The sequence below is a fragment of the Phragmites australis genome, chromosome 23, assembly GCF_958298935.1.
Source record: "Phragmites australis chromosome 23, lpPhrAust1.1, whole genome shotgun sequence".
Taxonomy (NCBI): Eukaryota; Viridiplantae; Streptophyta; class Magnoliopsida; order Poales; family Poaceae; genus Phragmites; species Phragmites australis.
Genome location: NC_084943.1, coordinates 19,769,232 through 19,911,569, shown reverse-complemented (window position 1 = coordinate 19,911,569; position 142,338 = coordinate 19,769,232). Strand labels below are relative to the sequence as shown.

The 142,338-nt window shown below is 43.1% G+C and overlaps 9 protein-coding genes, 1 long non-coding RNA gene and 2 pseudogenes across 12 annotated transcripts; 6 read left to right on the top strand and 6 right to left on the bottom strand.

Annotated features, from left to right (window-relative positions):
- Positions 1-7,063: 7,063 nt before the first annotated feature.
- On the bottom strand, positions 7,064-12,354 carry LOC133906491 (diaminopimelate epimerase, chloroplastic-like). 2 transcript variants are annotated; one of them, XM_062348414.1, is made up of 10 exons: positions 12,017-12,354; positions 11,690-11,857; positions 10,949-11,019; positions 10,669-10,726; positions 9,733-9,912; positions 8,987-9,074; positions 8,836-8,895; positions 8,508-8,581; positions 8,308-8,424; positions 7,064-7,437 (listed from the first exon to the last, which is right to left on the bottom strand). In XM_062348414.1, the coding sequence occupies exons 1-9, from the start codon at positions 12,278-12,280 to the stop codon at positions 8,308-8,310; spliced, it is 1,080 nt and encodes a 359-aa protein (XP_062204398.1). In that variant the 5' UTR covers positions 12,281-12,354; the 3' UTR covers positions 7,064-7,437. The 2 variants fall into 2 exon arrangements, with proteins under 2 accessions (XP_062204398.1, XP_062204399.1); XM_062348415.1 differs by having other exon boundaries at positions 8,987-9,071.
- A 1,128-nt stretch (positions 12,355-13,482) lies between these two features.
- On the top strand, positions 13,483-18,527 carry LOC133906052 (UNC93-like protein 3; annotated as a pseudogene).
- A 4,096-nt stretch (positions 18,528-22,623) lies between these two features.
- LOC133906720 (UNC93-like protein 3) lies at positions 22,624-27,283 on the top strand (annotated as a pseudogene).
- Positions 27,284-28,995: 1,712 nt separating this feature from the next.
- On the top strand, positions 28,996-34,648 carry LOC133906806 (GDSL esterase/lipase At4g16230-like). Its single transcript, XM_062348822.1, has 6 exons — positions 28,996-29,303; positions 30,438-30,568; positions 31,081-31,317; positions 31,401-31,653; positions 32,129-32,385; positions 34,461-34,648. Exons 1-5 carry the CDS (start codon positions 29,042-29,044, stop codon positions 32,383-32,385), a joined length of 1,140 nt encoding a protein of 379 aa, XP_062204806.1. The 5' UTR covers positions 28,996-29,041; the 3' UTR covers positions 34,461-34,648.
- Positions 34,649-42,905: 8,257 nt separating this feature from the next.
- On the top strand, positions 42,906-44,723 carry LOC133906350 (uncharacterized). The gene is made up of 3 exons (XR_009907760.1): positions 42,906-43,204; positions 43,553-44,107; positions 44,428-44,723. It is a non-coding gene; the product is annotated as an uncharacterized LOC133906350 (long non-coding RNA).
- Positions 44,724-66,162: 21,439 nt separating this feature from the next.
- Positions 66,163-75,889, bottom strand: LOC133905819 (uncharacterized). Its single transcript, XM_062347587.1, has 9 exons — positions 75,629-75,889; positions 74,842-74,917; positions 73,574-74,712; positions 70,896-71,751; positions 69,895-70,395; positions 69,486-69,766; positions 69,002-69,097; positions 68,748-68,873; positions 66,163-68,285 (listed from the first exon to the last, which is right to left on the bottom strand). Exons 1-9 carry the CDS (start codon positions 75,776-75,778, stop codon positions 66,495-66,497), a joined length of 5,016 nt encoding a protein of 1,671 aa, XP_062203571.1. The 5' UTR covers positions 75,779-75,889; the 3' UTR covers positions 66,163-66,494.
- A 525-nt stretch (positions 75,890-76,414) lies between these two features.
- On the bottom strand, positions 76,415-79,346 carry LOC133905818 (membrane magnesium transporter-like). The gene is made up of 4 exons (XM_062347586.1): positions 79,142-79,346; positions 78,631-78,683; positions 78,255-78,355; positions 76,415-76,715 (listed from the first exon to the last, which is right to left on the bottom strand). The coding sequence occupies exons 1-4, from the start codon at positions 79,212-79,214 to the stop codon at positions 76,622-76,624; spliced, it is 321 nt and encodes a 106-aa protein (XP_062203570.1). The 5' UTR covers positions 79,215-79,346; the 3' UTR covers positions 76,415-76,621.
- Positions 79,347-92,242: 12,896 nt separating this feature from the next.
- On the bottom strand, positions 92,243-101,505 carry LOC133905840 (ATP-citrate synthase alpha chain protein 3). The gene is made up of 11 exons (XM_062347614.1): positions 101,293-101,505; positions 94,652-94,828; positions 94,308-94,550; positions 94,135-94,186; positions 93,933-94,047; positions 93,711-93,792; positions 93,486-93,581; positions 93,197-93,298; positions 92,989-93,105; positions 92,745-92,861; positions 92,243-92,618 (listed from the first exon to the last, which is right to left on the bottom strand). The coding sequence occupies exons 1-11, from the start codon at positions 101,389-101,391 to the stop codon at positions 92,547-92,549; spliced, it is 1,272 nt and encodes a 423-aa protein (XP_062203598.1). The 5' UTR covers positions 101,392-101,505; the 3' UTR covers positions 92,243-92,546.
- Positions 101,506-103,731: 2,226 nt separating this feature from the next.
- LOC133906237 (protein MODIFIER OF SNC1 1-like) lies at positions 103,732-111,546 on the bottom strand. 2 transcript variants are annotated; one of them, XR_009907749.1, is made up of 9 exons: positions 111,107-111,546; positions 109,902-109,982; positions 109,768-109,812; positions 109,274-109,637; positions 109,099-109,192; positions 108,767-108,847; positions 107,104-108,665; positions 104,062-106,492; positions 103,732-103,977 (listed from the first exon to the last, which is right to left on the bottom strand). XR_009907749.1 is itself a non-coding variant. In XM_062348073.1 (8 exons), the coding sequence occupies exons 1-8, from the start codon at positions 111,136-111,138 to the stop codon at positions 104,126-104,128; spliced, it is 4,626 nt and encodes a 1,541-aa protein (XP_062204057.1). In that variant the 5' UTR covers positions 111,139-111,546; the 3' UTR covers positions 103,732-104,125. The 2 variants fall into 2 exon arrangements, 1 of the variants encoding a protein (XP_062204057.1); XM_062348073.1 differs by having other exon boundaries at positions 103,732-106,492.
- Positions 111,547-119,893: 8,347 nt separating this feature from the next.
- Positions 119,894-125,223, top strand: LOC133906051 (uncharacterized). The gene is made up of 2 exons (XM_062347843.1): positions 119,894-123,987; positions 124,801-125,223. The coding sequence occupies exons 1-2, from the start codon at positions 120,310-120,312 to the stop codon at positions 125,221-125,223; spliced, it is 4,101 nt and encodes a 1,366-aa protein (XP_062203827.1). The 5' UTR covers positions 119,894-120,309.
- Positions 125,224-128,267: 3,044 nt separating this feature from the next.
- On the top strand, positions 128,268-130,640 carry LOC133906467 (uncharacterized). Its single transcript, XM_062348383.1, has 5 exons — positions 128,268-128,440; positions 129,663-129,739; positions 130,056-130,100; positions 130,197-130,294; positions 130,404-130,640. The coding sequence occupies exons 2-5, from the start codon at positions 129,686-129,688 to the stop codon at positions 130,474-130,476; spliced, it is 270 nt and encodes an 89-aa protein (XP_062204367.1). The 5' UTR covers positions 128,268-128,440; positions 129,663-129,685; the 3' UTR covers positions 130,477-130,640.
- Positions 130,641-132,883: 2,243 nt separating this feature from the next.
- LOC133906466 (probable boron transporter 2) lies at positions 132,884-137,238 on the bottom strand. The gene is made up of 12 exons (XM_062348382.1): positions 136,837-137,238; positions 136,589-136,671; positions 136,293-136,485; positions 136,062-136,200; positions 135,417-135,582; positions 135,118-135,284; positions 134,845-135,018; positions 134,660-134,755; positions 134,436-134,573; positions 134,014-134,333; positions 133,596-133,863; positions 132,884-133,469 (listed from the first exon to the last, which is right to left on the bottom strand). The coding sequence occupies exons 1-12, from the start codon at positions 136,938-136,940 to the stop codon at positions 133,179-133,181; spliced, it is 2,139 nt and encodes a 712-aa protein (XP_062204366.1). The 5' UTR covers positions 136,941-137,238; the 3' UTR covers positions 132,884-133,178.
- Between the last annotated feature and the right edge of the window lie 5,100 nt (positions 137,239-142,338).

Below are 142,338 nucleotides of genomic sequence, written 5' to 3'. Positions count from 1 at the left end.
GCATATCGATATTTCAAAGTGGAGGGAGAAAAGATTTTTATCTAAGCATGACAAATCTAGTCCACAGGAAAGTTCTGAAACACACCAAAAACAGCAGCAGCAAGCAAAGGCCGTATGTTTCTTTCGTGGAAAGCAATATCATTTGCACATCGGATCCCTGGCTTATACACCCTTTCATACTACGAAAGAATTATGAGGATCTATGATTTGCAAGGAGATGACAAAATAAGATAAGAGTGAGTGGGCTGCTTTTTATTCTTTTTGTTCCTTTCGAAAAAGAATCACCACTAGAATTCAATAAGAAAGCTAATTTTGCACGTTAGTAATTAGCCTTGAATGTCAAGCACACAAGGAAAAAGGAACTTCACTGCGATACGGGAATTAAAGGTGCTGATAAGTGGCATGCATCGAGAATTTTGTAGCCATCTACTTTGGTGAAACTGATGTCCAACAAATTAACCACAAGTCATCTTTTAATTGAAAAAAAAGGCTAGTGCTTAACCACCTGGACACGAGCATTGCTGTCATATGGTGCCTTCGGGAAAATGAATAACTGAGGGATATGAAGAGTTGTGTTTTCCCCACTTTCTGTATTGCTTTCTATTCCCCACTTATAACATGCTTCATTTATAGACTCTAGTAATGTCCATAGAGAGGTTACTGGCAAAATCTAGAAGGGCCCACGACCATTAAAAAATAAACACAAGTATAATGATATGATGCATTACCGATGTTATGCAAGGTAGTAAAGAAGATACACAAAACACATGGCATCCATTTCTGGCAGATCCACTTATCACATGGAAAGGAGTTCACAGCAGCAAGGAGCAAACAGACACCGATTCCCTCCTTGTCTTTAATTGAAAGGTACATGCAAGGTCAGAAGCGACAACATTTTTTTCTCTTTTTAGGGGGAAGGATGACTAGATTATCAAGTTTGTATGGTGCCATCTGTTAGTCGCTGAATTCTTACTCTTGGTAGTAGCTGAATTCTTACTCTCATCGAGAGAGGATGACACTAGGAGTTAGGGCAATTTTTTCTTTATTTCTCACACAAATGCCATGCCAACCTGAGGGGTTGGAGATACATATTTATAGGCTGCTAGCCAGCCAAGCATATGCTAAGATGCTGTCCTAGATGCTGTCCTAGCTGTCCTAGATGCTAAGATGCTGTCCTAGATGCTGTCCTAGCTGTCCTAGATGCTAAGATGCTGTCCTAGATGCTGTCCTAGCTATCCTAAATGCTAAGATGCTGTCCTAGATGCTGTAGCCCTAGAAAGGACCACAAAGACCAGCCAAGGACCACAAAGACTTATCCCATCATTCTCCCCCTAAGTCTTGTGCGTCGTCTTGTGGGAAAGTTGAACCATCCCGGTCCTGGAGCAGAGCTCAAGGAACTTGATCCTCCCAAGAGGCTTGGTAAGCAGGTCCGCGAGCTGGTCCTTGGTGTTGATGTAGCTCGCCTTGATGCTCCCTTCCTCCAAACAGCCTCGGATGAAGTGGTACCTCACCCGGATGTGCTTACTCCGTTCATGGAAAACGGGGTTCTTTGCCAGGGCCAGAGCGGACTTGCTGTCCATCCTGAGCTCCACCGCTCTAGTGTCTCTGCCGAGGAGATCACCAAGCAGTCGAGCGAGCCAGAGCGCCTGAGTTGAAGCGGTGGAGGCCGCTATGTACTCGGCCTCGCAGCTGGACAGGGCCACCACCTGCTGCTTGACCGACTGCCAGCTAACGAGGCACTTGCCGAGGAGGAAGAGGATCCCGCTCGTGCTCTTGCTGGTGTCGATGTCGCCGGCGTGGTCACTGTCGCTGTACCCGACGAAGTGTGCCGCCCCAGGGCACCTAGGGTAGTAGAGGCCGTGGTCGAGAGTCCCCGCAACGTAGCGGATGATTCTCTTCACAGCCTGCTGGTGCTCCGTCGTCGGTCGCTGCATGAACCGACTGACGTAGCCGACGGAGAATGCCAAGTCCGGCCGTGTGTGGGCGAGGTAGCGAAGGCTCCCCACAAGACGCCGGTACTGCGTAGCGTCCACCTCCTCCGTCGTGCTGTCGCGGCTCAGCTTCAGCCTCTCCTCCATCGGAGTGAGAGCTGGGTTGCAGTCGGTGAGCCCAGCTAGCTCAACGACGCGCTTGGCGTAGGCGGTTTGTCGAAGCGTGATCCCGGAGTTATCCTGGTGCACCTCGATTCCCAGGTAGAAGGAGAGAGGCCCCAGGTCACTCATCTGGAAAGTGGCCTTCATCTCTTCCTTGAATGCCGCCACCTCCGCATCCTTGGTGCCGGTGATCACCAAGTCGTCGACGTAGACACCCACCAGCAGAGCATTTCCTCCACTGCCCCGTCGGTAGATGGCCGCCTCGTGCGGGCTTTGCTCGAAGCCCATCCCCTTTAGCGTGGAATCCAACTTGGCATTCCACGCCCTCGGCGCCTGCCGCAAGCCGTAGAGGGTCTTGCGCAGGCGGAGCACCTTGCCCTCCTTGCCGGGGATCGCCAATCCCGGCGGCTGGTGCACGTAGACCTCCTCCTTCAAGTCGCCGTTAAGGAACGCCGACTTGACGTCCATGTGATGAACACGCCAGCCCTCCTGGGCAGCTAGCGCAAGGAGGAGTCGCACGGACTCCATCCGTGCCACGGGAGCGAAGGCGTCGTCGAAGTCGACCCCCTCCTGTTGCACGAAGCCTTGTGCCACCAAGCGAGCCTTGTGCTTGACGATGGGGCCGGCTTCATCCCTCTTCAGCTTGTACACCCACTTAAGGGTGATCGCGCGGTGACCACAAGGAAGGTCAGCAAGCTCCCAGGTGCGGTTCTTCTCAACCGCATCCATCTCCAACTGCATCGCGGCGCGCCATGCCGCGTGTCTCTCGGCCTCTGCAAACGACCGAGGCTCGCCGTTGTCACACGCAAGGTGCAACTGCGCCTCCAGGTCGTGAGGCACCAGTCCCGGCACCGGCTGGTCGCCGAGAAGGTTCTCTATCGTACGGTACCGCAACGGCTCGCCGTCGTGGTACGCGTCGATGCGCTCCTCGTCGTGAGAGAGCGGAGTAGCGAGCTCAACCGGGCTGTGCTTGACACGAGCTGATGTTGGAGTAGACGTGCCCGGAGAGGTGCCTGTCGGTGCTGGTGCCAGCTGTGGTGGAGCCAGCGAAGAACTCATCGCAGCCGAGGTCCTGGCTGGAGAGTGTGGTGCTGTCGGGGTAGCAGGCGCCGGGGTCGGTGAAGGCTTGGGGACTGGGGTAGACGTGCTCGTCGAAGAAGAGCTGCCTACTCCCCCAGCTTCCTCGAAGTGGACGTACTCGACAGTGAAGTCGTCGTACGTTGGAGCCGAGCCGTCGTCCACCGCCTTGTCCCACGCCCATCCTCGCCCTTCGTTGAACACAACGTCGCGCGCCGTGCGCACACGCTGTGTCTTCGGGTCGAGGATGCGGTAGGCCTTCGAGCCCTCCGCGTAGCCGATGAACACTCCCGGAGTGCTCCTGTCGTCGAGCTTGCTGATGTGGCCAAGCTCCTTGGCGAACGCGAGGCAGCCGAAGACTCGAAAGTGGGAGACCGCCGGCTTGCGCCCATGCCAAGCCTCGTACGGCGTCCTGCCGTCGAGCGCCTTGGTAGGCGAGCGGTTGAGGATGTAGACGGCCGACACCACCGCCTCTCCCCAGAAGACAGCCGGCATCCCCCTCTGTTTGAGAAGGGCCCGAGCCATCCCCACAACCGTCTGGTTGCGTCGCTCGACGACGCCGTTCTGCTGCGGGCTGTACGGCGTGGAGTAGTGGCGCTGAATGCCCTTATCAGCGCAGTGCGACGCGAATTCAGCCGCCGTGAATTCGCCGCCGTTGTCGGTGCGCAGCATGCGCAGCTTGCGGCCGCACTCCGCCTCCGCAGCAGCCTGCGCACGCCTGATGGCGTCCGCAGCCTCTCCCTTGCTGCCGAGGACCATCACCCACATGTAGCGGGAGAGGTCGTCGACGAGTAGCAGGAAGTAGCGTCGTCCTCCCGGTGTGGCCGGTGTCACCGGACCACACAAGTCCCCGTGCACAAGCTCGAGCCTCTCCTTGGCTCGAAAGCTCGCCCGCTGGGGAAAGGGGAGTCGCCTCTGCTTCGTCAATACGCAGACGTCGCAGAGCTGCTCCACATGGTCGAGGCACGGTAGGCCTCGCACCATCTCCGTGGCACTGAGCCGCTTCAGGGCCTCGAAGTGAAGGTGCCCGAAGCGCTCGTGCCACTGCCACGCCTCGTCATCCCGACGAGTAGCGAGACAGAGGGGTTGTGCCACCTGCACGTTAAGGACGTAGAGTCGATTTGCGCTTCTGGTTACCTTGGCAAGAAGGCAACGACGGCGATCCCAAATCCACATGACTCCATCCTTAACCACCACGCGCGAACCGTTCTCATCCAGCTGTCCCAAGCTAATGATAGAGTTCCTCAACGCAGGGATGTAGTAGACTCCGGTGAGCAGCCTGTGCTCACCAGACGCGGCGGTGAAGATGACGGAGCCGACGCCCTTGATCTCCACGCCGGAGGCATCCCCAAACTTGACGGACCCTCGGACGCTAGAGTCAAGCTCGGTGAAGAACTCCCGTCGACCGGTCATGTGATGGGTGGCGCCGGTGTCGAGGCACCACCCGTCAGTCTTGTCGTTGCCGGAGCCGTCGCCGAGGAGGGCGTGTGCTTTTGGCTCGTCAAGGTGGAGAGCCGCTGCGGCCGGTGCCGCTGGAGGTAGCTCGATGCTTGCATGTGCCATGAACAGAGCCGGCTCCTCCTCCTCCGCCTGTGCGACATGGGCCTGGCCGCGTCGTGGCTGTCGACAGTCCTTGGCCCAATGGCCAAGCTGGCCGCAGTTGCGGCAGGTGTCGTCTCGTGCTGGCTTGTACTTGCCAGCGGCGCCGCCCTGGGCGCCTCCGCGGGCATCACCCTCGGCACGTCCTCGCGCCCCGGCCTGGGCGTCTCTGCGCGCCTTGCGCGGCTCCCCCTTCTTCCGGTCACCTTGGCAGGCAGCCCACTGCTCCCGAGTGAGAAGGAGCTTCCCGCCAGTGGTGATGGGCCCCGAGAGAGACTGTGGCTCATCGCTGTCGACGACCTTGAGTCGACATATCGCCTCCTCGATCGACATCGTGGAGAGATCCAGCAGGGACTCGATCGAGCGAGCCGTCTGCTTGTACTTCTCGGGGACGCAACGGAAGAGCTTTTCGACAGCTCTCTCCTTGCCGTAGGTGTCATCGCCGAACTGCACCATCTTCTGCAACAGAGTGTTGAGACGGAGAGCAAAGTCATCAACGTCCTCACCTGGCTTGAAGGCCAGGTTCTCCCACTCCTTGCGAAGTGCCTGCAGTGTGGACTTGCGGGCGCGGTCGCTGCCGATGCGTGCCGCAGCGATGGCGTCCCAAACCTCCTTGGCAGTCCGCTTATTGGTAAGCGAGAACTGCATCTCGAACGGGACTGCAGCGATGAGGGCATCCAGCGCCCGTCGATCCTGGTCGTAGTCGACGTCGCCGTACCGGACTGCCTCCCACATGTGCCGCACCTGGAGCTTTACCCTCATCACCGCAGCCCACTCGACATAGTTGGTCTTAGTGAGGGTAGGCCACCCACCGCCGGGGCCGACGTCCCTGACAACAGCCTGGAGCCCGTGGTAACCACGGTACCGATCCGGGGAGAGAGAGCCACGCTGCCTGTGAAGGCCGCGCTCTCCATTGACCCGTCCGCCACCGTTGCCGTGCTCACCCCCTCCAAGAGCGCCACCGCCGAGCTCGCCTCCTCCAAGAGCGCCACCGCCGTGCGCGCCTCCTCCAGGAGCGCCACCGCCGTGCGCGCCTCCTCCAGGAGCGCCGCCGGCGCGTCCGCGTCTGTCTGGGCTGCCGCCGCGCTCGTGGGCGTGCGCGGCTGCCCACTGCGCCGCCCGCGCTCGCGCTGCCTCCCTCCCCAGCAACTCGAGGTCCGCGTTGGCGCTGTCGTCAGCAGAAACGGAGCTGCTGATGCTGCCGCGCAGAGCCTCGACCTCTGCTGCCGCCGCACGCACTGCATCCGCCGCAGCCGCTGCTTCCGCCTCCGCTCTGGCTGCTGCCAGCTCCGCCGCTGCCAGCCTCGACGCCCTTGCCGCCGCCGCAGCGGTCTCTGCCGCCGCTCGCTCGCGTTCCTCTGCCGCGGCAAGTTCGGCCTCCTGCCGACGCCGCGTGCTCGAGGCGACCGAGCGCTGAGACTGCCCTGCGGACATGACGCGCTACCCGGGGGCTGCTGCGTGGGGAGAGGGCTGTGCTCGTCTGCGCAGAGGGAGAGAAGTGAGCAGGAGCGGCCGGAGCTGCTGCTGCTCCCAGCTGGGGCTGTTGCGCGGCTGGGAAAGGAGGTGAGCAGGAGATGCTCAGGCTACAGGATACTACGGCTCTGATACCACTTGTTAGTCGCTGAATTCTTACTCTTGGTAGTAGCTGAATTCTTACTCTCATCGAGAGAGGATGACACTAGGAGTTGGGGCAATTTTTTCTTTATTTCTCACACAAATGCCATGCCAACCTGAGGGGTTGGGGATACATATTTATAGGCTGCTAGCCAGCCAAGCATATGCTAAGATACTGTCCTAGATGCCAAGCATATGCTAAGATATTGTCCTAGGTGCTGTCCTAGCTGTCCTAGATGCTAAGATGCTGTCCTAGATGCTAAGATGCTGTTCTAGATGCTGTCCTAGCTGTCCTAGATGCTGTAGCCCTAAAAAGGACCACAAAGAACAGCCAAGGACCACAAAGACTTATCCCATCACCATCTCCCTTTTTTTATTAAAAAAAATCATACTACATGATTCATATTAAATATTTCTTTAGCATTTTGCATATGCAGGGGTACAGGTTGCTTGCTCTTTGCCGCTCAAGTTGAACATTATCAAATCAGATTATATCTCCTAATATACTCGAGGGTTAACTAGCAAACATGAATTAATTTCCAACATATAATGAGGATAAACCCTTAGGTCAAAACCCACGAGTATACAGACTTCAAGTTGGAAACAAAGAAGCTTCCTAAGTCAGTAAGTGCAAATCCCAACAATTATTTACGCACTCAATGGCAGTTGCCATTGGCCAATTAACCGTAAGTCATGACCAACAATTCATTCTGTCAGAAGTGCATTAGTATTCTGCACCACATCAAGATACACATGTAGACAACAATACTGGAATTACGCATTGACATCCGCTTATTGCCAAAGAAAAGAAACAACAAAAAGTCAAAGAGGTCTACTACCAATGTAGAGTTCAACCTGACAGAGAAAGGAGTACAAAGAATTCTTAACACTGGAATTCTTCAAAAGGAAGCCTCTAATGCTGCCCGAGTTAAGCTATCACAATTACGAATATCAAACAAGCGTACTGGTACCAGAACATTCGATTTCATGGATTTTGTAGCCGATCTCTTGAGCTCCCAGTAGTAGCCAACGCTTCTATCTTGGGCCCCAGTACCTAATTATGTTCGGTAAGCATTTGCATACAAAAATAAGTCGAAGACAAAATAGTACAATGGTATCATGATTTAACAAAGGATTGGTAGAGTGAAATATTAATATTAATAAAATTTTAGGTCATAAAAATAGTCATTTCACTTATAATAAGCAATATCTTTCAGATGTCATTACAACAATTTTTTTTCCAATTAACTAATATACAGAGGATTTGCAATATAAGCTTACCACTTCCATTACAAGAAAACTAGTTGACAAAAAATACATGCATATAATATAGTAAGAGATCATTACACTAACCATATCGTTAACCGTAGAAAATAAGCTTAAGTTAACAAACATAAACAGGTAGGCAGAAAAAACATCCTTGATGACAGAACACTAGTTCTTTGCACAATATATATATTTTTATGCAACCCCCATCCATAGCCTCAATCGGTCTTATCACCTGTTAATTCAAATTAGTGGCTTAAATTAATGTCAGCAGAAGCATCTGCCAACGCACAGCGCTCATCTCCAAAGCCCTAAATGTCAAGACTTAGAAGTTGGCTATCAACAATCACAATTGTTAAATTCCTAATTCTGTGTTTTTACCCTTTCATGTTCCATCCCCTACAGAACGCAATTAGAAAAGAGTACAGATGACATGTCTTGCATTACTATGAGTTGGTATATTGCCAACGCATACTTCGATAGCGCTACAACATGCTCCCATGCATTTGCTTTTGCTATCATACCTACTTCGGCTCTGAATGGTATAATATTGGAGTATAAGTTTCAATGTTTCTTTTCAGATAGAAGTATATCTGTTAATAATAGATTTGGTCAGGCACTATCTGTTTATATCAATGCTTAACCTCATAGAACTGACCTAGTGAACAACAGATCCATAAAAGACGGCCTCTGCAGGACCAGTCATGTAAACATGATTGTCATCCTCCCTCCACTCAATTTCCAAAGGTCCGCCAGGCAAATCAACTACACATTTCTGTATAAAAAAAAGATAGCATACATATAACACAAAATTTAGTGAATATGAAAATGAAATTGCAAAATAAAAAATATACAGACCCGCTCAGCTCGGCCCTCAAGAACAGCTGCAACAACAACTGCACAAGCACCAGTACCACAGGCAAGAGTTGCTCCTGCAATCAAAGTCATAAAAGTTCATTTTGCATATCCACTCCAAGTGAAACTCGAACACATTAAAGTCATTTGCGATATGAATTTACAATGTGGTGTGGTTCGAGAGAAAAAAAAATTACAATGTGGTACTGATGCAATATTAACACCTAGAACTAAAATATGTGTAAAATTCGAACACACATATATATACAGGAAAAAGACATTCTGACATTCAAGCAAACAGCATATGCTACAGTTCAAGGAGGTTAAGTACCAGCACCGCGCTCCCAAACTCGCATTTTGAGTTGTGTGCGAGACAAAACCTGAACGAATTCTGCAAAAAGAAAGTTACTTAAACAAAATTCAAATGCAAGGATGTATGAATAGAAGCACATAGTAACTGACACAAGAAATTTAAGATATACCTGTGTTGGTGCGAGCAGGAAACATTTCATGATGCTCAAATTTAGGCCCAATTTCGCTAAGTTTTAAATCATCAACCTGCAAGGCCTGCTGGACTCCAGCCAAGAAAAGAATCTATAGTTATGTGGCAGCTAGGTTAGACTAATGCAAATATGATTCTTAATGCAGAGTTCAGCCAGCATAGAACTCTCTTTACTTGTGGCCAGTGCCCTAATTCACAACAGTCAGGGACTTAGGGTTGCTACTTGCTAGGGGTAGTCAACAATTATCCGCACATATGGACCTCAACAATAGACAATATCAGAACCATATTGAAGCATCTTAACAAAACCTCACTTTCTCTCTGGATGTAAGCAATGTATAAACTGCCCCCAAAAAATTGCAAGTAAAAACAACAGATCTTGGTGATCAAGGCAATGAACAAAAGGGAGCAGAAAGGCCACTGCTTTAAATAATTAGCAAGTTCCAATTACAAAAGTTTGATGTAAAAAATATAACAACGAAATATGTTAAACCAACAACTCAAGAAAAATGAAATTTATCTTGGGAGCTAAGAAAGCACAGTTGGTACGGAGATGTGAAAAAGATTCAAATTGTTTCGATAGGGAAAGCGTTGATATGATTTGATACAATGCGTTGATGGATTCAATAAAATGTGTTGATGTGATTTGCTAATCAATAATAAAATTCTGTATTTTGACAAAAAGCAATTTGACATGGATGGAATATGAATTTGCAAGTTGATTACCTTTAACTCCTTTGAACCAAATGTGACGCAGTGGGGATTGCCCATGCTAACACATGTCACATGCCACGTTAAGCCCTCAACTGCCAATTCAGTTTGGACAACAGCTTTGTTCTTGGTAGCTAGCAGTTTTGTGGGGATGTCTGGTCCAGAAAGGATGGGCTCGCCCATATCAACCTTTACCTGAAAACAAGATAAGTGTATAAAATTCTATCTGCAGTACAAATTCAGACTTGGAGAAAACCATGTTCAACAAAAACGGGTGAATTAATGGTTTGAACTTAAAGAGAAGTAAAATAGGAAGCGCATACACTGGAGGCTACTAAAGCCAAGGAAGCTCAAGACAATGGATTTCAGTACCTTAAATGTGTCCAAGAAAATAGCAAAATCCAGATAATGTAAAAGGTTTTAACCGGCAGTAGGGAATTCTCACTCAATGACTTAACTAGGACCTTGTGGCTTACTGAACCGAGTTTAGTTTATTCCTGCTATGCTCATGTGACCTTTTTTGGCTATCGATTGATTCACAACACCTTTTTGGCTTATAACATTTCCTTAGCATACTGTCCCTCCTGTCACACACACATATTCTTCCAATGGATTGCCTGAGTTTTGGTGGCCAAATTGACAGCAACAAAAAGTTAAGCTTTCAACACTGGTAAGATAAGTGTCCTTTGATCCAAACAGCCCATTTATCTGCTATAAATTTCATGTTGATAACACTGCAGAAGAGTATGCAAGAATCAAGATACAATAGGCTTCAAATACTCACCAAAGCAGTTGCAAACCAGGGAACAAACCTTAGCACACGGCTAGAGGTCAAAGAAAGATATTACCTTTGCACATGCCCAAACAAGATAAATAGCAAAGTACAGTTATATTTAAAAGGACTAACATACTTATATTTAAAAATAGCTAAAACATCGAGAAGACATTTACCTGCCCATCACTTTGTATTTCAGGAATGATCAGTCCAGCACCAGTATGAATCTTGAAGCTGAAGCATTAAAAAACTATAATTTCAGGAGCCATAACAAAGAATGACACATGCACATCGTCATATCGTGATTCATTTATCAACTGTATTAACATTAGACTCAGACTCACCTAAAAGAATGAGACTCATATTAGCATAAGACCTCCTGTAAGCTACAGGTAGAACTTTGCTTTTACTTGTTTAATAAGGATGCTACAATCTCCATGCATGAATGGTTTTTACCTATTTGTTCCCTGCAGATTTTCAAGCTCAGCTATAAATCGAGCAAAGCAACGGACCCCATTACCACACATCTGAAACAAAAAAGAACTAAGGGATCAACCGATAATGTATGAGAACAATTCAGCACTGAAAAGCTCCATTAAACATTTTCTGATTGTTCCCAACATTGAGATTTTTTTTTTTAAAAAAGGATTCTTCAGTTTACTTGATAGTTAGTTGAGCGAAAAAAAGGAACAAGCATATCAGATCATACACTAAATATCTGTTTAGGATTGGAAACATGATGGCACTTCAGGTTTTTCACAGCCGGTCAAGACACAAAAGTCACAAGTCAGAATTTGTTAAAAACATAGCATAGTCCATGTTATGAAATGAGACATGTAATGTATAAGGACCATAATTCTGGCAGGTCTGCAAAATAGTAGATAGATTATAGATGCACTCGGCGACCATTTCTGCAAGTATATTTTAATCATTGATTAGATTAGTAAAGACCTGAAGAACTACACAACTACATTTTTCCTTCTGCGGCAAATGCTCACAATAACAATATTGAAAAATATAGGCACCAACTTCACAGTAGAAACTGGACAACTGGTAATACTCAACTAGCATTGTACTAAACTTAGCTTTGCTCAACGCATCTGCATGGAAGAATCACTACGAACAACACAGTGACCACAACACCAAAAAAAAAAAAACATTTGCTACTGCGCTATGAAATGGGACACACACACACACCTCTGGCTCGCTGCCGTCAGAGTTGAAGATCCTCATGGTGTAGTCAGCGCCATTGACTCCCGGCATGACGAAGATGACGCCATCGGCACCAATGCCGAAGTTCCGGTCACACAACTTCGCCGCCTCCTCCGGCGTCACCTTTGGCACGGCCGAATCCCTGTTGTCCACCTACAAATCCACGGCAATCAGCACGCAAAACAGCAAACATAGCGATGCCACACCATCCAAAGCAGCAGGGACCGCACGAATTCGTAACAGCAGGCCACCCCCAAATGAGCACCTCAGGGTGTCATAGCTGAAGAGAGTTCAGAGAACAGAAAAACGCACCATGATGAAGTCGTTGCCGAGGCCGTGGTACTTGACGAAATGGAGCGCGCGCTCGGACTCGCGGCGCTCGAGGAACGAAGCGGCGGCGGTGGCGGCGGCGGCGGCGGACCTGGGGGCGGAGACGGCCATCGAGGCGACGGCGCGGCGAGGGACGGGGGCCCCGCGGAGCAGAAGGCGGAGGCGGCAGTGGGAGGGACCGGTACCGGTGCGGGCGGCTAAGGTCGCGGAGGCGAAGGCGGCGGCGGTGGCGGCGGCGGGCGACATGGCCGCGAGAGCGGGTGCGGAGCGGGAGGGGTACGGGACTCACGGGGGAAGGAGGTCCCCGTCGCGGTCGCTGTCCGGGTAATGACGGGGAGCTTTTGGGTCTATGCCGGTGGGGTCCATCTAGCGAGTCGGGCCCACTGTCATTGAGGTCGGGCCTGATCCACGTTGGCGGGCCCACTGTCATAGAAGTCATGCGAAGGGTTTGGTTAAGCCACATTGCATGCTAGGTGTTCTTTCAATTTTTTGTAAGCCAAATTATTGCGGAGAAATCAAATTATTGTCCACCAAGAAAACGCACTGCCCGCTTATCTTATTAACATATCATTTTTTTGTCGCGAAGTAGTTTTTTCCCCGAAGATATCTCGTTCTTAACCTATAATAATAAAGCTAAGTCTCAAAGAAAACGCACAACAGCACCATAACATTTCAAACACTTGTTGTCGTGTGATACTGAACATAATGGTATAAATTATTTTTTAAAACAGATTAGTTGAGAGAATGGACATAAGATAGTTCGCATGATGGCAGATAGTATGAACATCAGCATGGAAGAAAAAATCAGTCTAAAAAATACGATAATCCCAATTTTTTAATTTTACCAATGGACCGGTAAAAAACTAAACCTATCAAAGATTTTTAGTGGAATTTAAAAACTCTATAAAAAAATCCATCCACTGATTTCTGTCGAAACTATCCTCAATTCCACATCCACTGTCCCTCCCCACATCCAATTTTTCTAATTCTTTGGCAGCGGCGCACGGGCTCAGCTGTTCCCGTGGTCGTGTGATAGTGCTCGGGCTTGGCTGATATATTGTTTTATTTCTTTGTTGTTATATACAATTTGTGATAGTTAATTTATTAGACATAATTTCTAGGAAATTTATGCCATTTTTTAATTTATTTGGATAAATTCGATATATTATATTTATCAGTAACCCTTGTAAATTTTATTTATAGATAAATAAAATCTTTAACATTAGAACATTCAATAGAGAATCTCGGCTCCTAGAGGGCTCATGTTATGGATGTGTTTGTTTGTCCGTATCAGAGGCATCTTGATTCTGCACATATGTATATTTTCGAAAAGGTCGTTTATTTGTCTGCATATAATATTTCTCTCTATATCTATAGATGTAATTTTATGGTTAAAATCTAGTTCAATGAATATAACCGAATTGAACTTCTCTATAAAACCTAACATAATGGATACATTGCATCTTCTCTATGAGCCTGCGCGGCTGTCCCCCAAGCGCTCGCTCGCCATCGGCACCAGTGGCTACGTGTTCTTCATCCTTGCTAACCTCGTCCCGACATGGTGCGAGCGAGTTGGTTTGGAGCCTGGTGCCCGTTTGATAAAATTCCTAGCTTGGCAGTGTTCGTGTGAGAGTTAGGAACGAGTGTTGATTCAACGATTATACTCGATGTACATTTGTTTGGTCGTCAATCATAATTCACGTCCTACGAGATCTCTATTTGTATTATATACTTTAAATTCAACGTGCGTATAGACGTAATGAAAGACATGTGTCAAATAATTTGCTTCCAGGCCCAATGATTACGATATACAGGTAGTATTTGTCTTAGATTCCCATCAGTTTTCTTGCCCTGCAGCCTCCCTTCAGCCAATGATTGCCTCGTGAGCATCTCAGAAAGACAGGGTCTTTGGATGTTACGCATGTGTATTCAAATTTACATTCATCGCATTTTGTTTATTGATTACCAGTGAAACAATTCCAGTTTTTTTTATACACATAAATCCTATATGGATGTGGACATGTACTTCTATTCTAGTAGGTGTTTCAGTTGATCAAAATACTATGGAAAAAGGTTTTAATACATGCAACAAGTTGCTTTTCCTCTAATGTTAACTTGAATAACAAATTGTCAGGTATACTATGGTGCCTGGTTCATTGTACCTTGGTTTCTGTGCATCGATCATTTGGGTTGCGCAGGCAACTGCATGCAAGGTTCCATTTACCGACCGGAGCTCGGTTACCGAGCTCCGACGGTAACCGAAAATGCGCGATAACCGCGGTTACCGGTTAAAAATTCAAAAAAAAAATCGGAGAAAATTCATTCGGCAAATTTTAAATTTTTGCGAAAAAAATCATGTTTTTGCCCTCTCGGTAATCGAGCAGTTTGGGTCGGTTACCGAGCGATTTTCTCGTATTTTTGATTCGGTCGGTTACCGAGCGGTTTGGGTCGGTAACCACTCGATTTATCGAGCGGTTTTATCGAATTTCAGCGCAGTTCAACAAAAAACCTAAAAAAGGGTTCAATCTTGTAAAATCAATAACTAATTCATCCGAGCTTCAAATCAAGTGAAACAAATTTTGTTGGCTTCCTTGTAACATTATCTACATGATAAAAGTATTTATACTCATAAAAAAGTTCAAAATTTTCTGTGAGAAATTTTATTTGTTAAACCAAGGTAAATGCATAGTTTACTCTTTGCTAATCCAAAAATCATGAAACTAATTTTGTTAGTCTTCTTACATGATCCTATATCTTTTAAAAATATATGAACTCATGAATTAGTTATTGTAACATGCATGATTGTGTAAATGTGTTGCGACTAGATTAATTCATAACTGACCCATCACACCTTAAAAATTAGTGAAACCACTTTCATTAGCTTATTTATATTATGATTTACGTAGAAAAAATAATAGTAGACATGAAAAAATTAATTACAGTGATGTTTCTTAACATATTCACTTTATGCTTGTGAACTTTGTAAAAATCATAGAGAATTTAATAAAACTCTAAATAAAGTGAAATCAATTTTAAAGATTCTCTTAAAATACGTTTTATACAAGAAAAATATGTGTTTGCATGTTACACTTTTCCTTAACGTGAGTTAATAATTGAGCCGCGCGCTTCAATTTTTTTCATTTTTTTCAAACTTTCTCCCTATAGAATATGATGCAAACGACATTATTTTTTGAAACATTTTTTCACAGAAGTTCTTATAATTATGTCTAGTTTTTTTAAAGATTTTTTTTTTTGATTTTTTTTAATTTGTTTATTTTTTCGAATTTTTTGAATTCAAATTTCGGTTACCGAGCGGTTTTTGAAACCGGACCGGACCGGGAAGGTCGGTAACCGCGATTTTTGAGCGGTTACCGACGGTTTTTTGAACCCTGACTGCATGAACTATTTAGGTCCCGTTTGGAGCTGATTCCGCTCCGGAATCACTCCCAGCGCTGCCAAACGAGTTGGTCGGGGAGTGATTCCGCTCGGGAATCACTTCCCGTTTTGTATAGGGAGGTGGAAGCTGAAAAAACTAGCTTACATCTGATTCCCGACTGATTCTCCTCGATTTCAACACAATATCCTCTCAGGAATCACTTCCACCACTAGCATACCAAACGATTTTACAAACAGAATCACTCCCACCATACTTCCACTGCAGAATCACTCTCACTGCAGAATCAGAGCTCTACCAAATAGCCCCAGTCTCCATACGAGTCCTTCCTGCTCACATACTTATATATGGCTCCGCAAGGTAAGTATCGTTTAGACTATGTTCGAGGGATTTCTTTTTGTGACCTAGAATTTCTTAGCAAAGGAATTTTTTTTATTTCAGTATTTCAACAGTTTTTCTTCAATGTTTCCTTCACGAATGGATTTCTAAGGCCATTCCCTCCAGAACAGGATTCTCTCATTTTTCTGTACGAATTCGTTCGAATGGAAGCCGTTAGAGATGAGAGAAAATAAAAGGAATGAGAACGAAGAAGTAATCAGAAATAGAATAAAATAAAGGAAAATTAGTTAAGAATAGTCTTACCTCGGCTGCCCTCAGTCATGCAAAATACAATAATTTACCTGAGAATCCAACTTTAGGGATATTTAATGGAGAGTTTTGGGCAACTATTGCTAGCACGTAGGTACATTTGTACAAGAGACCGGGAGAGATCCAAGTATTTTTTTTCACACTTATCTATTTTTTTTAATACAAATTGTGTGTCTATTTTCTTCCTGGACACATGTATCATATAGTACAGCGGTTTTTGACTTGCAGTACATTTGGATTATGATTTATGTAGGTCATTGGAAATTTGCTTTCGCTTGCTCTGTTGAGAAATGGAAAGGTTAGTATCCTATTAGAATTTTCCAAAGTGCCAATTTCTTTACGTTTGGTATTATGTTCTTGACACAGCTAATTAGTAACTTAAACTAGAATTGATGTTCACGAGTGTTATGGCCTAGGGTTTGAGATATTTTAACTGAAAATGAATCGATCTAACATTTTCTCCTTTAATTTTCCCAACATTTAACTATGCAAGGTACTCCTGTGGTCAGCAATGATCAGAACCCCTAAAGCAATAGTACGAGGTGCTAAATACAGCTTCGGTCGCAAAATACTTATCATGTGTGCGCATACCAAGATAGTGCAGAATTAAGTAAAATTTAATGGAATTAGATCATGCTTATTCTTGTTCGATGGACATTCTACTGCTCCATCTAATATGGACAAGCATGATCCAAATGTCTTATATAACCTAAATATTGTGCTTTCTTGCTTGACAAATACTGTGAAACAGAGGGAGTGCCAATCACGCAAATGCATCAGTGCTTACTGTTAGTTTTTCTTTTCTTTTTTGAATTTTCTTTTTGTCACTTTGACTGCTTTGTAGAATATACATTTACATGTTTTTTTTTCAGGAGAAATCTCTGCTTCTATTGAAAGCAAATTACCAGTTATATACACCAGGGTACCAAGAGTCTCACAAACGAAAGGAAACAAGTTAGGATATAAATACAAATGACACGGTAGCTAAGACAACACGTCAAGAAAGACTACAGCTTCAAGATATCAGATATGGAGGTCAAGCTTGGCTGGAAGTTGTAGCACCACCCCTCCAGCTGTTGTAGAGCTGGATTAATTTTCTCCATGCTATTCTCATTGAGCAAGATTTTCTAAGTCTGCAAATAAGAGACCTTTGACAAGAGAAACAATTAGCTTGCTGAGGTAAGTCTTGTTGCGGACACACCAAGTAGCCCAATTAAATCCTAAAAAAAGAAGACACAGTTTTGCGAGAAGATTTAGAATTGAGGCAACCGACCAGAATCAAAGTCATAAATACATTTACATGTCAACTGTAATTTTTCTTAATCCTTTGATTATCATATCACTTCAGGATGGAGGAATTGTCACGAAAAAAAAATCTGTTGTTTGTTGTGTTTCTTGGCTGCATGACTGTGGGCATTGTATTGATGTGTTTACTGTTCAAAAGGGACGAGAAAGGAGATAATGCTCCGGTTCATTCCTCAGTTGGAGCTACGTTGAAGTATATTGTTGCCCCTCTCAAGGACCGAAGAATGCTTCTTACTGTCCCACTTATGACATATTCAGGTCTACAGCATGCATTTGTCTAGTAAGTAGCCCACATAATTCTCAACATCCATGGCTGTTCACTATCTTACTATACAGCTTTTTAAAAGAAAATACTGCGGATTCTTCTGAAGGACTGTATTCACAAAGAGTATTGTAACACCTGTGCTTGGCGATTCTGGAGTTGGTGGAGCCATGGCAATCTATGGTGCAGCTGATGCAGTTGTACGTGAAAGCACAATGACCTGATTGTCGAATTAGTTCTTTTAAAAAAGCAAAATTAAAAGAACAGATTTTCTTTTAGCTGACCTTTGGAACATGCCTGACATTTCAGTGTTCATTGGTTCCTGGATGTCTGATCTCCGGACTTTATTCAGCTACATTTGTAGTGTCGGCCGGAGCTATTGTCCAGGCTGTAGTCCTATTCTGATTGCTTCTTTTTTACAGGTTTGATTTCTTTAAATGTCATTGTGTAGTTGTGCTTTTCACTGCTATTGTAATTTACTCATATTTATCTTGCAATTGGCGCCTTATGGGCTGTTGGTGACGGGATGTTGAATCCGCAGTTAGATGCAGTACTCGGGCTGCTGTTCGAAGATTCCAAGGTAATATCATTACATTTTACTTTCTTTACACATATGGCGTGAATATGATGCTTTGATCTCATTTGCTGGCTTATGATTTCCTTTCTGTTATCTCATTCTCTGGCATAACTACTTCAATGAATACTTGAGTTTGGCAATATGGAAAACGCAGGATTCTGCCTTTGCACAGTTCAAGGTCTGGCAATCAGGTGCCGATGCTGTCATCTTCTTCCTTAGACCACACATCACCCTACAAGCCATGCTTATCGTGATGACCACAGCCCTCTTCGTCTCTTTTAGCGCATTCCTGTTCCTTAGATCATGACCGGGGGTTTCTCTTCGGGGACGAAAATCCCATCGTAAAGATATTTTCGTTTTATTTAGCATTTTAACGGTTTTTCTTCACGGTTATCGTCACAAAAGGGATTCTCAAGTTCATTCCCTTCAGGACGAGATTCTCTTTCCTTTTGTTTCACGATTCCTTTCGAAAGGAAGTTGTTGGAGATAGGAAAAAATAAAAAAATAGAAATAAGAAAGAGAATCAGAAAGAAAACGAAATTAAGGTAATATAGTTGGAGATGATCTTACCATTGCTGTCAGGAAGCCATGGACCGTCGATCATTAGATCCTGAGGCAAATCTGTCATCCGTTGTCCAAAGCGGCGCACGACCACGCGTCTTCGTCAATGTTACCAGCAGCGTGTACTGCCCCGTATTGTGTTCAGCGGTGATATGAAAGGGATATGCCCTATTTGAGTTGTGACACCATGTTTCGCCATGCTATTCGTTTCAGCCATTGCTGAAATAAAATCGTTGCAGGCCACAAAATGGGGAAACCGACAGTCGGGCTTGCATATAGTTCACAAAGATGTGCTACTTTGAGTTGGGTTAATCTTTGTAGATATTGTGTTGTACAAATATAGGGATTTATTTGCAGACTTAGAAACTATTACTTTACATGATTGTATATATATGGCCATGAGAATCACATATTATACGGGACGTGAAGCTACAGTATCGTAGCCGAGTGCAATGACATAAAGGGAAAAAAATAAAATCTTAGTTATTAGCAATTCAATTTCAGCTCATGTGTACCATGTAATTCTAAATGTTTATAATATCTAGGCCTGTATATGTTGAATTGTACCTCCAACCTTTAGAGCTCTAACTTCGCCCTTAATATTATATGATTCTGTGATCACCTGCAGCTCAGCCTTCATCGATGTCATGAACATTCTGAGGAGACTTGGAGAAACATGAATGCTAAGACTTAATGCATAGGTTATGTTAGAAACTTTCCATTATGTAGTCTTGAATTTAGTGGATTGAATAACGTCTACATATCCACAGCTTCCAAATTGTAGCTTGTGTGCATTTTTATGTTTTGCATCTTCGGTTTAACTCATGCAAAGTTTACACAACCTGCAAAGCGTACTGTAGTAGTATGCAGGAAAAAAAAAGTAATATTGCCAGATAGATCCCTCGGTTATCTAGTAATTACTTGCTAGACTGAGCTGGAACCACGGGTCCACGACAGCTTTCCAATTTTTTTTATAGTTCGGCGTATCTATAACATATATTAACGGGCTAATAATCAACATGCTTAAGGCATCAGGGTACCGTAGCTACTGTAGTGATATAGCCTCGCCGTCCAATGCTCATCCTACGTTTCCGAGTCGTCCTCCTAAATCCTCCAACGCTGCTTGCACATGTACGCTCGTGAAGGCTCCAGAAGCCGCTGATTCTATGGTCCTCCTCACTGACCTCCACGTTTGCTCTGCACCCCCTCCCTCTCAACCAGATCAAGTCGCCTCCCGACGGGTGAGGTCACATGAAGCAGGAAGGTGAGCGGACGAGAGCTTGTGGGCGGGTGAGAGAGAGACACACACAAATTGGCAGGGAAGATAGCAGCTTCGGGCGTCGGGGCAGCAGATCTTGACTCCGATGTGGACGGGCAATCCATTTTCACATTCAATTTAGATGGTAGAGTCTTGGGGCGGGCGAGATTTGGGGGCACAAACACACTGACAAAGGAGATCCAAAAAGAGGAGCTCAAGAGTCGTTCGGTTCGAGGAAAGAGAGGGAAAGAGAGCAACAACTCAAGGTCTCAAGCCGCGTGGGTTGGGAGCGTGGCTCAAGCAATGAAGATGGGGACAAGCTCAGTCATTCTAGCATTGACTCCAGGTGAGCTCCAATCTGTACCAGGGCTGGAGATATTGATTGGTCCGCAGCCACGTACCCAGGAGACTCTGCACCGATGAGGACGACCAATAGCTTGAGTCTGAGTCCAATACTGCCAAGAAATGGACGGAAATTGCCTCTGGATGTGTGTCCAGTGCGATTGGAGTGGAGTAATCGCGTCGGCAGCTGGTGGTTGGTGCTCGTAGGATCCGTTCAGATGCGTCACCTGACAAATGGAGTCCATCAGAGTATGATATTATCCACATCACAGTTTGGTACGGTGTGTAAGTACATGGACACGATCACCTATAAGTGTGATTGATTATTCGTATCGATAGGTGCTGGTTTGACGGATATCTATAATTTTAAAAAGATATGTGTTTAATTGCTTACACGTAATATTTTAGTTTGATTTGATGGATGTAAATACATGTTTGTAAATTGACTCGGGAGGGAAGCTCGACCCGACAAATGTAGGTTTTGCATCCATTCATGCAAGCGGATTTACTTATCAGTATCACAAAATTATTTCTATACGAGCAACCAATTATAGTCTTAACTTTTATATCCACTTATACGACTTTATATTTGGCTAATTAAATAGAAACTCGGCTCAGTCTATCTAAACAGTACTTAATCAAATACTCTTTTTTCAATAAATATGACTCTACTCAACCTGTTTTTTCTCAGACTATATATGTGGTCCATACAAGTAAAACTATATGAACAACCAATCACACCCTACGACTCCAACAACGGCCTCTAAATTTTGCAAAGCGGAAGGGATTTCATTCATATAGCAAGAAAATAACATCCCCCAATTACAAACACAACCAGGCAACATCTCGAAAAAAAAACTAACAAGGACTCCAAAGACCTTTCTCCACCTTCTTCCTCTGCCTCTCCTTGCGCCGCTACCAACATTGACAAGCCAAACTCAGCAACGTAGATCGACGATGAACCTTCCATTCCCCTGATGGAGCCAACGCTAAGGCCCACACCTTGTTAAGCCGCAAGAACCAACGACCAGGAACCTCAATCTGATCGCATGTGGACCATTGAATGAACATCGGCAACCATGATGCAGAGCTATGTCAGGAAAACTTTAAATTGATGCCACCAACACAAGCTCACCGGAGTTAGAGGCACAACAGGGCTGTCCGGTGTCATCAGACTAAGAACCAATGACCTGGAACCACACACAAAACATGAGGAACAGAAATCTACCCCAAACACATCTTCACCAAATCAACTGCCATCACAAACCTCCCAGACCGCCGTCGAAGGGGTTGACGAAGCTATGAACACTATTAAATGAATCCTATTAAATGAACCCTACACAAAAAATATGTATTTATATGTTAATATTTTTCTTAACATGAGCTCTATTAAATAAGCTGCACATTTTTTTTTTCAAACTTTCTCTCTATAAAATATGATACAAATATTATTATTTTTTTTTCATAGGAGGTCTTTAAACTGTCACTAGTATATCTAGATTTTTTATTTTTATTTGTTTGAATTCAAATTCAATAACCAGTCGAATTTAGAATTCGATACGAACTAAATTGATCAATTTTCATGAATATCAATCGGTTTTCAATAAATTTTCAAACCCCCTAGATTTCGAATGTGCGTACGATAACCGTCTAAGGGCGTCTCCAGCAGAGGCAGCAAAGCCAGCCGCATCACTGCAACAGCACGGGATGCTGCCTCGGTGCGGACCAAATTGATCAATTTTCATGAATATCAACCGGTTTCTAATAAATTTTCAAACCCCCTAGATTTAGAATGTTTTGTGGCGTACGATAACCGTCTAAAGGTGTCTCCAGCAGAGGCAGCAAAGCCAGCCGTATCACTGTAACAGCACGAGATGCCGCCTTTGCTCGCCGGCATCGCACTTAGTAAAAGCTACATCCACTGCTACAGTGAGCTACGTTGATGCGGTTGCCCCCTCTCCCCTCCGCATATTTGAGGACCTCTCTATTTCATACAACACTATTCACAGTTGATGACTATAGATTAAAAGAAATAGAAGAGTAATGAAAGATAAAAAATAGGTACTGGTCGAAGATAAAAAAATTAAAAATACTATAATAATATTATAAAAAATAAATTTTTAAAATATTCGTCGAACATAGACTAACGATGCAAGATATTTCGCAGCTATCCTAACCACTTGGAAAGTTTTGGGAGGCAGCGTGGAGAGCCCTTGTTTGTTTATCACAACACACGGACAAGAATTGCACAAAGACCCGTTGCAGGTACAGACAATCAGCAACGGGTCACTGACCTGCGGGCCCGCCTGCCTCGTCCCCTCCGCTCTCTCGCCTCGCCGGCCAGTGGCCACCTGACATGGATGGCATCCTCCTCAAGAATCCTTCTCGATACCAGCGCCCCCTGCTAGTCTACCACTGTACGGTCTAGCCCCCTGCTATAGAAGTTTCTAGAACGTTCTCCCCGCACCTCACTCCACTCCCGAGCCGCCGAATCCCTCACGATCCCGCAGGTATGGACACCCACCGCGACGAGGAGGCCGCGGCCAGCTCCCCGCTCCTCGCCGAGGTCCCGGCGGCGGCGGAGGGCGGGCGGAAGGCGGAGCCATGCCGCGGACGCGCACGTCCTCTCCGCGGCCTTCCTCTTCGTCTTCTCCGCCCACAGCGCCGCCCAGAACCTCGAGAGCACCGTCAACACCGTACGCCGTTTGCCCCTCCCCTCTCCCTTCCCCGTTCTATTCGATTCTCCGATTCGTCGTGCTCGTGCTCAGTTTCTACACGGGAATCGTGCTGCAGGAGGGCGACCTGGGGACCGTCTCGATGGGGATCTACACCTCCTTCACGCTCTTCGCCATGGCCGCGTCGCTCATGGTCACGCGGATGGGCCCCAAGCGCGCGCTCGTCGTCGGCACCAGCGGATACCCGCTCTTCATCCTCGCCAACCTCGTCGCGACATGGTGCGTGCGTGTTGGTTGCGGATAGCGATCTGCCTGACAGACACGGGCGGCGTGTTGGTTTGGAATTGGATGCGTGGTACCTGTTTGATAAAATTCGTAGCTAGGAGCAGCTCGTTTGAGTTAGCGATCAGTGATGATTCTACTCTCGATGAACTCCTATTTGGGCAGAGGATGCACAAAATTCAGACCATTAGGGGGGGGGGGGGGGGGGGGTCTGGCCCTGATGATTGGGATAGAGGTCGGACTATTTGTTTTGCATTCATCAGTTTACATCCCCTCTTTACCATGACATAACAATTGTCCAGGTCGAAAATGGTCAACTGGCCTCCCTCTGGTTCGACAACTGGACCGCGCCATGGGGCATATGGCTGACGCGCTACTGGCTGATTCCTCAGTTTGACACAGATGGCGGTGTGCTTGTGCCAAGATGGCTTGTTGGTGTGGGATTTTGATGTGTGGTGCCTCTCTGATCCAATGGCTAGTTAGGCAGTGCTCGTACTGAGTTAGAGATGGGTGTTGATTCTACTCGATCAACTCTTGTTTGGTCGTGTGTTGATAGTTCGTGTTTCTTGGAGGATGAAAAAAAAATCAGACCATTGGAAGGTCTGGGCCCAATCATTGGGACATGGAGGTAGTATATGTGCTATGTTTCCACCAGTTTACATGTTCTGCAACCACCCTCTGGTCAACAAGTGTGTTGGAAGGGAATAAGGATTTCTGTTTCTCTTGGTTGTCAAGGACATAGGGTCGTACATTTTCAGTGTACATTTTTGGAGCTCTCAGTGTTGGACTCTTAGTAGGGGCTGTCTCCTGGTTATGTCGTCTGTTCCAAATAAACCAAATAATCTACTAGGGAGACACTTTTCAGTTTCTTTGATACGCGTACTTTTGAGTTTCTTTGATACGCATAACTCATATGGATATGGATAGCTTTTGACCCTAGCTGACGTTTCCTAATCTAGTGGGTGTTTCAGTTGTGTAAAATACTACAGAAAGATTTTAGTACATTCAACATGCCGCCTTTTGTGTAATGTTAACTTGAATGACAAATCTTCAAGTACACAATGGTGCCAACTTCACTCTACCTCGGTTTTACTGCATCGATCATTTGGGTTGGGCAGGTAGCAGGTCTGATTTTCAATGAAATATTTGGTCCCCATTTTTTTTCCAGCTCACATACCTATACTTTGCACTGCAGGGTACATACATCACATCAGCTGCCCTCAGTCATGCAAGAGAAAATAATTTGCCTGAGGGTCCAACTTTAGGGAGCTTTAACGGGGAGTTTTGGGGAATGTTTGCTAGCACACAGGCACAGTTGTACAAGAGCTGATCTTAATCAAAACATTCCAGGATATATTCCAGTGTTTGTTCTTCATACCTCAACTGTAGCGTCTATTTCTCTCTGGATATATCATATATGTCCTCTACAATACAATGGTTTCTGACTTATATTCCATTTGAATTATGTAGGTCGTTGGAAATTTGATCTTGCTTGCGCTACTGAGAAATGGAAAGGTTAGCAACGTATTATAATATTCCAAAATACATATTTTCTTTACATTTGGCATTATGTTCTGGATACTGATAATTAGACATTAGTAGCTAAACTAAATTGAGGTTATTGACTTGCACTATAGTACCATGACTTACTCTTTTCTTTGATATTTTCTTAGTGTCATTTTGTCTGCTTTGTAGAGTGTTGAATACACATTTGCATGTGAGTGCCTTCTTATTGATCATCTGGTTCTCATACCACTTCAGGATGGTGGAAGTGCCACAGGAAAAATCTGCTGTTTGTTGTGTTTCTTGGCTGCATGATTGTGGGCATTGTGTTAACGTGTTTACTGTCCAAAAGAGATGAGAAAGGAGATAATGCTCCAACACATTCCTCGTTTGGAGCAATGTTGAAATACATTGTTGCTCCTCTTAAGGACCGAAGAATGCTTCTTATTATCACTCTTGTAGCATATTCTGGTTTACAACAGGCATTTATATGGTAAGTACCCCTTGCTTCTTTCAACATCCATGGTTGCATGCTCACTTATTAGTGTGCATTTTCTAAGACAATTCTGTGGATTCTTCTGAAGGGCGGTGTTCACAAAGAGTATTGTAACACCTGTTCTTGGCATCTCTGGAGTTGGTGGAGCCATGGCAATTTATGGTGCAGCTGATGTAGTTGTAAGTGAAATAACAGTTACCTGATTGTTGAATTACTAATATTATCCTTCTTTTCCTCTGAAATTGTTGACAAATGTCCTCAATTCCTTCTACCATTTCATGCTGAATCCTGTTTTCATTTTGCCAAGGCATCTGTTGTTGCCATTACTTTACGGCAAGAATCACCGAAGTGCTCTAGTAACACTAGCAACCGCATTTTATCTTGTTTTCCAGTTATCTTCAATCTATAACTGTATCTTTCTAAACTACTACAAAAATGTACTGCATGATGTACCTGACTTTTGGAATATGCTTGGCATTGCAGTGTTCATTGGTTCTGGACGTTTGACCTCCGGACTTCATTCAGTTACATTTATAGTGTCGGTCGGAGCTATTGTGCAGGCCGTAGTCCTATTCTGGTTGCTTCGTTTTTACAGGTTGGATTTCTGTATATGCCATTCTGCAGTTGTGCCTGTGACCGTTACTGTAATTTACTCATCTTTATCTTGCCCACAGTCCAATGGCTGGACTGCTTGGTGCTGCGGTACCACTACTCATAGGCGCCTTATGGGGTGTTGGTGATGGTGTCTTGAATACACAGTTAAGTGCACTCCTTGGGCTACCGTTCGAAGATGTCAAGGTAACCTCATTTTAGTTTACTTTCTTAAGAGTTTCATCTATGCATATGGCATGAATACTATGCTTTGATCTCATTTGCTGGCTTATGAATTTCATTCTTTAAATACTTCTAGGGTATAATTTGACACATTTCCTTTGCTGACATAACAACTTTTCTTTAATGAATACTCAAGTTTGACAAAATGGAAAATGCAGGAGGCTGCCTTTGCACAGCTGAAGGTCTGGCAATCAGGCGCCATCGCAGTCATCTTCTTTCTGAGCCCAACCATCACGCTGCAAGCCATGCTTATTTTGATGATCATATCCCTATTCGTCTCCTTTGGCTCATTCCTGCTCCTTACCCTTGTTGTCGACAAGTCATCGATCGTCAGACCCTGAGGCAAATCCATTTTCTGATGTCCAAACCGGTGCTGTCGTGACTTCCCCACATTGTATTCACCAGTGATATGAAAGGGAAGTGCACAGTCCATCAGATGTGAGTTGTCACACCATGTTGCGCCATTGGTTTCAGCCATTGCTGAAGAGAAGTTGTAGCAGGCAAAATGGGGAAAGCGACAATCAGGCTTGCATCTGGTTTGCTGCTACTGTTCCTGTCCTTTGGTTGTTTACACCAATGTTGTAGTGATGTAGTCAAAAAATGAATTGCAAGATCTGTTCTTTCATTCTGAGATTGTGTTTGGAACACATGATTAGTGAGAGTGGATGTTTCTATATTATAGAATTCATACGAAATCCCTGTGTTCCAAACAAGGCCTGAAGATGTGCTACATTGAATTGGATATTCTGGAAGATATGGTATTATGCAAATCTACTTGGATCCACTGCACAGAGAACCTAGACTTTGGTTAACACTTGTATTTGACTTTGCACATACTACTTACCTGATTGTTTAATCGGTTATTTGTGCTTGTTCTTTTACTTTTTTGGCCAACATGTGACAAAATTTGTCATGGTGTGTACAGCTCTGCGTTTATATCAACTGCCCTTACAAAGGTACAATACGGCATGCTATTGATCATCATGATGTCCAAGTGGATTGCAAAGGAATCATCTTGACTTTTGGCTAGAAAACGCACGGTACCAAAATGAATCATCCATTGAAATATGAAAGGGGTTTCATGGAAAGATGTGGATCACAGGTGTTGGTACGTATACCTGGTACGTGAAGTGAGAATTGCGTTCACCGGAAGGCCAGAGGTTTCTAGATTTCAAGAAGTTGTTTCGACTTCAGAATAGGGTTGCTTTGAGTTAACTTCTTTTAAATGAACCGGCAGGAGAGCTGTCAGTTATATAGCGCATCATGCGAGGCAGACCATTCCGCGTTGATGATCGTCAGTGCTCTAATTTTGTACCACAGTTAATCTGTGACGATTATACGCACTCCATATTTGCGTAATATATTTCCCGTTTCCTAAAACACGAAGATGAAAGGAGCGTACCACACTGTTGTGCCATCGCTGGTGCAGCTCTTCAGGCTGCAACTCTGTTTCGGCTGCTCCCTTTTTACAGGTTTGGTTTGATCCGTTGTCCATCTGTCATTGCTTTTCTCTATCTTCATGCCATTTTCATATCTCTCAAATAAAATCGAATTCGCATTTGAAATTTTGTGGAATTGTTCAGAAGTTTTGAGAACTTTTAGGTGTGTTTTCTAGCAAATTTGCATAATTTTCAGTTTTTTGCCCATTTCCAGCTGATGTGCACCCGTGTGTACACTACCTTCGTCTCTTTCTGACGTTGTTGTCATGTCTTTATCTTCATTCATAGTTGGCGCCTTATGGGTTACCGGCGACGGGACCTTGAATATACAGTTGAGCGCATTACTTGTGCAGGTGCGGTGGGCTATCGTCTACTTAAAAACATCGAGATTTTAATCTTCAGACAATTTCGTATAGATTTTGTTGAGCTGCATACCCCATTTAATTCATCGAAAAACTTAAGTCCTCTTGCCTAATGCTTATGATACCACGTTGACCTTGCACTGAAAGTTCACCCAAAATCTTAAATAAACAAGTAAATGTGTAAAATTCACTTATTATACTTCAGTAGTTTCCTTAAAATGGCATTCGCATTTCAAATTGTTCATCAGTAACATGCATAAACCGTTAACTAGCTCTTGAATAGGTTTCGATAAATTGCTCATACGTTGAAGATTTTGCCAAACCTAATAGGTAACTTGTGAGTTCCAACTACCCTCTATGTCCAAAAGTAGAAAAAGAAACTCTACAAAATCAACCCTGAATCTACATGGGGTAATATAAGTAGGCTGATAATAGGACGGATCGAGACTGAGTGTAGTAAAAATTTATCTGATCCAAAACCTAAATAAAAAACTCGACCCGTCCCGAAACATCTAATATGTGAAAAATCATCTAAACCCCAGACCCAGCGGGACCCATGGGTGTGAGCTAGGAGTTGCGAGCGATGGCCTCGGGTGTAAGCGGCGGCGTGCATAGGAGGAAGCAGCCACGCGGCGCCAACCGTCGAGGCGGGCGGGGCAAACGGTAGCGCGACAGGTGGCGCCTAGCGTGGGAGCAGAGGAGGGCGGGCTAGCGGCTATTGCGAAGGGCTAGTTGGTGGGCTGGGTTGGGCTTTTATGTGCCCCTACCCGTGACAAACACAAATCAGGATCCAACCAACAACTATTGCAAGGTAAAATTTGTCCCTAATCCTGTCCCCACCGAGTGTAAAACATAGGAATCTGACCCAATCCGCTTCATTGCCAGCCCTACATACAAGCAGGTCAATGCGTACGTGAGTAGGTCCCGTTCACGCATGTGTCACATTGGAAATTAACAATTGTGGCCCACCGCGACGCACAACACACACTGACGGCTACTGCACACCTGCAACTCTCAGCTGAATAAATTAAGTCCACTATTCTTGATCACCCCAGCTACCGTCTCGGCCATGGCCGTCGCCGGTGCTGTGCTAGTGATAGCAGCCGCCGTGCTCTGCTCATCGGCGGCCGGTGAGGCCGAGCTCAGCACCCGGCGCCAGCTGGTCCCGGCGGTCTACGTGTTCGGGGACTCGCTCGTGGACGCCGGCAACAACGACTTCCTGCCGGCGCCGGCGCCCAAGGCGGTGCCCCCGAACGGCGTCGACCTCCCACGCGAGGTGCTCCGGCGGACCGGGCGCTTCACCAACGCCTACAACCTCGCCGACATCATCGGTAAAGTACTCTTCGAGCTACGATTTTAAGCGTCTCCTCTCCCTCCCTCTTGATCGTCAAAATGCGCCCGTCAAATCGGGCACGCCGGGCTCGCACGCGGCCTGTCCGGCCACCGGGCGGCGACCCTGCCGGCACCGACGCCTCCCTCTCCTCTGCATCGGAATGCAGTGCCTGTTGCTTGCTCTGCTCGGGTAGTCAGATGCCTTTTGCAAGGTCTTGTCTCTTGGCTCTGTTTCCCCCCACAGAAACTTGCTTGAAAATGCTTGGAATGGTTCGAGCAAAACCTGCCGTTGACGTATTGAATTTCAGACAAATGTTTCCAAAACAATACCGTTGCCTAATTGTTTCCCTTACGTGGAACTAGTCAACGAGAAGCGAATCTACGCAGTAAAATATGAAAATAGAATTGAATGTTAGTTCAATTTTTTTCGATTACGAGGACAAACACGTTTATATATATGTATGTATGTATGTATGTATGTATATGTATTGCACCGAAAGTCGTGTGCGTGTACAATGCGATGCACTAGAGTTGAATCCTAGCGGATGACGTCGGCTCTATCCGTGCACTAAACGTTGCACCCCAGCATTACAGTTGGTTATCCAAAGAACAACATATTGTGTGGCCGACGGGTTTAATTAGACACAATAATTATCAGCTTGTGTGTCGTTATCTTGAGGTATCATTAATGTAATATTACTACTAACACATTAAATGAATTTGGGCCATTGGATTACAACAATTGTTAGATAGTTATCTACGCCTATCGGAAAGATCGGAACTACTTACATCTCCGTTCAAGAATTTAAAACGTATTTTATTTAAAAAATTAAATTTTATAATTTTTGATAGACAATTAATTAAATTATATATATATTTAGCATACTAAATTTGTTTCAATAAATTTTGGTTTTAAAGTATTTTAATATAATATTGATTTATAGTAATTAATAACATATTAGAAAAAAATAACAATCTAAGTTTATTTTTGATAATTTTTAAAATAAAATATGACTTATATTCTTGAACGGAAAAAGTAACACTCAGATCAGACCTAGTGAAGAGTACGATTAGCCTTTTTATATTAATGTTTATACAAACATGTATTAATACGTTTGTACATGTACGTGCAGCCCAATTTGTGGGATTCAAGATGAGCCCACCCGCTTACCTCTCGCTAACGCCATTATCAAGCCTCTATCTCTTCCGAGGTCAAGGCGGCGCCAACTACGCTTCCGGCGGATCTGGCATCCTAGACATAACTGTAAGTAAATCAAACAAGTAGTAGGTCACTCCATCGGTACAGTTCATAAATATCATACTTTTTTTTTTAAATGCAAGTCAGTATATACGTACACACCATACTCACATCCCCACACATCTAAATAAAATTAGAGGTTAAACTCACGTAGCGTGGCCACAGATTCCAACCACCGAATACACCCATAAATGTATATACTATTTATCTCAGAAATTAATCTTAAAAAAATATGAGCACAGGAGCCTGATTCTAAAACTCCAACCCAGTGGACAGGTTCCATACCCACCCATACCCACCAACCAAGCTTTGCTAAGAATTATTCAGACATTCTTAACTGTACAGTACTTGAATTTTATACTACCAATTTACCGGTGTTCGGAAATAGTACATAAAGAATAATAGATGAGGTATTCCTTTTTTTAAAAAAAATAGATGAAGTATTTTCGTTTCAAGTAAAATATACATGTACGTACATGCGTACAGGGGTATGTACTGTTCCATTATCATGCATGCAGGGGAACGGGACGATCACCCTGCGTGAACAAGTCCAGCTGTTCGCAAAGACCAAGGCCAGAATCATCCGGGCCGCCCTGGTGGGCCGCGAGAGGTTGGATGACCTGGTGGCCCGGTCCCTGTTCGTCATCAGCGCCGGCGGCAACGACTTCGGAGCGTTCGACCACGGCGGCGTCCCCATAAGCGAGGCGCCGGCGTTCATCGCCGGCATGGTCGCCACCTACCTAGAGTATATCAACGTACGTATATGTGTATACTCGTCTCGCCAAATAATTTTCAGATGACTGGTGTAGAATCGATGCACGCGTGCACGTACGTGCAGGAATTGTACAAGCTAGGAGCACGGCGGCTGGCCCTGCTGGACATACTGCCCGTCGGGTGCCTGCCGAGCCAGCGAGCCACCACGGCCAACGGCGAGTGCAGCGCCAGCGGCAACTCTCTGTCGCAGCTGTTCAACGCCCTCCTCCGGAACGAGATGGCGAAAGCCGTGGCGGCCTCCATGCCGGGCTTGAAGTACTCCATCGCCAGCGTCTACAACACCTTCTCCGATATGATCGCCAACCCAACGCTGGCCGGTAAGTAGAAATGAACATCTATTCTCATATAAAATGGATGAGTTATAATAGATTTAAACGATCTCTACTATATATTATACACGATCAAACGACCTAAGTTGCATCTCATCTCCTCCCTCTCAATTATTTAAAAACTTCTGATCAATTTAAAAACCTATAATTAATAACCGCTATCAATATTAAAAAATATTAATATATCATTATTTTTTCATTTATATATCTTTTTGTTTTTCAATTATTATCTTTTTAAAAACTTTTGGCCCCGTCACAAGTAGGAACACGTGCCTGATTGCTAATTTTATCCAGGAGACGACATGCATGCGCATATGGAAAATTTTAAAAACATTTCTGCAAATTTAGGAGGCCACGTTACGATGGAATCTTATTTTGGCGATAGAAAAAATATCTAACCGATGCAAGAACAGATGGTCCAAATTATCGGCTGCTGTTGCTGACAGTTGGATCACATGACCAGGACTGCGTGATGTGGAGACCGCATGCTGCGGCGGCGGCAAGCTCAACGGCGAGGTCGACTGCACCGTAGGCGCGTGCCTCTGCTCGGACCGCGACGAGTACCTGTTCTGGGACAAGGTGCACGGCACGCAGGCGGCGTACCGCCACGCCGTCCTCGCCTTCTTCTATGGCCCAACGAGGGACGCCGAGCCCATCAACTTCTCGCAGTTGCTCCGAGAACCGTCGTCCTCGGCGACGGCTCCTTACTCCTCCATCTAGGTGTTCTTCCTCTCAAAAAGAAATAAAACACAAAATTCTAATGGTGTTCTTGGATTGGATATATATAGATGAGTCCATGTATATATGTAACCCCCTAAAGTTTTGGGAAAGGTTGGAAGTCTTCGTTTTCAGTTTTCGGTATTGAATCGTTCTCGCTGGAAAAGAAAGAGAAGGAATTAGAGCAAGATAGTAGCAGTGATTTTTTTTTTAAAAAAATATAACATGAGAGTGGGCTGAGTCAACCTGAGCTTAGGCTGGTTAGCCCAGCCCCTCCCCAAAGGCCCAGGCGCCCCACTTCTTTTTCCCCTCCACCTGGCCAAAACCCTAGCCATCCCTCTATTGTGCCACACCCCCACCCCCACTCTTTCCTTTGTATTGCTGGGATTCGGCCAAGAAGAGGAGAAGGAGGAGGAAGGGAAGGGCAGCAAGGAAAAGAAGGAAAAGAAGAGAGGAAGAGGGGATTGAGGCTAGGGATTTTGAGGTTTTCTTGCTGTGGTGCCCTAAGGTATCAATCCTCTTGCTGTTCGTCATATTTTGTTGATGTTTATGGTCGGTAGATTTTGGTTCGAGAGGTTTTAGTGTGGGGATTTGTGGTTTGTTGTCAAATTGTTTGTTCTGCGTGTAGGCAGATCTGACAGTGTTTTTGTCGTTGAGGTTTTGCGGTCTTAGATGATTTTTTCTGTGGAAGAGATTAACTAGAAGGTTGTAGCTAACTGTGAAACCTAGCTACCGGTGAAATTTCAGAATTTTTGGCCAAATAGTTTAGTAGCTATGAATTTCAGTAGTAGATCTATTCAGTTTTGGGTATCTTAGATGCTGAACCAGTTTTTCAGAATAGCTAGGAAGTTATAGGATTCGTTAAGCTTTCTAATGGTGTGAAATATGCAAATTTTCGTTAGTTATAGCTCCAGTTACGCTGTTCTGTATTTTCTGCAATCAATTGTTGACAGATTTTAGTGTCAAAGTTCAGAGCTTGATTAGACCATGTTATATAAAATTTGAAGCTTGTGTTATGATCTACATGTCCACAAAATTTTAGAATTTTTCGTTGAGTATTTCTGAAAATAAACAGTTTTGAGTGGCTGCTGTTTGAAATTGACGACAGGTTTCTAGAGCTGTTTCGATATGTCATTTAGGAAACCTTAGAGGCATGGGAAAATTATGTCACCACAACGAAAGTTGTAGCCCTTGTTCTGTAGTTTCCTAAAATGTATTTATTTGTTATCATATATATGGTAGAAAAATAGATAAGAAAAAGAGAATTACTGCTACTCATGTCAAACTAATGCGTGTGCGCTGTTTTTTGTCGGTATTGCTTAATTGAGGGTTTCGGGTGTAGGAGCACTTTATTTTATGTATTTGCATGTTATTAGAAGTGTTTTTACTGAGTTATGGTTGTGTTTAGATGGTGGTGCTTCCTCTCATACTTGAAGTTCGTCGTTATTGCTGGTTGAAGGCAATAATAAACGTAGTTGTGCTATTGCTACCGTTTTGACTTGTTATTTTCATCATATACACCATAGTTTTAGAACCATGACAAATTTAAATACGATCTGAATTTTATGCTATTCTTTACATTTAAGCATGTTTAATCATTGCCTTATATCTATCTTTATGTTGCTATAATTTTTATTGAACTATGTTGTTGTTCGACTTGAGAATGAAGCTGAGGTATTTTGGTGGTGCACTTTAATACAATTGCACCATATTGCTGCCATGTGCACTTGCATTTGCATATACATTGGAAGTTATGTCGTAAAGATCATGACAGTACCGATACGTATTATACGTTGCCCGAGGAGGGATGCAATGTAAAAGAAGACATATCATTGCATTCATATGCATTCATGGAAGTTAATAACATTTATATGTTATTGTGGATATGAAGTTATACTTGTGGTTGTGACCTTTATTCGAGATTATTCTTTAATATTGTTGATACTATCCTAACATGTCTTATGTCTTGAGAAGTCCTATATTAAATCTATGCTTAATCAACTTGTAATTTAAATAGCTTGTCAAAACAAGTTTGCTTGCTGAGATTTTCAATCTCACCCTTGTATTACTCTTTCCAGGTACTCGATGCATGTTATGAAGGGCTTGGGAATGTAGCAGCACATTTTGCACTTCATGTCTACATTTTTTATCTTGTGCTGTAATAATAAATAAAGTCTAGTCCTTAGGGTCATTCGTTGGAAGTTTAAAGACAAGTGGTGATGTTAAAGACAGGATGATTTTATATGCTATTGTGTTATTTTGTTTATCTTATTGATCTATGTTATTGCTTCCACGATATTTAAATTTATAGAGTTGATGTTGCTATTTTTTTTTTCTTTGTTAAGCTGTAGGTAGTGTAGTTTTAGTGACATCCAAGATTTTATGGCCCTGAGGTGTTACAATATATATGTACGCCGGGAATTCCATTGGCAAGGAAGATGAACGCAGCTCGGGTAGAACGGGTGGCGTAGTGGCGGGGAGAATGGGTGCGGGCAGCAGATGCCTAGGGGCGGAGACAAGCGAGCGACCAGGGACCAGGCCCCCCTATACTTGATGCTGTTACACTTTTAAATACATATATGTAATGAGCATCAATGTTTCAAATATTAATATTTTTTTAACATATTGAAAGTATTAGATGTTGTCAAGTATAATTTAGTATCTATGGTTACTGTAAATGCATGTAATTAAATATATTTTTCTTACCAAAATTTATCAAATTTAAAATGTTTGTCTTTACTTGTCATAATTCATGTTCTATTAATTTACTTTTTATTGACCTAAGCTCTAGTTATTTTTAACTATAGATAATTTTTTAGTAACTTATATGGAAGGCCTATATCAAACTAGTAAAGACAATATCATCATCTATTATTTGAAATATCATACATTTGCTACTGTGTGAAAAAATTCTTATGAAAAAGAAAAAAAATTAAGTTGATTATAAAACATGGATTCATTGCAATACATGTATTTTGTTCTTCTAAAGAATTAAAAATAGATTAACCAATTTTAAGAGAAAATTATGCTTTTTTACAATGATCAATTCTATAGCTTTCAGAACTGATTCAAATTTGTCTTTCCTCGACTCTCCTATCGTCTAATCCTAACTCTGCCCCTACCGATACCCACCTTGTAGCAGCTTCGCACTGGAACGGCGTGTCCTGGCGCTACGGCCACAGCCGGTGCTGCAGGTGGCTGAAGTGTGCCACCTCGCCATACCTCATCGCCGGTGAGCAGAGGCAGGCACCCTCCCGATCAAACATCTCTGAGCTGCTACTATTACCCGTGTTTGTTGTACTAACCTTGAGAGATTGTTTAACTGTGTGTGTGAGAGAGAGGCAACAAGGAGGGAAATATTTAGGAAAATGCAACTCTGGATGTTCTTGCGGTCTATCTAGGCCATTCATCCCTCCCACTTTATATTCATCCATCCGTTGATTTTCTTACATATTTTATGATTTTTTCACCTATCCTTCTAGCACAATTCTCAATGCAAATAAACAATCATGATAAATCATATGTCTACATGTCCTAGTGGAATTTTTTCTTTTGAAAGATTTATATAGAGTTGAGTTGGTTGGCTTGGTTTTAGGCAAGAGAACAAGGGTGTAGTAGGAATGGAATATATTCCAGTAATCTCTTTCTTTTTGGATTTTGGATGTTTGTGATTCTTATAGTTTTTGGATTGGAAGTATCAAATCAACTATGATCATGCATGGTCAACATGTTTGTCTAAAGAGGGGAATTATGTACCAAGAGAGATTGTGGACTAAAAAAAAAAAAATTCGGAACAGGGTACATTGATATGAATTTTGGAGGAATTGAGTTGTTATTCTGTAAAATTTCATGGAAATTTGGAGGAATTGTACTTGTTGCATAAATTAGAACAGTGTGTGGCCGGAGATGGAGGTGGTGGTGGAGTCTCCATTGCACGCGGCAGCAGCAACGGTGGAGTGGAGAGGGTGGAAGAGTGCATGGGAGTGAGCTAGGCTCTGGGAGCTGAGCGATCGGCCGATGAGTTAAATTTAAAGGTTTTTGGGAGAAGTCGAACAGATGGAGGCTGGAAGCCGTACCGATAGTGGTCTATCACTGTCGGTTTGCAAGTCCAATCTGTAATCATAGCCAATATCACTAACTGTTAATAATGTCATGGCTTTTTATGATAGTGATTTATCACCGTCAATTCTTGATGACTCGGCTTTTTATATGCTGGTTGAGATTAGGAAGCGACAATAATAATTCATCATTGTTAGTTATAAATGTACTGACAATGATAATAGAGCACAAATGACATTTTTTGTAGTACTAAAAATGAGTAGGAACATTTTGTACCCTTTGAAGCTTCCAGTGGATGCTCCCTTTTCCAAAATCAGCCAGAGACTGCGCTACATCTATGTCTAACCTACCCTTTCACCTCCGCGGTGAGGGAAAAAGTGCTATCCGCTTTTCACATCGACCCACTACAATATATGGCACCTCAAGATCTCACCAACCTAGCAGAATGGTGGCAAAAAAGGCAATGATGATACTCAAAGAAAGACATCATCCTGATCTAAACGGTCTATTGATCTACACCATGTGGAACATCGTGAAGAAGCACACTCGCCACATATTCCAAAATTTGTCAAGGCAACTGGGCCTGGTAGCTGATATCATTTTGGAAGATGTAAATAAGATGAGAAATGCTCTCTTCCTTCCATAGTTACATTATTTTTCTTCCTTTTTTAGGTGTTGTTTGGGAGCAAATGCTACCTATCCGAGCCATTTGGATATCCACCAAGGTTGGATGGCTACGTTGTAAACTAAAAATCTTTTCTGTTCCTCTCTTAATATGAAATGGCAGAACTCCTGCTTGATTTAGAAAAAAAAAAGAAACTAAACTGAATTTCTACCTGAACGCGTACCAACTATGTACCTCCTCAATTAGCACATGGGTATTTCATCATTGATAAAGCTCATTCCATAGTCATGATCACTAGCTAGCACACCCAATTATATCGCGTGATGGGTGTAACATGTACTATTTTATTTCTTATTGATCCTGTCCGTGGACAGTTGATACAACGATCGATGTTCCTAGAATGGTAGCACCCAAATAGTGAGCTACTCGGTAGCACTAAAATTGTTCTCGATCAGATCATGTTTGGACCCCGAGGCATTACAATCTGTTTGTGTACTTCAACAATAATGTAGCATTTTATGTAGTGCATCAATTATCAAACCAGAATATTTGAGTATTGAAAATGATAAATGCAAACATAATATATGATTGTTGAAAATGGTAAATGAATCACAATTCACAATCATGTGGAATTTTTACTTTTTGGCTCTTTTGAAAACTTTTTTGCAAATAGACCCTCCAAGGAAAGATTAGTAGAAACGAACCTCCACCGCCCCTAGCATCGTGCCATTGGAACGTAGGTTATGCACTGGATGCCTTGGCTGACGTGGCCTCACATGGCACTAGAGCCCATGATATCGTAAGTTAATACCATAGCGCCACAACTCTTGACGCCGTGCTAAGGGACTAAGCGCCCCGCTTCTTTCCCTACCCCTCTCACTCTCATTTGGCCATTGTGCATGCCTCTGTTGTAACTATGGCGTCATGATCTTTGGCGCCGTTCTACAGCTTCCGACGTATATCTTATGTGGCATACAACCACGTTAAATCTGGTGGTGCTGTGCAATGGTCCAACGGCGCCAAAATTCATGTCGTTGTAAAAATGATCCATTTTTGGACATTTTTTACTGATAGGTTCATTTGTAAAAATGTTTTCTAAAAGGGTTAAAAGTAAAAAATCCACTAACAATCATCTCGTGAACATCTTCCATAGTTCATGACAACACACCAGGGATTGTAAAAAAAACAGAGATTAATCCTCCAATCTCAAAGCAGTAAAGAGTCATGTTGTTGTGCCAAAGCAGTAATGAGTCCCGTCATATATCCATGCCATTTTTAGGTCTGTAATATTGATACAAAGTCGGTCTCTAAGCACCCGTATGGCAAAATATCGTCCCCAGTCCCCCAAATATTCTTTGCCTTGCAAGTTAAGAAGTTCCATTTTGCTCTCATCATATTCGAGTGTTTTGAAGATCACCCTACAACTCACTTTCTTGCAAGTCGCACTGATGTAGACGATTTAAGGCCCGTTTGAATGGAAGAAACATCTCGGGTTCTTGCCCGAATCAGTGAAATCCCTTTAAAATGGTGCTTTGAGCAAGTGATTTGAATACAAAATGAGATAAACGGAAATGTTTTCGATTCTAGTCACAATCAGTGGAATCTCTATCAAACGATGCTTTGAGCAAGTGATTCAAATCCAAAATGGAAGAAACATTTCTCTTTTTTACAACTGTCATCCTCTCTTGAGAATCAGCTAACATGTGGTTTCTCTCATTTCTAAATTATTTCCTTCTCATTTACAACTGTCATCCGCTCTTGTGAATAAGAATTCATCCAATTAGCCAAACGATTCACAAAGTGATTCTAATTCACCAGAAAAGTATTTTCAGAAAAAGTCTGAAACCGAAATGTTTCTTGAAGAGTCCAAAACCCTACCAAATGGACCCTTAGTCTGCCAAACTAGATAGGTTTGTAATAGCTCTCTCCGGTGAATAGAAGGGTTAATGCAAATACAACTTGCATGAAAACAAGCTGCAGGGATAATTTTCATAACATCTAGAAATGGCGAGGGGAAATTTAACATTAAACTTTTAAGGGGGAAATCAAAGTCTAGACTAGATTTTTGCAGTTTCGCCTAGCTAGCAATGTAACATGAGCCAAAAAAATGTTACAAAAAGGGGGACGCACGAATAAAATTAGGCAAGTGAGCGGCAAGTAAAACCGCCTGGCACCCAAATATTGTGATACTACATCCATTCTTTTTTAATGCCGTTTTAGGATTTTTGTTTCGTTCTCAAATAGATGTCGTTCTTGGGTTCAATGCATCCTCTCCTCAAATAGCCCCTATTAAAAGCTGGTGAATATAAATGTCACAACTCTAAATCAATTCCAATGTTCCCAACTATACTCTTATGTTTCCAAGAAGAATTAATAAACCACACCTCTGTGTGTACTTGTGCATGTATGATTGCATTAGCTACAAACACACTTGGCACCAAATAGTACTGGTACATTTGAACGCAAAGCTTAAAGAGCGTTTGGTTCCTAAAACAAACTCGAAGTATCCATACACGATGATGTCAGGACTAAAGATGAAAAGAAAAATAAGGCCAAAGTGAAGCAAGAAGATGAAACAAACCAAACTAAGGTCAAGCGAGAAAATGGGATTTTAAAAGTAATCATGGCCACATTGATCCTTGCCGTCAGCCTTGCTAGCGTAATGTGTTTGGTCGCCACTTTGGCTTCCCTCGACCATGACCTCCACCACACGACCGTGCTCAGGCTCTCGTCTCGCTACTCCGTAAGGTCGCACTCAGGTTTGGCTTGCTCTGCTACCCAACAAGCAAGGAAATTCATTGGCTTTGCTCATCAGTGCCACAGAGAGTTGCTCGGCCACCGGACGCATGCAACTCCTATCGAGGCAAGAGGCGCATGAGCATGGTCCATCGCTCGAGACAACCGAGGCTAACCCCGTTCATGACCCTTGAGTTGTTGGGACTTGGGTCTAGATTAATGGTGAATGAGACGATAGAGTAAACAGAGTGAGTAAGGGTTATTGAATAGGGGCAGACAGGTCCAATCCAATGCTAATTATCACTGCCTTGTTCTGTTTACAAGAGTCCAAAACAACATCTAATGCTGAATGGAGGTAGTATATCTCTACCGATGGAATCTGAGATGAAGAAAATCAACAAATAATTCAATGCTTTCTCAAGTTATTCAACATGGCAAACTTGGACATAAAAAATATGCTAACTCACAAGTAATTTAAAAGGAGAAAAAAAATCCACATTCAGCACTAAATAAAGTAGAGCAGTGTAAAGACTAGATTTTGTAGTGGAAGAACAATAGAGTGTGACATTCCACTAAAGATTGGTGGACCAACTAATTTTAGCTGGTTGTTACTGCTAAAAATAATAACTAAGCTAAAAATAGAAAAACAATTGAAAAAGGAGAAAAATAATTACCCTAGGTGACAAAACTAAAATCTGGAATGAAATGAATCACCAATGTTAGAAGCGAAGATCCAGACAATGAACTCCATTGTCAACTACTTCGGCCTTGAAGCAGTTATGCTTCCAACAACCATGGCAACACAACAAAACATGCTTCCAACAGGCATGGCAACACAACAAAACATAGACAATTTTGCACACAATTTCGCAGAGTAGCAATACTATCAGGACAAATATGAGCATACGCGCATACAAGTTCAATTCCAAATAGCACAAAGTCATTGGTACAACATTCCAAATAGAATAGTTCCAAAAAAGTGTATTTCAGCTATGTTTAACCCTTAAAACAATCTTTTCACCCCAATGTCTTTATACCAAAAGTCCAGCGGTTTCTATCGCCAGTACACAACTGGAAACAAGCATCATAAATTTGACCATCCGCCTTAGACTATAAGAAGCAACACTCACAAATGTACAAAATTACAAAACTTGAGACAAACAACCATACCAACCGTTTTTGAAGCCACTTATCTCAGATTTGTTGTGGGCTACCCTTAGCTTTTCAACATCAGGTTGAGCCTTTGCCAACGCTTGGTTGAACTCGGTTAAAGTCTTCTCGTTAGCATTTTGATTTCGATGGCCACCCATAACCATCAACACCATCACGAACACAACAACAATTGTGACTACAGGGTAAACCCAATGGCTATGGTACAACTGTATATGGTGACCTATCTTACCCATCCGCTCATTAAAATCTTAAAAATAACATCCTCTGAGTTGTACGGCTACAACAAGAAAGAAAACATAAGCTTGGAAAAACATGAGTTCATAAATTTTATTTAGCAAATAAAAAGCTAAAAGAAAACCTCGAAAGAGCTATTGATACACAAATAGGTCTTCCCCGTCACATCAAACTCAGTTAAAAACCCCTAACATATGGAATTAAGTAGTCAAATTTTAGTATCAAAATTTGTCAAATAGAAGTACAGTAAGTGACACGTTGAACTATCTTCTTTGTATATGTAATCAGTTTACTAATTCTTTTCATCATCACAATATAATCATCCTTTCGCAAGGAATAAACATAGCTAATGTATATTGGACCCTTTGTATTACTTTATTTATAACACTAAGGGAAAAGGCTAACATCAAATTGACTCAGGATTCCACTGACATGATTTGTGAGGTTAAAGAAAAAAGATAATAGTTTACTACATAGATCAATAGTTTCTATTCTACATTTTTTTCTTCGTTCTTGTTTCCATATTTGTTTCTCATGTTTGATGATTTGGTTGAGTATCCCCTTCTCTCCCAAATGGCAGACTCCCTTGACCAAATAATTCCCAGACACTGAAATCTAATATCTATAGAACATTGGCCATGCAAGTTTTCCCATAGAACTTATGCATGCACTATTGAAGTAGCAATGCATACTTGGAATTCACTAGAATAGTTTGGATATGAGTTGCCATGCTTCATGACAAAGTAAAGAAATGTGTAGAACATAGATATTTTTGCATGGTAGGAAATATCTAGACTTTAGATAAGGATGAGAAAATTTCTAGAGTTTGGATATTTTCTAAGAAGTGTGTGGAATGTGCCACTTTGCAATATTCCAATGACCATGAGCACCTATAAATATGGGTGATCCCCTTCACTTACCATACTATGGCATAAAAGATCTCAAGTAGAAGCCACAATGAGGACCAAGACATATAGTGCCATATGAGGCATAGATGAGATAGCATGGCAAGGTTGCCATGGTGTGTCTTAGGGTCTTAGTGTTGTCATGGTGAGTCATAGATAGGGCTGATGAGTGAGTAGTAGGGTAACCACTAAGAAGAATAGTTTCTTTTTGAATAGAGTTTGTAGTATTGAATAAAGAGTTGAGTTATATTGTTGTCTAAGAGTTAGTCTTCCAAGATAAGTTGCATACTACTTAGTACTTAGTTCTTAACAGTCTTGGCTTCATCAAAGGTAGGCTCTGTGTAATACTGAATTTTTTGAAAACGAAAAAAGAGAGAGATTTGACCGAATTTTGACTTTTTGATCCGTGGCTCTTATGGCCGATCGGAGACCGTGGTTGCGTTCATCTCATCGAGACGAACCCGTTTTGCTATTCATATGTCCGTTCCGGGCATTTTGTGACCCGTAGCAAGTCTAATAAATCTAGACCGTTCGTTGTTTTGAAATAAAAAAATAAAAAAGGGGATAAGTACTGGATGGATCGGTCCTCAACCCGATCCATCCAGACTCTTCACGCGTTTGCATTCTCTCTCTCTCTCTCTCTCTCTCTCTCTCTGTGTGTGTGTGTGTCGCGCGCCGAGCCCGTCGCTGCTGTGGGCTGCTCGCCGTCCGCCGGGCTAGCCCAGCCTGCGTCGCCGGCCTGCGCGCTGTCGCTGCCGCCGCTCGCCGCGTGCCTGCGCCACCGTCCGCCACGCTGACCGCTTGCTGCCGCCGGGTGCTGCGCCGCCGGCCGCCGTCGCTCCCGCCAGCACGACGCCGTAGCGCCGCTGACGAGCGTCGCGCGCCTGCACCGCCGTCGTGTTCACTCCGTGCCAGCCACTGAGAAGAAGCAAGCACCAATCCGCTGGCTGAAGAAGCCAGCGCAGGAAGAAGGAAGCCAGGAAGAAAAGAAAAGAGAAGAGAAAAGAAAAAGAGAAAAGAAAAAAAAGGGGAAAAGGGGAAAAGTTGGAAATTTCGGATTTTCGTCGGATTCGTCGTCAATCCTTCGAAGGTGATTCCTCAGTAATTCTTAGATGTTTGTGGTTGGACTAAATCAAATCAATCAATTCCTGTCGTATTATTTCATGTGATCAATAGTCTGTTTCGTTTCGATAATCATTATTGATTAGAAGATACGATATCCGAGTCGAAGTATTTATTTCGATCATCAGAGCGAAGTCTAATTAGTGAGATTTTAGTTCGACTCTGAATTGAAAATAGTGTATCATTTCATGTGATACAATTGTATGTTCAGTTTTTCGGAATGTAGGCGTATACGCAACGTTTTCAGACGTAGAATTGACGCTTCATATTTTATGTGTTTTAAATGTATATTAGTTCTAATAGTATGCCTGTACAGGTGGTACTATTTCCGGGCATTCTTGATCGAATTTTCTTCATCGTCGGTAAAGGCAAGTGAATGTATTGTATGACTATGCTTTAACCTAATATTGGGTTGCCTACATTCTTTAATTACAGTGCATTCATCTAATCTGAATGACTGATTCTGAGCTGGGTACTATGTTGTTTACGTTTCCAGAAGTTTACTCGATGATTGATTTATGAAGTGCAGTAGGCACGATATGCCATTCTGCAGTTGTTCATTAGTGTTGTATGCAATGTTTTTTTGAAGTCTCAAGCATATTCCGGAAGTTATGTTGGTTATGCTTGAAGCACGTCATACATATACATCTCATGCATTGGAAGTTTGTCGTCGTCTTCTGGCCGCGACCGTACCGGTACAGTACCGTATGTCACCCGAGGAGGGATACGGTGCACACCCTTACGTTACCCGAGGAGGGGTAAGGGTGAGGAGAGCATATCATGTGCACACCCTTACGTTACCCGAGGAGGGGTAAGGGTGAGGAGAGCATATCATATACATGACCCTTACGTTACCCGTGGAGGGGTAAAGGTGAGGAGAGCATATCATATGCATGGTTATGTCTTCTTGTGAAATTCAATGAATTATTCACATCAAATCTTATTTCCTTTAGTTAGCTTGTATATAGATATATATGCAGCTCTGAAGGCTTATACCAACCGAATATTAAAATGTTTAATGTTATCGTTGGACTTGCTTAGTCATAACTGTTTTTCCTAGTGTTGGCGGTCTGTTTCGTTACTAGTTTTTATTTAGAATTATTAGCACATTCAACTGTGGCTAAATAGCTTTTTGTTAAAGTACCTTTCACTTGCTGAGATTTTCGAATCTCACCCGTGTTTTCTTTACAGGTATGTTTGGATGTTGACGTGCATTTTGGGGATGGATCTCGGTAGCTGCACACACTAACTTATCACGATGTCGATAGCTCAACCGGTGTATACAAGTGGTGTGTCTGATGGTCCGTCATTTGTTTTTGTTTATGTTGTGGTATGACGCTGGTAGCGTCGTGGTGGACTCTATATATATGCTGGTTATATCTGTTTCTGCCTGCCTGTGATATTTCTTTTGGTCAGTTATACCTCTCTATAGAGGAAATACTGCCAAAATTTCCTATTTTTTTCAAATAAATAGGCTTGGTTGTAAAGTAGGGTGTTATAGCTTGGTATCGGAGCCTAGGCTTTAGGTCCTAGGTAATTGAATGATGAACCTGACACACTTGCACAAATAGAATGGGTATGGGATGCATTGCATTGCATACGTCTTGTTTATCTTTGTTCGCTTATGTTCACTATCTCAAATAAATATTATTGAAGTTACTTGTTTGATTGTCCACGTATTCTTTAGTGTTTTATCATTGATCTATATTGTTAAGTTGTTGGAGTCAGTTCCCGTGGAATGGTGAATTTGTCAGGGCGTTAAAATGGTTACCTTGGTCATTAGAACCTGAGAAGCTTCAGAGGATCAATAGCATAATTGTTGTATGGCACTGCAGATGGGTTAAGTGGAGGGCCCCCATGATGCCTTTTCTGCATTGCCAGGTGAGGTTGACCAAGAGTTAGGTTTACGATCCAATTATCCACATACAGAGCGAATATTTTGGGTATGAGATGGACTGGCCCCCATGTCGTTGACTCTAACTATTCGTTCTCGGAATGTCGGAGAAATGGATCGATGTGTGCCTTACCATAGAAGATAAGGTGATAATATTTTCAACCTAACCATTAGAATGGTGTAGGATTTCTTTTTCCCATGGAGTCGGGGCGTTCTTTTTACCGATTGTGTGAAGATGTGTTGATAGTGAGATCCTAATAGGGTTCTGGGAGTTTTTTCTAATCTTTTGCTAGACTTGTACCCTAGTTGTTGATGTTTTGAGGGTTAGTTAACATCTCGTGTTTAAGTTGAGATGTTTACATATCTTACGTGTCAGTTTCTTAAATATCTGAGAATAATCTTTTGTAATTGGAATATCCATGCATGTTGTGAAATGATTATTTGAGGTAGTTATTTTGTTAAGTTAGCCTTTGTGGAAGAGTCCACTGGCTATGGGAATTGGAGTCATCGATTGCGTTGCAGTGACTGATTCGCGTCGTAGTGACGCTAGTGGAGTGACGCCTAGGGCGTTGGTGTTGTTTAGAGGTTGTCGGAAAAATTGTGGCCTATAACATCATTATGAGGTGCTATGTTGGCGTGTCGTTATGGGAGTTGGTAGTTGAGTCTGATAAATTCTACTCGCCGAGTAGATTCCGAAGATAAGGGTTATTTGAATCTTTCCTGGCTAAGTAACCGGAGGTATCACTAGAGCCTGTTGTAGCAATTCTTCGAGTGGTTCTTGGTATGTGGTTTGCTTTGAGACTTTCTTTCTTAGATTTCATGAATTGAGTGGATCTGAAGAAGTGGCTAGATCCTGGCTTAAGATTTTCCCGCAATGGAGCAGGTTTGTGTTTGTTGCTCCAGTTTATTCTCTAAGCTGAAGTTTTAGCCAGGAAGTGTCTGGGTAGGTTTGCATACTGGAAGTTTGTTCCTATTGGGAGTAAATATCTGCTGTTACATAAAGCGATACTCTACGTGCTTGGTCGCTAAGATGTCAATACGTGTTTTGAGAATAGCTTAAAATCGGTTTTATCTAAACTCTGGTTTGAGGGAAGAGCATTGTAAATAGTGGAGTTTATTCCAGAATTTAAGTGCTGAAATTAAAGTTATGTTTGGGAGCTAAGGGTTGCTCTCCTGTTTAAAGGAGTGTTGTGAAAGAGGATGAACCATTGGGGTGTATCTTTGTAGTTTTGTTGCTGTTTCGGAGAGGGTATGCCTTCTAAGGACCCGGAGAGAAGCATTATATGCTAACGCTCAACCCGTTGACGGTAAACCTGGTGTTGCAAATGATGCTTGCTAAACTAAATTCGCAAAATAATTAAATTGGAGTTGGATTAACAGGGTTGAGTTTTCAGAAGTTATATTTTCAACCCTCTCCATGAGCCTTCCGCAGTGATCATCTTGTCGGTTAGATTAACCGATGTCTTTTCAACTTTTGAGGAGGATGTTTTTGCATGCAATTTTACTTTGAAGAAGTTGTGGTGTAGCTTACCGATAGTATGACTGGCATGGGAATGTGAGCAAGATGTGAAGTTCCTTAGTATGCCAGTTTGGCATGTTTCTGAACGTACCGGTCAACACAATTTATCTATTGGTCCAACTGCCTCTGGATGGAAGTGTTCTAGTATTCAAGTTGGAAAGTGCAAGTCTAAACTTGTACCATGAAGGATAAGTCGTTAGATGTTTAGAAGGATTGAATTAGGCAAGTGGTTGTAATCTCTTGATCACCCCTTCTAGACTTGGTGATACATCGGGATGAGAATGACCAACTAGAGGTTTATATCTTAACGTGGTGATTGTCTCTTGTGTAGATCTACCCGCACTTGTATTTTTTTTGGAGTTAGTGATGTTGGTAGAAGAGGTGAAGTGTTGATGTTTCTTTAATTCTGAACCATAAAGATTTTAAATTGATCCTCCCTGTGAAAGAGTTGAAGTTGAAGCGAAGAAGGTTTATATTCCTATTGGGGTTTTGACCCGAGTTTGTGGAGTTAGCCAAATAATATTTTTGGTGTGATTGCATCCACCAAAAAGGATGTTTCTGGGCAACTAATGTCTTGGTTTTAGAACTAGTCGAAGAGAGTGTCTCATAATTAGCTTGTATAGTATTAACAGAAATGTTGTGTGTTCTTGGATTCGTTTCCCCTTCTAAAAGTGAGAAGGCAACGAAATGATAAAGACCGTCCAATGTAACAGAGATTCAGGGTTTTCTTGGATTCGCTGGCCAGTATCGATATTTTATACAAGGTTTTCTTTTATTGCAAAGCCTATGATTAGACTTACCGAGAAGTGTGTTCCATTTGTATGGACTGATGAATGTGAGGTCAGTTTCCAAACATTAAAGAATAAGTTGGTGAACGCTCCTATTTTGGCTTTGCCCGAGAGTGGTAAGCGTTTCATAGTTTACACTGATGTTTCTCGAATTGGACTTGGCTGTGTCCTTATGCAAGAAGGTCGGGTAATTGCATATGCTTCTAGACAATTGAAAACTCATGAACAGAATTATCCCACTCATGACTTAGAATGGGCTGTAGTGGTTTTTGCCTTGAAGAGTTGGAGGCATTACCTGTATGGTGAGTCATGCGATATTTTCACTGATCATAAGAGTCTCAAGTATATTTTCAGTCAAAGAGATTTGAATTTGAGACAGCGAAGATGGTTAGAATTAATCAAAGGCTATGATCTGACATTTCAGTATCATCCAGGAAAGACAAATGTGGTAGCAGATGCTCTTAGCATAATAGGTGTTTCTAAAAACTGTAATGTCTATATTGTTGGATTTGAGCCGGATGAAGATTTCTTTTTGTTTTACTAGTACAATACAGAAGGGGACTCAAATGTTTATTTAGTCTACTATACCTGAGCATATTCGTGAAGCTCAACAGCATGATTGTCTTCTTTTAGAAGTTCAAAAGAGAATTTTAGCAGGAAAATTAAAAGAGTTTAGTGTGAATGAGTATAGTGCAATACGCTTTAGAGGACGTCTCTGTGTACCACAGAAAGCAGATGTGAAAATGGATATATTGAGAGAAGCTCACCGGACTCCTTATACTATTCATCCAGGTGAAACCAAAATGTATCGAGACCTAAAGCAAAAAATTTTGGTGGAAAAGGATGAAAGTGGATATTGCTAAGTACGTTGCAGCTTGCGGTGTCTGCCAATAAGTAAAGGCTGAACATAAAAGACCTGCAGGATTAATGCAATCCTTAGAAATCCTAGAATGGAAATGGGAACATATCACTATAGACTTTGTTGTTGGGTTGCCTCGTTCACCTCGAGGCAGAGATGCTTTTTGGGTTGTCGTGGATAGACTTACAAAATCTGCACATTTCATTCCAATGAAGACAACCAGTTCGGCACATGATTTGGCTCCCTTGTATATCAGGGAAATAGTGAGGTTGCATGGTGTGCCAAAATCGATCATTTCAGATCGGGATTCCAAATTTGTATCCTAGTTTTAGCAGAATTTGCTTATAATAATAACTATCAAGCAAGTATTCGGATGGCTCCTTTTGAGGCCTTGTATGGTCGAAAGTGTGTTTCCCCTTTGTGTTGGGATTCTGTTGGAGAGAGATCATTACTTGGTCCGGATTTGGTTCAACAAACCTTAGAGAAGGTGTACCAAATACATCAGAACTTGTTGACTGCTCAGAGTCGACAAAAGAGCTATGTAGTTGTCCGGAGACGAGACTTAGTATTTGCAGTTGGCGACCATGTTCTTCTTGGGGTGTCGCCAACCAAAAGTATTGTACGTTTTGGTACCTCTGGGAAATTTAGCCCGAGGTACATTGGACCATTTCTAATCACAACCCGAGTAAGCGGTTGGTTTTACTATCTTGAATAACCAGGCTCGATGAGTGGAGTATCTATGTCTCCAATGTTTCTATGCTAAAAAAATAGCTGAGAGACCCTGAGCATAAAATTGATGTTGAATCGATCACGATAGAGAAAGATCTGATCGTAAAGTGACACCCGATACGTATTCCGGGCTCCTCAGAGCGAGTTATGAGGAGGAGGACTATCAAGTTTGTGAGAGTCCTTTGAACAAATCAATCAAAACGAGAAGCAACTCGGGAACTTGAAGAACAAATGCGCAAAGAGTATCCTGAGCTCTTTGAGACTAGTGAGTCATAAGTTTTGAAATATTTTTTTTACCTCCATTTCATAATTGCTATTGAAGCGGCAGAATTCGGGGACGAATTCCTTTAAGGGGGGGGGGGGGGAGAATGTAATACTGAATTTTTTGAAAACGAAAAAAGAGAGAGATTTGACCGAATTTTGACTTTTTGATCCGTGGCTCGTATGGCCGATCGGAGACCGTGGTTGCGTTCATCTCATCGAGACGAACCCGTTTTGCTATTCATATGTCCGTTCCGGGTATTTTGTGACCCGTAGCAAGTCTAATCAATCTAGACCGTTCGTTGTTTTGAAAAAAAAAATAAAAAAGGGGATAAGTACTGGATGGATCGGTCCCATCCAGAATCTTCACGCGTTTGCATTCTCTCTCTCTCTCTCTCTCTCTCTCTCTCTGTGTGTGTGTGTGTGTGTGTCGCGCGCCGAGCCCGTCGCTGCTGTGGGCTGCTCGCCGTCCGCCGGGCTAGCCCAGCCTGCGTCGCCGGCCTGCGCGCCGTCGCTGCCGCTGCTCGCCGCGTGCCTGCGCCACCGTCCGCCACGCTGACCGCTTGCTGCCGCCGGGTGCTGCGCCGCCGGCCGCCGTCGCTCCCGCCAGCACGACGCCGTAGCGCCGCTGACGAGCGTCGCGCGCCTGCACCGCCGTCGTGTTCACTCCATGCCAGCCACTGAGAAGAAGCAAGCACCAGTCCGCTGGCTGAAGAAGCCAGCGCAGGAAGAAGGAAGCCAGGAAGAAAACAAAAGAGAAGAGAAAAGAAAAAGAGAAAAGAAAAAAAAAGGGAAAAAGGGGAAAAGTTGGAAATTTCGGATTTTCGTCGGATTCGTCGTCAATCATTCGAAGGTGATTCCTCAGTAATTCTTAGATGTTTGTGGTTGGACTAAATCAAATCAATCAATTCCTGTCGTATTATTTAATGTGATCAATAGTCTGTTTCGTTTCGATAATCATTATTGATTTGAAGATACGATATCCGAGTCGAAGTATTTATTTCGATCATCAGAGCGAAGTCTAATTAGTGAGATTTTAGTTCGACTCTGAATTGAAAATAGTGTATCATTTCATGTGATACAATTGTCTGTTCAGTTTTTCGGAATGTAGGCGTATACGCAACGTTTTCAGATGTAGAATTGACGCTTCATATTTTATGTGTTTTAAATGTATATTAGTTCTAATAGTATGCCTGTACAGGTAGTACTATTTTCGGGTGTTCTTGATCGAATTTTCTTCATCGTCGGTAAAGGCAAGTGAATGTATTGTATGACTATGCTTTAATCTAATATTGGGTTGCCTACATTCTTTAATTACAGTGCATTCATCTAATCTGAATGACTGATTCTGAGCTGGGTACTATGTTGTTTACGTTTCCAGAAGTTTACTCGATGATTGATTTATGAAGTGCAGTAGGCACGATATGCCATTCTGCAGTTATTCATTAGTGTTGTATGCAATGTTTTTTTGAAGTCTCAAGCATATTCCGGAAGTTATGTTGGTTATGCTTGAAGCACGTCATACATATACATCTCATGCATTGGAAGTTTGTCGTCGTCTTCTGGCCGCGACCGTACCGGTACAGTACCGTATGTCACCCGAGGAGGGATACGGTGCACACCCTTACGTTACCCGAGGAGGGGTAAGGGTGAGGAGAGCATATCATGTGCACACCCTTACGTTACCCGAGGAGGGGTAAGGGTGAGGAGAGCATATCATATACATGACCCTTACGTTACCCGTGGAGGGGTAAAGGTGAGGAGAGCATATCATATGCATGGTTATGGCTTCTTGTGAAATTCAATGAATTATTCACATCAAATCTTATTTCCTTTAGTTAGCTTGTATATAGATATATATGCAGCTCTGAAGGCTTATACCAACCGAATATTAAAATGTTTAATGTTATCGTTGGACTTGCTTAGTCATAACTATTTTTCCTAGTGTTGGCGGTCTGTTTCGTTACTAGTTTTTATTTAGAATTATTAGCACATTCAACTGTGGCTAAATAGCTTTTTGTTAAAGTACCTTTCACTTGCTGAGATTTTCGAATCTCACCCGTGTTTTCTTTACAGGTATGTTTGGATGTTGACGTGCATTTTGGGGATGGATCTCGGTAGCTGCACACACTAACTTATCACGATGTCGATAGCTCAACCGGTGTATACAAGTGGTGTGTCTGATGGTCCGTCATTTGTTTTTGTTTATGTTGTGGTATGACGCTGGTAGCGTCGTGGCGGACTCTATATATATGCTGGTTATATCTGTTTCTGTCTGCCTGTGATATTTTTTTTGGTCAGTTATACCTCTCTATAGAGGAAATACTGTCAAAATTTCCTATTTTTTTCAAATAAATAGGCTTGGTTGTAAAGTAGGGTGTTACACTCTGTCACTCAGAAGCAAGAAGGTTGGCTCTGCCACCAAATAGACCCATGGCTGGCATTGCCGCCTGCGTATAATAAAAGCACTAAGTAATGAGAAGGATAGGCTAACCAACTTAGGGTAGTTTTTTTTTTTTTTGTAGCAGAGTGAAGGTGTGTGCAAAGTAGTTAGTGCTAGCCCAAGGCAACTCGAGGAGGAAAATGAAGAACTAAATCAAGTTGTACAGGTTGGTTTGCTGCATAGCTTTGGAAAGAAAGACCAAGATCTGACGCATAATTGTGATTCCCTTCTAGTGTTTGAGTTGGATGGTCGTTGGGAATGAGATCAGCTGCAATTACCTCCATGGACACCACGACAAAAAGGTAAATGTATGTTCTTGTTGGGAGTTAACTCAGAGGTGGTGCAAGCTGAGCTGAAATCATGACCACTACCTGCAAAATTAGAGTTCACAAGTGGTGGTGCTAAGTTGTAGCTCATGTCGTGGTCATCTTTGAACATGCCTGAGCAGTTTCCTATTAGGTGGTGCTTCGGGTTGTTCATAAAACTCCCATGGCCGCCTCTAGTTTGATGAAATATCAGGTGTATGCCTGCTAAATTTATAGAGTACATGGAATGCATGGTGGTGATATCAATGAGTCTCGAATATGCTGAATTTCCCATGGCTGCTGGGCTATTTTCTGGAGCTCCAAAGAGTGTGTATGTGCCACTTCCATATCTAGGATGTGAATTAGCAAAGTAGTGGAAGTGTGGTGGATTTTGTGAAACTGCTTTGATTAAAAGATCCAGAGAAAAGATTTTTGGGTTAGGCCTTCACAACTAGGTTTGTGTGAGTGATTCTTACACATGAGATGCCATAACTATGCAGGAAGGAACCACAATTCTAAGTACCAGGATGTGTTGCTTGTGACGGATAAGTTCACTTGCAACCTTGCTTGTCTACTCCACTTAAGCCTTGCAAATTAACTGGAGGATACGTGTTGTAATTTCAGAACAAGGAACAATGTAATAATTCTGAAGCGACATGGCAAGGAACAGTGCAAATTGAGAATTTTTAGACCCGCTTTGACTAAAGGATTCAAAGAAGTGGCATCCACTCCTACGGCACGCGAAGATGCTTTGAGGACACGGTAACCTTGGTTGCTGCAAGTTTCAAGATAGGGTTCAACACATGGAAGAGCTAACTCAGAGTTTGTCAGGAAGGGAGGTACAATGCAGCTTAATTCAACCGATGGACAATGGTCATTGAACAGAATAGAGCGAATCGGCTTCTTCTTCCCCGTTTTTCTCCTCCTCCTTTGTTCCTCTTCCTCTAGATTTCCATCTAACTTCTTCCCTGATGTATCCCTATTCTTCCTTCTTCGATTCACTTGCTTGTTGCTTATCCAAAATTTTGTCTCTCTCAGTTGTACCTACCGGATCCTACTATGATGTATCTAGTACTTGGTTGAGCTTAGCTAAATGGCAGTGGTGTGACTGGGGTTGTTAACAATTTCTCTCTCACACGCAATCTTTTCTCTAACCCTAACGGCTAAAGAGTGAAAAAAGAAAATATTGCAACCCTAATTGCATCCATCATTTAGCAATAGTAACATAATCAAGACCAACATTTTTCTGCAACAACTCAAATAATTTTGTCCAAACAGCTCTAGATGCAGCGCATTCAAAAAACAAATGAGTAATTCTTTCTTGTTCTGAACAGAAAAGCCAAGTATGATCAGTAATATGCTGTCTTTCAGCAACTTATTATGATATATGAGCCATAGAAATGTGTGAATGCGTGGAGGAATAGACAGCTTCCAAACTGCAGAAATATACAAGGGGAGTACTCCTCTAAAATTGACAATAGCATACACTGACTGCACTGAGTTAATACCAGAAGAATTGTATTTTCAGATGATAGGATCGCTTTCATTAGTAAGAGCAACAGATTGGGATATAATTAGTAAGTCACACCACATTTGCATTAGCCTATCATCGAGACGTCTCCTAAAAGTGAACTTGAGATCAGTCACATCCCAAGCATTAGGAATAGATATATTCTTTTCATTCACTATCACATAAAGTTCTCACAATTTCATGTGCTGCAACTATCACATAAAGTGAATACATATATATGTATATATATATATACACACACATATACATATATATATGTATATGTGTGTGTATATATATATATATACATATATATGTATAATTGTATAATTGTGATCTACAAGATAAATCGGTTACTATAAATATATATGGCCGTAACTCGGTACATTCTTTAGTTGTAATTATGTACTTTTTATCATGTGATCATAACTTGTTCACCTCTGTACACACCCCTAGTTACGATCTCAAAAACAGTATAGTTACGATCTATAAGATATGTCAGTTACTATAAATATATATGATCGTAATTCGGTACCTTCTCTAGTTGTAATTATGTACTTTTTGTTACATAATCGTAACTTATTCACCTTTGCGTACATCCCCAGTTACTATCCTAGTTGCGATCCACAAGATAGGTCAGTTACAAAAATATATATGATCGTAACTCGACACCTTATCTGGTCATAACTCGGTACCTTCTCTGGTCGTAATTATACACTTTTTTTGTCATGTGATCGAACTTGTTCACCTCTATGCACACTCCGAGTTACAATCCCAAAATCACTTTCTCATTTGCTTGCTTGCCCTCTAGCTCCATCAATTCAGTCATGATGGTAAGATCCTCTTATGTGTTGCTACTTTTCTTTTTTGTCCCCATGTTGCTTTTGCTTCTCCTCCTGTGCTGCCATGGCTCCAACGCTCAGGCCCAACTTAGCGCCTGGGGCGGCTCCCGGCAAGGAGCACCGGGGGAGTGCATGTTCTTGGATAGGCTAGAGGCGTAGGAGCTGCTGATGAAAATGCAGTTGGAGGCTGGGTTCATGAGTACTTTGAGCAATACAAGGAGGCGAACGAGCAGCTCCGCTGCACCGGTGTGTTCCCCATCCGTCTCGTTGTCATGCCTTAGGGGCTTCTGCTGTCTCGCTACTCCAACACACACACCCTCATCAGCGATCTGGCTCGGTCGGCCGTAGTGACACAGCACAAGTCTGTTCTGCGCCTAGACGCATAATACACTTTTATATATATATAAAAGCCTATTGTGAGAACTTGAGAGAAATTTTCAAACTAGAATCAAGCAAGCTCCATCTAACGAAGAAGAATGAACTGATCTATTACCAGCTTAATACAATCAATACGTCATGCATTGCTGAACTTGCAGCACATGCAGGCTATAAGATAACTGGTCTATCAGAGTTCAGAGAGGATAATCAGATGGACGGCTGACTAGCTAAGAGAAACAGAAGGCAATTAGTATTTTCTTACCAGATAGGACTGGTGTCCCAAAGGTCATTGCTGCAAACATTCAGGGCCTAATAATTCTGAAAATTCAAACATAGTCCAAGCGTTGAACTTCCTCCATATTTTACACACAGTTTAATTATAAAAAATCTTCTATGAAGATACCAGAACAGAAAGATATAAAGTGGCATCACCTGAACATACGTTGTGTTGATAGACAAATGTGTTACAGACTTACAGGGAAGAACAAAATCAGTTCTCTCAAAACAAAAGGCAACTGTAAGAGGTGGATACTAACATAACTTAAAAATGTGCAGCAACAGGAATAAAAAAAAAAGGGCATCTCAAAAGAACTCCTATTAACAATGACAACCTCAGTTTTGAGCTTCAAACTCCTGTTTGCTTAGGAAGATAGCGACCAGGTCACAAGGGGACGGCGGGCTGTGATTCAACAGAGAAACGTATTTCCCAGCTTTAGCGCGAGTAGCTTCATCAGATGCGAACAATACCTCTACATGCTCAAGGTTCAGCTGCCTTTTGATCAGCTCCAAGTTCTCCCTGTTAGGAATAATAATTTGTATCCAATAGTAGTTCATGAGACAATATATAGAGTACATGAGTGAAATCCTAGACTAGGAGATTACCATAATACCTTTGACTATTATACCCTTAACACCCATCAAATAATAAATTTAGACTAATACATCCAAAAACTACCTATTCAAAGCCATCATAGAGTAGAGTCTTAGTAATCCTATCTAATCAAGTCGAAGAAATGCAAAATGAAGCACAAAAGTAAAGCCGCGATGATGAAAAAAAGATGCCCTAGATCAAAAATTGCCAACACAACAATGACGAGTAGCAAGATAATAACTGAATTGTCACTAAAGTTATAGAAAGATCAAGATGACACAGTTGCATCACTAACGACGTGAAAGGTTTAGTTAAAAAAGATGAATATTTAGCTAATCACAAAAGAAATCGACTAATTGATAAGGAATATGTAGACTCACATGGTATAGACAAACTTAAAGAGAGATTAAGACTCGAATGTGGACGTAGAGAAATTGCAAAGACTAAAGCTAGATACAATGATAGAACGACTCTAATAGAGGCATACATGAGCAGAAACAAAGATACTAGCAGCATCCGTAGAATTAGCCAAATATCACCACCAGACCTAGAAGCACAAATCACAATCAACAAGGCACCAAGCATGACGTAATATGCAAGAGGAGGAAATCATAACACCTCTAAAGCATCACAAGGAGACATGCAGCCATGCCGGCGCACAGCAGGCCTGGCCGAGGGTGCAGACGATCTTGGTCTTGGTTCCCTCAACATTGACTGAATAATGAAGCTAGAAGATGTTGATGGATGAATATGGAACAACCATATGGAAAACTACTTCTACCCCCTCAAAAGCTCTGGCAACATGTGCCTTGTCGCGGAAGTCGGCGGAGGCGTAGGCAGCCTGTCCTTCGCAGAGCTCGGTGCCGAGGACCCCTCCTCCTTGTCGCGTTTGAGCGAGATGGTGGGGAGCAGGTCAACCACGTGCACCCGCCACTCGCTAGAGTGGAGCAGCATCGTCACCAGGTGCCTCGCCGTGAAGCCCCGCTCGCTTGTCACAACGCGCCACCTCCATCGAGAGGAGCTACAACTGCCCATCCTCGTCAAGAGTACTACTCTACCTGCCCCTGCCAAAGCAATTATCACCCATTTTTGCACATCCTCCACCATATCCCACATGGCATCAAGGATTTTATAATCATCACGGATTCATAACCATCAAGGATCCATGGTATATGAGTTATCATTGATAACAGTACATTTTATCTCGAGGAGATGTGTTTTAAAAGCGACATCTCCGAGAAGATATATTTATCCTAATATGCTAAGTATCAAGGCGTCGTTTGTCATTAATATAGATAACAACAGGTAATCCTATGGTGATATGTATTTTGGATGATAACATTTATGGCATGGTAAGTGTTTAATAGGATTATCTACTACAAATATTTTGTAAAAATGCAATACATAGCACATGCGATATAAGTCCAGTTTTAGTTGATCATGTAGATTAGTTGAAAACATAGATTCAATATGATCAAGAAGATAGGACTTGCCTTCTCCAGAATTTTCTTTGAATTCTTGGTTGTAGTCAGGATCCTCCTCACTCCTGATACTTCCCGCGCAGCACTCACAGAATTCTAGCGGATCTGTAATTGACAACGATCAATAACGTGATATACTAGAGAAGAACCAATTTAACACCAAATAGAAAACAAAACGAGCACTAATGGACAGCACACTGGGATATATTGGTAGATCTTGAATTAGATGAATTTCAGTGAAAGAATCACCGAAATCGGAGACAAAACGAAGAAGTTATGACTTTCAGAAGATTTAATCTAAATTAAATCGAAAATAACAAAATTGCACTATTCATGAATGGGGCCCATGGGTGGGACCCACTGAATAGTAGTATGAGCCCACATGAACAGTACTCAGTGGGGCCCACACAAACAGTACCAATTGGGCCGAGATGGGCTCATATTGGGCTGGGTCCGGGCCGGGATGGGCTAGATCCAGCTTGGGCTGCACAGTGTTGGCTTAGCGGACTACAGAGCTGGGCCAGCCCACTAGGGCGTAGCCTTTGGTGGCTGGGCCGATATGCTTAGATAGTGGCGCGCTGGGCTGAGCCATGGCCCACTCGGCTAGGCCAAGCCACGGCCCATGGCCGATCCACGCGAGCTTACAAGCGTGCGGGCGCACTGGCGCAGCGCGAGTGGTGGAGTGGAGGGGAAAAACGGTCGACGGTGAGGAATCCACGGCAGCGTGCACTAGGAAGCTCGTCGGAGTTGGGATTCCGATAGGGTTTCACGACGGGAAGTCGACGCCAGGCTTCTACGCGGTATGGCAAATACGGCAGGAAGCTCATCGATGATGGTCGGTGACGAGATTAACGCTAGATGGCGGCCGGAGAGGGGACAATGCCCAGGAAAATTTGGGTAGCACCTCCCCTACACTGACAGGTGCCAACCTGCAAGGAAAAGAGGCCTAGTGCCTCTAGGCATCACGGCACGATAGCCAGCCACAACACAGAGCAAAAGCACCCCGACGGCGGATGGTTTCACGGCGGTGGAGGCAAATGCTACGGCTACATGCAGCTATGCATGAGAAGGAGTTACGAGGACACCTACATGCTATCTACGCGGCCTTAAGGGGGTACTGGGAGGCTCACCGGTGTTGAGACAGCGAGAACTGGAAGGCGGCCGGTGGAGCGACGATGTCGAAGCGGTGGAGCTGCTTGGTCTTCTTGCGCGGGCGGCTCCCGTCAAGCCTCCAACGAATGAGCGGTGGTACAGGTATGGCGTCGGACTCCTAGAGCTCCTCGGTAGCACATCAACGACAGCTCGGTGACGGTGAAGCTTTGGTGGAGAGAATGGGCATGGCGGCGATGAAATGGGAAAAGGGGGAGGAGAAGGAGCTAGGTGCGCTATTTATAGACGGGAGAGGGGAGAGAGATGAGCAGAGAGAGGCGATGTGGCTCGTGACATTGAGCGGCATGGGCAACAGGCGCGACAGCAAGGTGGTAGGGTGGCACCCACCATTTTCCCGGGGCATGGGTGCTCTACGTCGTCCATGCGCGTGCACGGGCGCAAAAGTCACGGGCGCTAGGGCCTTTGGGCTTCGGGAGAGAGAGAGCTGAGAGAGGGGGAAGGGAGTGGGAGTGCAAAACGGGATGGGCGAGAGAGGCAAGTGGCTCACCGGCCGACGTGGTGGTGAGTGATAGCGAGGCACGGCGCTGGGTCGCGCTGGAGGAGAGGGAGGAAAGGGCGCGCACGAGCAACGGCGGATGGCGGACACTTGGACGGCCGAGCGCACACAGGCGTGGGTGAGCACGTGAGAGCAGACCAGCGTGGCGGGGTGCAAGCTGGGCTGAGAGAGCGCGCGAGGGAGTTAGGATGAGCGCGCGCGGGCGAGGAAGGGAAAAGGGAGGAAAGAAGGCCAGGCCGGGTGCGCTTGGGCCAAAACAGAGAGGGAGAGAGATTGAGCCTTGGAGAATAAAGAGAAAAAAAAAATAGAATTGGTTTCGGAATCAAATTCAATGAGTGATTTGAACTTGGATTTTGACTTTTGGATTAAGATCAATTCTGATAAATATATTTGAATTATGATTTGGGCTTGGATCTCAAGCTTTTTGAGATGATTAGAATTAAAGGATTCGAATTCGAATTGGATTGGAGCTGAATAGAATCTAAGAGTAGTTTTCAAATTGAGAGGCATTCAATTTCAAAACTCCACACAAAGAACCACAAAAACCTCAAACCAAAGTATACGAACCAAATTAATGCAAGGACTATTTTGAAACTGACTCTAGTGCATCTTATCACACTTAATAAACATATGAATGTATACATACTTGTATATATACATTCATATACCTATTTTCTAATGTTAGCTAGTCTACCAAATCATACTTTTTTTTAATTTGGAGTAAATTATGCAATTAATTAACATGTTTAAACTCAGGATGTTACACCTAGTCCACCCCTTGCCCCTGTCTGCACTCGCCAGACGCCAACTTCCATCCATGGTCCGCTCGAGTCAGCCCATCCGCCCGAGCAGTCCAACGCCCAGCATCATCATGGTACCCTTGCCCTTGCCTAGTTGCCTTCTGTCCACGAGCAAGAGCAGCTTGCAGTGCGCCGCTGCCCATCCGCCGAAGTGCCCAAGCAGCTCCCATGTGCGGCTGCATGCTAACAAAGCCCTTCCACCTAATGACTCGAGATGGGGACCTGAGTGCCTGACGAATCGGTGATGGAGAGAGGAGGGCTTATGGATGGTGGAGGCCCGATGCCGCCCGATGCCGCCACATGCACCTCCCCTGCACCCAACATTGTGTCATCCCCCGTCGGAATCAGTAAGTTTCCTGGTGTCCCCAATCTTTTCTTCCTTTACTTCTCACTCCTAACCATGCTGCTCACAAGTTTTTTAATCTGTGCTCAATTTCTAATATGGTAGAAGGCATGTTGCACTCAATTTCCTGGTTGCAGTATTTTTAGTCTGTGTGCGATACTGATTTAATCAATATTTACTGGTTCTTAGAGGGCGAGTCTGAAAAAGTGATGTTCTAAATCGTTGTAGATAATTTCATTACCATTCCAGACTGTACTTGAACTCCAAATTTGGATGAACTGATCAAGATATATGAAATTTTGAAGTCGGTCAATTTGCATAACAGCAAGGAAAACTAGGTGTTCTCAGTTTTGTGTTCAGGTTCTGGTCAACACCAACGTGAATTTGAATATGATTTGAACCATTACTTATGTTAAATGTCGAGTGCATCGTGGCCTCTTAATTTTTAAGTTAAAAGTTCGCCTCCAGTAACTTAAAATCCTGGGCCTGCCACTGCCCACTTGCACTAGAGTTTCTCCAGGAAAGACTCTTACATTCATCAGGATTCGACGACATTTTCCTGGATGACCAACAAAGAAGATGGATGTCAAGGACAAGTCTATCGATTTAAATTTAACTCAACTCAATTCATATCTGAAGCGTAAAAGCGAAGAGCTAACAGAAGAATGAAATATACAGGAATAAACATTTGTATGACAAAACTTTGATTTGTCCTAACAAGCGGAAACCACCCACCTAGGCAACCGACAAGCAGATCAACGAGACAACCGCGTCGAACCTCCCACCGACCGTAAGGGCCTGTTTGGAAGCCTAGTTTTAGGTCCAAAACCCCTGAAAATTACAGGCCACCAAAATTTTCCCGGTAGGCTAGAAATTGGTGTTTGAAAGCCTGGTCAGCACACTTCTTTTACCACCGGTTTCAGCCTAACCGTCGGATGGAAAAAATCACGTTGCGAGGTCTTAAAAAAAACACAACAACTATCGGGCTCGCTCAACCGAGTCCCGTGCTTGGTGCCCTTGGCGGCGATTGTACCTTCGCGGCGACGGCGGCTAGCCTCATCAGAGGTGGCGGCGAGCCCTCCCCCACGGTAACGTCTCCCTTCCCCTATCCCATGGCAACCTCTCCCTCCCGCTCTCCCATGGCAACCTCTCTCTTCCCCTCATCCTCTCACTGTCAATTTGGAGGACCTGGCGACGCTAGTGTCGATCTGCTACTGGTGACTTGGTTTTGTTGGTTAATCCCCTTGGCTTCAATCTTGCAGTCTGGCGACCACATCGGTAGGTGAGCACATTAGATCACTAAGAAGCGTCAATGGGACGCTGCAATCAATGTAGAAGCTCATGATGGTGAAGAATCGATTTATCCAACAAGAATGGATGACTCTGGTAGTTAAGATTTGGAGAGTGAGTCTTTACAGTCTCAAGGGCAAGAGAAACAATCTCTGCAAGGTTTGGAGATTGAGCATGTACATGGTAAATGACGTAACAAAAGGGCCTCTCATCAAAGGATGGAAGACTTTGGAGGTTAAAGGTGAAGAGATGGAAGATGACCATGATGAAACAATTGATCTTTTAGATGAAGATGAAGATGACCATGCTACTTCAAGATCTGGGACTGCTGGATCAAATAGAGGAAGAATGAAGAAAAGTTCTAATATAAAGTCAGTGCCACCCATTGAAGAAACTATGTCATAATTTCTAAGCTTCAGGAAAGAGCAAGCTAGTGCCAAAAGACAGAGTAAAAGGCAACAAAGAGAGAAAGAAAGAGATTACTCGATTACAAGAGGCTTAGAGGTCTTAGATGAGATGGATGATATGTCAGACGATATTAAGATCCTAGCTTCTGATGTCTTTAAGGATGCTATGAACTGTGAGCTTTTTCTAGGATATGCTCCAAGGCTCCGTGGTTTGTGGCTAAAGAAAGAAGTTGATAAGCTTGGAACTCAATTACCTAAATGTAAGTCCATTGCATTCCTTTCTTTTTTTTTCAGTTTAGATATTGTTCAGTTTCAAGGACATGCGAATGTGCATCATGTTCTGTTTGAATCATGTTAAGAGCTCAAAACTGTATCATCTGCCATGTAGAGCTAAAAAAAACTACAAAGTAAATAACTGTATAACATGTGCAAATTTCTCCCATAATAACTATAGTTACAGAGGGGCCTAAAGTAGTAATGCTACAACAAATTTTTTATTTGAATGGTTGGTGAATCTACATGTCTTATGGGGCAAGAAGCAAGTGCTTATGTTCCTTTTTCAATTCCAGGAAGAAAGCAACTTTGTCCTAGTGCATTCTTGCCATAAGTCAGTTGTATGTTAAGATTTGCAGCTGGTAGCTGTAATTTTTGTAATGTCTGTAACTTTGTCCTAGTGCAATTCTTGCCATATGCTTACTGCTAAGAGATGTCTGTTAAGATTAGTGCATTCTTGCCATATTTCTCCCATAATAACTAAAATTAACTCAATATAATGTTGTATTGCATGTTAGCAGCTGCTAGCTGTCTATTAAGATTTTGCATAATTCACGCATTTCTTCACGAGGAGCACTGTCGGTGTATCAGGAACCAGGGGTCCCCGAATCCCGAGGCCAGACCAGCCATCTGCCACATGGCGCCATCCCGCGAGGTCTCTCTTGTGGGATGAGGAAAGGCCAAGTCCCGGGAGAAGGTGCTCGGGGCCACGGTCGGTGGCCCCCGAGTACCCCAGTACCCCGATGATCCACAGAATCCGAGTACCGGGAAGAAAGTGCTCGGGGAGGTGCCCGGTCACCCCCGAGCACCCTAGTCCCCCAACGATCAGAAGAGCTAAGTTCCGGGAGAGAGTGCTCGGGGCTGCGTGCGACAGCTCCCGAGCGCTCGGTTCCCCGAAGATCCGTACAAGAGTGCTCGGGGCTGCACGTGGCAGCCCCCGAGAACTCGGTTCCCTGAGGGTTCGTGCAAGAGTGCTCGGGAGAGAGTGCTCGGGGAGGTGAACAGTACCTCCGAGCACCCGGCACCCCAAGGACAAGGATGGGCATTCTCGGGAGAGAGTGCTCAGGGATGTGAACAGTACCCCCGAGCACTCGGTACCCCAACAACCCAGAAAGGCCCCCGAGGGGCCTGCCGATGAGGTGTCAACCAGCCAAAGGTCCGAGGCCGCATTTAATGAGCGTGCGTGGCCTGACACCTCCAACTGCTCCCGCCGCGCTCAGCGTCAGTTCCTGCCACGTTTTGGCAGAGAGGCGTGGGGTCATTAATTGCACAGGTCCTGTCCCGTGCCATCCGGCTTGTCTCGGGATAACGTCGTGAGGATCAAGGCGTTCCGTCTGCCGCACTGCTGTGGCAGGGGAACAAGACAGGGCGAGCACGCCGGGTTGCTCTGCGGCTACCCGGTGGGCCCTCTCCACGGCGCCCGTTGCTAGGGCATTTATGGTGACGGGTGACCGGGCGTGCGACGCATTTTCCACCCCGGTCACTTCACCCAGAAGAAATGATGACGCCCTTTCCATTTATGGCGTCTCGGAACTCGAGCCCCCTCCTTTCCGTTAGGGGCATATCGTGACCGGCGAGTACTTAAAATAGCCGGCAACACAGAAGCAAAAAAAAAGAAGAACAATAACGAGAGACAACACCAACAACAACAAGGGAGAACAACAACGAGAGACAACACCAACAACAACAAGGGAGAACAACGGCGAAAGAACCCCAACCCCACAACGAACTAGACCAACGACGAGAGACCGAGAGTAGACATGAAGAACACAGCGCAAGAGAGACACTGTGAGCAAGGTTGAGCACAGTTCCAGCCGAAGAACAAGGAACCTCAAGCTCTTAGTTAGGCCAACATTCTTGTAACCAGCAACATCCTTGAGGGACTTCCTCAGGACAGTTATAGCATCCATACAGGAGTAGGGTATTACGCTCCCGTGCGGCCCGAATCTGTCTAAATTCCGGTGCATTTACTTCTTCTTGCACTAGGTCGACACCCCCACCACCGGCTGTTGCATTCATTCCCATTTATTCCTCCGACGAACTTATTTAGGATCATCCTCTGACCAAATCTCTAAAAAGGGGTCTCTCGGAATCCCTACGACAGGAGTTAATCCTCCGACAAGCACTAAAGTGATCGACTCTGCAAATATGCAAATGCGTTTTTTACTTAGACAATATGGTTCAGTTTAAAATCAACTATGTACTGGCAGCAAACTTTACCTTGCCGTGTTCTTGCTTTATATTCAATATATTTGCATGCATATGTTCTAAAATGGTACATTGAATTGGATGCCTTGATCTTAATATTTTGGCTCTAACTTGAGTGCTGATATGAAATTTGATGAAATTTGTTCACATTTGAGCTCCAATTCATTACTCTGTTATGGAATCTTAATGATTATACAATGGACTGGCTTACTGTGATTGTTTGGTTTGCAGCGTTGTTTAGTTTGCAGTCCGTTTCGCGCTGTCGGCCTGTCGCTGCTTTGTGTGCCAAGCTTGCTTTGCCATTGCTGTATCTATTATGGGTTTCAAGACCAAGCTATTACAAATCATCATCTTGCTGTACCTCGACTAGCTCCGCCTAGGTACTGTACGTTGGTGCCTTCTTCGCTGCTACCCTTTTGTTCGCCAAAATCAGGTGTTTGCGTCCTGCTGCTGATTTCGCCAAGATCAGAAGCATCTAATCGCTGCCATAATCTTTGTGTTGTGCGCAATTTTTGTGTGCAACTCACATATTCTTGTGGCTGCACTCCTTCACCTGTTGCCCGATCATGGTCAGCACAAGGTTGGCCATCCAATGGAGAATAGATCGTGTATCTCATGTCTTCAACAACCTTGCCCAATTTCTTCAGCTTTCTCTTCTTATAAATTGACAAAAGCATCATAGAATGGATTCATGTCAGTAGTTATGAATGACCTTCGCCAATCGCAACCCAAGCCAAATTTCTTGAGAACATCCTTCGTCAACGGAGGGAAGCAAATCAACCAGTGAAAAGGATCCAGAAATTTGGCAATTTCTTCATCCTTTAGACCAAAACTCCTCATGATCTCCCACCAGTATCTATGCGCGCCAGCCTTTGCAGGAGCCTTAGATTTTTTGCCCTTAAATTTATCTGGGACAACAGCATCTGCCACTGCAGCACTCGATTCCTCCTGCGCCGCGGGGAACACCGGATCGGCCTCGGAAAACCTTGCTATGCTGAACCTCTGATTCGTTCATGCGCAAAAAGTTTCACCGAGCAAGACTCTTACGTTCATCAGGATCGGACGACGTACATTTTTCTGGATGACCAACAAAGAAGAAGGATGTCAAGGACAAGTTTATCAGTTTAAAGTTTAACTCGACTCAATTCATATCTGAAGCGTAGAAGTGAAGAGCTAACAGACGAATGAAACATACAGGAATAAACATTTGTTTTTGAACCAAGTGTAGCATGACAAAACTTTGATTCCAGGCAAACGACAAGCAGAATAGCAGATGAACGAGACAACCCCGTCGAACCTCCCACCGACTGAGAAGCTAGCCACCGACGCTAGGCCGTGTTTGATTCACCTTCCAGTGGTTTTTGCTATTTAGAAGTAAAACTGAATCAAACAGTTTGTTTTTAAAAATAGTTTCTGAGAAGTAAAATTGTCATTATTACGAAGAAACCAGAAGTTAGTCTGGATGAGCTTTTTAAGTTTCTAAGAGATAATATTAGGTATTACATATATTATATATTTTATCCTTTAAAAACAATTTTTCTATAACCAGCTTTCTAAGCCTCAGCCTAACTATAACCGGGCCTAGTAAAAGCACATAACACCGCCGCTCACGTAGACCAAACGGATGGAGTAGACCAAACGGATGGAATAGAGTCGGGTCCAAGTAACCCGCTCGCGGTAAAACCGATTGGGAGATTAGGGGTGGAAGGGAAGGTTACCAACCTGGCGGTGCAAAGCTGAAATCGCAAGTTGGAATCGTTTGCATCACTGTACTGTTCACAGAGACTGACAGCAGAATCGGAGAGAGAAAAAGAGAAGTAGAAGGTAGAAAATAGATAGCTGTTGAAGATGAAAAAATAAGAGATACTATAATAATAATAGAGGATGCTGTAATAGTATTTTTAGGATGAAAATTCAAGGTAACTGCTAGAGATAGCCTAACCAGATCGGTACCAGCGCCATCCTAGAATCAGAATGGCTTTTGTTGGACCAAAACAGAATTGTGATCATCAAGATTAATACTCCACAATGCAACGTTGAGTAAAGAACATTGCAAGGGTGAACCAAAATTCTCATTTCATATCTCCATTAATCATGATACTTCAAAACAACATTTATGCATAACAGAGAAAACAAGGATTAATTAAAATGTTACAAATCAATAAATCTGCCACCAACATTCCACTGTATTGTATGCCCATATGCTTGTATCCATCGCCACTAGTTAGATGTTGTATGGTATCCACGACTATGTGCCACTAAACCTGTGCCTGAAGAACAAAACGATCCCACCACCACCGCCACCACCAGTATCTACGTCATCTCCAGTTAACACAACACTACCTACAGCTCCGTCTGCCGAATCGCTTCGTCTTTGGATCAAAGGGACAGTTAGGTAGGGGTCAGATTCAGCTCGATGCCACGTTGCCTAGCAGATTCCACTATGCTCTCTGTGTTGCTCCCGCCGGCCTTACAGACGTTCAAGTACGCGTGCCACAGCTTGAAGGAGAAGGGGTAGACGGATGTTGCCTGCTGGTGGAACCTCTTCACGGTCTCTGCAGCATGCAGTTTCTCCAGGAGACTGGCACCTTCTAGCCATACCGATTCTGGCGCAACAGGTACAGCTTGGAAAATGGAGTTGATCAGAACAGAGCTTGCCCAGAACCTGGTGCCCATGGAGGTAGGGTCAGCACCTGTGTACCGCTTAACAATGAATCCACCAACTGCCAAGGCTAGGCGATAGTTTGCAGGAAGAACCTCCATCACTGATTCAACAAAATCAACCAAGTACTTCACTTTGCCAATTTTTTCTGGAAGGAGAGATGGGCCAAAGCACACTTCAAGGACAGAATTTATCAGAGAAGAATCTACAGATGCCGGACCTATAGTGTCATCTATTAACTGCTTAAGCCTATGCTTCTTAACATTCTGGCAAAACTTTCTTGACAGCAAATCTTTTGCGGGCAAGTTCCGATGATCTGCAAGATAACCAATGATTAAGCTGAAGGCAGCTTGAGTTTGAGCATCTGCAGAAGATGATGATTTCTCCAGCGTGTGAATTGCGGCATGTTCTCTTAAACAGTGCTCATAGCACTCCCCATGAGCCGATTTCAATGCTTTATCCACAGCAACTTCTGCTTCCGGTAGGTTGTTCTCTAGTATCTTATACAATGAGAGATTTAATAACCGAAAGACCTGATCTTCTGATGTAGATGGACTCGAACCAACTTTCTGGGCTGAAGCAAGTGATGGTTGTCCGGACGCTTCAGTGCTGACTTCTACTGTACCAACAGAAACATTACTTTGGGTATCACGATCCTCTCCATATTCTTCAAACCAGCAAGCTAGTACCTTCTCAGCTAACTCAATATTATCGACCAAAGCATACGCGACATATTGATTCCACAGATATTGAATTCCTTCCATCTCTTTAGGCCAATCCAATAGTAACTCATCAAAACCTTTCAGACCAGGACATGTACCATACTTTCTTTCTAGCCAAGCTGAGGTAAGGAGAATCTGAGGACACGTTGGGTACTCCTCCATATACTTCACCAGCATATCAGCAGAAGATTTGAAGCCTTCAAGAGCAGCTAGACAACTAATGTGGTTAACAGCAAGGATTTGTGATAACGTCAGGTAAGACGGATCCCCATTTTTAACACTCTCACTAATATCTACAGCCATCTTATCAGCAGCATATTTCAAAAGCTCTATAATCTGACTTCTGTTATCTACACTAGGCTCAACAGCAGGCCATGCTAAGGCACGAGGCAGAGATTTCTGGAACTCTAGCTGATCAGTAATTTCCTCTGGAAGCTTCCTGTAAATTGAGACATATAGGCACGAAATCCAAAATATGCATCTGTCAGACATGGTCAAGCAAGAAATGACATCAGCGAGCAACTTGTCACCAGAATTGTCAGGAGCTGCAGTTGGAAGAATCCCCAAAATCCTAGAAATCGCCTTCTCTACATTTCCAGACATGCACAGGAAGTAAATCATCTGTAAGAAGATATCTAGTATGAAAGCACTTCTTTCTTTGAAATCCTTGTCAGTGTCTGCTGTCATTTGGCAGAGCATGCTCAAAGCATCATTATAAGCATCCAATCGGTCATCAAAGCGCAACCTACTATTAATATACATAAGCCATAGTTCATAGGAGTAAACGTTGTGTTGCACCTAAAAATAAAACAAAGTATAAGGTTTATTGGTAATTACATAATAGTAGATACCAAATGATACTGAACTATAGAGCAAACATGCATAGATTGTATGCAGATTACAAATATGAAATGTTCTCTATCTCATCTAGTTATTTCCCATGACCTAACAACAAAGTGAAAAACTGGAAAATGACCTCTCGTTGCTCCAACTCCATCATAGACCACACAGGGATTGAGGTATATTCTGGTGTGAGAGGGCACAATCTATTGTAAATGACTTGGGTTATACGGAGCACACAAGTTGTACCAAATGACACAATATTTATTTTTTGTATTAACAAGGTGAACCCCATGCAGTCGATATATTAGAACAAGATAATCAAAAGAAAACTAAAAATCATTTGTAGCTCATGAGTTCTACCATAACATTTTTTAGGGCCTGAATTAAGTGGAACAGAGTGATCGATAAATAGTGTACCGCATCTGAAAACATGTCATCCTTCCCAAGTCCTTCATCCTTTTGATAGTAAATATGGAGATAAAACACCCACAGGATAACTGTACTTGGATCAGCCTCAATAGCACGCGCCAGAAGTGAAAGAGCCTACAGAATGTATATCTATTATTTAGAGATAAGCTTATGGCCAATAAATAACCTGAATTCAACTCTGTAGAAGCAGCTAAAACATGTTATAATGTGAAAGTTATGTTATCCAATACAGAGAAGATCACCTTGATCCTGTCAGGTTTGTTTACTTTTCCGCAATATAAACCAAGTGCGCCCTCTAAGAAGAATTCAACATCAACAGATCCCTGTACAATCTTATTCTACAGAACAAGAAGTTAAATGACAATAATCAAAATTTAAGTAGATCAGATAGCAATGAACTAGTAAGTATGTTCATTCAAAGGAAAAACTGCCAATTCGTCATGTTTCTGCTACTATAAAATTTAAACACCATAAGTGGTGAAATGAATAATTGGTCCACTGCGGAAGTAAATGTCAAACTTAATGCATTTTTGCAAGGAACCGCAAAGAAAAAAGGGCGCACTATCATCAAGTGAGTGCCAACAAGCTAATCAAAATAATCTATATGCATTATGCCATCATGAGAACATGGAGAACAGAAAACTTCAATTATAAGGGAACCGGACTCTGATATGCATGCCACTTCCGTGATGTGATGATAACTACGATACAGTGCACTCCACCCACCTTCCTAATATCCAGCATTCGAAAATTTAATAGCTGTCTGTTCCTATCAAAATCTGCAATCAAACCATCACCAGTCTGTAAGAATGGTGCATCTGATGGAAGAACTCTCTGAACAGACAAAGGTAAAGGAAAGGAAGCGCAAAACCCCCTTTGCCAATATTGCCATAAACTGCTAGCCAACACTGACTGCATCAAGTTCAGATCAGCTTTAATAAGATTCGAACCAACACGGTATGCTGGTACAGGAAGAATATGCTGAAACAGACCACAACGAATCCTTCCTGCATTAATTCATTTTTATTCATCAAATGTGGAACCTTCACAAAGCACAGTGCATATGAAAGTCATACGGATACAAGTAAAATCAAGTAATGAACATGATAAGAGATTGATTTCACGTATAACAAACCTGAAGCAGAGGTCATTGCATCTTTTGTGTGCTTTGACTTTCTCCAAGCATGATGCTCGGCATGTTGCCATTGGCACTCTTCATCATTGCATTTTCCTCGGAGCTCAAACATGCAGAAGGGCCAGAAGGGATCGATCCCACTGTGTGCCATATCATTATCCTTTTGTGTAGTTGGGAGCATCTTCACATTCTCTCCATCACGATCCTGTATTATATCTTGTACACTTTCTGTTGCTTCAGATGCTGCATCACTGGTCAGATAGCCATTTTTGAAATCTGAAACTTCCTTACAAAAGCCAGGAAATGCCCACTTGATGTGTCTAGCAGCATTTTGTGGAACTGATGAAGGGAAAATGGGACTGTTCGTACTCAATGGCATGCACAATTCTCTGAGAGAGGAAATGTTGTCCTCAGGATCACAGTTGCCCATTGAAGGACCACTATTAGAATTCGAGAGACCGCCAGTCTTTTCAGCGCCATCATTTCCATGCTCCATTGTATCTGCACAATACAACAAGTATCGTTACACAGAAGTCTACATGCAATGTAGAAAAACATATCATCATCATTTGAAGGAAAGGCAGATATAGAATATTTTTAGCCACACTTGAATATTCAAGAATGCATGCCCAGTTGCCCATACAATTAGACCTTCCCATTCACATCAACATAAGAAACTGATGCCCCCAAACAGTAACGATTTCATCCTATAGGACTTCAATTTTAATAGATTTCCATGGAAGGACAACAAAATGATGAAAAAAATGCAGTATTATTGTAATAGAACTCATTGTTAGTAAAACTTATTAAACACTCATACTGTGTGTGTATTTTGAAGAGCCTAACAGTAGTCATCACGAAGATACAAGATAACTGATTAGATTAACGAATGAATGCTTGCAGAGTAAATCACTATATCATTACAATGTCTCAACACGTATACAGATCATTATTAAGTGGAGAATTTAGAAGTATTATAATAGAAATGCAAGTGATATGACCTTCAAGGGTTGTCATAACATTCTGCTCTGCTTCCTGTAACTGAAGTCCAACATGTGCAGACCCTTTGTCATGTTCAGCCCCAGCTACTTTTCCAACAGCAAGTTCTTCGGTGCCTTGTCCGGTGATATTCGGACATGATTTCTTCCCAAATCTTTCCACCAATCTAGACCTCAAAGAAGCTTCTAAAAGCTCATAATCCTGCACACTATCACCAGAAGCTTGTCTGTTTTCCTCTGCATATACATGTATAGTTTCTTCAATGTGATTATCCAGATGTGAAGCACACTCTGATCTTGTCCTCCTAGCAGTGAACGGAAGATCTTCTTCCATGTAATCTGAAGGCATGCTGTTATCATTGGCAGTACTCACAAAGTTTGGATCAGCAGTGCTGGCAGCAAGCTCATCATGATAGTTTGGCCGTGCCTCATGCTTATCAACTGGCTGCTGAGGAGGTTCGTCAGGGTATAGACTGTACCTACCACCCTGATTTTCAGCCATCTGACAATCTGCATGCATCTGAGAATTGAGTAGTGATGGCATTGCAAGGCCATCTCCAGCATTCTGAATACTCAATGACTGTACCAAAGAATCCGCAATAAAACCATGAACTTGTGCAGAGCAAATCTCTCTTTTCCTACGAAGGATGGTACACCTTTCATTTGCCTCCATTAAAGCTCTTTGTGCTTTGCGATAAGCTCTAAGAGCTTCTCTTTCTTCAACTTCACATTTCCGTCTATGCTCCTGAGCATCCTCCAATTCTCTCTCTTGGAGTTCCTCCAACTCAAGCAGAGAGAACAATCTTTTGTTCTGGCCTTCTGCACCTATCTGGTGACTACTGTTCAAAAGATCGGCATTCTACCAAAACAGAAAAAGGGGAATTAACTATTTACTCTACACATGGGTCGGCATCATGATTCAGACTATGATGTTCATTATGTGTGTACTGTCAAAATTCAATGGGGCAATTGTGTTCTTACCCTACTTGGAAGTGAAACTGTGATTTTACCTCTACTTTTACAACTTCGCGATTTTGCCCCCGCTTTTTTGAACTGAAGATTGTGTTTGCCCCCATTCCATTAAGAGCACTTAACGGTGTGAAGGCAGCTGTAAAAGGACATGTATACCCTTGTAGATTTTGCCCCTACTTTTCTTATGACTTTGTAAAAGGCAGCTAACAAGATTTATTTTCCCATGAATATTACAATGCTGCAGTCAATTTAACATTGTAAGAATAAATCCATTTCTCAACTTTTCTTTTCAACCAATTATTAACAGGTGGAATTTTTTACACCCAGCTGCAGCTAGCCACTGAGACTAAGCATGGGGCCAGACTGGTTGACCTGGTAAAGAGCGCCCAGGTAGCCATGGCCGACGGTACGGCACGCTCGCCAGCGTCCATGGCGCGCAGCAGCTTGGGTGCTCGCGGCTGCAGCAAGAGAGCTCGCGGGGAGGGAGGAAAAGGGAGTAGTGAGCCTCACCAGTGTGTAGGCAAGCTCACCCCAAGGTTCATCCGGCATGGGGAGATGCTGCAGCGGCGACTCACGGTGGGGAGGCATTGCCGGCCTGAGTTAGAGATGAAGAACGCGGCACACGAAACTTGATTTGGCCCAGGAACTGAGGGATTCACGCAGGATTCGGCGGGGAAAGCTCCGCACGACCTTCCAAAACGCGATTTGGGGCTTGGTTGGGCTGATCCGTGCTTGGTGGCTTCGGATTTGAGCTCGGGGGTGCTGCAATGGTGGTGTGCTGCTCAATGGTGCTTGGTTGTGAGGAAAACGAGGGGAAGAGCAGAGGAGAGCAGTGGCGGAGCTCTAGGCATTGGGAAGGCCAAATGCTCGACGTAGATGGTCAGTAGGATCAACTCAGTGCTGCTGCAGCTTTGGAGGCGGAAAATGGCAGAGGAAGATGTCCTGCTGCTTGCAGCCGAGAGAGAGAGAGAGAGAGAGAGAGAGAGAGAGAGAGAGAGAGAGAGAGAGAGAGAGCAGAGGAGCTGGAGAGGGGATAAGGTTTGGGAAGGAGTGGACCGTGCCACCCAGGCCGCGCCGCCCCTCGCCTGCGCCCCGCCGCCGTCATGAGAGAGAGTCACGGGTGAGTCACGGATGGTGAAAGCGTAAGGGGAGGGAAGTTTGGTCTTTCTTCCATTTTTCTTTCATTTTCTTCTTTTTTAAAATTTATTTAATCGGGCTTCACCTAACAGAACCCCAAACTAGGGGCAAACGGCAATTTCACTATGAAAAAGGAGGGGTAAAATCACAAATTTGGAAAAGGAGGGGCTAATTCACAGTTGCAATCCAAAGTAGAGGCAAGAACACAATTGCCCCAAATTAAATATAACTAATACTCTACAATTTTTAAAAAAAATTGCAGACACTGTAAAACTTAATTACAGCAAAAGAATCTAAAATGAGTCCGATACTCAAATAAAGACATGGAATTGATGAAATTCATGTTTTCAGAAGAAATGTCTCTCAGTTTGGTATTGAAGTATAGCCAGCGCATAATTTCTGATGATTCCACATTGCAGTATTTGCATCTCAAAGAACTCAACATTTAAGGAGGGACATTTTATCATGTTTGCAAGAGCAGTTGCTGAGCATCATCAACTAATTAAATGCATTTCCAAAAGGCAAGAAAAATAAGTACTAGAATAAGGGTGACACAAGAGTGCTGAACTAACCTCTCCAGGTTGCAAGTGTGGCCTACGGTTTAATACTGCTGAAGTACCAATAGGCATTACCCGTTGCTCAGCTTGGGAAGAAGTGACTGGCACCAAAAAACTAGTATCTTCAGGCATAATTTGCCCATTAGTAAATGGTGCTGCTGCAAGACTGCTACGCAACTCAACCGTAGAATGATTCCCAGCACCTTCTGTACCTTTGCGGTGGGTTTTAGATGACGGAAGGTTCTTAGGTGCACCACCATGCTGTATTTGACCTGAAAGTTCTTCTGTGACTGCATGCTCTGTTTCATCAACACTACAGTTCACGGTAGTTCCATTTGCAAGGTGATCTATCACTTCAGAAGATTGCATGTTGTTTTTCCCTGTCGAACAACTAATAGGTGCCAGTGTTACCAAGTCACTGCAAACTTGACTGTAGGAATGCTGCTGATTGGGCTTCAATCTTTTACTAGGTCCTCCATCATGTTCAAATGGACTATTAAGGCGTGAGCATTCACCACTGTTGAAAGTTTCAAATCCTATCTTTTCTGATGGCAGCCTTGCCTGATCAGTAGAGAGATCTGCATTCTTCATAGCAACAGACATATGTCTTTTTTGACTTTTTAGTTCATTTTCTCTAGCCGCTATTTTATGGCGCAAGCTTTCTAACCTATGATCCGCAGAATTTACTCCTACACCATTTCCATCCTTTTGCTTAGACTTTAGAGGAGTAACTTGGCGCATAGGTGGTTCTCTCCTAAAAAACGTAGCACTTGATCCCCTACTAGCCCCTGCATTTCTGAGTGTGAGTGGAAAAGCAGGGAAGTTTGCGGATCCTATCTTTGCACTGTGGGTTTTATGCTGAGGTGCTTCCTCTCTCATGATCCTAGTTTGCATACTAGTCCTTGTTTTCTGTGTACCTTGAGAGCTGGCCTTAATATCTCTAACTCTATCTTGCTTTGTCTTTCCTGAGTCGGTCCCACTATCATCATCAGAGAAAGTTATCACAAGGTTATCACTTGACACAGGCTTCTGCCATGTAAGATTTCGATTTGTGCCGGGTTTGAATTGCCCTTGATTCACCCTCATGATCTTCTTATAACTTGGAGCAGCTGTTTTGTGAGCCATAACATTTGTGACACTCAAGGCATTACCACCTGGTAAATCGAAGGAAAGAGGTAAGGCAGCAGGATCAGTATAAGCGGCAGTCTGTCCTTCCATGAACAGAAACTGACATTAAATATGAAACACACAAAAGTAGCAGTTTAACACCAAACGGATCTTACCTTTACCAGGGACTTGAGCACCAGGCTCCACAAACTTCCCAACATTGTATGGAGCATCCAATCGAGTTTGCAGTGCCTGCTTGCAGAAATTTAATGAGCACGACAAGCAAAAAATGTCACAAATCTAAGCACATGAAAAGACAATAAATGCTTCGATAGGTACACACATAACATGAAGGTGATAAATACATAAAAATGTACATACTACGTAAGTACATTACATGAATAGGTGATAAATGCAGTGCATAAATGCGCCATATGGAAATTCAAAAAACCTATAATGCCATCCGGCCACCGTAACCCTACAGCACCGATTTGGAAACTAGCAACGCAAAAAACGCACATCATACGACATATTTTCTTGTACAGCTTCAATTAAGCAGTACTACAACCTGAGCCAGCTCAGCCGTAACCGCAGAATCACATCACATCCAAACCCTATGTATGTCCTAAAACCAAGCGATGAGCTCATGAGCATGTCTCCAATCCTGGAAACCCTATTGCTGTCATATCTCAGTGCCACTACCCAAACAACGCGTCCATCCATCCACCCATAATCCGTCCTGCTGCAAACAAGCACGCTTCAAAACGTCTAAGCGAGCACCCAACCACGCCAATCCACACCGCAATCCCTACCCGCGGGATGAGTCAAAGCGTCAACGGCAAGCAACTGCAACACGGCCGCTTCCCGCCACAGGCCCCAGCCAGCGCCGCGGCGCGGGAGAGGAACGGCTGCGGGAGGCTGGATCCAAGACAAGCAAGCTAGCGTGCGGGCCGGGGCGCTCACCTCGTCGTCGTCGGCGCCGGAGGAGACCTCGCCCTCCTCGCGCGCCCTCGCCGCCGCCGGAGCGGAGGGGGCCGCTCTAGGGTTCTGGCCTGCTGCTGCGGCTGCGGCGGCGGCTGGGGCGGGTGCGGGGGCGGGTCGCGGGCTCGACATGGGAGGGGAGGCGAGGGTTTTGGGAGGCGATGCCGCCGCGCTCGTCTCGTCCCCGCCTCTCCTCTCGAGAAGGGAAGGGAAGCAGCTGGAGCTCGGGATGATTTTGGGGGCGCGCGCGGAGAGACTGCCCGTTGGGGCCCACCGGTCAGGGCGACGACTGTCCGAGCGCGAGCGAGATTCCAATTCCGTTCCAGCGTGGGGTGGAGGGCGCTCACACGTTCTCTCTGGGTCTCACGCGGCTTCGGGGATTTCTGCAGCCGTTCGATTTCTAGGGTGGACGGCCTGGATCGTCCTGGCGGAACCTTCGCCCTCTTCTCTTTGGTCTTGGACTATACTGCTCAGATCAGATCATCCCCTCCCACGTGATTGCTGCCACTGCAGCAAATTATTAGGAATGCAGGTTTCCTTTTAGAAAAAAACTTCCACTTACTTGGCAACTTTGACAAAAAATTTGTTTGCAAAATAATGTCTAATGCATCAGAAGATGACATGTTGAGTGATTCATGACACGATCAATTATCCGTCGCAAGGCACGGGCACTCAGGTCATGTTAATGTAAACAGCATGTAGGCTGATGCTTTCAAATCTCATCAAATTACCTTGAGCTGATGATTAACTGATGATTCACACAAAGGATTGCATCAGCTAAGGCTGCAACAGAAGCTCGAATTAACCCCATACAGATGTAGAATTACAGTGCCACGAATTCTAGTGTTACAGCGTAGATAAGTTACTTATGGTCTGTGAAGGTTTCCCCCTAGACAAATGGGGGCACAAAAACTGGATCCTCCTCGAGGGCAAAGGTTACGAGGCAAGTAAAGAACAGAATCTGAAAATGCATGTCTATGTCTTCAGCTTCAAGTCTGCATCTGACGGCAGTGCTCTTCCGCGGTGGTTGAAGATCATGAAATCCAGGTTTGCCGGGAGCGAGACGATCCTGCAAGCATAGTAACAACGGATCAGAGACCCACAAAAAGAGAATTTCTTAATGACATGGGTGGTCCCCCACACTACCAGCGTGCATCAAATTAGATAACCTGATTGCAAATTGTAGTGTATTTTCGACACTCTGATAACACAATACAAGAAAAAGAGCAATCATCGAGTAAGCATTGGAGAAAAAAATTAATTCAGAAAGGCACGAAGGGGATACACCACACAAACTCCAAGTCCAGGTGCTTGTACGTGACTTTTAGGTATGCAGTACTATGGTAGAACTTCGGCTATTTATGATCGGAAAATATCATAGAAGTGTCCCAAAGAAAAAGTAAGCAAAAGCAGGGTTGCCTGATAAACAAACTTCGGGGGGTTAATGTTGCTAAAAAAGACATGACTAAATAACAAGACAGACATTTCAGACATCCCAAATCAGCAAACGTCAGTTGACTCATACAGCACAAAAGGTAACAAACAAAGGTTTAGAAAATAGCCCCAAAGTATTTCTTATATCGATTCTCAGTCTAGCATGCATTATCACTGCATCTGATATGGTTTAGTTGATTGGATCGGTAGGGGCAAATGGCGGAGCGTACTCGCCCTCACGAGGAGGCTCTTAGCAGCGGATTATGTGGACTTTAAACTTATTTCATTGCTTAATTGATCGGTGCATCACCATCCTTTAAATAGAACCCGAGCTAACAGAGAATCTTATCTCTAAGCTAAACCAACTAACCAATCCTATCTCCAACTAATGAATCCAACCAAACTAACTTAAACTAACAAACTCTATCTCTATCTGATTTGATTCTCCTCCTGCTGAAGATACTCTCCATAACAGCATCAAATTCACATAATGACAAAATTAACCAGTTTACAACCACACATATCTAATTTTGTTGGTATGCTATATCCTAAAGCAAAAAGAAGGTAACTTTTAGAAGGTCCCACTCCCACATATTTCACAAACAAGATTCCCCTCTTCCAATGCACAAACTAGCATGTGACATTGCTGCATCAAACTCTTAGTGCTTACACAGCCAAGAGTCAAGACATGATGTGATCCCTGTTCAGAAAGACCATATATTCGACATGTGACAGAGTTTTCACAGTTCAGATATTCTGCATTGTGCAGTCTTTTGTGTTATTTTCTGATGACTATCGAATCACTAATGCACGATAAATAATTGTAAACAGTTTTGTATTCATGTACATTAATTTGAGTAATCTATCACAACTCTACTTTACTGTATGCATGTACTATAAACCCATGTTATTGAGGATTTATACAGTTCACAACTACACAGTTGATTACAAGGACATTTGACAAGACGAGCTCAAGCAATGGTATTAAGCCACACTTCCTGTAACTTCATTCCTAGTTTCTGTCCCACAATTTCATAATTGCAGAAACTAGTTTTGACTTTATAAATTCTAAGATTGCATTATCTTTGAAGACACTTTACGACCATCAGCCACAATACCACATCACAAACTCAGGAATAACCTAAATACCGTAGTGAACTTAAAATAGGCTTACCTATTCTCCTCTGAATGTGGGAGCACTGAAAGGAACTTCGCTGGGACAGAGAGCCCTGCCCACATGCATAAGGCCAACCCGAGGAGCAACTCCAACATTACCTGCACAATCAGAAGCACCATTTATGCATGCCCGAATGAACTAAAACATTTTGATGCCAAAGTGGCCTAGATCACAAACAGTCAACACTAACATTGTCTCTTTTTTGCATACACTACACAATTCACAATCATCACCTACACCATTGATACCCCCCCCCCCAACTTCGGTGTGAAACCACCCCAAGCTACCCAAATAACTAGAAAGAACACGTCTACACACCAAAATCCACACTACATCACAGAGAAAAAGTATTCCCAGTGTAGAGCATACTTACATCCATGGGCGGCCGCGAGAACTCCTCCTCCGTGATCTTCAGTACCGTGCGATCTGCAACAAAACAAAACAAAAAATCAATCCGTGGAATCTAGCCACCAACAGTTTCAAAAAAGAAAAGCACAAGAAGCCTGCGACATCTAATTCCAGCCAGTTAGCCAGAAATCTCGACGGGCCCGACACACGGATCCAGGCGAGTCAGCCTACTAGTGAACTACTATCCCACGAATCAACCTCGCAGCCTCTCAGCAAGCCGGTAAACAGAGAACTAGGATCACGGGCTCAAGCGCTAGATCTAAAACCTGCAACCCAGACGCAGCGGTGGGTCCGATCCTAGCGCGCGGCGGTCGCCGGGGGACCGAGAACCCACCACCACGGGATCGCCACCCAGAAGGGGAACCCCCCAAAACCACGCGAGAAAGAAGAAAATCGCCCGCGGGAACGAAGATCCGGAGCTAATCGGTCGAAGCGCAGGGAGGGGAGGCGGCGGAGGTGGACGGATGGGACGGTACACTGGATGGTGGCGTAGGCGGCGTGGGCGAGGATGGCGCCGCCGAGGACGCCCACCGCGTAGCCGATCCCCATGGCGCGGCGCGTCTCCTGCTGCTCGTGCTCGCCGCGGCGCGGATCCCCCGACCGATCCGATTCGATTGGTCGGTGATGCCTAGATGCGCTGGCTGGGTGTGTGCCCGGGAAGATAATTCTAGAACATCTGGTCTCATCCGTAAATCCTATCATACGTTGATACGTGTTGAATCCAGGATGAACGGAGTAGATGCAGGTATAGGATTTTTTCACCAGAGTCTTATAGAATTTTCTTCCCTATAAGATTTAGTGAGGTGCAGCCGGTGGCCGAGTTTTTTTTACTGATAAATAAAATTTAAATAAATTTAAACAAAATAAAAGTAAATTTTACAGCAGGGCCTATCGGTAAATCGGATATATTAGACATAAGAATTTCACTAGCCGGTGGTATCTACTGGTTTTCAAGAGCCGGGTTCTCCTGATTGAAAGATTGGACAAATTTATTTGAAAGCCTTCATTTGAAAATTTATCTCTCGTTGAAAGCTTTGGTAGTGCTCTGTCCTTATTTGAAAAGCTTACATATTTCAGTTCAGAAGTTGCAATTTTGGTTCAAAGGTAGAAGATTCCCAATTTTTTGATTGGTGGTGGTGACATGGACCTAGCTGGCGCCATAGAATTTTGATACTGGAGATGCACGGAAATATGAAGGATAAAGATTAAAGACATCAATAAGACTAGGCAAGGCATCTAGGACGATGTGGCGTGACGTCACGTTAACCATGTCCACTTGAAGCATGCACCCGTGTAATAGTTAATCATTCTATCTATCTCATAAAATATGCTTAATCAAACCAAGAAAGTACTTACATTGATTGGGTTAGCTCAAAAATTTCTGACCAAACCGCAAAGCAACATGCTCAATCTTGTCGATAGCTAGCACGCAACGGTCCTTTTGGAACCGTAGTGTATCCCATGATTTAAGGAAGTGATAAACGCCAAGCTCGTAGCTCCGTTCTGATACTGTGAGTATTTGAAAATACATTTATTTACAGTTAACTAAAAACATCTTCCATGGACATGAAATAGCGAAAACTTGTTAGAATTAGTAAATATTACCCTAACTAAACATTTTCCACAATGCAGCACAACCGCCGCAAAACTAGTTTATGGCCTGTTAGGATTGGGACACCAGATGGCCAGACCAAATTTTGGTCATGCACTCATGCCTAGGTGATTTGGCTATAGTTTAGTTGAAACCAAAATTTAGATGCGCCTGAATTTTTTTTGCCCGTGCCTGCCTACAATCAACTAGCAAAGCATGCTAGCAGTCAGACTGGTCCCAGTGACAGTCTGACCCTTGTATAGAATTTTCAACTCGGATTTTTCAGTCCTAACTGGCGGTTAGACCGGACCTATCGGCGATCAGACTACCAGACCTTACCAGCGGCGCCCTTACAGGGTCACTGGCGAGGACTCCAGCGAAACCTTCAACGACAAAAGGTACCAAAATGCTCTATTTGACTAGTAGAGTGCTTCTAGAGTGATTTGGACAACAATCATCGAGCTAAATTCAAAATACTCCATGGATTGGATCTAGGCTAGGTTGAAGTTGAGTCTAAATGACAATAGGGTCGAATCAAGCTCAGAAACAAGGGGAAACGGTAGAGGATACCTCACCTTAGTGTATTGCAGCTTCCTAGCAGATCACTCCATTCCAGAGAAGCTCCGGTTTGGATATCAGACTTCGGGGTGGTATGCGGGCTTGAGGTTGGATAAGCGTGCCTCCGGCGAGGGAGAAGAGAGGAGGAGATCAGGGAAGTCCTTCGAAAGCTTGGGGAGGTTCCCACCGTCGATCTCCGGTCGTTGTGGACATCGAGGTGGAGCTTTCCTTCTCTCTCTAAGGTAGAGTGGGGAAGAGAGTGAGGGAGTGAGTATGAGAGAGAGAGTAAGAGAAAGTGATCGATTCACTTAAGTCAAGCCTCTACGCTCTGGCGGTCAGACCGCTAATTCTCATGGTCAGACTGCGGTAAGTCCACGTGGTTCCACACCTGGCGGTCAGACCACGGGTAAGCTCGGTTAGACCGTGAGGGCGGTTTTTGCTGAATTTTTCTAAGTGTCCCCTTATCTTCACTCTCCACCTTTTTCTAAATATTTGGGACTTCTCCAAAATTCTCTAAACCATCTCTAAAGTACTTGAAACACATTTTGACTCAACTTAATAAATAAATAGATATGTATAATTACATGCGATAATGATCATGCATGCTCAATTACGTAATTAGCATTTTGGGACGTGACACATTCTCACCTCTAATCAACATAATGTTTAAAATCACATTAGCCTCTCCCAAATCTTTCATATCAAAATTTTTAGACAGATATGATTTGACCTCATTAATCACATCAAGATTTGTTCCAAAAATCAAGATGTCATCAACATACAGGCACATAATAACTCTCTCACCCCCACCATGACAATAATACACATATCTATCAGCTTTATTAACAACAAAACTTGCAGATGTTAATGTTCTATCTAACTTCTCATGTCATTGCTTAGGGGTTTCTTTGAGGAAATACAATTATTTTAGCAACTTACATACCTTATCTACCCGACCTTCTAATACAAACTCATCAGGCTAATCCATATAGATTTCCTCATCCAACTTTTCGTTAAGGAAAGTTGTATTAACGTCATCTGATGAACGATAAGACCATATGAGACAGCCAAGAAAAGTAGTACTCTTATTGTGGTCAGTCGAGCGACAGGTGAATACGTATCAAAGAAATATTTGCCTTCTTTTTGGATATAACCCTTAGCCACAAGCTGAACCTTATACTTTTCGATAATACCATTAGGCCTAAACTTGTTCTTGAACACCCACTTATAACCTACAGGTTTATAATAAGGTCGATCTGTGACTTTCCAAGTCCCGTTAGCAAGAATGGAATCCATCTCGCTATGAACAACCTCTTTCCAGTAGTCTGCATCTAAAGATGCATAAGCTTCTGAAATCGACTTGGGAGCATCATCTACAAGGTACACAGTTAAATTATCACCAGATGATTTTATTGTCTTTTGTCTCTTACTCCTTCTCGGAGCCTCATTGTCATCCTCCTCAGGAACTAGCTCGAGTGGTTGTTTACAATACTCGAGTGGTGTGATATGTTTAGGAATTATCTCAGAGGTTTGATTAGAAATGTTGTGTATATATTTCATAAGGAATATATTCTCAAAGAAGATGGCATCTCTAGACTCCATAATTTTATCGACTAGCATGTCAGATACCTCAGATTTAACTACTAAAAACCTATAGGCAATACTCCGATGAGTATATCTCAGAAAGATATAATCCACTGTCTTAGATCCTAACTTGCGTTTTTTAGTTATTGGTACATTGACTATCATCAAGTATGTCCAAGTGCGCAAATAAGAAAGTGATGGTTTTCTCCCTTTCTATTCTTCGTAGGAGGTTTTTTCCTTATTTTTAGTAGGACTCTATTTAGAACATGACACGAAATCAATGAGGTCTCCCCCTACCATGCCTTAGATACATCTGTAGTGTCTAACATGGCATTAACCAGATTAGTCAGGGCGCGGCTCTTGCTCTTAGCTACCTCGTTTGATTGCGACGAATAGGGAGGCGTTCTCTCATGAATAATTTCATGTTCCTCACAGAATAAGTCAAAATCACTTTAGAAGTACTCTCCATCACGATTCGACCTAAGTCTTTTGATTTTCCTTTTCAATTGATTTTCAACTTCTGCCTTATAGATCTTAAAGTAGTTTAGAGTCTCATCTTTCAATTTCAACAAATACACATAACAAAATCTAGATGCATCATCGATTAAAGTCATGAAATATCTTTTTCCACCATTCGTCAACACACTATTCATCTCACAAAGATCTGAATGTATGAGTTCTAATGTTGCCAAATTTCTCTCCTTGACGACCTTGTGAGGCTTATGAGGTTGCTTAGATTGCACACAACTTTGTCACTTAGAACCTTTGATAATGAAAAAATTAAGAATTAAATTCAAGCTGGAAAGTCGAGTCATACAACCAAAGTTTATGTGACATAACCGTGAGTGTTAAATACTAGCCTAATCTCCATTAATATTGTCATAAATATAGTTGACACATTTATTGCAGAAATCAGAAAGAGAAAATCGGAACAAGTCTCTGCACTCATAGTCTTTATCAATAAAAAGTCCATATTTTGACAAAACTACTTTATTGGACTCGAGTACCACCTTAAACCCGTGTCTACATAGAAGAGAACCGCTAACTAGATTTTTGTTTATTGAATGAACATGTTGCACGTTTCTTAGATGCACGATCTTTTCTAAAGTAAACTTCAGATTTATTGTGCCAATACCATAAACAGTAGCATGATACCCATTTCTCATTAAGACGGAAGAATCTCTAGAGATTTGATAAAAAGAGAACATTAAATTGTCAGCACACACGTGTACATTAGCCCTAGTATCAATCCACCAGCTGGTAGAATGATTCACTGAAAGAACAATAGTTAAATTACCATACCCACTAGTTCCATCTCTAGTGTTGTCAATGGTCACGTTGATAGACTTGGTGTTCTTCCCTTGATTAACATTTCTTCCTTTGCGTTCTCGGCAATCTTTGGCCAATGGCCAACCTCGCCGCACACGGAGTAAGGTTTATCATATTTGTTTATCTTCTTTTTGAAGTTGGTGGTTTGTTTGGCCTTATTATTTCTCCCTTTGTACTTACCATTATAGGACTGTTGCACCACATTTGCGCCATTTGTTATGCACATATTTAGCTTGAGCTTTCTCCTCAACATCAAGATAAGCGATCAGATACTCAACAGAGATCTCTTGTCTCTTGTGTTTTAGAGCAGTGGCAATTCCTCCATAAGTGAGGTAATTTGGCAATGATGTCCCCATCCACAAACTTGTCGGGTAAGATACACTTTAGGAGCTCGAGTTCTTTCATAATACACTAAATCTCATGAGCCTGCTCGATTACCAATCGATTATCGATCATCTTGTAGTCATGATATTGCTCCATGATATACAATTCACTGTCTGCATTTGACGTACCAAATTTTGTATTTAGTGCATACCACAACTCCTTTGCGTTATTTATGTGCATGTATACATCACAGAGATGATCGGCAAGAGCGCTAAAAACACATCCAACAAAGAGTGTGTTGACTTCCTCAAACTTCTTCTCCTTATCAGAGGAAGGAGTTCCTTCAGGCCTGCTAGACGCAACCCAGTAGTAGTTCATAGCCGTAAGCTACAGAGTGGTTTTGACCTGCAATCTCTTAAAGTGTACATCAGTAAACTTGTCCGGCCTCAATGTATTGGCAAAACCAGCCATCATTAAATCAAAGTGTCTACAATAAGATTTTTGATTGTTGTAAGTAATATCACTTTCAGATTTAATTTAATTTAACTCCTAGTATAAAATGAACAAGAACGGATGCAAATAATCAATAACGATTATGTTCCGACTAGCCTCTAGTAGGATTCGACAAGTCTTAACATGCCTCAACTAGTGCATGTCCTCGACAAGATACTTGACTAGCAGATGTACTCGAATAGGTATTCAAACAGGATTACCCGATGACAACGTGAGATGCAAACGCCCATGTGGTATCGATGCTCGATATAGTAAATGATGATGAAGATGAAGTAGTCGATGCAAAGGCCACCGTGATATCGATCCAGTAGACGATGATAAAGACGAAGTAGTCGAAGTAGACCGCAATGATGTAGAGGAAGCAAATCGTGAGTAGTCGTGACAAGCTTTTCCAAAAACCTTATTCACCTTCTCCCGGTGCAGGATCCCAAGGGCGACGGCTTCTGGATACTTGCTCTCCCGTTTGTCGGTGCACGTCAGTACAGTGGATGGAGTAGACTACGTGCGATGGCGTAGTAGAGAGAAATTGGTAAAATCCTAATTTCATGTGATCACATCTCTTCTTTGTGCGGCGACTGACAGATATATATAAAGGGAGAGTCGCACGGTTGAGATGCACCATGATCGAAGACGGTTATGCCGCCACAATCGGAGTTTTGATCAACATGATTTTCATATATTTATCTGTTTGTTCACACAGCAAAAAGAAAGAAACCGTAAAAAGAAGGCCGGACATACGCAAGCAACTAGACTCGATTTCGACAGCCCATTCACGTCGATACCATGAGCCCACGCCCTACATCCCCGCCTTGGCCACGGCCAGATGAGACGAGCAAGCGCAAGCGTGTGTTTTCTAATCCTCTTATCTACACATGCTAAGTTGGTAAAGAAGAGAAACCCTTTTAAGTTAGTCTCCATCCACTTCTATTAGCAAAGTATGACTAAAGAATACACACATTTCTCACATGAATGAGCCTTTAAGATTTATTTAGAATTATAAAAATATAATAGACTAAGCCTGTATATTTTAACATGTATATGAGTGCCACTGCCACATCACAAGAGACAGGCGGACAGAGTAAAGCAACTGAAATTGTGCTGTTTCATCCGATCTACGACAAACGGAACAAAGTGCGAACCACACAGCAAAACCTAGATGCCAACAGAACTATGAACACTGCAATCTTCTGGATCGCCGCAATTGCATCATACATTCGTACATTTATACCTCAGTACCTCAAGCTAGAGGAGTCATAAACCCCCAAACCAAGATCTAAGTTTATTGCAACTCCCCAAACCAAGATCCATATTATTATGGGGCCAGATTCCGATCTCGCAGGCGATCAAACGCTCGCTTCGGCCGCGTAATTCCCAAGGCGAAACACGCATCCGACTCGAAGCCTTCCGTATTGGGTGTTGGCGAGATGCCATTTTAAGCTTGTTTTCAAGTCTTCTCTCCAGCCAAATCTTTCTCTTTGGTTTCTTTCATCCAACCTTTACCCCTTTTCCCGTATGGATCGAGAACCTCCTCCCCGTCCCCCCCCCCCCCCGGATAACCCAAATCCACAGATAGACATTGAGTTGGATTTTCATGGCCTCAATCTCTCCCATAAAGAGGAAATCCAGGTTGATCTTGAAGAGCAAAGCCAAGAATCCATCCCCACTCCCTTCAATCTGCTCTTCAAAGTCGATCCTCCAGATAGGCCTCCTTCAAGAAACATCTCTCTTCTGATGTTTGAAAAAGCCATGAGAGCTGCTTGGGGCCGCAGATTCTACAGGGCATTGCAGATTGTTCCTAATCTGTTCATGGCTCATTTTCGTGAGGAGGATGACCTCTGATGGATTTTTCAGCGCCAGCCGTGGACTGTTGAGAAGGAAACCATGCTTGTGGAATGGATTGACCCGCAAGGAGGCAGACCGATGGATTCTTTCACTTTCAGGTATCTTCCAGTCACTATCCATCTTTACGGCATTCCAAAATCTCTACGCACTCGAGGATTGGTCAATAAGATTATAGAAAAGATTGGCACTAAAGATGAATCAGTGGCTTTTACGGAGACTATCATGTTCAAACCTCAGGATTTTGTGCTTGCTAGAGTTATTTTGGATGTCAGGAAGCCTCTACTTGATTCAGTCTCTATTAATATATCTCAGAACAAGAAGATCAAAGTTTATGTTTACTATGAAAAGTTGATTAAAGTCTGCAATTTCTGTGGGTGCCTTTTTCATTCTGTTAATTCTTGCCTTCAAAGACACCAAATTCTCTGGAAATTAAGCCCAAGCGAAGCAGCAAAAGTGCCTCAGGATGTGTACGGCAAATGGAGAACTCAGGAAATGGATATCCCAAGTGAAGCCAGGGAGGAACAGGACTACAAATCACAGAATTCCTATATTCAGTCTTTTAGAGATTATTTTCAGAAGCATATTTCATCTCCGGGTTCTTCTTCGGGCTCAATTACTACTCCAGAAACTTCAGTGGCCAGAACAGTGAACTGGCATTCAATGAAGAGTGATGACTTGCAGGTGGTTACTGTTAATGCACAGTTGCAGAGAGGCAGTGAAAATATCGAGTGCTATCCAAAAAGTACAGGTCAAGAATCTCCTGGAAGGAATGGACGGGAGAATGAAGCCGGAAGTGAGAGAAGCAACCATAGCTCTTGGAATGTCCAAATGGGCCAAAGGCAGCTAGTCCATCAGGGCCCAGTCAACCAATGTTCTATGAAGCCCACAACTATCTTTGATTATCAAAACCAGCAGTATCAGGCCCAGGCATGGCAGTGGCAGCATAAAACTCCTTTCCAGGAGAATCATCAATGGCAACAACAGGAAAACCCTTTTGTCCTCAACCTGCAAGATCACTGTTCTGCAGGGACCTCTGTTCAATTCCAAGTTCCTTCTTCCTTAACCACGGCTGGTGCACTTAACTTAAATCAAGGGACCTTGCAATTTCCGCAGAGGAGCAAACCTTATAAGAAATCTAGATCCCCACTTAACCCCAACCGCAATAATTTCCAATCCAATCTCAATCCTTCTTTCAAGAGGCGAGGAGCCCCTCTCATGCAGCCTCCTTCCAAGAAACCCACAAGTCCCCCCTTTCCCCTTTAGCCAAAGTCACCCACTCTCCCTCCTTCTTCCTCACCACCTACTGCTGCTCATGAGTTTTCCCCCAAGGATACTCAACTAGAGCAATCTTCTCGATCCAGGAGGCGACATGGAGGTCAACCTAGTAGGTGGGACAGAGATGCCGTCGACCATGATGATGGGAACCTTCTCTAGCAGGTTGTTCTCCATGTTGACAGAGCTCAAGATGAAGGAATCGGCTCCAATCCCCATTTGGATCCTGCTGCTACTGGGACTCATAGCATCTCTTTTGCAAGACACAGTGATCCAGCTCCTTCACAGATGCTATAGCAGGAGGGTCAGCTCTGTCATGCTCAAGCTGATAGCTCTATTGCAGTACATAATCCAGGGAAGAGAAGCAGTCCTCAAACGATGGATTTCAGTAATGATGCAAGTGCAGCTGGAGGTGCAAAACCTCTTCCTATCCAAACAACTGATCCTGATGTTGCAGTTGATAACTCGGATTTCGAGGGGCGTCTGGCGCTAGCCCTTAAGGCGCCACGGGCACCATGAACCTTTTATCATGGAACTGCAGAGGGGTGGGTGGCTCCCTCCGCAGTTCTAGGATGCGCCACCTTCAAAGGTTAATCTTCTCTACTATGGCTAAGGTAATCTTTATCTCAGAGACTAAAACTAATAAGTTTTCCTCTAATGATCTTATAAATAATTTTTCAGTTCATGACAGTTTCATTGTTCCCGCTGAAGGTACTTCTGGTGGTCTTTGGCTTTTGTGGAAAGATGATTTTGAAGTAGAAGTTGTCAGCTCTAGCCCAAACTACATCTTAGCTAATGTTAGCTTTAGTCAGATCAGTGCTAGGTTTAGGCTTATTTGTATTTATGGTGATCCCTATCATGTAAGAACTAATGATATTTGGGCTGATGTGGTGGATTTTGTGAATGCTGACAACAGTCCCCTTTTCTGTATGGGAGATCTCAATGAACTCCTTGATGCTAATGAAAAGTTTAGTTCTGCGTTACCTAATTATAATCGTATTTCTTCTTTTAGGAATCTTATTAATAATTGTGGTCTCATAGATTTAGGTTATAATGGTCCTGCCTACACTTGGACTAACAAGAGATTCTCTTCTAATCCTACCTATCAAAGGTTAGATAGATGCCTTGCTAATGTTGAATGGTGCAACATTTTTCCTAATACTAATGTTTACCATCTCCCTCTCATCTATGGTGATCATGCCCCTATTTTAGCTATCCCTATTTCCAGTAAGCCAAGGAGAAAGAGACGTTTTAATTTTGAGAATTGGTGGCTTTTTGAAGAAGACTTCCAGAAGGTAAGTAAGGATACTTGGAATAGATTTGCGCATTTATCTTTCCATAAAAGAATTAAGCAGTTAGGCCATAATCTTATTATTTGGGCTAAAAAGAATAAAAACTCTCTTAGAAATCAGCTTAATCAGGTTGAATCTTATATTGCTAACATTCAAGCTCTCCCTCCTTCTCACCAAAATCATGCTTTGGAAGATGCCATGTTCAGGAAGCATGCTAACATTCAAAATAAGATTTCGGAATATTACAGGCAGAGATGTAAGAAATGGTGGATCACTCAAGGCGATAGGAATACATCTTTCTTCCATAAGGATGTCATCAAGAGAAGAAGGAAGAACAGGATCAGTTCAATTATCAATTCAGATGGGCAGACTGTGAACAAAAATGAGGACATAGCTGACTGTTTTATTAACTATTTTGTAGATCTCTTTTCCTCTTCTTTGCAGGGAAGCATTGACACTCAAAATAACTCTTTGGAAGGAGGAATTCAGGATGAATCTCTTACAAAAGCACCTAGTAAAGAAGAAATTCTGAACATTATAAGAAGTATGAGAGGTAATGCTGCTCCTGGGCCTGATGGGTTTAATGTTACTTTTTACAGGGCAACCTGGAGTTGGATAGGAGATGACTTATACAACATGGTAAGATCCTTTTATGTGAATAAATGTTTACCAGAAAGTATTAAAAAGACTAATATAGTGCTTATTCCTAAAAAGCATGTCTGCTCTACCCCTTTGGACTATAGACCTATTAGTCTTTGTAATGTTATTTATAAGATTATAGCCAAATCTTTGGCGCTAAAAATGCAACCTTACCTTCCCACTTGTATTAATAATTCTCAGTATGCTTTTGTTAAGGGGCGCAGAATCTCAGAGAACATCATCATAGCCCATGAGATAATTCACTCCTTTCAGCAAAAGAAATGGGTTTCTAATGCTTTTATGCTTAAATTAGATTTGGCTAAAGCCTTTGACAGGTTAGAGTGGAGTTTTATCAAAATGGCCTTGCGACGTCTTGGTTTCAATGATCATTTTATAAAGTTAGTTGCAGCGTGTTTTGAATGGCCTATCTTTTCTGTGGTTATTAATGGCCAATCCTATGGCTCTTTTAAAAGTTCCAGAGGTATTCGTCCAGGCTGCCCTCTTTCTCCTTATCTTTTCATAGCTGCTATTAATGAATTGACTTGCAGGTTACAAGATGCGGTTTTGCATAATAGAATTCGTGGAGTTAGTCTTGCCCCTGATGCGCCTCCTATTCACTCTCTGTTGTTTGCGGATGATGTCATTATTTGTGGTCAGGCTAACTTGCATGAAGCTCATTCCATTAAAAATATTTTAGAAGCCTTTTGTGCAGAATCAGGTCAAACTCCGAATTGGAATAAATCCTCTATCCTTTTTAGTGCTAACACACCTTGTGACATGCAGGAAAACATCAAAAGTCTTTTTCAGATCACAGAGATGCATCATAACAACACTCACCTTGGGCACCCTCTTTTTACAGCTCACATTCCCAGATCTAAGGTTTATGCTTTCCTAAGGAATAAATTCAAATCTAAATTTAGTGATTGGAAGGCAGATACGATATCTCATGCTGGTCGCTCAACGCTTATTAAATCTGTTTTTTCTTCTATTCCTATTTACTATATGTCTCATGTTCTCCTTCCCAAATCCTTAACAGATGAGCTTACTTCTATTATTAGACATTTTTGGTGGAGAGGAAATAATCCTGATCATAATAAGAAACCTCTCTGTTTGACAGCTTGGGATGAGTTCTGCATTCCTAAAGGTGCAGGTGGGCTTGGTTTTAGAGATCTTTCTACCTTAAATATAGCTCTTATAACTGGTTTAGCCTGGAGAATGCTTACTAATCCTGATGCTCTTTGGGCAAGAATCTTAAAAGATAAGTATTTTTCCAATTCCTCGTATTGGAAGGCAGGCATTTATGGTTCAAGATCTTGGACCTGGGATTCTATTCTAAAGGTAAGGAATATCTTAATAAAGGCTATCCATTTGCAACTTTTTGATGGTAATATATCAATCTGGAATCAGCCTTGGTGTCCAAACTGGGAAACTATCCATGAGTATATAAAAGATGAGGCTTTAAGTTTTAATCTTCCTGTTAAAGTCAATGAGTTGTGGTTAACTAATCCTAGGAGATGGAATCAACCTCTCCTTTCATCTATTTTTGTTTCAGATTTTGTTGATCAAATTATGCAGGTACCTTTATCACAGACTGATGGTCAAGACTTGTTGATTTGGAAGCCAAATAGGAGAGGTGTTTGGACAGCTTAAAGTGCTTACAAGTTTCTTCATCAAGAAAATATTGAGAAAATGGTACGTAAGTTGAATAGATCTAATCAAGCCAACTATATTATCAATCTAAATTGGAAGAATAACAAAATTCTTCCAAGGGTTCAAATGTTCATATGGAGGCTCATGACCAGAAATATTGCTAGTGCTCAACGAGTTCACAGAAGAATAAAAGATATCCCTCCTTATTGCACTCGTTGTTTGCAGACAGAAAATGAGGAACACATCTTTTTTCATTGCCCCTTTGCAAGAGCGGTTTGGTTTGCTTCGCCTTTTGCGATAAAGACAGATAACCTCTCTGGTTCTTGCCCGGTTATGATTTCTAATATTTTATCTTGCCTTCAAGACCCAAAAGACTTTGATCTATTCTGTTAGATCCTCTGGTTCATATGGAAGACTAGAAACTCTCATAGATTTCAGAAAAAAGATGTTTCTGTACACTACTATTTTCCAGGCAAAAGCTGCTCAAATGGCCCAATATGAAGCTTTTGAGGTTGAACAATTTTCAGATGGGCATAGTTTGCAACCCTCAAAAGTAGACCAGCTGGATCTACAATTTTTGCCAAGTTCTTGTGTCTGTTGCAGGTCGGATGCCTCTTTTATTGCAGGGGAAGATGCAGGGCTTGGAGTCTTCATCACTCAGCAGGGTGTCTGTTCTCCATGGGCTTTGCATATTCAAGCTAAAACAGAAAAAGCAGAGTCCCCATTAATGGCTGAGGCACTAAGTCTTGCTCTTGGATTCTGGGTTGTTGATAAACTGCAACTTAAAGAATGTGATTTCTTGATGGATAACAAGAGCTTAATCTCCAGCCTTAGTAATATTAATGATTCTATTCAAGATTGGAGAATTAGGCAAATAATCAAAGAGATTGTTGACAATAGATCTTCCATCACTATGAAGTTCCTGCACATTCCTAGGAATGACAATTACATTGCTGATGCTTTAGCTAGGAGTGCTATACATGTTAGAAATAGCAACCAAGTTGTTTCATGTTCTAATATCAACCATCAGAATGGTTGTCCTTTAACAAGTGCTCTTTGTACATGGCCTCTTTGGGCTAAACTTTGTAAAATTTCTTGTGTTTGAATGAAGTGCCCTTAATGGGCGTGTTTCCTTCAACAAAAAAAAGATCCATATTATTATGCAATTGGTACAACGGTAGTTTACTCACAACAATGACCGCGCTCTGTTTCACTCCAACAATTCCCATATTACATGTCTGAAACAAAACGGACGCAGCGGCAAACAGCTTGACTCCACTGCGAGATTTATGCTTCGGTCATGATGCAATCAATGGCTTGTTTGCAGATTCCAGTCATTGTCGCCTCTGGCCCATATACCTGCAATGCGTTGTTGAGCATAATCAGGCCATCTGCTGTGGGGATGGAGCTGGTCCTTTGATGTCCTTTCACATCAAGGAAATGGCAGGCATGGCATTTGTGCAGAAGAAGCATAAGAGATAATACCTCAATTGGAACACCAAGTTCCGCACCTAGGGCGCGCATTTTAGCAAGTCCAGTTTGGTAGTTTGGACCACCTCTCCGAACATAAATGTTCATCCTTGCGGCCTTTAATTTGGATTCCTGGAAGCAGATTTGGAAGAAAAATAACAGATAAGATCAATGAATATTTTAAATGTTGGGGAACATAAATGTTGGGGAATATTTTAAATGTTGGGGAACAGCAATCCAAATGTGTTATCCAGTTTACCTTCTCTCTTAAAGCCCGAATGATGCCACTAAATGTAGCAGCAACATCAGTGAAGTTTGCTATACCTCCTCCGATCAGAAGGGCTCGTTTACGGCCATCAGGATCCGTGGTAGCACACTACACAGATTCAAAACATTATTCATGACAGATAAAGTCATAAAGCTAATGAACAAAACAGTGAGCTAACAGGTTCTTCTACTGCTCTTACATCCAGAACCACTCTAGCATATTGCAGAACCTCCTCCTCATTGGGAGCTCCACTGTACTCTGCATAATTTCCTAGCTCCGAAGCATATCCCAAATCTCCGACCTGGTACACAAGAGGAACTATGGCATTATTTCATCATACACCTCAGATGGCCCATTTTATCATTAGTTGGTTATAATAGTAGTTCTTTCAGAAATTCATTCTGTGATAAATTCAAAGTTAGCAGAAGATGATATGAAAAACTTCAATGTCTAACTTGAAGGAGGATCTGGAAGAACTTCAGGCTTACCGTGTCAGCATATATGACACTAGCGCCACCACCTGCAACCATTGTCCAAATGCGCCCTTTTGGGTTCAATACTGTGAACTTCAGAGATGCACTTGTCTGAAAGAATAAGAAATGGTACATTGCATGAATACGTTGGAGCATGCAGTAATGATTCACAGATAACAGACTTCAGGCAGGGAGGAGGGAAGGAAGAAATATTAGGTATGAAGTTTTACATGAACATACCTTCTCATCCAGTTCGTGGATAAAGCTTTCTGAGGGGCTGAGCACTCTTCCGAAAGGTAGAGGGAACTCAATGTTACCCCAGCTGTATATTGAAAACAATGGTCAGTATGATTGGATACAGGGTAGAATATCCTCTACACTTCACGTAAGAAAAAGAAAGTATGACCAGTATGAAGGAGGTAATTGGAATCTGAAAGAGAGATAAAAAAGACTGAATCATACTTCTTGAAGTTCTTGAAAGCGGCTGTGTCATCCAGTTCTCCTCTCATATCCAGAGGATACGGTTCACCGTTTACCAAGGTGAATGGGTTCATCTCAAGAAATGAGAAATCCAAGTCTGCCCAAAGAGCCAATAAGAATAATATGATGTCATTGAAAAGCAACAATTTGAATTGTCTGCCTTTGAAAAGGAAGAGTGAGGTACCTTGGAAAACAGAAAATACCCCTCTAATGAAATCACCTATTTTTGCGCGGACCTGAAATTCAGACACAATTCATGAATGGCAACACAGGATGGTTATTCTAGAGCTTGAGAAACTTATGAAGAACAAATATAAAAGGAATGATAAGAAAGGAAGCACTACTGTTAGAGCTTACCTCCAACGGCAGGGTGGCAATCAACGGAGCACATGCATCAGGTGTCATTTGCTTCTCTGTGGGAAGAGAGATCGTCTTAACCTTGTCCCAGTTCTCCTCAATCTCAATACCTCCACACTCTGAGAAACTAATGGTACAGCCAAGCCTTTCTGATACAATTGAAAGGTAGTACTCTTGATCATGGGGCACAAACGGCTCAACTATGAAGGTTGTAATTGGAGCTTTGCAGCCACCCATCTCGACCTGGATACACGAGCACACCCATATAGATTATAAATAGCTTTAATAATTAAGCTTGTGCTGGAAAAGCATGGCAAGATGTTAGTTCTGAGTTCTGACATTACCTCAACTCCCAACCGCTCCTTGACAAATTGGCGAACTTGGGCGAGATCTAGGTTGAGGGCCACAAGTCCGCTCTTCCCACGTTTACCAAACAGCATGTCAGGTTTCACGACCAACTTCATAGATGAGAGCCATGGCTCCTGGTTCACAAGCTCAGTGAAATCTGTTGATTGTGTGACCTACAAATAAACATGCTGAAAATTGAGTCAAATTAATATTGAGGAATAAATCAAACACAAGGATGCTATTGAAAAAAAGGGACTACTATAGAACATCAGAACTTGAAGCATTCCACTCAAGAGTGATTAGATTGAAGATGAGTTTTACAACCAATAATCCCAGCTAATGTAAAACACTCAGCAAGCACACCTTCCAAATAGAAAGCATATAATCAGTTGTTCCTATCTGGTGATTGGAAACTAAGACGACATTTTAGCCTTTCCTATATGAAGTACTGAGGTTTAACATGAACAAACTTTATCAGAGCAAAATTCCTGTAACCAAAAATAGATAATGTTTCTTAAATATTTCAGATTCTAATGAAGGGTTGAGACTTCAGATCATCGCAGCACTACGCCTTACAAATCCATTGTGGTCAAAGGAGTAACCATTTATACTAACTATTATGACTCAAACATTTCCTGAAAAAAAGGAAAAGGAATGAACATTCCCAGCCAATTCACCTACTAACAATGAATTCTTAAGGAGCCAATCATACACTGAATAAAAAGCAGATCTGGATAATAAAACATATCCTAGATTGATATATACCAGCATCATGATGGACCAAGTGATAAACAGATCTATAGACAGGTGACACTTGTCTTGGATAACTACACCTTGAGCAATACATGACACATCCAACCAAAACAATGTTGGCCCATCGAATTGATCATCCCAAACATAATAAGTGAATACCTAGAGAACATAAATTCTACTGCAGATTACAGCAAACAAGCAACAAGTCATGCAGCACATTGCATGACTACCATAAAGAATATAATATTTCCATAACCATACAAAAATTATTGTCTCAAATTCCTAGTTACCCAACAGAACTACATTTCCCTCCGATTTCACAGCAGATTCCTCACCGATTTCCAACTGCAACAATCACGACACTCGCATCAGATAGCTGTGGAGCTGTTGGAAGACCGCTTCTGCTGGACACGCCAAGGCTATCCTCACCGCTTCTTCTGCTGCAAGCATTATCTCCAACCTGAAGTGATAAGGCTTGACTGCACACATTGCGCTGCGCCACTGCATGGCCTTCTAGTGACCGATTCTCTTGGTGTATTCGTTCTTATCTTGCATGGCTCACATGAGCATTGTATTATAAATTCATGCACCAAGTGCACTGTCAACATCAATATACAATCGAGCATTTTGGCTCTTACATGGTATCAGCTAGCCTTCCTTGAGACCTCTCCATCATGGGTGACGGCACTGCCTCCGTCATGGCGTCCTCCTCCACTATGTCCACTCCTCCTCCTGCTATCCCCATCGCAGCCCCACCCTCTCCGGATGCCATTCCAGTCTCTCATGCCATCCAGAGCCTCAATATCAAATACCTGATCACCTTCAATCTTGATATATCAGCCAACAACTACTCCAAATGGAAAAACCTCTTCCTTGTTGTTCTTGTCGTTTCTCTCTACGCTGTCATGTTCTTGATCAGGAGCCTCACCATGATGACCCTGAATGGGTCAAAGAAAATCTGACAGTCCTCATGTGGCTGTATGCCACCATTTCTGATGAGCTCCTCAACCTCGTCATGAAGCAAAATATCACGGCCTTCGGCGTGTGGCAGCACCTCGATGCGATCTTCACTGGAAACAAGCCGAGCCGCGCGGTGCATCTGGAGGCCGAGTTCCACAATCTGTCTCAGGGCGAGCTATCTGTCTCCGCCTATTGCCACCGACTCCAAACACTCGTCACCGCACTGGCAAACTGGATCAGCATGTCTCCAAGCACACCATGGTGCATCAGCTCATCTGCGGCCTCAACTCAAAGTTCATCATTCTCCGTCAGATGTTGCCAGCCCTACCCTCCTTTCCCATGTTCATGCAAGCACGGGATATTCTCACGATGGAAGAGTCATCTCAGTCTGCCGGCAACAAGCCCTCTGTGGACACCGCTCTTTCCACGGGTCACTCCGGTGCCTCCGGCGACAGTTCCTCCAACTCACGACATGACCAAGGTGACCGCTATCACCACTACTCCGAGCGCAATCGCGGCCGCAATCGCAACCGTGGCCGCGACCGCAATGGTCGGCAGAACAACTACCAAGGTCCGCTTGACAATAATGATGCCCCTTCTACGTCGAGTCAGCAGCGCTCATCTCCATGGCGCGCTCCCTAGACTGGATCTATAGGCTCTGGAGTCCTCGGCCCTCGTCCCTCCACCGGCGACATCAACAACCAGGCCTTCTCCGCGCTTCACCAATCTACTACGACTTCAGCTGGCTCCGGCGCTCCATCTTGGGACATCCAAGGCCTGATCCATGCCCTGCAGTCCATGTCTCTTGGGCAGCCCTCCACCAGCAGCGAGTGGCACATGGACACGGGTGCGAGCTCCCACATGTCTACTGACAATGGTACACTCTCATCCTATTCTCAGTAGCCTCTATCTTCCTCTCAGGTCACAGTTGGTAATGGTGCGCACCTTCCCGTTCTTGGCACTGGTTCCACCATGTTATCCACTCCTTCCACTAGTTTTTTCTTACACAATGTTCTTCACACGCCTACTCTTGTTACCAATCTAATCTCTGTTCGCCAATTCACTCGTGATAATAACTGCTCTATCGAGTTTGGCCCACATGGCTTCTCTGTGAAGGATCTCTCCATCGAGGTGGTTCTCATGAGGTGCAATAGCTCTAGTGCTCTTTATCCAATAAGCAATGCGGCAAGGATACAGACGCCTCATGCCTTCCCTGTAACCACTACTTCAACTCACCTCTGTCGTCAATGTTTGGGGCATCCTGGCCGGCATACTTTACCTAGTTTGAGTTCAATCTTTTCAATTCCCAGTTCAAATAATCATGTGAACAAGCTTGTCTATGATGCTTGTCAACTTGGTCGTCACGTGCAGCAACCCTTTGCTAATTCCAATTATAAGTCTTCATTTCCTTTCCAACATATTCATTGCGATCTCTCGACATCACCGATTGCTAGTTTTACTGGTTTTAAGTATTACATTGTTATTCTTGATGATTTTACTCACTATACATGGACTTACCCATTGCGCAATAAGTCTGATGTTACATCCACTCTCCAAATGTTCTACATGCTTATTCTCAGCTAGTTTCATCGTTCTGTTTAGTGCATCCAATGTGATAATGGCCGGGAGTTTGATAACAACAATCTTCGCAATTTTATGATTTCCAAAGGCATCACATTCCGGTTTTCCTGCCCTCATACCTCACCGCAAAATGGCAAAGCCGAACGAGCTATTCGCACTACAAATGACATTCTCCGCACCTTATTATTTCATGCTCATCTCACTTCCAAATTCTGGGTGGAAGCACTTCACACTTCTACCTATTTACTAAACCGAAGGCCTTGTAAAACCCTACAATTCACCACACCATATCAACTCCTCTATACTGAACCCCCTAAATATGATCACCTTAGAGTGTTTGGATGTCTTTGTTATCCTAACCTCACTGCTACCTCTCCTCATAAACTTGCACCGAGGTCTACCGCATGTATCTTCCTTGGGTATCCTCTGGAGCATAAAGGCTACCGATGCCTCAGTTTGTCCACTCGCCGCATCCTTGTCTCTAGACACGTTGTGTTCGACGAATTTACATTTCCTTTTGCTACAGCTAACCCTTCTTCTCTTCCATAACACCACAGCACCAAATTGAATCCCGCCGCAACTTCTTTGGATTTGGTGACAGTACGTCTGCAACCAACCCGGCCCAATCTACCATCCGGATCCTCTGGCGCATCTCCCACCAACCAACACACTCCACTTTCGGGCCATTTTGCACCCGACTCATCCTCAGTTCGTTCTCCCAGGTCACCAGCTGCACATACCTCTCCAGCGACCTGCACTCCTTGCTCCGGGTCTGTCTCTACGTCTAACACCATTTCTGCCCTGGCACCAACACACGGTATGCAAACCCGCGCACGTTCTGGCATCTTTGTCCCAAAGAAAATTTTCAATCTCATGACCACAACCTCTATCTCCCCTATCCCCTCCAATTATCAGTTTGCCCTCAAAGATCCAAATTGGTTTCACGCCATGGTTGAAGAATATGATGCACTCATGGCCAATAACACTTGGAGTCTTGTTCCCCCTCCTGCAGGAGTTAACATAGTGACCGACAAGTGCATCTTTCACCGCAAAACCAATCCTGATGGACCCCTAGTCCGATACAAAGCATGATGGGTTGTGCGAGGGTTTACTCAACAATTCGGCATCGACTACACTGACACCTTCAGTCTAGTAACTAAGCCAGCTACCATTCGAATTGTTCTTAGCATTTCTACATCTCTTGGTTGGCCCATCCATCAATTAGATGTCAAGAATGCCTTTCGCCACGGTCATCTCTCTGAGACGGTTTATGCATCACAACCTTCTGGATTTATCCATCCTTCATTTCCCTCTCATGTTTTGTAAGCTCAGCAAGTCTTTATATGGTCTCAAGCAAGCTCCAAGGACTTAGTTCCTTCGGTTCACTCATTTCCTTACCTCCATGAATTTCAAACCATCTAGAGCAAACTCCTCCTTATTCATTTACAAAGACAGCAAATTCTAGCTTCTTTCTCTCCCATATCATCTCACGGCTACGTGTTGAGTTCGCCATGAGTGACCTCGGTCCTCTTCAGCACTTCCTTGGTATCAATGTCCAACGTAATGCTGCTGGCCTCTTTCTATCCCAACAATAATATGCCTTGGATCTTTTAGCCCGTGCTAACATGGACAATTGTAATCCTTGCTCCACACCAATAGACACTTCTTGTAAGCTATCTGCTCAAGATGGCAAACCAGTTGCCGATCCCACCACCTATAGAAGTCTAGCCATAGCTCTTCAATATCTCACTTTGACCCGGTCGGATATCAGCTACTCGGTTCAGCAGGTGTGTCTATTTATGCATGACCCTCATGAGGCTCACTTTCATCTTTTTAAGGGCATACTTCGTTATATTCGTGGTACATCTCATTTTGGTCTTCAGTTGTACTGATCATCCAATAAAGATCTTACCGCTTACTCAAACTCTGATTGGGCGGGTTGTCCTGACACACGTCGTTCCACTTCCGGATATTGTGTTTTCTCGGTGATAATTTGGTTTCTTGGTCTTCAAAATGTCAACTCATTATATCACGGTCCAATGCTGAGGTCGAGTATAGAGGGGTGGCAAACACCGTTGCAGATTGTTGTTGGGTCCGACAGCTTCTCTAAGAACTCAATTACTTACCTCAACAATCTACTGTTATGTTTTGCGATAATGTAAGCGCGATGTACATGTCGTCTAACCCCGTTCAACACCAATGAACCAAACACATAAAGATCAATTTACTTTTTGTTCGTGAACGTGTGTCACTTGGGCATGTCCAAGTCCTACACGTGCCTTCTACATCACAATTTTCAGACATTTTTACAAAGGGACTTCCTCGAGCTTTGTTTGATGAATTCAGAAGCAGCCTGCACGTCTTGCCGCATACTGGCTGGGGGGGGGGTGTTGGAAGACCGCTTCTGCTTGACACACCAAGGCTATCCTCACTGCTTCTTCCGCTGCAAGCATTATCTCCAACCTGAAGTGATAAGGCTTGACTGCACACATTGCGCTGCGCCACTGCATAGTCTTCTAGTGACCGATTCTCTTGGTGTATTCGTTCTTATCTTGCATGGCTCACATGAGCATTGTATTATAAATTCTTGTACCGAGTGCACTGTCAACATCAATATACAATCGAGCATTTTGGCTCTTACAGGAGCGAACGTTTCCAAACAGAGATCTTCCTACACCCAAAACATGGCACTGCCAACTAAGCTTGGTACCATTCCAAACACTCCCAGCGTAGAGCTGCATCCTCTTCACAGCCTCACCCAACAATCCTAAGCCTAGAACACCAGCAGCAGCGGCATCCGAGTGACAGTTCGGTTGGCAAGGACGGAGCATCGCTCCCGAGCTAGCTCATGTTCGAGCGCAGGTGCTCGCACGGGTATGCGCCAGCTCGGGTTTTTCCCGGCTTCCTCGCGGGCACGCATGGAGCGTAGGGGGCTCGACTCCACGGTGAAGTTGAGCCCTGGTGGAGGTTCCGCTCTAAGACCTTCAATGAAGATCGTGCGGATGGGTCGCACTGTAAAAAAAAGAACACCAGCAGCTCCTCAAATTCAGCTGCCCCAGCGAGCAGAATCCGCAGAGCTAGCCTCTCCCAGTCCAAATCCCCACCGAACACGCCCCAAACCCACGCCTCACCCTAGAACCACACGAGCCACGCTCGCCGCGCGGCCCCCAAGCTGAATCCAATCCCCAACCGCCCACCGCACCGCAGGATCGGGGCGCCGCACCGCCGTGATCCACCCCGCCGACCCTCCCGGTACCCCCCCCCCCCCAAACCAGATCACGAACCGATTCGAGAAAGCAGCAGCGTGGGTGGAGAGAGAGAGAGAGGGGGAACAGGGGACGACCTGCGCGGAGAGGATCTGGAGGTCGATGCCGGCGAGGCGCTTGAGGTGCTCCCGGAGGAGGCGCTTGGAGTCGTACTCCCGGATCTTCTTCCGTGCCATGGCTTCCGTCAGAGCTTCTAGAAGCCTCTGGAACTCGAAGGGGAGGATGAGCAGCAGGTAGGTGACGACCTGTGTTCGGGATCCGGGTGCGCGGTGCGAGGCCGGAGGAGGGTATGTATATATATGTGGAGGCTTGGTAGACGGCGGTAGCTGGATGAAATTTTTTATTTTAGCTCTTAAATTAATATTTTAAAAAGATCACATAAGAAACTGAATTTTCAGAAACTAATCTCTTTTATCACATCACACATTAGGTACTTCGGCGTGAAAAAAAAAGTCATGTACAAAACAAAATGCTAGTGTGGCCACATTAATCACATCATACATACTGGCATAACTAAGTTGTGACTCACGTCTTGTATTTTAATGTAATAAAAAAGGTTAACTTCTACAAAATTAATATTCCACGTACTGTTTTTAAAATATTAATTAAAAAATAAAATAAAAAAATCTATAGCGGGCCTATTCGTGCATCACTTACGGGTGGGCTTGAGGCCCATCTAGTTTGGTTGCGGTTAGATGGAATCTTGTTGGGTTGTTGCTGTGACATCAGCACACAGCAGCATACAAGTCACAAGTACAAACATACACTTGTCGATGTTGTTGGGACGGAAAGAACAAGGAGACATATACACATCGTCTGTTCATGGGCTTCGCACATTTTTTTCCCGAGAGTATAACGGACTCACACACTCATATATATAAGAGATAATCTTATATAGTACAAACATACATGTGTGCATGTACTATTTTTTTAACTTTAATTTAAAAAATACGAACACCCGTACCGAGCTTAGGACTCGAATTCGGTAAACATGTTTCACCAAAACGAACCCTAAACTAAATATATGTTCGATTAGCTTGGTAAAAAAAATTAACATAAAAGAGAGAGAAGAAATGAAAAAGAGGATGGCCATAGATCCGTTACTGATGACCAATTCATGAGAGTTGACATGGGTATTTAGTGGATCATGGTAGCGGAGAATGAACTTTTGAGTAGCAAAGGAAAATGTCTTTAGAAAGCAGATCTATTTGTTTTCTCTAGTTGGTTCACAAATTAGAGTGCCCAAAGGTTGAAAAGATTCAGGTCCAAAGTTTCTCAAACGTTACCTTGCAAAATTTTGGGCTGGAGACCATATGGCGGCTCCGATTTTCGACACATGGTGCAGAGGAGGCCTTGTGGAACAAGTGCAGCTTAGTTTTTCATGCTCGACGTCTTAGCTGGGGTATAGAAGAGGAAGGAGGAGATCAGGTGGGGACAAATATGCCCAAAATTCTATCGAGGCAATTTTTGTAACTTCAGTATGAGATGAGAGCGATTCTCCCTCTAACTTAACGTATGGTAAGCAAATAGTATTTGCTGAGCAAATAAGTAGCATTTCAGGGCATGTTTAGTTCATTTGTCAACCCTTGTGTATAGGACAAGCAAGCATGTTTGATTTCTTTGCTTGCTTTGAATTTAGATAAAGGAGACAAATATTTCCTTTCTTTCGAGACTCCTCCTCTAACAAGATTTGTCTTGTCTGACTTTACTAAATAAGACTAGTGGACAAGAGTGGATAAAAAAACCAAACATACCGGTCTCTTCGCTTGTTGAGCAGTCGCCTTCGTAAGCGGATGGATCATCGCATCTCTCTTGCACGAGTGGAGGGTTGTCTGGTGCTGGTGACTGATGGCCTGACGGGCGTTGGAATGGTGTAATGCGATGTGGGATGGACGGAATCATGGCAAGTTTGGTGGGTGCTCGTTCGGCTGTTCCTTCATTGCCACACAAATAAGCAAACATCTACCAAACTTTTTCGCCCTTCTACCGCCCGGTGCTCTTCCTGCACGATTCGACTTTCTCTCGATCTGCTTGCCAGTTGCCACACTTTCACCTTCAAGTGTAAAATATAAGTTGGTGAATGTATCTGTATTCACTTAGAAAAACTGTATTTGTATCTGAATCCTGATCCTATCATAGGAATCCTTGATTGGAACACAGGAACTTCACTATAATCAGTGTAATTCTCATAGGAATGCCGTGAGTATCCCTGTTCAAAACTGGGTCTCCTATTTCTCATATTTAGGCACGATGGCGATAGACTGACCCATTACTTTCCATAAACCAAAACAATTCAACGAGATTTAGAGCTGCCTAGGATTTTACAGTCAATCAGCTTCTTTATTTCTCAAACCAGAATCACAGTCTGCAGCTATACGATCACGATCCTATCGATCCAAAACAATTATCTGAATTATGCCTAGCAACCTTGAATACCATCACGACAATAAAAAAGAAGTCATACAAACGCTTTGGTCTTCCGGAAACCGACAAATCAGCGAACAAATGCGGCCAAGTAGAGCAAAAACAACACTGCTGTTTCCATTAGCACATTACTAACAGCATTTAAACCCAGGTCTTAAAACCAACTCCGTCAGTACACAATCTAACATCACGTCTCACCGAAGCAAAGGATGTTCTTCAGAACAATAAACAATCACACGCGAGGGCCCAACGGCCCTGGGGAACAAAGATCATTATCATTACATCCTACCACCCACCACCGTAGGCAACGGACACCCGCCGTCTTGAGTGCGTCCAACCTGCTAGCCCCAGAACATGTTAGCCATGAGGGGATTGAGATTGGACATGCTCCCTGTACAGGCTAGAAAGATAAATTCACCTACCTGTTGTGAAACATCAGACAAAAGTGAGTTCCTGCAGCTCAGCAGTCGTGGGAGTGATGGAAAATTATTCGTCTTGGTAAGAATTAGTGTTTGGCTCTGAAGTGGGGTTTCGCTTGACAAAATGACCATGGCGTGGCCCCCTGTTGTGGCCACGCTCCCTGAACTCTAATCCTGAAGCGGGAGGTACCTCGGTCCGTTCGTCAACACTTGGGTTCTGCTGGAAGCCCGAGGGTTTGTTGTAGGATCCAACTGGCTGGTACTCAAGATGAGTACCACCCCTCCGCCTTTCTGCATTTGTGCCATGGCTTGTCCTCCCAGCATCATAACCCCTTCCCCTGTGTGTACCACCTCCTCTGTTGTATCTCCCGTTGTGGTGGCCTTGGTGGCGCAGTGGAGGATTAACATGCTGCTGTTCTGCACTAACGTGGCTCTCACTCTTTTGGTTACCATCTTCCTGCTGCACGTTCTCCTGTTCTTTGAAAGCATCCTTCTCATCGATGCCACCGCTCCTTTTTGTTGCTTCATCACTGCTGCCTTGACGGGTGGTACTATCAAACCCCTCGGAGCTGTTCGTCTCAAACCTACCTCCATGGGAATCCATTTGCACTTCAACATCACTATTGCCCTGTGAGCTGCTATGAGAACGGAAGTTGGATTTTGGCTTCCAATGCGCTTTAGAATGTGAAACTACCCCACTGTTCTTCACATCAGATCTTGGCATGTTTCTGTGATCGGATGAGTTTGAATCCATGGCCGGTGTTGCTGATTGATAGACGAAGTCATTCCTGCCTTCTCTATCTTTGCTCTCATTTGAGTAGCTACTTGCCTCATTTCTTTGAGCCTTAACATGCTGCCGCCTTTGCCTATTAGTTGCACTATGTTCTTTTGCAGCACTGACAGGTAATGGAATTGCTTGAGCTGGAGCTGAACTGTTCTCAGCAGAAGCAGCAACCTTGGAGTTGAAGAGCTTATCTTCTTGCTTATCAGGTTTCAGTGTCTTGTTCTGATCAGAGGACTTCTGAACAGCCTTTGATTCACGAGAGCTGTATGCTAGCTCAACAGGATTTGGTACCACCACAGCTGATTCTTCTGTATTCCTTCTGCGCCAAGAAGGATGAGATTTCCCATGTCCCTTGCTAGTTTTCTTGTCCTCTGATTTCTTGGGCTCGGTTGCGGCATCAAATTTAGCATTACTGGATTTCTCAACTGCTTCCTTGCCATGACTCTTGTTATCTGACTGTAAATTTTGTCCCAGATTCTGCTGTTGAAGCTCTTTGGACAGAGGTTTAGGTACATATCTTTCCATTTCAGCCCTCTTTGTTCTTGTAACATTCTCCCCATCATTGGAGTTCTTCTCAGCTGGTTGAGCAGGTTCAGCTACTGCTGTGTTCAGCAAGGCTCCGTCTGATTGTTCATGCCCTGATGGATTAACTGGTGCCCACACGATGCCTTCATTCCCATGTGGGTTCTCAACAGGCCGAACAGCAGGCTGATGTTTTCCTGATTTTCTTGCTTGCTGAGGTCTTGATCGACTGTTTTCTGAATTCTGTGTTCCATCTGGTGATTTCACACGCTCCTGATTCAAAGGCGCTAGTGAAATTCCACCCACAGTTATACTTCCCACAGTGACAATAGTACCTTCGGTGGGAACTATTGAGCTACTGATAATAACACCACCAGTTTGTGTCTTTGGCTCACTAGAGACTTTCACTGCATTCTGCTCATTAAACACCACCGGTGCATATTTCAAAGTAACTGGAGCATCATCCACCTTTTTCTTATTTCTTGAATGCCGGGCACCCTTCTTGTTTTGGGCTGGGGGATCACCATGTGGTGTAACAACAGCTACTGCTGTGTCAAAAGAAGCGTCAACATGTTTCCTAGCATTTGCAGGGCTTACTGGAACGATTGGCTTCTCGTCAGGGATTTTCTCCTCTGAAACAACATGCCTTTTTCTGTATCCCTGTTTAGGCTTTGGAACACTGATGCTATGAGATTGTGAGATACTTTTCTGTGCAACATGCTCCATGTTGCTCTGTGCGTTCCTGGCTGAAGATGAGGTGGCATGAGCAGCAGGATCTTTACCAACATCTGCAGTATGTGATAGTGTAGCAGACTGGGGCTGTGCAGGAACAATATGCTTGGGATCACGAGGCTGAAGAGCAGTAAGACTATCGGATGCAGTAACATCACGTAGTTCAGCAGTTGAATTGGCAAGTTTAGCAGTCACATCAAGTCCAGCCTTTTGCTCATTATGCACATCATCAGTTTCTTCTGTCGTGTCATTTGGATTCTTCTGAAGCACTGATGAACGCCTGTTCAGTTCTTCCAACTTCGCAAGAGCTTTTGCTTTTTGGTTCTTTATTCGTTCCTCCTCCTCAGCTTGCAACTTCTTTGCACGTTGTGCAGCCAACTCCCTCATTTTTGCACGCTGAATTAAAAACGAAACAACAAATAAAACACTAATCAGTAATCAACATTGTCTGAATTCCTATGCATCATGATAACCTCACACTACTTGACTGCTTTGAGCATTTGATGCTGTATGCTACCCTCTTGCTCACAAATTCCACGGGCGATAAAAGCATATCAATACAGTAAAGCAAACCCAAACCAAATTAGTAACTAGTAAAACTTGCCATCAAAAGTCAAACCACCAAATATGGGCATGGGCAAGGACCCCTTTGCAAAGCTCAGCTAAGCAAGGATCTAAGCATTCCTATACGTCTTAATTTAGCAAAAGCTGGCATTAATTGACAATGATGCAACAATTGAACTGTGAAATGAATTCCAACTAGAATACCAGATATAAATAGACAAGACAGGAGAATCTATTATAACTCCAACACTGCAAAGGATAACATACTTTTCTAATTGGTTATTTTTTATGGATGCAAAATGACCGAGGTTGATCAGAGTATTAAAATGTTCAGAGGTTACTGGTCAATGCCTATATAAAGATAATTATAGTAAGGAATTTTCAAAATAATAGGATGGCAGTCATACAATTAGTAAAAGTAACACAAATCTACAACCATATACCTGAGACTCGTAATCAGGTGTAGCTGGCATATCATCAGTTACTGTCACAGGTGGCAACTGTGAAGCACTCTCAGGTGGTTGTTCATGCTGACTATTCCTCAAATCAACTACTGGTAAAGAGTCAGTTGCGTAACTTTCTCCCCGTCCATGGCCTGCAAACTTGTTATCTGACCTGTCTTTAGAAGAACCATGGTGACTGTTTCTTGAAGAATCACCTCTCCTATGCACACAAGCATCAATTGAATCACCAATCTTTCCACCTTTGCTGAGTTCAGTTAACTGTGAATGTGACGGTCCAACAACTGGGCCATAAGTAGGCACATTTGGTTGTCCCTGCAGCACAGGAGAAATTTGAGAAACAGAAGCCTTCTGGTCAGAAGCAGAAGCAATACCAGCAATGACAGCAGTTGATGAAACATCTTTCATCACTTGATCTGCCTTTGAATCAATGCTTTTTTGATGTTTCTCCTTGAATTCCTTGGATGAAGCTGATTCTGGGACATTGCGTGCATCAACATTTCTAGCTTTGTTGTTTAAACTCTCAATTTTCTCTATTAAAGCTGCATTCTTCTTAATGACAGGTTGCTGATCAAGTGTAACTAAATTATCCTCCTTGAATTTCTTGCGCAGAGTGCCATCACCAGTTTCCCTGGGGTGTGCATTTCCAAGAACAGATAAATGGTCTGTAGCAGCTGGACTTCTCTGGTCAGTCACTGACTTTGTAAGCACCCTGTTTCTTTCACTAAAGGTATCCCTTATACCTGTCCTCATGTTCACATCAGTCCAGTTTCCATCAGGATGTGGAAGAAGTGGTGGTGCTGGCTGAGTATTCCTTTCCACTTCATGGGTACCTCCTATGCGATCAGGGTTATCATGCAAAATCCTAGGCTGTCCTCGACGGAACACATGTACTTTATCAGATTCCAGCTGCTCCCTAGGAACAGATTCGTGTTTGCCTGGTCTGTTCTGAGAATGTCCAGGGTGGAACTTGTCATTCAGATTTGGGAATTGATTCAATATTCCTGGTTGATGAGGACCTCCAACGAAATGTGGATCTCCCACATTGGCATTATTGAAATTCGCTCGAGGACCATAATATCCATCATAAGGCACTGGGCCCTGGTAAACTGGTCTAACTGGAATAACAGGTTGGTTCATAATATAGGAATTAGGAGGCATAGGATGATATGCATCTCCATTCTTAGGGTGATATCCACCATGCCCTGATCCCTGCCTTGCTGCTGCTTCAGAGTTGGGTGGGAACTGACCATAATAACCAAATGGTTCGACAGGGAAACTGCCAGGGGGGCCTACAGGTCTGTATGGGCCACCTGATGCTGGTCCTCTATGCCACATTCCCTCAGGTGGGTGACCAGGAGATGGACGCCATGAATCAAACTGTGGAGGAGGCATACGGAAATTAGGAGGGTATGGCTGTGGCTGCTGGCCTACATTTGGCAGACTTGTGGCGGAGAGAGAAGCACCTCCAGTATGTACATGCTGCTCTGTCTTCATGATATCCGCAGGCTGATTATTGGGTGGTGAAATTACCTCAACAGATCCTAGCACACAAGATATATCCCATTACATGGTAAGGCAATCATATGTACCCAACAGCAATGGACATTATCATCTATGATTTAATGATGGAATTTAATTATACCAGCTGTTAGACTCTTCCCTTGTTCATTTTGCGATGCCTCTTTACCCGAACTAGAAGTCGGGCGTCCTTTCGAACTATGGCCTAGAACAAAAGGATGCGTAAGGAGAACTCTTCTTATACATAAACTAAGTAGAAGAAGTAGCCTCGGAGAAGTCTGAACGAAACCAAATTTTGCTCAAATAGTTGAGAAATGGTAGTATTTGTCTAGCAACATATGTATATGCTCAATACAGTTAAGAATTTGACACATTAAGTTAGGGTAGGAAACGGGAACTAAATTTCAAACATAATAATAAAATTAATAAAACATATCTTATGTTGCACATAGTTACCTCGTTGACTGTTTAATTCAGAGCATTTTTCAGAGCCAAGTGTTGGGAAATCACCAGTACTTAGAGTGAACCCATGCCCATGTGATGAAGATCCCTACATAGTTTAAACCAAATATATGAATTGAAAGATGTATTGAATTCGAATCTAGATCGAGTTCTAGGTCTGCAGCATTACCAATCTGTCAATAGTCCTCATTGATGCTTTCACATTCTCTGAAGCATTATCGGCGAATCGAGAAAGCTGTGAACTTCCTGGTCTTGTTTCCGCACTTCGGGGACGGTTTGTGGCTATTGGTAAATGAGGTGATGGCAATGTGCCTGATGCCGAAGATGGCCGAGAATTCGGACCCCAAGCGTTGGGTGAACCAAGGGATTCACTTCCAGCTGTTGATGGCCTTGAGCCTCCCCCAGAAGAAGGCCGGCCATTGAGGTGGCTGGATGAACTGGAACTTCCATCAATCTTGATTGACAGAATTGACGAGGAACCCCATGCATTTGGGGCTGTAGGTGTCAGTTTGCTGCCCCATGTGAGGGTGCCCCTAACAACAAAACCAAAATCTCATGACATAGTAATTATGGGGAAACAAGAGCATCCTATATATAAAAAATATTGAATCATAAGAACAATTGGGAAATATAACACGGAGAACAATTGGGTAACATACTTACTTTGGAACAATTTCCAGATTGGGATCAAGACCATTGTTTTCCAACCTTCATAAATAACAACTATATCAATCCACAGATAGAGAAGTCTATAGAATTAAGCATTTGCTTCCAATAGCCACTAGGAAAACTGTTACCTCTGACTCGGTAAATTAATGGGTTTTGGGACCCTTCCTAGAACAGTCATGCCAGATTTCCTTGCAGGAGGAGCAGCCCACCTGAGGGAAGACAGACGAAAGAATGAAATTAGCAGATAATACATTGTCTGCAGAAATGCTAACTCATGTAATGATGTTAAAATTCAGGCCAGTAACTTGATTGCAAGAGTGAAGGATTGACAATAAATTTTGTAGGAAAATCTAACTACACAAATAAAACTAAAAATACCCCAACAAACGACATCAGAGGGTAAGGCACTTAATAATATGGACACAACATTAATTCGCAGGTGCAATGCAAGAATTATTACGGTTCGGGAGTTAAAAAACAGTACTACTTATGTACAGCAGCTTTTGTGATACCTCACACTTCGCTGGCTATGGATGAGCCAAAATGTAACGCCTTATCACCTAAATGTGACCATTACACATGCATGTGCAATAAGCTTATATCCGCAGCGTACAATCATTAATTAGGGACCCTCAACTGAATAGATGCAAACTATAGCACCATAGCATCAGACAATATTTAACCCTAATATTACCTCAAAATTTCAATAAATCCACTCGTAAAATCACTAATAAGTTATATGAAAAAGTTAAGGAAAATAACAAAAAGAAGCTATTTAAATATGGAAAAAAGGTGAGCAAAAGACCAAGGGGCGGTTCAACTGTGCAAAGTTTCAAGCGAAACACTGGAATTTGCATGATGGCAGCTCTTACTCACAAGACAGGGCACATACACACCAAATCGTTTAACAACCTGTGTTGTTCTCCACACAATCTGGACACGTCCAATGTCCAAAACTGACAACCTCCGAACAATTCTCACCAAATAAAACACTTTGGTGCCACATGATGACATGAGTACTACACCCCCTGAACTCTGCGACTCCATTGGCCCAATTGACCAAACGACGGTTCAATACCAGACCAAACCATCTAAAGTCACACACGACTTTTGATATTTCCAATTCAGAAGCTAAAATCCAAACACCCAACATCAAATGAAACAGAAGCTACATACTGCCGCCACACACCATACCAAACCGATGCTGCATAATCCAAAATTTTCGAAAGTTGCCACATGAGGCCCAGGCCCTACGATACAACCAGAAATGCAAAAAGGAAAATTTGAACAAAAATTTTGCTTCGGGCTCGAGCGTGGGATAGAGATCACGAACCTCCTGTCCGTTGTGAGCAGGCTCGAGGCCATGGCCCCTTCTCCCCGCGAGCTAGCTCCCTCGCTGGGACACGCCTCTAATTCCTCGGGCTAAATCGAGAGATACCAATCTCCTAAGAGGGAACCGAGCACCGACGTCGGGGAGATCGGATCTCTAGGGCCGCCTCCGAGGAGCCGCGAGGAGCGAGGAGGGGGGGGGGCGAAACCCTAGGAGGACGAGGAGGAGGAGGCGATCGGCGCGAGGACCGGATCGGCCGGCTCGGATCGGCGGCGGCCGCGGCGGAGGCGGAGGCTGAGGTGGTGGAAGTGAAGAGGCACCCGGCGCCCTGCCGTCCGGCGAGCGGCGGCGGGGAGGGGAGGATGACAGGCGGGGCCCGCTCGTCAGAGGGGAGGGCGACGTGACGGAGAGGGAGGGGGAGAATAGAGAAGGCTGGGGAGGCGTCCGTGGAAGCGATATAAAGGGAGGGGAGGAAGGACGCGTGGCGGGGCGGGAGTGGCTGCGGAAACGGGGGCCCGTGCGCCCTCTGGTCCCACATGTCACGGGGGATACGGGCGCGTGAGCGGATGGGACTGGAGGAGTTCGGTGCGACGGTGTGTCTGCCGGCCGCAGAAGATCTGTGCACTCTTGCGTGCTCGGATTTGGCTCGCCACGTCGGAACGCCGCGGCTTGGACGTTTCGTGCGAGGCAAGGTTTCTCTTATGAAACTGCTGCTACTCAAAGGTAGTCTAGCGATTTTCGAAAAACGATATTAAAGAGAGAAATAATGTAAAGAAATATTATCTATTTTTTATTTAGATGTGTTTATAATGAGATGTGTTTATAGTATAAATAAAAAAATTATAAGAGATAGAATTAATTTTCAAGAGATCGAGACTTATTATAAGAATATTGAATTTTTAGAGATCGAGATGGGTTCAAATTCTGTTATAAAATTTCAGGTTTTCTAACAATTCCTCTTGACACTTCTTATGAAATGTATATGTCTTATTAAAACTATTAAAAAAACTAGTAAAAATTAGAATAAAAATGGTACATAGCTCATGACATGATCAGACAAATTGTCTCATTAAAAAATTTAACATGAGAAATTTCAAAAAAAACTTATTTAAGAGAAAAATAGTACAATTTGTTCAAAATATTTCATATAATTTTCATAATTATTTTGGGTACTTAATCTTCTTACTAAAATTTAATTCTTCATAACAGTATTATGTGAAAATTCTTCTCTAAAATGTGCAACTCTCTAAGCATCATCATCCTAATGTTACGAACCCATCTTTCAAAAGTAGATACAGAGAGAGATTTAGTGAATAAATCTGTAAGATTTTCACATAACTTGATATGTATTACCTTTATTTCGTTCATCTTGTGTAATTCATAAGCATAAAAGAACTTAGAATCGATATGCTTCGTTAAGTTGCTTTTCACATATTCTGACTGCACTTATGCGACACATGTATCATTATCTTTATAGATGATGATAGGGGTGTTAATAGTGCTCAAACCATATAACTGTTGTATATGATTGATCACTCTTCTAAGTCATGTGTATTCCCGTGCGACTTTATATAGAGCTATTATTTTTGAGCGGTTCGTCGAAGTAGATACAAGACTTTGTTTTGATGATTTTCAGGAAATTACAGTTCCACAATATAAGAAAATATAATCAGTCTGTGATTTCGTTGTATGTGACTCCGATAAGTACCTAGCATCTACGTATATAATCAGACTTAGGTTCTAATTCTTTCTGTTAAACAGACTCAGATCTTTGCTACCTTGCAAGTAACGCAGAATATCCTGTAAACCTTTTTAATGTATTTTAGTGGGCTCTACAATATATTGTGTAAGTAGGTTTACTGCAAACGTTATATCTGGTCTAGTGCAATTAGCCAGATATATCAGCGTACATATTGCACTTAAGTATGGGAATTTTGGTCATAATACTTTCTCCCCCTCTTCTCTAAGTCTATAGGGATCTTGATCTGTATGCAATGACCTTCCGTCCATAGGGATTTTAGCAGGAAATATTTTTCAAAATCAAACCGCTTTAACTCCTTCTGAGTGTAGTTTGACCGATGTACAAAGATTTTATCTGCCATATGCTCTAGTTGCAGGCTTAAGCGAAATTTGGTTTTACCCAAATCTTTCATTTCAAATTCCGATTTTAAGTATAAACTTGCTTCTTCTATTTCTTCTTCTGTACCAATGATATTCAGATAATCTACATATACTGATATTATGCAAAATCCATTTTGGGACCTTCGTATGAATACACAGGGATAATCCGTGATATTTGTGTAGAAGCTGTGGTAATTTTATTTGTGAAGTATATGTCAACTATTGTAGTTGCTCTATTTCAGAATTCCCTTGAATTTACATAGTTTATTGCTATTTCATCATAGACTGCACTTTCAGGTGCTTCTTCATCTTGTTCTTTATAATTTCATATTGTTGGAGTAAGGTCCTTTAGTTTACCAGTGTCGACTTCAGCGCGTGCATTTTCGTTGGATTCTTCCTACATAGAAATATTCAAATCTGGTATGCATACTTCATAAGGTTTCATACCATCACCAGATCGCAACTGGCTTTACTTCTTTTTCCTTTGAGGCACTTTTATGATAGGTTATGTTAAGCTCTCATTTTTTTTCACTTTCGCTAGACGTCTTTGGCTATTTGGGACTTAAGAAACCGAATTTCTATCATTTATTTATTTTTCTGAGCTCCTGGGACAAGATAAGAGGTACCTTCTTTATTACTTCCACCCTCTCCGGTGTATTGCGCGCAAGCACATGGAACTTAGTCACGTTATTCAACTCACAAAAATAATCAGGCAGATCATTTGCTAATTTCTGCAAAACGATAATTTTCTGTACTTCATCATTTGCTTCACTAGTGCGAGCATCATGTGCTACAATTCCTTCAGACTGCCATATAATTTCTCGACATTTTTCATTCAATGGTATATTTTCTCCCTTTAAAGACAAAAAATTATTTTCATAAAAAATGAAGTCGGTGAAGCAGGCCGTATGTAGATTTTCAGTTCTTGGTTCTAAATATCGAATTATGGATACAATCTCATAACCGACATATATTTCAACTTTCCGCAAAGGTCCCACAACGATTTGCTATGGCGACGGTATCGGCACACAAACCATACATCCAAATTTGCATAAATGGGATATTTTCATAATTACCCCTTGCATAGTTGTATACTTGAATGGATTTTATAGGAGGATGGTCTATAATCAATGAGAGACACCGCATGTAAAATTGCATGTTCCCAACATATAGCAGACAAATTATAGGGTTGCAATAAGGTCTAGCAATGAACTTTATTTTCTTTATCAGCGCTTCGGCTAGTCCATTTTGAGTGTGGACATATGGTACCGAATGTTCAAGTTTAATTTCTATACCAGTGCAATAATCATTAAATGCTTTAGAAGTAAATTCTCCAGCGTTGTCCATTCTAATGGATTTCACGCGATGATCCGAAAAATTATTCCTGATTTGTGTGATCTGTGAGATCAACTTTGTAAAAGTGTGGTTGCGTGTAGATAATAGACATAAATGCGACCACTTTAAGGATGCATCTATTAATACCATAAAATACCGAAACAGGTTAGATAGCAGCTGAATAGGACCATATATCCCCTAGATTCGGTCCAGGAATGCTTCTTCTTATACCTTCAAGGTAGACGATCTTCTTATTGATTTCCCAGTAGTGTATGTAGGCCATACAAAATCTTCATGATTCGAAATTTTTTCACATTTATATCATGACCTTGTTTCTCATCATTCTAAAACCAGGGTGACCCAACAATCGTGCCACAGGGAGAATAATTATGCACTACGAGTGAACGCTTCAGGTACTTTAATGCAAGTGCAGTACAAACCACTGCTCATGGAGGGAAGTTTTCCTAATATTCTTACTTCACTATCATGCTTAGTGATGAGTAGTTGCTCCCCACTATCTTCTTCACAAGTTTATACGTGGAAACCGTTAGCACGAATACTTTTAAAACTTAAGAGATTTCTTGTAAATTCATGGTACAACAATACTTCTTCGATGTGCAAAGTAGTTCTTATAGATAGTATGACTGTGGCTCTTCCAAAACCTACTATGTATTTATCACTACCAGTGACAGTCATTACTTTTTCAGAGCTATTTCTAATAGACTAAAAATACATCTTTTCTATTAAGATGGTGTTTGTTGTTCCACTATCCATAATACACACTTCATCTATACGGATGTCACACATATTCTATAAATAAAGCATTCATTCATTCACATGTGAGGAAGTAGCAGCAAAACTAAATGCTTGATTAACTATCGAAAAATATTGTTTGTAGATAGGCTAGCTCTTCTAGAGCTTACATTTATTTATTCAATTCTCCTAAATTCAGCAACTAAGTAAATGGTTAATTACTCTAATTTTAGATAGAGTCTGTAAAATCTCTGACCACTTCATCTTCAATAGCTTTCTTTTTCGTTTCATCATTCATGGCATCTTCTATAGTAGTGGAGGAGGGCAAAGTAGAGGCATCCGCATCTTTCATTGGGAGGTCTTTCACTGTCAGTGTGAGAGCGTTATCAACTTCCATGTGAGATGCTTCCCTTTCAACTACTGCTGCTTTGTCCACTTCCATCCCTATTGTAATGGTGAGGTATGCTTCTGGCTGCTCCTTTTTCCTTTTTCAGTATGCTTCCACAACATACTTTGGTGCTTTGCAGATTCGGGACCAATGACCTCAAACATCGCACTTATAGCATGTCTAGTTCTACTCACCATATGGCTTGACTTCTTTCTTTGTCTTGTCATTATTATCACTAGGTTTGACTTTATCTACCACCACTTTCTTTCCTTCCTTCCCTCGTTTTTTATTATGGTTCTTGCATTTTAAAAGAGCTGTGATTGACTTTTAGGCTACTGCTCTTTCCTTGTGGTTGGGATAAGATGTTCTTATTTATGACTTCGTCATAAACTTCATAGAGTTGCAACACATCAATCAATTCAGACTACTTCTTGTAATTCAATTGATGGTGATTGTGTGTGGATTCTGCCGCATTCTGGTCGAAAGTGGAGAGAGTATTATCTATTTTCTCCTCTTCTGTGATCTGAAAATGAGATGTAGCGTAGAGTTGTACTTTCTGACATGCTTGAAGTCACAGAAACAGAGTCAGACCTATTCTTGCTCCGCGAGAGGCTTGATAATATATTTAAGGCGCTCAAAATGCTCATGCAGTGCGTATTATAGTGCCTTAGCGTTGGTCATTGCCATGTACTCATCCTTCAAAGTGGGAGAGATATGGTGGCGGAGAAAAATGAAGTGACTGATCATTCTCATCTTCTGTGGGAACCATTGCACTACTTGTTCCCAGGCCAATTACAGCGCGGAGTCTTTTCGCTTCCAGTACAATCTGGACATCCGATGTCCATGTGAGATAGTTGCGATCATCATTACTCAGCTCAGCGAACTCCTTGTTTATGATGCCAGTCATCTACATATTTAATAATGCAAGCATTACTATTAGTAAAGTTGCATCATATTACTAAAATGGATTACTGCAATTTTTCAGATATTTTCTATGCTATTATTCAAATTTTACTGAATTAAAATGCATAACAGACAATTTAAACAGTAAAAACCATAATTAATAGCATAGAAACAATACTAGCAGAATTAAGTACTGCATAATTACAAAAACAGGTACAAAATTTGAATTCCAGGGGTACTTTTATGCAAAAACAGAGCGTTTGGATGATTTTCAGAAAATCCAGTGACATAAATGCAAAATTTCAAGGATTGCACTCAAATACTGGAAATCCTAGGGGGCTAGATGCAAAGTTCAATTTTTTTTTTCTTTTTCTTTCTTTCACCGGTTTCCTCACCATTAGGCCGGCCCATTTCCATATGGACCAGCCCAGCCCAAAATGGCCTGCTCACCTCCCATAGATATGGGGGCGGCTAGGGTTTCCAAACCCTAGCCACCACCCGATTCATTCAAGGGCTACACCGGCGGCACACCTTGCCCGTGCGGGGGTGGCTTGCGAGCCGCCCGTCGGGCGGCATGCGGCCCATGGTGGCTGCTTTGAGCAGTAGCACATGGTGGCGACTGGAGCGGGTGGCGGCGCTCGTGCGAGAGCTGCAGGACCGGCGAGGCGAGCAACGCGACGGCTTCGAACGACTGTGATGGCGTGCTGCAAGCGATAGTGGTGGGGTGGCGCCGGTATGGGTCGGTGCCTGCGAGGCTGGTGCCCGTGCAAGGCAACGCTGGTGTGGCTCTCTGAGGCTGCATCGGCGCATGATCTAGCGGGCAGAGCTACAAGGCCGTCCGCTTCATGCCGACAGTGGTGCTACTTCGAGCAGAGATCTGGTGGCAATTCGACGGAGAAGGCCACTAGCTTCATGCCGACGGTATGCCCCCTTTTCCCTTTGTTTCTAATATATGCAGGGGAGTTTGGCCACCGAATTGCTAGCCGACGATGCTCGATGGTGGCTGCAGGCCCCACCAACTTGCCATGCAATCTGTTCATGCACTGGCACTGTTCATGCGTGATTGCTATTGTTGTGCAGATCGAACCCACTATGCTACTGTTCATTGCATACTTGGTACTATTCATGCATACACAATGCTACTGATCATGCGAGATGCAACACGGCAATGGTATTCATACAAACTTGCACTATTCATACGAATTTGCTACTATTCATGTGAATTTCAGATCTATTTTGATACAAATAAATAGCAGCAGCGAGTATACGTACTGAATAGATCCGATTCTCTAGCTTGTCTCCGACAGAGTCTCATGCTAATAACGTATTGAGAAACTACTACTACCGAGTGTAGTCCAGCGATTCCTTGAAGAACGATTGCAAAGAGAGACACAATATAGGAGAAAAATTGTCTATTCTTTATTCATCTGTATTTACAATGAGGGATGCTGCACCGTATATATAGTGTCAAAAATCCCTAAGAGGTAGAATCAATCTCCAAGAGATAAAGACGTATTTCAAGAAAGCCAAATCTTTAGAGATCAAGATGGGTCCAAATTTTGTTGTAAAACTCCATATTTTCTAACAGTTTCATCACGAGCTTTTGTAACTTTGTTAATGACGTCGCAAACCACCTTTAGCGGTTTAGTTTACTATGAAATATATAATGTATAAAACACGATATGGTTCTCTCGTCAATTCTTTTCATACTCTCTTCCTATTTAAGAAAAATCCTTAAAATTTGAATAATTTATTTATTTTTGCCATCCACTCTTGTTATCGACTATAGATATATAACCAATCTTACTAATCAAAATAAATAAAGAAATTAGGAGGAAAATTAGCGGATAATATCCTCCGCTCTTTTTGATCCTATATGAAATCAAACTACGACATCGCTCTCAATGTATTAGTTTGGCGGTACTGATATGGCGCATCTACATCTTTATATATCGAATTTATGCTTGATGTTACCGTATTTAATATTTATATTTTTATTGCAAAGTACAAACACTTAGCTAGTTAAGTTTGGATTTGGATAAAGTGCCGAGGGCCCTTTTCATTAGGATTTACAAGTTGGGTCATGGGATGAAGGATAAAGACATTCAGGTTTTATCTACATATTGGCATGTTTGTAATAAACAGCGTATAAGAACCATCAAGATATAATCTGAGAAAAACGTCACATGAGCTGGGTTAAATAATTCACACGAACAGAAGCTCACAGAAAATTGTATCAGATAAGGGTAGGACAACCTATGGTACCATATAAAGGAGTCCATACAAAACTATACACAATATCTTTAAATCATCTCTAGTAGTTATCTTAAATTTTTATCATAAAAAATACTATTACAGTATCCCTTATTTTTTCATTTTCAGCAACAACCTATTTTCTACCTTGTACTCTTCTTTTTCTCTCTCCCCTTTGTGAGCAGTACTGCTACAGTACCACCGCTAGCCTCTGCAAACAGTACTGCTATATTAGCTGCTACAGTACTACAGTACTCCGCAGATGCACGGTTCCATATTCTACAGTACTACTACAGTACCGTAAACACTGTAGCATCGCAAATTTGAAGGCTCCACTGGAGTTGACCTTATGTTACATCATAACAGTGCATGGTCATATACTACGCTATAGTTGTTTGGATAAAATCCCTACTTTTTAAAAATTATTTGTACCCTTCTTTTGTGCAGATTCAGCATCAAGAGTTACATTAGTAAGCAGTGTCTTGTGTTGTGTTTTTCTATTGGTGCTGTCATAGGGTCGCTTCCATACATTTACTTGTTGAAGGACTACTGGACTAGCATTGATCGTCTGGCTGATGATGAATTTGGTGGTTGTCATGCTGCCACCCGATGGTGAAGGAATGGACTTGCATTTGGCTTAATTGAAGATCAACTGTTTTACTTATCTATATTGTATGTGGCACACTTTAGGCCTCTATGTATCACTTTATTGAGCGTGACATTTCCGTTAAAATATGGTGTTCTATCAGTATGCGAAGATCGTAATCTGTTTGGTATGACATCGTTCATCTTATGCCAAGTATGCAGCGCTGATCTCTTGCGCACGATAATATTTATTTGGTAATGCTCTAGTTCTGTAGTTGTCTTGAGTAGTTGAATTTGAATACTTCTGCTTGCCTTTGATGCATCCTGCTTGTGCATTTGTGCTTGTCTACTTGCCGTGCTTGGTAGCCTGGTATTATGGTATAATATCACTATGTGAAGATCATCATCTATTTGGTATGTGTCGTTCATCAAATGCCAACTTGTCACCGACCTGCAGGATGCCTCTGGCTTGCTGGAGCAGGAGGCGAAAGAGGCCTCATGCACTGGTGATCAAGCAAATCAGGAGGAAGCGTCAGGCTTTGGAAGGCGGGAACGACCAGCGCGCCAAAGGAAGGCTAACGTCAGGGTAACTGGGCCGGAGTGGAGAAAGTGAAAGCGGGCCAGGCCCATGTAAATTCAGCAGAGAGATCTTTCGTGTGAGAGAAGTTGTATTAAAAGGGGATGAACTCTGTCTGGAGAACTCGAACAGAACGAATGGCTAAAGAACCATGGTGATTGAGCGCAGCGCGTAGCTGTGGCTCCGAAATCCTATCCCTTCCACCTTGATCCCCTTTTAGTTTGGTAACAATTGGTATCAGAGCGGTCGATCCTGGCGAATCATCCACACGGCACGCGAGCTCAAATCAAGATGAAGACTGACGAGCAACATGCGGAGCTCGTCGCGATGTTGAAGGAGATGAGAGCATCTATGGAGGAGTTGAAGGCAACCAAAGGAGAGTTCGAGCAGTGGAAGCCGCAAATGGAGAACAGCGTTGGAGATTTGCAAATGAGTGTGGCCGATCTGAGGAATCAAGTGGATCTGCTGTTGACCAAGCAAGATTCTATGGCGAAATCGGGGGAGGAGGTGTCACTCGCGCCTTCACCGGTGTGGGAGACTACCGCACCAAAAGGAACGCCGGCCACCGCACATCTGGAGGCATCCTCATCCGAGGCGGCGTTCGGGCACAACGGCCACCGCTCGGCACATCACCACCGGGGGTTTGGTTTTGGGGTGTTTAACACCTCGATACCACCTCCGGTCACAGGTACGATGCATCCCAACAGTTATGCATCAATTCCTTTTAAGATCGGAGACGCTCCATCGCTAGGCACCATGAGCTTTAGTTCACAATTAGCAGCTGCCATGCCTCAGTTGAGTTTTCCCCAATTTGATGGCAATAACCCTAAACTGTGGATCAAGCGGTGTGAAACCTTCTTTGAGCTGTATGAGATTCCCCCGCATCTTTGGGTCAAAGTATCCACTATGCACTTTGTAGGGACTGCAGCTTTTTGGTTACAATCCACTGAATCCAATTTAAATCAGATAAGTTGGGCTGAATTTTGTTTAGCTGTGAGTCATAGATTTGAGAGAGACCAGGGTAACCAGCTTATTAGGCAGTTCTTTCATATTGCTCAAACTGGAAGTGTGGTTGAATATATAGAAAAATTTGATGAAATTGTTCACCAGTTGTTAGCTCATGACCCTACAATCAGTAGAGCTGTAATTACTAACAGGTTTATAGATGGGCTGAAAGGGGATATCAAAGCCATTGTGTTGATTCATAGACCTGTCGATTTGGATGCTGCTTGTTCCCTGGCAATTTTGCAGGAAGAGGTGCTGCAAGAATCTACCAAGAAGGAGAGTAGAAGATCTGAAGGAGCACCATATTTCAGAAGTTCCACCAGGTCGGTTTTCAGTGGTTCTGGATATCTCTCAAAGGGGCAAGGTCCTGCTGTCTATTCTGAAGAAAAGAAAAATTGGTCAGGGGGAAGTGGTTCCAAGAGTAATGCTAAGGATAATCAAGAGGATCGGTTATCAGCACTGAAGGCTTATAGAAGAGCAAAAGGGCTTTGTTTCAAGTGTGGTGAGAGGTGGGGAGCAAATCATAAGTGTTCCTCCACAGTACCTTTGAATGTAGTTGAGGAAATCTGGTCATTGTCTGAAGATGGAATAGGCAATCTAGAATCCAATTTGAACGAAATGGGAGAAGAGGCAGAGGATTTAATGGCTATCTCTCAGCAGGCAATTGAGGGTACAGAAGGAACTAGGACAGTAAGAATGCAAGGCTATATATCACAATGTGAAGTTATCATGTTAGTTGACTCGGGCAGTTCTCATTGTTTTATTAGTGAACAGTTGGCCAGTGGAATACCTGGTTGGAAGGAGCTGGAAACACCTATGAGGGTCAAGGTGGCAAATGGAGGTTTACTTTTATGCACCCATGAGTTACCAGGTCAGACTTGGGGTGTTCAGGGTCATACATTTTGCAGTCCGTTCAAAATCTTACCTCTCAATTGCTATGACATTATATTAGGAATGGATTGGTTAGAGGCTAATAGCCCAATGGAAGTACATTGGCTGGACAAGTGGATGTCTTTCAAGTACAAGGGTAACACTGTGAAGTTGCAGGGCCTAAAAAGGGGAGTACAATTTGGGGCTCCTATCAATGAGTTTCAGCTAGAAGCAATGCAAAAATCAGATCGTCTACTACATGTGGTGCAGGTTCAGGTAGTAAATTCAATGGCATCATCTTCAGAAGGACTGCCGACTGAAGTGCAGCAATTGATTCAGAACTTTTCTGACCTGTTCCAGGAACCAAGTGGTTTACCTCCCAAACGAAATAGTGATCACCTTATTCCCTTGATACCAGGAGCACACCCCTTTCGACTTAGGCCTTATAGGTATAGCCCAGCACAAAAGGATGAGATAGAAAAACAAGTGAAGGCTTTATTGCTGAATGGCATGATACAAGAGAGCTCAAGTCCTTTTGCATCTCCAGTGTTGCTAGTCAAGAAAAAGACAGGAGAGTGGAGGATGTGTGTGGATTATAGAAGATTAAATGCTTTAACCATCAAGAATAAATACCCTCTGCCAATTATAGATGAGTTCTTGGATGAATTGCATGGAGCTGGTTGGTTTACCACTTTGGATTTGAGAGCTGGATACCACCAAATAAGGATAGCACAAGGGGAAGAATTCAAAACTGCATTTCAAACACATAATGGTCATTATGAGTATAAAGTCATGCTTTATGGCTTGACAGGGGCTCCAGCCACCTTTCAAAGTGTTATGAACTCTGTCCTGTCTGATCTCTTGAGAAAATGTGTGGTTATGTTCATAGATGACATCTTAATATATAGCAAGACTTGGCAAGATCATGTGAAACATCTTCAATTAGTCTTTGAAATTCTGCAAGCTAATGGATTGAAAGTCAAATTGTCTAAATGCTGTTTTGCTCAGCAGCAATTGGCTTACTTGGGTCATGTTATTAGTGCCAGAGGAGTACAAACAGATCCAGACAAAATATCCATCATCAAGGATTGGCCAACACCTAGTACTGTGAAAGAAGTTAGAAGCTTTCTAGGTTTAGTGGGTTATTATAGGAAATTTGTGAGGCACTTTGGTCATCTTAGCAAACCACTCACCAATCTTCTGAAGAAGGGGGAAATTTTTGTGTGGACTCAAACTACTGATGAAGCATTTCAAGCACTCAAACGAGCTCTTATTACTGCACTAGTATTGGCAATGCCATATTTCAGTAAACCATTCATGGTTGAGACTGATGCATCGGATCATGGCATAGGAGCTGTGTTACAACAAGAAGGACATCCAATTGCTTTTGTCAGCAAGACTTTAGGGCCTCGGACACAAGGATTATCCACTTATGAAAAAGAGTATCTGGCAATAATCTTGGCTGTAGATCATTGGAGGTCCTATCTTCAACAAGGAGAGTTTGTGATAAAAACTGATCACAAGAGTTTAATGCACTTAGACGAGCAAAGATTGTCCACTCCTTGGCAACACAAGGCCCTCACCAAGATGTTGGGTCTTCAATACAAAATTGTTTACAAGAAAGGGGCTGAAAATAAAGTTGCAGATGCCCTTTCTAGAGTGTCACAATTAAGTAATACTGCTGAAGTGGCTACTTTATCTGTGGCTCATCCCATTTGGCTGGAAGAGGTGGTGTCAGGTTATCGAGATGATGAAGCTGCTAGCAAGCTTTTGGCAGAATTGGCTATAACTGGTCAAGCAGGACATTACACTCTCAAAGGAGGTCTTATTAGATACAAAAACAGGATATGGATTGCTAACAATCCCAAGCTTCAATCCAAAATTATGCAAGCCCTTCATACAAGTGCAATAGGAGGACATTCTGGATTTGAAGTCACTTACAAGAGAGTCAAGAATTTGTTTGCCTGGCCTAAATTGAAACAAATGGTTAAAACCTTTGTATCATCATGCAATGTGTGTCAGCAAGCCAAAAGTGAGAGGGTGGCATATCCAGGGTTACTAGTACCTCTACCTGTTCTTGAGGGCGCATGGCAAGTAATTACTCTTGATTTCATTGAAGGATTACCAAAAGCATCCAAATATGACTGTATTTTAGTGGTTGTCGACAAATTCTCAAGGTACTCAAACTTCATACCTCTTGCCCATCCTTATACTGCTTTCCAAGTGGCCTTAGTATACATGAACAACATATTCAAATTACATGGTTTACCAAAGGCAATGATTTCAGACCGATTCAAAATATTTACTAGCTCGGTGTGGCAAGAGCTATTTCGGTTAACTGGAACTGATTTGCGCATGAGCACTTCTTATCACCCACAAACAGATGGGCAAACAGAGAGGGTAAACCAGTGTCTAGAAACTTATCTCAGGTGTTTTGTGCATGCTTGTCCTAGTAAATGGGTGAAATGGCTTCCTTTAGCTGAGTTTTGGTATAATACTTGTTATCACTCAACTTTAGGCAAGTCCCCATTTGAAATCTTGTATGGCCATGAGCCTAGACAGTTGGGCATTGACAAAATAGAAGCTTGTCAGACCTCTGATTTGCAGGAATGGCTCAAAGAGAGAGATTTAATGGTCAAATTGTTGCAGCAGCACTTACACAGAGCTCAACAACGCATGAAAAGCCAGGCAGATAAAAGAAGGACTGACAGGCACTTTGAAGTGGGTGATTCTGTGTACCTCAAACTTCAACCATACGTCCAAACTTCAGTGGCTGCAAGATCAAATCACAAATTATCCTTTCGGTACTTTGGACCTTATCAGATCTTACAAAAGATTGGAGAAGCTGCTTATAAACTCCAACTGCCTGCTTCATCTTTAGTGCATCCTGTTTTCCATGTTTCTCAGTTGAAGCGGGCAGTTCAATCTCCAGAATTGGTAAGTGCCGATTTGCCTAATTTACCTGCTAACCTACAAGTGCCACAGGTGATTTTGAATAGGCGTCTCCATCGACAACAAAACAAGGCAGTGTCCCAGATACTTGTGCAGTGGTCCTCATGGCCGGCTTCCTTAGCCACCTGGGAGAACGAGGAAGCGCTGCGCCAACTCTTTCCGGCGGCACCGGCTTGGGGACAAGCCTTTCTTCAAGGAGAGGAGGATGTCACCGACCTGCAGGATGCCTCTGGCTTGCTGGAGCAGGAGGCGAAAGAGGCCTCATCCACTGGTGATCAAGCAAATCAGGAGGAAGCGTCAGGCTTTGGAAGGCGGGAACGACCAGCGCGCCAAAGGAAGGCTAACGTCAGGGTAACTGGGCCGGAGTGGAGAAAGTGAAAGCGGGCCAGGCCCATGTAAATTCAGCAGAGAGATCTTTCGTGTGAGAGAAGTTGTATTAAAAGGGGATGAACTCTGTCTGGAGAACTCGAACAGAACGAATGGATAAAGAACCATGGTGATTGAGCGCAGCGCGTAGCTGTGGCTCCGAAATCCTATCCCTTCCACCTTGATCCCCTTTTAGTTTGGTAACACAACTGTGCAGGATTGGTCTTGCGGCAATTTTTGATGTGGTAATGCTCCCGTCAACGTGCGTCCGATCGTAGATCATTTATCGGATGGGCATACACCGGCATGCTTCGTGTGAGGCAAAAGTAAAACTCTCACGACCAGTTGTTTGTAATGTTCATGCTAACCGAAAGTTTTATTAGAATCATATTAACTGTAAGTAGTAATCATGATCATATTATTATTTTTTTTCTAATTGCAAAGATGATTCGGATGTATACGACACTTACACCTATGAGCTCACCCTTATTACACACCAACAAATATGACAACTCTAAACACTTCCGTGTGATAGATAGTGTCGTCAAAAAGTGATATCAAAATTTAAGCCCTCGTAGATAGAATGATATACTCCCGTCTCCATCATAACACTAAGAGGTAGTTTTCATTGCTCTTCTTTTTTTCCCCCTAAAACAAAAGGAAAACACGAATACGAAAAATGAGAAGAAAAGGAGAAACAAGTCTGCGTAGGGAGTCGTTTGGGCCAACAGAAGAAAAAAAAAGGAGATGTCGTGGTCGCAGCCAGTCCCGAGCTCGCCGTGCGACGCCACGTGACGCCTCCCCGCCGGCGGTGGCTTCGTCCCCGCGCGGCACGCCCGGTCGCAGCCCCTGGTGCGGCGGTCAGCTGCGACGCCCAGCTGGACGTCGTCGCCGATGTCGATGACGGACGACGGCGATGACCTCGCCGTGGTGTTGCCGGCCCGGGGCTCCGAGACGCCGGTCACGCGCGCCCGGATGCCGGGCTGTCACGGTGCCCGTCCCCGGAGGCGCGGGCCAGGATCGGCGCCGCGTCGCCGTCCACCGCGCGGCGCGTGGCGGTGCGGCTCTACGAGAGCCTCGGCCGCCACGGCCTGCGACGCGAGGCCGACCGCGCGTTCCGGGACGCCGCGGCGGAGGTGCACCGCATTTGCCATGCTTGCTTTCCTCCTCTTCACCGTTCCGAAGCACAACTCAGCACATGCCCACTGAGAGTTATGAGTTATCACACAAGTCAGCTTTCTGTTCCGCAATGGCAGATGTGTTCTGGTTCATCACAGCTGGTCGGCTTTGTGTTTCGCTATTTCAACCATATTTTTACTGAATCCCATTGCTGTTGAGTATTCTAAGTGGTATTGATGATGTGCCAATTTTGTTGTTAACAAATGATGCCGTGTTTTACACACGGCACGAACTCTACATGATGCGAAAGATTACTCCATTCTTTTCAGGGCACAAGTCGGGTTATGTTTTCTTTTTCTATACAAGTATAAGAAAGTGCCAGGCTACACCCACACATGTAAGCACGCACAGCACGCTGAAATCATGAACAAAGCACTTCGAAGCAAAGCTAGGGTAAATAGATGAGCTTACGTGTTGCAGGATTGCAGCCGCAGGCCCCAGCATCCCCTTCCCTCGGTCTGTCCTGTTGGGGGCATTCCGTCGAACACTTGGTGAGCAGGCGCCGCCAGCCCACACGGGCAACCAAGGCACATGAACGGCGGGCCGGGCACGAGACGAAGGAAGCGGACGCCGTGGCTCCGGCGAGTGTTAAGGTTACCGACCGTAGCCGAGCTCCGGCGGTAACCGAAAATTCACGATAACCGCGGTTACCCGTCAAAAATTAAAAAAATTCGGAGAAAATTTATTTAATTAAATTTGAAATTTAGAAAAAAAAATCGCGATTTTAGCCATTCGGTAACCGGTCGGTTTGGACCGGTTACCGAGCGATTTTTGCGATTTATCGAACGGTTTTCTCGAATTTTCCGCATTATCGGTAACCGTTCGGTTTTCTCGGTAACCATTCGGTTTTCTCGATTTATCGAGCGATTTTTTCGATTTTCAGTGAAGTTCAACAAAAAAATCCAAAAAATATCTCAATCTTATAAAATCAATAACTAATTCATCTGAGCTTCAAATCAAGTGAAACAAATTTTTTTGATTTTCTTGTAACATGATCTATATGATAAAAGTATTTATACTCATAAAAAAGTTCAAAATTTTCTGTGAGAAATTGTATTATTTAAACCAAGTTAAATACATAGTTTACTCTTTGCTAATCCAAAAATCATGAAACTAATTTTGTTAGTCTTCTTACATGATCCTATGTCTTTTAAAAATACATGAACTCATGAATTAGTTATTGTAACATGCATGATTGTGTAAATGTGTTGCGACTAGATTAATTCATAACTGACCCATCACATCTCAAAAATTAGTGAAACCACTTTCATTAGCTTATTTATACTATGATTTACGTAGGAAAAATAATAGTAGATATGAAAAAAATTAATTACATGCTGTTTCTTAACATATTTACTTTATCCTTGTGAACTTTGTAAAAATCATAGAGAAATTAATAAAACTCTAAATAAAGTGAAATCAATTTTAAAGATTCTCTTAAAATACGTTTTAAAAAAAACAATATGTGTTTGTATATTACACTTTTCCTTATCATAAGTTAATAACTGAGCCGTATGCTTTAATTTTTTTTATTTTTTCAAACTTCCTCTCTGTAGAATATGATGCAAATAATATTATTTTTGATTTTTTTTTTCACAGAATGTTTTAGAATTGTGTCTAGTTTTTTAAGATTTTTTTTGAATTTTTTAATTTTTTTTCGAATTTTTTAAATTCAAATTTAGTTACCGTTTGGTTTTTGAAATCGGATCGGATCGAGAAGATTGGTAACCACGATTTTTAGACGGTTACCGTTGCATTTGTGAACGTGCTTCCCGGAGGGGCCGCTCGATTGCGTCGCGCCGTGCACCCCCCTCCCCTCACTGCCTCACTGGAGCGTGGAGCCTGGCCGTGGGTGGGCGCCCTTCGCTTTCGAACCGAGCCCACTCACCAAGGCGGACGGAAGCGGAAACCTCAAAGTACGCTAGCCTCTGACGAAGGCGTCATGTTCGGTTCGGCCACTTCCCCACAAGTACCCCTTGACGTTGAGACGCCTAGCATCTAGCAACAAGCCCCGCCCACCGGCCGCCGTCCGCCGCCGCGCGATCCACAGGTACCCGCCTTCCAAATCCTCCGTCCAACACCTAAGCGCCATTGCTGGCATGACACTGCTTCTGCTCCGCTCTTCTTGTTTGGTTTGGCGGCACCATTGGCGTTAGAGGAGAAATACACCTTCTTTCTTTGCCCTGGGTTCTTGGCAGTTCGCGGACTTGGGGCGGGCTCTGTTCTCTTGCGGCGCGGGGAGTCGTTTGTGCTTGCTGCCGCGGTTGCTTGCCAGCTTCTTGCTTCGGATTCGGGAGGGGAGGGGAGGGGAGGGATGTGGCCGTGCCCGCGAGGCGTTCGTGGAAATGCCGCATTGCTAGTGCCCAGATGGATTGCAGTGCTGAGTGCTGACTCTAGGACTGCGGCTCACATGGGATGGGACTGTTTGTGTTTGATTTTAGAATTCTCTTGGGACGAGTTGCAATAGAACAATACTAGTGATGATCTTTTACCTGTACAAATGGATAGAAATAGCAACGTGCCATGTCCTAGACTAGTTATTTTGAGGAGCGTTTACCAAACTAGTAATGGCCGCCACTAGTTACTTATCCAGTCCTGGTCTTCGAAACACTATTAAGTGTAAAATGGCCTGCCCTCCCTCTGTTTCCTTCTCTCCTGAATTTTTGGTTCAGTATTCATGCTTGCTGCGCCGTTTCAGTGTTAACAATTCGACACAAATCAAACAAGGAAGAGAGGCAGCTTCTTGAATAAGTGCTATGATGCCTTCTATTGGGCTGCTTATTTTTTCTTTCACTAGTTGCTTGACCTGAGAGTTTGGGTGACTTTATTGATGGTGATATTTGGCAGTCTATAATACTTGCATTGATAAATAGAAGGGCACTGAAGGCCCATTTGTTGGTTGAATGGGTCCTTCACTATCTCTTGGAACGATCATATTTTGACACAATCCATAACTCTATTCTATGGGCCTTTCGATGGATGTAACTTTGTTTCTTCACTTGTTTTCTTATTATCTTGATAAATCGGTGGTGTATGCACATCAACAAGTTGAGTTTTATATTCTTTCCTGTCATCCTGTGGTAATATATTTTATTGTTTTACTGGTGTGCTTAAAAAAATTATTGCACAGAGAAAAATTTGGCCATTTTTTATTATTGTTGTAGGCCACAGACATATAAGTACTAAATATTTTGATTTTGACCTGTTTTCTTGTTCTAATCTATCCTCCAAGTGAATATTGGTGATGAAAGCAATTTCCTTTACTTTTTCAGTGACTACCAAAGCATAAAAGAAGATGCCTTCACTTCAGAAAGCCTTGCCTCCAGAACTTGCTGATAATGTGCTCAGAGTAAGGCTCCTTTTGCACCTTCTATTGTGTTCTCCTTGGTGTTATGGGCTGTGACCAACCCTCAAATCAACTTATACTGTTGTATTGGTAATGAGCAATCAGTCATCAGACATCACTCATTTGGACCAGTTACCCTAAATTCTAGCTTCAGCTTTTTCAGAAAGACACATCTAGCGTGCCTCTGCCCTCCTGCACCTAACTCTTTGTTGTGCTTATGAGAAATTGTCACGAATAAAGATAAAGCAACAAAATCATAGCAGATGAGAAAGAAACCTTTTTTTTACTGTTGATCATTGTCTTTGTTTTCATGCTGTAGTTATATCGTGAATGCTTAAGGAGGGCGAAGTTCATTGGGCATCAGGTATGCGTATTTTATTTGAAAATTTTCCCATTACCCCACCTTCAACTTATGAAAGCTATTTTCTTAAATACTGAATTGATAACTTTTGTAACCCAGAAACACAACACAGAACTTCTAGTTACCATGGTGAGGCAACAATTCAAGAAAAACATGCATGAAACTGATCCAGAGAAGATACAGAAAATGAAGGACGAGTAAGTTACTGCCCTGTGTGAAACTTCATTACTTTTTTGGATTCCCTGACATTTTTTTTTCAGTACTTTATTGTGGTAATATATTCTGAAATTATTTCTTGTTATGCAGTGCTGCAAGAGGGCTTATCAATCATATTCTGTATGAGTCTGAGAAGATAACAGGGCGCAAATTTTCAGGTTAAAATGAAAGTTGAAACTAGACTTACAGCATGCTGTATGAATAATAGTAAACAAGAACTTTATCTTGTGGCTGTTGAATTATTTCACCTCTCCCACACAAGGACCTGCAAAAGTTTCCTTTTGATTGTTGAGTACTCGATCTATTAAAGCAATGACCTTCACTGTCCATGAGTTTCACTGTGTCTCTCGATGTATTTGTCCCATAACGCTGAGTGGAAGTTGTTTTAGCTAACCTATAAATCTACTCCTAGCCTGGAGATGGAAATATTCGGCAATTGAGAATGCTCCAATCTTTCTGAAAACAGATATATAACTGATAGCTTCTCCTCATGCTTCTTGGTTCCATTGCTGTGGAACCGGACCACAGCCACAAATTTGCTGAAGTGCAAACGGTAAAGTATGTGGCAATGATTTTCTCCCTCTTTTCGTTAGAATGATGGAAAGCTTGGACTTCTCCATCACCATAAGTATAAGCTTGCAGCTATGCCCCCCCCCCCCCCCCCCTATTTGTCAGAAATATGATACGATTGCTTGCATTGTGCTTAAGACTGAGCTGCTGCCTTTCATTCTTTCACAGAATTTTTTATCCAGTTCTGCAGTTCTCAGAAGTGTTTCAGCCGTTCTTTTTCGCCATATGAACAGGGGAAATCAATCCAAGTTTCAGTGGAGTAACACATAGCATTCCAATCATTCGTGGTCACATCTGTAGATGCTGGATGATGCACACCAAACACGCTAGCATGCATGGATCTGATGTCTCAACTTTCAATTGACAATCTACATCCCTACGAAGTTGTCACATTGCTCTTTAGAATCCGGAAAAGCGAGATAAAACCAGTGACATCGCATCGAAGAGATGATAGATTGGATGTAGGAAAGGAACTGATGAGGATGATGGATTCAGAGACCCTGGAGAGAGTGAGATGTGGCCAGGGAACTGGAACAATTTCTGGAATTGCGTGCAGATCATGGAAAACTACTTACTGATTTCTCATCCATCACCAATGGACCTGAAGGGTGGATCCTTTCCGCCTTTTCACTGCCGCACGGATGAATTCCAGCCACCATTTTCTCTCGAGCCTTCGCATCATTCTGTTCATTCTTGTGGTTGAGATCATCCTTGCTCATCTTTCTGGCACAGTTTCCTCACCAGTAAAAGCCATTCGATCACTAGTCCGCCCATGAGTTGTCAGGAAATCATCGATCGTGAAAAAGCCGAACGAACGAACATGATTGTCAACAATGGGCGTGTCGTTTTGCCAGCGACATGACAAGGTAGCAGGTCCTATGATATGAGCTTGTGACCTGCATCAGGAGGCAGTGACCGAGCTTGCCAACAATTAAAGAGGGGGCTAACTATGGAGATGAAATGTCGCTTTGAGAAACAAAGCTTTGAGCCTACAAATTCATGGATTTCAGAGGCCAAGATTACTGGTTTTTTAGTCTTGTACATGGTCCAAGCCATTGTCAATGCTTCAAGACCAATGCAGTGTCTTCTAAAGTCGGAATCATGGCTGCAGTTGAAAGAGGAATGTGGTTGTGGTGTGGTATGGTGCTACCCTTCTCCGTTTCCACTTACTGCAGGCACGTGTTGAGGCTCTCCTTTGTTTCTTTCATCAGATAAAACTGCACCACAAAGAACCTTTCCCTCTATAGTAACATGAGCATTATACCACTGAGACATTAACCTTGCAAGTTTTTCCTGTACAATCATGCCATGTCTTATACCCTGTGCTAGTGCCTAGCAAAATGCTGCTGGAATCAGCATGGGATGCTCTACACTCTACAGGTAGACTCAGACAATTGGTATCTCCCTATGCAATCATCTTTCTGTCCGAATCAGTCATTTCTGATCTTATCTTGTTTTCACATGCATTCTCGAGTTATAAAGTTTGTCGGGTTAGCTATACATTTTATCGTTTCTCTGTTTCTCAACCTTCATGCTATTCGCACCAGCACAGGGCACTTCAGATGAACTTCAGTCTGAATTGAGTCGCACATTCAGTATGCATCTGAAAAATTCAAGAACATGACATGATGCGCGTTTCAGGCGAAAGTATTCTCGAGACTGCACCATCGTCGCAATTCAAGCAACATTTTCATCTGTTAACTTGTTATATCAATATCTTGAGCTATTGTTGCATAATTTCATATATTGGCTATTAGGCACAATTCAACCAAAAAGGAAAGAAAATTTCTGTTTGTAACTAACAAAATATGTGCGAGTTCAGAAGGCACGTAGGGTCTGTTGAGCTTCATGTTCGAACTATTATACAAAACACATGCTTCAGCACCATCATTTGTAAAAAAATATGAATATCGAACAGACACATGCTTCAGCTCAATGAAGATGCAAGCAGAAAGAATGCACAGAGTTCAGAAATTTCATATATAAATTAATGAATATAAATAATAAACGAATGATAATCTTCTAGTGAAACTTGGGAATTTCCATGTAGTTACTCTGATATTCTGCTAGTTCAGAGATTATACACATATGGTGCTCCCTTAAATCAGGAGAACACAAGAAGAAAGATAAGTAGGCTAGAGATATGCATAAGCAATCTAATCATACTTCATCAGAGGACATACCCAAATACTGAAACCATTCTTTTTTTGAAAAGCCTAATACTGAAATCATTCATATAGTAGATTTCCGGTAGTTCCATAGCTTATATTAGCACTGCAACATTACTTTTCTTTTTCACTTTGGTGTCGAGCATTCGCCCAACTTGGATGGCTGGGTCTCGCCAGTCCTAGGGCTGCTTCTCCCTCCTAGAGGACTGTGCTCATGCCTGAGCTCAGTGAGGCGAGGGCTGTACGCTTTTTCAGAAATAGATGGGCTGCGGATGCCTTTCAGTTCTGCCACAGGTGTGCCACCTGAGCTGGTGATCTTGGGGCTGTTCAGGCGCTTGATCTCACCACGGCTTCTTGTGACCATGTCATCTAGAATCTCCGCACTCTGGGCATGTCCCAATGCGATGTCGATATCTTGCTGAAAAATATAGCATCAAGTGTCAGTAAAATGCAACATGACTAAAAATATTCTAATCCAAAAATGCCATGTTGGTGAGCAAGACTCAAGTGTTTGTCAGGATACATTGAATCTTTCTGAACTCACCGCTGCAAGGCTGAACGGTATAGCCAGTGATTCCTCATACTCAGCTGCGTCCAGGTCACTTAGATGTGCACCTTTGAAGAGCTTGGGGAGGATGTACTGCCTGACCGGAACCAGGAGCATGATCATGAGGGGGAAAAGAACTCCGGCTATTGGGATCCATGTGATCCCGAAGCAGACCAGCAGATACATTGTCTGGAAGAGTGTGAACATGGCTATTGTCTTGAATGGCACGGTCTCGACAAACGTGGTGTGATACTCTTCTAGCACCCTGTGAAGATTGGCGAACCGTAAGCATTTCAGTCTGGCACAGTAGCTAGCTACAAGCTGTTAAGACTGTAACATAATGACATGCTAAAATATGTGCAGCAACAGAATCACACGTGCAGATTTGTTACTTCTGATGTGCAGTAAAACTTACTTGTATCTTCTGCTGGGAGCAGTGAAGAGCAGCAAGATCCTCTCCCAAAACTGGTTACCAGGCAAGCTCTCAATGGCCATGAAGGCAAAATAGCCCCAGAGGACAGATGTGGGGATCTTCTTGAGGAGTGGCATAGCAGCGACGCAACCCCCCACCATGGAAGCCTGTAGCAAGTTGCTCAAGCGCTGCTCCTTGACCTCGATGGGCAGCAGACCATCAATTTCTTTCTCTATGTCAAAGACTGTCTCATCAACTGGCGCATCAATGTTACCCATACTAGAAGCTAGCTGGACTGTTGAGTTATTAAGCTCATTTAAGCCCTACATTTATTGAAAATGTTTATAGAGGAGTGTCATATACAACAACTATATTGTCTTAATATAGAGCCATGAGGTACTAGTTTTGTCAGGTTTCATGCATACTTTGACGGACTGTTGCTGGTAAATCAGTGGTGTCTGCATCTGATGATAAGCATCCTGCATGCTGCCATACAGTTGGCTCAAGCTCGCATTTTGGCTCATGCTCTTCCGTGCCGTGGCTACTAGTCGGTTACGGAGCAGCTGCATAGAAATGCTTTGCAATGTGAATGAGAAATTGGATATTTAGATGGTATAGTGAGGCAGTATTCAAAACTTTCATAGCTTACCTGATGCTTGAGAGTAGCCAAGCTCTTTGTATGCATCGGTGACTGTGGAATGACACCATTTGATGGAGGGATACCAATAAGGCCACACAGTAAAGTCTGCAGTTCAAGAGATGTCACTGCTCTAAGTGAAATATATAGCAAAAACCAAAACTTAGTACTTCGAAATTATGCTCATATGGGCATACCAGGAAGCCTAAGAGAAGCAAATCATAGTGGAAAGAAGGAGGCTTCCTCAAATTGAACTCTTTCTGCTGAGCAAGCTGAGATGCAACACTATGATCAAAGTAGTACAGAACAGCAATCATCGTAGCCGGTAGGAAGGAGCCAATGATGTAAAGGAGTGGGACATTTGTCATATCCTGCTTATTTCATTGATATTGGAGAAATTATTGATAAACAAATGATGTTTCACATAAAAATATTGAATGTTTCAGAATATTGGAAAAATATTTGAGTACCTTGATGACTGTCCAATTGTCATATGCACCAGGAGACCATGGATTAGGGCTGAAAAGGCGCCGTGGAATTCCTTTTGGTACACTTCCATATGGTATGTACGAAACTCCTGTCCATACTAGCACCATCAGTGGAACACCATAGTCGGCGACGAAGCCACGGAGCCATCCTGGTTATAAGTATATCAAGAAATGTTCCAAATAAAGTGCTCAATGATCATAAGAAACATAAAAATAGGAGATTGGAGAGGTATAAACTTTGCATAGCATCTACAAGACCAGTTACAGTTTCTGATGCATACCTGCTCCATAGCGCCATGATCGCGCCTTCCTGCTCCTCAGGGCGGTGAGTAAAAGGCCAAACGACAAGACAATTGCAAACACTCCATTAGCGAAGCGCCATGATGGTATAAACTCTAGCGCCCTTCTGTTTTCTCTCTCAGGAATGCTGAACTCATCAACAAGCCCCTGCATCCAACACACAGATTTGCGGTGAGATACAGTAAATTCAGATTGCAAATTACTTCAGTATTCATGAATTTCTGATACTGTTGTTTTCCAAATAAGCATTCTTGCTTTTATGCACTTCTGTTGTTTTAATCTAAGAACGAAGGAAAATTCAGTTGCAGTAATGACCAATCAGCACAAGAAATGCAACTGGAAGCAGGAGACATCTCCATTGGCTTCCATGTGCTTTTCAGCTTCTGCACAAGCCATTGACCAACCTACTAGATTATCCCACTAGAGTTGGTTGATTCAACTTGACTAGAGTAGTACACAACTTAAAGGGGCAACTGGTATTTGGCACAAAGTTCATAGAACATCCACATTAAAGAAAGCATTACTCCATCATCAACAGCATGCCTTAGAAAAATATCTGCATCAGCACAAGGTTTCAACCCTGGAAAGTAGCAATGGCACCAAAGGAACTTCAGTTTTTCACCAACCTTGATAGCCTGCTGCATGAAGAGCATTGCAATCAGAAGTCCAAACAGCTCGCCAGCGACACGTGTGAACCGGTTGATGAACGAACACGCGCCAAGTATCGCCAGAAAGAACAGCAGGACTGCAGTCCATACACAAACCCTGCACGCATGACATCGAAATCAGTTGAAACATTGTCACGGTTGGACCAATCTGCAACAGAATTCTCTGTAACCGTGACAAGGATGACTTACCAACCGGTCCAAGCGAGGAACAGATTTCGGCCGAGGTCAGGCCTGTCCTTGGCAAAGTTGAACATGAATGTGTACATGAGGACCGTCGGCTCGGCGACGCCCAGGATCAGCAGGGGCTGTCCTCCCACGATAGAGTGGATTATGCCACACAGGGCAGTGGATGCCAACGTCTGCACTGCTGTGAGAACTCCATCTGCACACAACAAGTTTAACCCCCAAATAAGCTTTTCCTGCTCAAAATTTTACCCACTGCCCTAAAACTAATACAACGAACAATTTTTTACTCCCCCATTTACCAGTGTTTCTCTCCAATTGCTCTCCGAACGATATCACCGGTATCGCGGACGCGAAGAATATGTAAGTGGTCGGCGCCAGGATCCTGAAACACAGCAAAAATCACTTCTTTTCAAGATCTTGGGCCAAGAACTCAATTTCAGAACAACAAAACGATTATCATTAATCCATTATCTCCATCACAGCAAGTTTCAAGATATTGGTACCAATGCCAAGACTGCAAACAAAGATAAAATTACTTTGCTCATACCTGATACCAACACGGAACCCTCCGGTCCAATCCTGCTTGTAGCACGCGAGCCTCCCATGGAGGTCGTTCTTGATGCCTCGTAGGGGCACGAAGCTCTCCTTCATTTCTTCGACCAAAAAGGGCTTCCCTTTTCTCAGACAAGATCTGAGGGTATATTCTGAAGAAGGGCCACCTGGTGTCAAGTGATACCCTGCTTACATCTTGCGGCAGATGGAACAGGAAGAAATGCTACAAATTTGTAGACTCGCAATGCATTTAGCGCGGATCCATGGAGGAAGGTGAGAGCCGAGGCTATGAAGAGAAGATGAGCATAGAGAGCATATGGAGCAGGGTCGAGTGAGAGGGAAAGGCTGTGACAGAGTTTCAGAGGGTAGGACAGGGAGGAGCTTCAGAGCTATGGAGAGGGATAGAGGGCAGATATATAGGCTGTGGCAGTGGCAGTGACAGTAGCAGTGGAGAGAGATATCACTTTCAAGTCCTAAAAGAATTAATTCAAAAAAGTATAAAGCATTAAATCTCTTTTGTTAAAAAATGCATTGTTCAAGACTGACCAAGGAAGGCTTCTTGAGCACAAGGAAAGCAAAAGCACGAGAGTTGCAGGGTTTCAGTCACCCAGTGGGGTGACACAGCATGCAGGATGGCTGGTGTGACTTGTGGCAAGGTTCAATTCGTTTGAACCTCGGAGGTCACTGAATTTCTAATATTTGTGATATTTAGAAAATTTGGTGAAAATGTAGTCGAATTTACCCATCAAACTGGTTTGATCACGACAAAAACCGATCGAATTGTGCATTTAGTATATGGACGATTTCACCGATTAATCGCTCAATTTCGTCGATTTTTGACTGCATTTTCCGTATTTTATTTGTGATAAAAACCGCTCAATTTCTTTCAAAAACCGTTTGTTTTATCAAATTTCAATAAAGTTTGAGAAAACCCATTAAAATAGCTCAACCTTGTAAAATCGATAACTAATTCATCTGAGCTTCAAATCAAGTGACACAAATTTTGTTAGTTTCTATGTAACATGATCTACATGATAAAAGTATTTATAATCACAAACAACTTGGATATTTTCTGTGAGAAAATGTAAATGCTAAACCTAGGTAAATGCATAACTAATTCTTTGCTAATCCAAAAATCATGAAACCAATTTTGTTAATCTTCTTACATGATTCTTTGTCCTTTAAAAATACATGAACTCATTAAATAGTTATTGTAACATGCAAGATTGTGTAAATGTATTGCAAATGGATTAATTCATAACTACCCCATCACACCTCCAAAATTAGTGAAACCACTTTTATTAGTTTACTTATACTATGTTTTATGTAGAAAAAATAATGGTAGATATGAAAATAGTAATTAAAGTGTTGTTTCTTAACATGTTCACTTTCTGCTTGTGAACTTTGTAAAAATTATGAAGAAATTAATATAACTCTAAATGAAGTGAAACTAATTTTATAGATCCCCTTAAGGTACACCTTACACACAAGTAATATGTGTTTGCATGTGTCGAGGGTTAATTCTTGACAATGATTTCGGGGTGTACCGGTCGATGAGCGCGTGAACGACGCTTGCGATGTGCGTGTGTTTTATGATGAACTAAAGAACATGGGGATTATCCAGGTTAAGGCATCCCTAAGGATAACAACCCCACATCATGTGTATTTTGTTATCAATTTCTGTGAACTAGTTACAGATGAGTTTTCTTGACTCCTGCTTCTTTCCCCTTTACAAACTGGGTCCTCCTCTCTTTATATACTAGAAAGAAAGAGAACTTATAAGTGGGTCATGTTTAGCAGACCCATGTCTGGTTAGATATTCTACTCTCAAATTATTATCATGGAGAACCGGATGAATCTAACTTGCCCTAAGAGCTCTACCTATTCATCCCATCCATGGAACACCGCCGCACCTGCCTCCCCCAGTCGCCTGACCTGTCCTATCATCGTGCACCGCAAGTTCGTCTACCAAGCCGTCCCGTCCCTGCGCTCCATGAGTCTACCTGCAAAATCATCCACTTGCTCGGTTGATATGCAGATCCTGTCCCATCCGTCGTGTGGTGCAATTCGGTCCGCAACACCGCCTCCGTAGCAATTAATGCTATGGGATAGAGCATTGCTCATCTGCACCGGCCACGACTTTGTTCCCTGAAGGAGGTGCTTCGGGAAGAAAAATACTTGAGTAGACACCAATAAATATTATTAGACAGGTTAGGTATGGGCGTCTCGCAACCAGCCCTATCCCGCCAAACATCTGTCCTTGCTGGTCGGAGGACCATTTTATATCGCAAGGAGCTTGGCAGCGCAAGCATTGTGTTGGTCGGGCGAACCAAGGGTTGGTCGCTCAATGGGCTAGGGTTCAGGAAAAAAAACCCACCGTTCGCAATATTTCTCATGAAGCCCGTTAGCCAGAATACCCTCTTACTCAATACTTCGACAGTAGCCTCTAAGCTTTCTTGTGGCCATGGTCAGGTCTGGCCATACCACTTGGGTTTCGTGGGTACATAGTCCATCCAGGGAATGGTCATCAACGTCATTTATCTTTCAGATTTTGACTCTGAACTTCACGTTACGTGAGGAGGTTAAGCGTCCTGAAAAAGGAAGAAAGAGATAAACATTGATTGCCACTAGGCTCGAGAGACTTTCAGTTCCCCATACGCGCCCCCTTGGATTTCAAACGGTTCGGATACTACGCCAGTTGAGGTTCATCAGTACTTCTGAGAATGATGAAGTTAAAATGACCAGATAACCTGCTGGTAGTGGTCATTGAGTGTTGTCGCGTGAAGTGGTCGGAGAGCCAATCTGGCGGTGGTCTGTTGGTGGCCGTTAAATCCTACAAAATAGAGAGTCTGGTCTTTTAGAGAAAACCTTACAAGTTATATTCCATGCTAGTTTAGAAGATTCTACAAAATAGAGAGACATGCCCATCTTTGAGTAACCCTATACATAGAATTTGTGCAGCAGGGCGGTGTTCCAGGAGTTCTATGATTCACAGCCGTCCTCCATGGCTAGCTTGACCGCGCCAGGTCAGGTGATATCGACCACTCTGTAGGGTTCTTCTCACTTGGGGGAGAGCTTATTCCGACCTGCCTTATTCACAATTTGTCTAAGGACGAGGTCGCCTACAACTAGCCTTCACTCTCGCACCTTGCAGTTGTGATAGCGTCTGAGGCTTTGCTGATATTGGGCGGCTCGAATTAGGGCACGCTCGTGGAACTCTTCGATCAGATTTACATCATCCTCTCGTCACGCCACCTGGTCATCGTCTGAGTAGTTGGCCACTCGGGGGCGATTGAAAGGTGATCTCGAAGGGAAGCATTGCCTCTGCGACAAAAACAAGGAAGAAAAGGGGTTTCGGCTGTAGCCCTACTAGGAGTCATTCGCAGCGATTAGAGTAATGTGGGTAATTCATCCACCCAGCGTCTTGAATAGCTTTAAAGTCAATCAAAGAGTCAGGTTTTGATCCCTTGCAGTACCATCCTATTAGCCCTTTCAATCTACCTGTTCTCTGTGGATGTGCCACTGACGTATAGGAAACTTTGGTCCCGATCTCTTCGCAGTAGTCCTGGAAAGCACTACTGGCGACTGAGTCCTATTGTCCGTGATTATGTGATTTGGACTGTCAAACTGCACTACCAGCCCTCGTATGAATTTAATCGATGCTGCAACAGTGATCTTCCTGACGGGCTCGGCCTCTATCCACTTGGTGAATTTGTCAATTGCTATGAACAGGAATTTAAAACTATCCAAGGCTTTAGGGAATGGTCCCATGATATTGAGCCCCCAGACAGCGAAATGCCAGGAGAGTGGTATGATTTACAGCGCTTGGGTTAGTAGGTTGTTATGTCAGCCATGGTACTGACATGACTCACACCATTTCACTAGCTCGCAAGCTTCTTGAAGGGTAGTGGGCTAATAAAATCCTTGCTGGAACGCTTTTCTGACTAGAGCGCGGTATGAAGCGTGGTTTTCACATATGCCTTAGTGGATATCAGAGAGTATTGTACTCCCCTTTTCCTGAGTGATGCACTTCAGTAAGAGGCTATTGCTCCCCCGACAGTAAAGTCATCCCTCTATCAGGGAGTATCTGCGGGCTTTTTGCGAGACCTTTTCTGCTGACGCATCATCATCAGGGATTACTCAATTCTGAAGGTAGTCTGAGATCCGATCCATCCAGGTCGTACCAAATCGAGCAGGACGACCACATGATGGTCACCTGAGGTCGACAGTACCGAAGGAGGTGTTACCTCCAAAGGTGTTTCCTCTGGTGCTCTGTTTTCAAGCGGAGCATCATCTTCACCTTGGTTCAAGACTGCGGTGGATGGTCGTGTGAGTCTTTCTTCAAAGATTCTGATCGGGATAGGTTCATGAGAAGAAGTTAGATGAGCCAGCTCATTGGCTAGAAAGTTGTATTTGCGAGGGACGTGCTTGACTTCAAAATTGAGAAAACACCGCTCCAATCTTCTCACTTCAGCAAGGTATGACGCCATTATTGGATCAGAGTATTGAAACTCCTTTTGCACCTGGTTAACAACCAATAGCGAGTCTCTTATCGCTAACATGCGTTTAATTCCAAGTGCGGAGGTTACTCACATTCCAGACAAGAGGCCCTCGTATTTCGCAATATTGTTAGTGGTTGGAAAATATAATTGAACTACGTACCTGAGAAGGTCGCCGGTTGGTGAGGTCAGGACCACTCCAGCCCCTACTCCCTTTAGCATAAATGATCCGTCGAAGTACATGGTCCAGTGCTCGTCCGCCTCTGGTCGTTGTACTTGCTTGGGCTCAAAGGACAACCACTCGACCATTAAATCGACCAACGCCTGGTAGCCGTTCGGGGGATGAACTGAAGATCAAACTCCTCGAGCTCTACTTCCTACTTTTCTATTCTTCCTATCACATTCAGATTGTGGAGAATTTCTCTAATCGAGAGTGAGGAGATTACCCTGATTTTGTGGGTCTAGAAGTAGTGTTTGAGCTTGCGAGAGGCCATCAGAATGCCGTATAATAGCTTCTAAGCCTGTGGGTACCGAGCCTTCATATCGTGTAGGACCTCACTGATGTAGTATACTAGTTGCTGAAGACCTTCTCGCTCGATGACCAATACTGTGCTCGTGACCTGTGAGGTAGTTGTAACATAGAGGAATAACTCCTCGTCTGGTCGAGGTGCGGTCAGTACAGGAGGGGAGGAAAGGTACCTTTTTAGATCTTGGAGGGCCACTTCTACTTCTAGGGTCCACAAGAAGTGGTCGCTCTTCTTCAGGAGCTTGAAGAGCGGCAGCCTCTTCTCTCCCAGCTTTAAGATGAACCTGCTCAAAGCTGCCACACATCTTGTTAGTTTTTGGACTTCGTTTAGCCTAGTCAGGGATTTTATCTGGTCGATGGCTCTGATCTTATCAGGGTTTTCCTCTATCCCTTAACTAGAAACAAGGAACCCGAGCAACTTTCCTGATTGGACTTCAAACGTGCACTTCTCAGGGTTCAGTTTTATGTGGTA

Excerpts from the sequence above, each read along its gene's own strand:
- LOC133906237 (XM_062348073.1), bottom strand. The coding sequence starts at position 111,138 with ATGGCCTCGAGCCTGCTCACAACGGACAGGAG. Across the intron at positions 109,813-109,901 it reads ATTAATTTACCGAGTCAGAG|GTTGGAAAACAATGGTCTTG; the intron begins GTAACAGTTTTC and ends TTATTTATGAAG. Across the intron at positions 106,493-107,103 it reads CACCTGATTACGAGTCTCAG|CGTGCAAAAATGAGGGAGTT; the intron begins GTATATGGTTGT and ends TTTTTAATTCAG.
- LOC133906051 (XM_062347843.1), top strand. The coding sequence starts at position 120,310 with ATGAAGACTGACGAGCAACATGCGGAGCTCGTCGCGATGTTGAAGGAG. Across the intron at positions 123,988-124,800 it reads TTCTTGAGGGCGCATGGCAA|TTGAAGCGGGCAGTTCAATC; the intron begins GTAATTACTCTT and ends CATGTTTCTCAG.
- LOC133905818 (XM_062347586.1), bottom strand. The coding sequence starts at position 79,214 with ATGGGGATCGGCTACGCGGTGGGCGTCCTCGGCGGCGCCATCCTCGCC. Across the intron at positions 78,684-79,141 it reads CGCCTACGCCACCATCCAGT|ATCGCACGGTACTGAAGATC; the intron begins GTACCGTCCCAT and ends GTTTTGTTGCAG. Across the intron at positions 78,356-78,630 it reads TCTCGCGGCCGCCCATGGAT|GTAATGTTGGAGTTGCTCCT; the intron begins GTAAGTATGCTC and ends CTGATTGTGCAG.
- LOC133906466 (XM_062348382.1), bottom strand. The coding sequence starts at position 136,940 with ATGAAGGAGAGCTTCGTGCCCCTACGAGGCATCAAGAACGACCTCCAT. Across the intron at positions 135,285-135,416 it reads ATCATGGCGCTATGGAGCAG|GATGGCTCCGTGGCTTCGTC; the intron begins GTATGCATCAGA and ends ACTTATAACCAG. Across the intron at positions 135,019-135,117 it reads ACAATTGGACAGTCATCAAG|GATATGACAAATGTCCCACT; the intron begins GTACTCAAATAT and ends TGAAATAAGCAG.
- LOC133905840 (XM_062347614.1), bottom strand. The coding sequence starts at position 101,391 with ATGGCACGGAAGAAGATCCGGGAGTACGACTCCAAGCGCCTCCTCCGG. Across the intron at positions 94,829-101,292 it reads TCCAGATCCTCTCCGCGCAG|GTCACACAATCAACAGATTT; the intron begins GTCGTCCCCTGT and ends GTTTATTTGTAG. Across the intron at positions 94,187-94,307 it reads TTGCCACCCTGCCGTTGGAG|GTCCGCGCAAAAATAGGTGA; the intron begins GTAAGCTCTAAC and ends TCTGAATTTCAG.
- LOC133905819 (XM_062347587.1), bottom strand. The coding sequence starts at position 75,778 with ATGTCGAGCCCGCGACCCGCCCCCGCACCCGCCCCAGCCGCCGCCGCA. Across the intron at positions 69,767-69,894 it reads TGCAATGACCTCTGCTTCAG|GAAGGATTCGTTGTGGTCTG; the intron begins GTTTGTTATACG and ends GAATTAATGCAG. Across the intron at positions 69,098-69,485 it reads GAATGCTGGATATTAGGAAG|AATAAGATTGTACAGGGATC; the intron begins GTGGGTGGAGTG and ends CTTGTTCTGTAG.
- LOC133906491 (XM_062348414.1), bottom strand. The coding sequence starts at position 12,280 with ATGTCGCCCGCCGCCGCCACCGCCGCCGCCTTCGCCTCCGCGACCTTA. Across the intron at positions 11,020-11,689 it reads CTGACGGCAGCGAGCCAGAG|ATGTGTGGTAATGGGGTCCG; the intron begins GTGTGTGTGTGT and ends TTTTTGTTTCAG. Across the intron at positions 9,075-9,732 it reads TTGGTTCAAAGGAGTTAAAG|CAGGCCTTGCAGGTTGATGA; the intron begins GTAATCAACTTG and ends GCTGGAGTCCAG.
- LOC133906467 (XM_062348383.1), top strand. The coding sequence starts at position 129,686 with ATGCCTTCACTTCAGAAAGCCTTGCCTCCAGAACTTGCTGATAATGTG. Across the intron at positions 129,740-130,055 it reads TTGCTGATAATGTGCTCAGA|TTATATCGTGAATGCTTAAG; the intron begins GTAAGGCTCCTT and ends TTCATGCTGTAG. Across the intron at positions 130,295-130,403 it reads ATACAGAAAATGAAGGACGA|TGCTGCAAGAGGGCTTATCA; the intron begins GTAAGTTACTGC and ends CTTGTTATGCAG.
- LOC133906806 (XM_062348822.1), top strand. The coding sequence starts at position 29,042 with ATGGCCGTCGCCGGTGCTGTGCTAGTGATAGCAGCCGCCGTGCTCTGC. Across the intron at positions 31,318-31,400 it reads CCTACCTAGAGTATATCAAC|GAATTGTACAAGCTAGGAGC; the intron begins GTACGTATATGT and ends ACGTACGTGCAG. Across the intron at positions 31,654-32,128 it reads CGCCAACCCAACGCTGGCCG|GACTGCGTGATGTGGAGACC; the intron begins GTAAGTAGAAAT and ends TCACATGACCAG.